This window comes from Marmota monax, unplaced genomic scaffold (assembly GCF_021218885.2).
Source record: "Marmota monax isolate L192 unplaced genomic scaffold, Marmota_monax_Labrador192_F-V1.1 WCK01_AAM20220418_F8-fsc00800, whole genome shotgun sequence".
NCBI classification, from domain to species: domain Eukaryota; kingdom Metazoa; phylum Chordata; class Mammalia; order Rodentia; family Sciuridae; genus Marmota; species Marmota monax.
The window spans coordinates 48,263-151,937 of NW_026692946.1; the positions used below are offsets into that span (position 1 = coordinate 48,263).

The window sequence follows — 103,675 nt, forward strand, 5'->3', positions numbered from 1 at the left end:
GGGGCCTGCTTGTGGCAGTTGGTCCCAGGCCTACCTTGGGGCAGGCTGTTGAGCCTGTCACCGAGACTGATCTTGGTTGGGGCTGAACTTTGGTGACTGTCTGACAGTGGGCGGAGTCAGTCGTGGGCGGAGCCTGAGCTTGGGTGCCAGTCTCCTGGTGCCTGGATGGATTTGGCTACCCTGGGTCTGGCTCTGTCTCCTGCCAAGTCGTCGAGTTGGATCTCTGGTCGGGGTCTGCAAGTGGCTGATGCAGCTTGGCCTCCCCTTGCCCGGGCTCTTGTGCAGGTCAGCAGGGCGATCTGGGCCATTTATGAGCTCCTGCAGGGGTCTGCCTGTGGGTGGAGGCAGTCCTGGCTGAGCCTGAGCTCCAGCAGGGGTCGGCCAGTGGAGGAATGGAATATGCCTGTCCTTGCCTGGGCTCTGGTGCAGGTGTTCGAGGTGGACCTGGGCTGGACTGAGCTCTGAGCTCTGAAGGGTGTTTTGCCTGTTGGTGAAGTCAGTCGTGGTTCAAGCCTGAGCTCGGGTGGAGGTCTGGTGGTGGCCATATGTTTCCAGGGCTACCCTGTGCTCAGGCTCCTGTGCACATCTGCAAGGCTTATCTGGTCAGAGCCTGAGATCTACTGGGTGGCTGGATGGAACAACGCCTACTTTTCCAGAGCTCCTGAGCTGGTCAACACAATGGTTCTGGGCCTCATATGAGCTTGAGCCGGGTTCTGCCTGTGGGTGGAGGTGGTGCTTGTGGCAGTTGGTCCCAGTCCTACCTTGGGCCAGGCTCCCATGCCTGTCAGCAAGGATTATCTGGGCTGGGACTGAACTTCAGGGACTGTCTACCGGTGGGCAGAGTCAGTCGTGGGTGGAGCCTTAGCTCTGGTGGCAGTCTCCTGGTGACTGAATGGACTTGGGCTATCCTGGACTTGAGCTTTGTCTCCTGCCAGGTCTTTGAGTTGGACGTGGGAAGAGCTGGAGCTCTGGTGGTGTTCTGCAGGTGGCAGGATGGATCTGGACCTCCCCTTGCCCGGGTTCCAGTGCAGGTCAGTGAGGCCAATTTGGACCATGTATGAGCTCTGGCAGGGGTCTGATTGTGGGCCGAGTTGGTCCTTGGCTCAGCCTGAACTCAGGTGGGGGTCTGGTGGTGGCCATATGTTCCCAGGGCTACCCTGTGCCCAGGCTCCTGTGCACATCTGCAAGGCTTCTCTGGTTGAATGCTGAGATAGAGCAGGGGTCAGCTGGTGGCGGGAAGCAGCAGGGCCTACTCTGGGATTCAGCTGCCACTCAGGTCATTGAGGCTGAAGTGGACCGGGATTGGCCACCAGGGAGTGTCTGTTGGTAGGCAGTCTGTCCTGGTCCAAACCTGAGCTCTGGAGGGTGCTGCTGGAGGGTGGAGTCAGTCCTGGGCAGAACCTGAGCTCTGGGGACAGTCTCAGGGTGAGTGGATGGACTCGGGCTACCCTGGGCCCCTTCTCCGGCTCAGGTCCTTAGGGTGGCTCTGGACTGGATCAGAGCTCCTGAAGTGGTCTGCCGGTGGGCAGAGGCAGGCCTGGTCCGAGTCTCAGCTCTGGTGAGGGTTGGCCAGCATTGGCATGGACCTGGACCTACCGTTTCCCGGGCTCCATGCAGGTTCACGAGGCTGATCTGGGCAGAGCCTGAGCTCCAGTGGGTGTCTGCTGGTGTGCACAGGTGGTCCTGGGCCGGACCAGAGCTCAGTGCAGGTCTCCCAGTTGAGGGGTGGACATGGGCCTACCCTGTGTCTGGCCTCCCGAGCAGGTCGGTGGGGGAAGATCTGGACTGTATATGAGCTCTGGCAGGTGTCTGCAAGTGAGTGGAAGCATTCTTGGGCTGGGCCTGAGAATCTTGCTGTTGGTGGGATGAAACTGGGCTGCAGTGAGCCCTGGCTCCAGTGCATCTGCGAAGGGCCTAAGCTTGGGCAGGTGTCTCTGGACCTTTATTTTGATTTATTTTAATTGTTTTATTTATTTTAATTGTTTTGAAGAGGTAAAGGATAAGGGGTCACTTGACAGATCCTGCAGAATGCAGAGCAGGTATGTTTATGAATAAGGATTTATGTATTTATAAAGTTTGTTTATTTCCTTTTTGCCAGCAATAGTTTACCAGTAATTTTGTTTTCTTTTTCTTTTCAGAACGGGGATCGAATGCACAGCTTGGGGAATGGGAGGCAAGGGCTTTGCCACTTTCCCATTAAGCTGCTTCCCAGCCCATTCATTCATTGCCAGTGTGGGAATTCGGGGCTGCTTTTATGAATGAATCTACTATGAAGATTTCGCAAAAGACTGACCAATGGCATTCGTCCGTGTCCTACCCAATTAGCATAACTTTGGGCCAATAGCATTGGTTCTTCTTTCAAGTCCTAATTAGCATAAGTTTGGACCAATAGCATTGGACCAAGTGCTATATAAACCCTTGGAGGCTGTTTTGGAGAAGAGAAGCTGCCCAGCCCTTGAAGATTGTTGCGCTGGATATTTGCTTGAGTTCCGCCCGAGTTCCACGGAAGTTGCAGCCTGGTTTGTTTCCTGGAGATGATTCTTCCACTTCCAAGAGACTGCGAAAGAAGAAGAGATGGTTGAGAATCTGCTGGGGTCTGCTGCAGCACTGGATGGAATGGCCCGCCATGAGGAGCTAGGACTCCTCTCTGCTGCAGAGGCTTCCCCACCCTGTGCGCACAGATCCTACCTACCAGCAGAAGCCATGGATTTTCATCTTCGAACCCCGGTTTCAAAGGTACTGTTATATGTAAGATATATAAATACATATTTAAATAAATTATATGTAATAGATATATAAATATATAATATTTACAAATATATCTATTATATATCATGTCCGTTATATATTATAACATATATTATATATTTATAAATATATATATAAATATATATGTTTATATATTATATGTAAATATATAAATATTGCAATTTTTAAATTTTAATTTCTATCAGTAAAATTATGAGATTCATAGAGAATAGAAAATTATTTCCCACAGTTCTGGAGGTTAGAAGTCAGAAAAGTCTGTCCCAATAGTTGTGTCATCATTTGGCAGAAAAGTGGGAGAGACTAAACCCACTCTTAAAAGCCCTTTTTCTTTCCATTCATTCGAAGTTGAGTTCAGTGCTATCAAAATGTTTAAAGGAACCTAGGAAATGTTTCATTTTATTAATTTTATTTATTGGTCATTTTTAATTATAAAATATGTTTTTTTAAATTTTTAAAGTAGTAAATGAACCCTTATATTATTTTATTTATATTTGGTACTGAGAATTAACCCCAGTGCCTCACACATGCTAGGCAAGTGCTCTGCCTCTGAGCCACAACCCTGGCCCATAAAATTCATTTTGATATAGTCCATATTTGTATAATTAGACCTTATCTATTTAGAGTTGCATTCTTAGGATGTACATGGTGGTGGGATTCACTGTTTTGTTTACACATATATACATGGGAAAGCTTCATCAGAGTCTTTCCACTGTCTTTCTTTTGTTTATGCCCCCTCCTTTCCCTTCATTCCCTATTGTCTAATCTACTGCACTTCTGTTTCCATCATCCTCCTGTTGTGGGTTAGCTTCCACATATCAGATAAAATATTTGTCCTTTGTTTTTTGTAAACTGGCTTAGCTTCAGTTATCATGATTGTCTCCAGGTGGATCCATTTATGGGCAGATATTGTAGTCATATTTTTTTCTGCAAATTGATATGTTTTTTAATCTACTTTTAAAAAATTTGTTCTAATTCTACATGACAATAGAAGGCATTTTGACATATCATACGTAAATGTAGGATGATCCCTCATGCTTCTGGTTGTGCAAGAAATAGCACATTACACCAGTCATGTATTTGTATATGTACTTTGGATGATAATGTCTGATTCATTCTACTATCCATTCTACCCACTATACCCCTTCCTCTCTCTTCACTCCTCAATGCAATCTAAGCAACTATATTCTTCCCTACCTGCCCCTGCCCCCTTCCTGTGACTAGCATAAGCATATCAGGGAAAACTTGTAACCTTTGGTTTTTTGGGATTGGATTATCACTTAGCATGTTAAACTCCATCCATTTACCAGCAATTGTCATGATTTCATTCTTCTTAAAGGCTGAGCTGTATTCCTTCATATATATATATATATATATATATATATATATATATATATATATATATTATATATATATATAAAATTGTTTTTTTGTGTGTATGTATGTATATATATATATATATATATATACATATATATATACACAAATACACACATATGTATATATATATATATATGCCTCCTGCGCTACTGGGATTACAGGTGTACACCATCCGGCCACTCGACCATTTTCTTGCTTAAATGAACTCTGCAAAATTTAACTTGTCTCAGGGTTTTCCTTTAACCATCAAGTATGGCACGGAAACTAAAAGTTTATTGTCATGTAGTAATAAGTCGGTGATATTTATGTATATGACCTATTCACATATAAATTTTAAGATAAAATGGTATTTCTTTCTAATACATGTGAAACATATTATGCTTTTTCAGATTTTGCCTATAAAGCTCTTAATAAAAATTTGAGCATAAATGAAAGTAAACGTATAATCTAGCCAGCAACTAGCACTGGCTTCATTAAAGAAGGTTCGAACTCTGAGCAAAATGCTAGGGAGTTTTAAATTAAAGAGGCAACACTCTAATTACCTTTAAAACCAGCTCCAGGATGGCTTCTCCTAGCTCCAACCTCCAGCCACCTAATGCAGTAGCGAGGTTTACTGAAGAGGCTAGCACATGCCAGAGAACACACCAGGGAGTGGACTTTTATTGAGGAACAAAAAATTCTGAGGAAAATCCCATCCAATGAAGGTTAAGGGGGGCAGCATCGCAAGATCAGGGCAACGATTGGGTCTTTGGGGCAGTGTTCAGATAAGCCTCTGCAAGGACAAGCCCTAGGACCTGGAGAAGGGTGGGGAAAGGTCTTACACAGCTGTGTCTGAGTGCCTCTCACCCAGCCAGGGAGGCAACTCAAATCACGTGCGACAACGGCCTCCCACAATATAATGTTTGGCATATATACATATATGCAAAATAAGCTTCAGGGAAATAAAAATTGGCATGCAATCTAATTCACATATCCAAGATAGAAATCACACTATGCGTTGTGACAAATTTTGAGGAGAAAAATGACCAGAACGTAATTAAATACATTAAAACAATGTTCTCAAGGTTTTTGAGTTTTCAAGTCCCTTTTCCTCATTTTGGCACAGAGAGAACCGCATTTCTGCCAAGGAACTGGTAGAAATGAAGCAGAGTTCAGTGCACAAAGTTGGAGGCATGGTCTCCTCCCAGAGACCAGCAGGTGCAGGGTACAGAGGGAGTCGGCCCTCTTGTAGCTCCAGAGTGTACTCTGAGCACCATCCTAGGAATGAGGATCCCCTCTGGATCTTCAGGAGGTTCATATGGGAGGTCAGACTCCAGGGGCTCAGTTCATTTGCTGTTCAATGTTTTTGCTATTCTGGGTCTTTTGTTTTTCCATATGAATTTCATGATTGCTTTCTCTATTTCTACAAGAAATGCCGTTGGGATTTTGATTGGCATTGCTTTAAACCTATAGAGAACTTTTGGTAATATCGCCATTTTGATGATGTTAGTTCTGCCTATCCATGAACAGGGTATATTTTTCCATCTTCTAAGATCTTCTTCTATTTCTCTCTTTAGAGTTCTGTAGTTTTCATTGTATAAGTCTTTCACCTCTTTTGTTAGGTTGATTCCCAAGTATTTTATTTTTTTTGAAGATATTGTGAATGGAGTGGTTGTCCTCATTTCCATTTCAGAGGATTTGTCGCTGATATACAGGAATGCCTTTGATTTATGCGTGTTGATTTTAAATCCTGCCACTTTGCTGAATTCATTTATTAGCTCTAATAGTTTCTTTGTAGAGCCTTTTGGGTCTGCTAGATATAGAATCATGTCATCTGCAAATAGTGATAATTTAATTTCTTCTTTTCCTATTTTTATGCCTTTAATTTCTTTCGTCTGTCTAATTGCTCTGGCCAGTGTTTCGAGAACTATGTTGAACAGAAGTGGAGAGAGAGGGCATCCCTGTCTTGTTCCAGATTTTAGAGGGAATGCCTTCAGTTTTTCTCCATTCAGAATGATGCTAGCCTGAGGCTTAGCATAGATTGCTTTTACAATATTGAGGTATGTTCCTGTTATCCCTAGTTTTTCTAGAGTTTTGAACACAAAGGGATGCTGTACTTTGTCGAATGCTTTTTCCGCATCTATCGAGATGATCATATGGTTCTTATTTTTAAGTCTATTGATGTGGTGAATAACATTTATTGATTTCCGTATATTGAACCAGCCTTGCATCCCAGGGATGAATCCTACTTGATCATGGTGTACAATTTTTTTGATATGTTTTTGTATCCGATTCGCCAGAATTTTATTGAGGATTTTTGCATCTAGGTTCATTAGAGATATTGGTCTGTAGTTTTCTTTCTTTGAAGTGTCTTTGTCTGGTTTAGGTATCAGGGTGATGTTGGCCTCATAGAATGAATTTGGAAGTTCTCCCTCCTTTTCTATTTCCTGAAGTAGCTTGAAAAGTATTGGTATTAGTTCTTCTTTAAAGGTTTTGTAAAATTCTGCTGTATACCCATCGGGACCTGGGCTTTTCTTAGTTGGTAGTCTTTTTATGGTTTCTTCTATTTCCTCAATTGATATTGGTCTGTTTAGGTTTTCTATATCCTCCTGACTCAATCTGGGCAGATCATATGACTTAAGAAATTTATCTATGCCTTCACTATCTTCTAATTTATTGGAGTATAAGGATTCAAAATAGTTTTTGATTATCTTCTGTATTTCTGAAGTGTCTGTTGTGATATTGCCTTTTTCATCCCGTATGCTAGTAATTTGAGTTCTCTCTCTTCTTCTCTTCGCTAGCATCGCTAAGGGTCTGTCAATTTTGTTTATTTTTTCAAAGAACCAACTTTTAGTTTTGTCAATTTTTTCAATTGTTTCTTTTGTTTCGATTTCATTAATTTCAGCTCTGATTTTAATTATTTCTTGCCTTCTACTTCTTTTGCTGTTGTTTTGCTCTTCTTTTTCTAGGATTTTGAGATGAAGTATGAGATCATTTATTTGTTGGTTTTTTCTTTTTTTAAGGAATGAACTCCAAGCAATGAATTTTCCTCTTAGAACTGCTTTCAATGTGTCCCATAGATTCCGATATGTTGTGTCTGTGTTTTCATTTATCTCTAAGAATTTTTTAATTTCCTCCTTGATGTCTTCTATAACCCATTGATCATTCAGTAACCTATTGTTCATTCTCCAATTGATGTATGCTTTTTCCTTCCTTCTTTTATCGTTGATTTTCAGTTTCATTCCGTTATGATCAGATAAGATGCATGGTATTATCTCTACTCCTTTATATTGTCTAAGAGTTGCCCTGTGACATAATATATGATCTATTTTTGAGAAGGATCCATGTGCTGCTGAGAAAAAAGTGTAACTGCTTGATGTTGGGTGGTATACTCTATATATGTCAATTAGGTCTAGGTTATTAATAGTGTTATTGAGTTCTATAGTTTCCTTATTCAACTTTTGTTTGGAAGATCTGTCCAGTGGCGAGAGAGGTGTGTTGAAGTCTCCCATGATTATTGTATGGTGGTCTATTAGACTCTTGAACTTGAGAAGAGTTTGTTTGACGAACATAGCTGCACCATTGTTTGGGGCATAAATATTTATGATTGTTATGTCTTGTTGGTGTATGGTTCCCTTAAGCAGTATGTAGTGTCCCTCTTTATCTCTTTTGATTAACTTTGGCTTGAAATCTATTTTATTTGATATGAGTATGGATACTCCTGCTTGTTTCCGAAGTCCATATGAGTGATATGATTTTTCCCAACCTTTCACCTTCAGCCTATGTATGTCTTTTCCTATCAAATGCGTCTCCTGTAGGCAGCATATTGTTGGGTCTTGTTTTGTGATCCATTCTACTAGCCTGTGTCTCTTAATTGGTGAGTTTAAGCCATTAACATTTAGGGTTATTATTGAGATATGGGTTGTTCTTCCAGCCATATTTGTTTATTTCTGTTAGTAAACATTGTTTGTTTTCCTCTTTGATTATTTCCCCCCCCTTTACTGTCCTACCTCCCACTGTTGGTTTTCATTGTTATTTTCCATTTCCTCTTCCTGTAATGCTTTGGCTAGGATGTTTTGAAGAGATGGTTTTCTAGCTGCGAATTCTTTAAACTTTTGTTTATCGTGGAAGGTTTTAATTTCATTCTCCATCCTGAAGCTTAATTTCGCTGGATACACAATTCTTGGTTGGAACCCATTTTCTTTCAGTGTTTGAAATATGTTATTCCAGGATCTTCTAGCTTTCAGAGTCTGTGTTGAAAGATCAGCTGTTATCCTGATTGGCTTACCCCTAAATGTAATCTGCTTCCTTTCTCTTGTAGCTTTTAAAATTCTCTCCTTATTCTGTATGTTGGGCATCTTCATTATAATGTGTCTAGGTGTGGATCTCTTATGATTTTGCACATTCGGCGTCCTGTAGGCTTCTAGGATTTGGGATTCTGTCTCATTCTTCAAGTCTGGGAAGTTTTCTTGTATTATTTCATGGAATAGACTGCTCATTCCTTTGGTTTGGAGCTCTGTACCTTCCTGTATCCCAATGACTCTTAAGTTTGGTCTCTTAATGTTATCCCATATTTCTTGGATGTTCTGCTCATGGTTTCTTAACAGTCTTGCTGAGCTGTCTATGTTCTTTTCCAGTTGAAATACTTTGTCTTCATTGTCTGATGTTCTATCTTCTAAGTGTTCTACTCTGCTGGTAGTATTCTCCATTGAGTTTTTAAGTTGGTTTATTGCTTCCTGCATTTCTAGGATTTCTGATTGCTTGTTTTTTATAACCTCTATCTCCCTGTATAGTTGATCCTTTGCTTCCTGGATTTGTTTGCGTAATTCGTTGTCGAAGTGATCTTTCATTGTCTGATTTTGCTGTTTAATGTCTTCCTTGATACTCCAGATCATCTGAAGCATGTATATCCTGAATTCTTTATCTGACATTCCATCTGCTGCAGCTGTTACCTCTTCTAAAGTTGCGTTGACCTGCATTGCTTGTGGTCCTTTCTTTCCTTGTCTTTTCACACTGCTTGCGTATCTTTCCTGCAGGTGCGGGCGGCGGCTCTGCTCTCTCCTTATTCCAATTGGGGTGTCGTGGCTACCACGCCAGCAGGTCACTGGGCCTGTTCTGGGAGCTGGTGGCGGCTCTGTTCTGCCCCTACTCCAATTGGGGTGACGAATGTACCACGCCGGCAGGCCACCGGGCCTGATCCGCCGGTCGGTTGCAGGTTTGCCTACCCTGCAGGCGCGGGCGGCAGCTCTACTCTGCCCCTACTCCAAATGGGGTGACGTGTCTGTCGTACCAGCAGGCCACTGGGCCTGTCCCGCTGGTCGGTCGCAGATCTGCCCACCTTTCGGGCACGGGTGGAGGCTCTGCTCTGCCCCTACTCCAATTGGGGTGTCGTGACTACCCCGCCTGCAGGACACTGGGCCTGTTCCTGGCAAGGGAGGTGACTCTGCTCTGTCACTACTCCAATTAGGGTGGTGTTTGTACCACGCCGGCAGGCTCCTGGGCCTGATCCGCCGGTCTGTTGTAGGTTTGCCTATCTTGGAGGCGCGGGCGGCGGATCCGCCCTGCCCCTCCTACCACGCCTGCGGACCCCTGGGCCTAATCTGCAGGTTGATCACTGGTCTGCTCACCTTGCGTCACAGGTGGCGGTTCCGCTCCAATTGGGGTCACGTGACCACCACACCGGCAGGGCCTGATCCGGACGTGGGAGAAGGATCTGCTCTGCCCCTACTCGAGTTGGGATGATGTGTGTACCACACTGGCAGGCCACTGGGCCTGACCTGCCAGGCTGTCACAGGTCTGTTTACCTTGCAAGCGCGAAGGGCGGCTCTGCCCTGCCCCTCCTACCACGCCCATGTACTACTGGGTCGTGGTCTGCCCACCTGGCGGGTGTGGGTGGCGGCTCCGCTCCGCCCCCTCTCCAATTGGGGTCACGCGGTCACCACGCTGGCGAGCCGCTGGGCCTGCTCCGGGGGCTGGCGGCGGCCCGGCTCCTTCCCTCTGGCTCGAGGACAAATTGAGGAGACTCGGGTGACTGAGCCTCACCCCCCTTACCAGGAGACCAACTGCTTATGTCACCGCTGGTATTGATGAAGATCTCTCCTCCACCGCTTTCTGCTGACATCAGATCTCTGCCATGTTGGTATCCTATGCGAATGGCAGCATTTCGTTCCCCTTGCCGGGCAACCCAAGCAACGGGTGAGTCCTGACCGGCCCTCAGCAGGACCCGGACCGAGACGCAGTTTCTGCGGGCTCCTAGCCCCGGTCCAGGGAAGTTCCGGGAGCCGGAACTCGGCCGCTCCGTGCTCGGTGTAAGCTCCTATAAGTGTAAGCTCCAAGAAGCAGTCCCCGCGGGCTCAGTTCCGGGAGCCGGAATTCGGCTTCTTAGTGCTTGGTGTTTGCTCTGATAGTAGCAGGGTCCAAGAAGCAGCCTCCGCAGGCTCCGCAGCCCTGAGCCAGGGCGGTTCCGGGACGGTTCCGGGAGCCGGAACTCGGCCGCCCCGCGCTCGGTGTTCACTCCGATAAGATCAGATTTTAAGAAGCACCCGGGCGCTGAACCCTAGCAATCTGTCTGCAAGCCGCAGGCGAATTGCAGCCTGAAATTACCTGTTCTATGGCTGAATGAGCTGCGGTCAGTCAAAAACAGGTATGGTGACGTCAGTTTACCAACATGGTGGCTGCTGGCCTCCTCTGTGGTCTGACCGGTGTGGAGAACCGAGATGGACCGCTTCCTTCCCCCGTCTCGAACCCAGAATTCAGCCCTGAGTGCGGTGCTTGCGCGGCTGGCAGAAACTGCAGCGCTGTAACCCTGCGTCTCTATCCCAGCGCGCGTTGCAGACTCTAGCCGCAGGGCGATTTGCTGAATAAGCAGTTTTACCCTCCGTGCGACAAACCTCTCGCGTTTGAGTCCCCGTAGCCGATCCTCGTGCGATGGAAATCCTTCCTCCAGGTTCCGGCGCACCCCACTATTGCTGGAAATTCCTAACAAGATATCCTTTAGCCGTCCTGACTTGTCATACTCCCACACAGTGAAGCAGCACATGGGGGTAATGCACTCCCCTCACCGCCATCTTCTTTCCCCCTGATTATTGTATCTTGTCACAGTATATGGCTAATGACTCATCATGGTATTGTTTTGTGTACTATAGGTGACCAAAATGTCTGGATTCTGTTTCTGTATATTGTACCTGGTCACTATACCTAGCTAATGACTCTGGTTACTATATCTAGTCATGGTATTTGGTTAATGTCTATGGTTATTGTCCCTGGTCACAATCTCTGGTTAATGCCTTTGATTCTTGTAACTCATTGAGGTATGAGGTATTGTCTCTGCTTACTGTTCCTAACCGCAAAATCTGGCTAAGGTCTCTGTTTACTATACCTAGTCATAGAGTTAGGATATTGTCTCTGTTTACCATAACTGGTCATGGTATCTGGCTAATGTCTCTGATTATTGTATCTGGTCCCAGTATTGGATTCATAGCTCTGCTTACTCTATCCAGTCAAATATTTGGGTATTATTGCTTGTACCTTGTACCTTGTCACAGTGTCTGGAAAATGTCTCTGCTTACTGTACTGGGTCACAGTATCTGAATATGGTCTCTGTTTACTGTAACTGGTCACAGTACCTGGCTGATGTCTATAGTTACTGAATGCCATCAGGGTATCTGGCTAATGCTTCCTGTTGCTATTCCTTATCACAGTATCCGGCTTCTGTGTCTAATTGCCATACTAATGCATGTGGTCATTGTATCTGCTATTGTCTGTCATTCCCAAACCTGATCACTAAATTTGCATATTACCTCTGGTTATAGTGACTGGTTTCCATATCAGACTAATGTCTCTCTTAACTGTATATAGGCACAGTATCTGAGCATTACCTACCTGGTCACTAAATCAGGCCTGGTTACTATATCTATTTATAGCATCTAGCTATTGTCTTGTTTACTTTACCTGGTCACAGTAGTAGGCTAATATCTCTGTTGATTGTATTCAGGCATAGTATCTGGACATTGTTTCTCCCTGGTCATTGTATCAGGCCTGGATATGGGATCTGTTCACTACATCTGGCTATGTCTCTGGTTACTTGAACTGGTTATAGTAGGAGGCTAATGTGTGCCGAGATTGTATCTGGTTACTATCTCTGGGTTTCATCTCTATATACTGTTCTTGGTAATGGTATGTGACAAATGTCTCTGGGTATAGCACCTGGTCATGTTATCTGGCTGTTTATGTTTAATATTCATGGTCAGGTTATCTGACTAATACCTTTGGTTACTGTACCTGGTCATACAGTCTGGATAATGTCCGATTTTGGTACCTCTCCATGGTTTATGGCTATTATCTGTGGTTCCTGCACCCAGTTACAGTAACAGGCTTTGGACTATAGTGGATGTATCTGGATAAATATCAGGCAATTGTCTCTGAATGGTGTACTTATTCGTGGTATGTGACTCATGTCTCTAATTTCTATATCTGGTCACAGTATCTGGATATTGTCACTGGTTACTGAACTTGGTATCTAGCTAAAGTCTTTGGATACTGTACCTACTCATGGTATCTTGTATTTTCTCTACATACTATACCTGATTATGGTACCTGGTTAATGTATCTCGTTACTGTAGTTGGTCACAGTATCTGCATAATGATTCTGTTAAGTGTACCTAGTCTCAGTATCTTGCTAATGTCTCTGGTTACCATACCTGGCCACAGTAATTGCCCAATTTCTCTGTTTACTGTACCTAGTCACAGTATCTGACTATGCTTCTCCTTTCTGTAATACGTCACAGTAGCATAGTCTCTGCTTACTGTTCCTGGTCAAGTATCTGGCTAAGGTCTCTGTTCACTGTACATTGTCACAGCATTGGGTTATTATATCTGTTTACTATATCTGGTCCCTGTATTAGAGTATCATTTCTGTTTACTTCATCTGGTCACAGAACCTGGCTAATGTCTCTTAAGTCTGTGACATTATTTGATTAATGTCTGATTATAGTTACTACTCACAATACTTGGATAATGTCCAGTTGCTGGATCAGGTCATACTGCCTAACATCTGTGATTACTATACCTGATATTGGACCCTGGATTTTGTCTCTGATCACTTTACATATCTGATTTTCTTCTCTGGTTATGATTTCTGGTCATGGTACATACTTGTTTGTGGTTGCTATGCCTAGTCACGGTATCTGGCTGACATCTCTGGTTACTCTACCTGCTGTATATCTGGTGTGATGGTTATTCTGAATTTCCAACTTGATGGAATTAAGAGATGCCTAGTATTAAAAGCTTCTGGGTGTCTCAGTGAGGTTGTTTCTAGGAATGATTGGCATATGGGACAGCAAGCTAAGGTGGATACCCATTGTAAGCGTGGGGATTCAATAGGTTGGGGTCTTGGATGGAATAAAAGTTGGAAGAACAAGGAAGCAGCAGCAAAAACAAGCTCAATTCTTCTTGAATGGGTTCTTGACTACTGCTGTGATCACCTGAGGACATCAGAATCTACTTCCTTCATTCTTCCAAAGCAGACCCTGACCAGCAACTCTCCAGGGGGTTTCCAGGCCTTTGGTCCAGGACAGGGGTGGTATCATGGTTCCTTTTATTCTGAGACTCCAGTTTCATGGGCTGAGAAGCTACTGATCTCTCCAGCTCTCCAGTCTGCAAATGGTCACTGTAGGACTATCCAGTTTCTGGTTGTATAAGACAATCTAACACATCCCCTTTTTAAAACCATACCTATTTATATCCTGTTGGTTCTGTTCCTCTAGAGAAACCTCACTAATACTCTTTCATTACTGGTCGCAGTATCTGTGTAATGTCTCTGTTTAGTGTACCTGGTCATGGTATCTGGATAATGTCTTTGGATAATGTATCAGGTCACAGTATCGGGGTATTGTCTGTGTTTTCTGTACCTGATCACAATTTCTCTGTATACAGTTTCTGATAATTATACAAAGTCACAGTAGAGGACAACATCTCTAGTTACTGTACCATGTCATAGTATCTGAGTATTATTTCTGTTTATTGTCTATAATTATTTGACCCTATTGGTTTGGGCCTCTGGCAAGATAGAACATGATGACAGAAAGCATGTAGTGGAGCAATGTTGATTACCTCATCGTGGCCAGGAAGCAAATATTAGGAGGGAGGGAGAAGAGGAGCCTGGGATAAATGACAAAATGTACCCTCAAGGGCATTCCCCCAATGATCTATATCCTCCAACCTTGAGCACATTCTCAAGTTCTTACCTCCAAATAACCCCTTGAGTGATGGATCCCCTAGCATTCTTATAATCTGTTTGTGAGGTCAGAGGCCTTTATGATCCTGTCTTCTGCTCAAGGCCTAATCTCTGAGCTCTCCTGCATTGGGGACCAAGTCTTTAACACATGGGCTTAATGAGGACATGTAAGATCCAAAACATAATATTCTGCCCACAGTTCCCAGAACTGTTGTCTGTGAGACAATGTGAATTGTATTTCGTTAATCTCCAAGAGTTCCTGTAGTCAATAGTTCCAATATGGCTCAAACATCTAAGTTCAGAGTCTTCTCTGAAGACTCAGGATAAATATTTGATGTGAGCCACTGTAAAAAATCAAACCAACAGTTGCACATTCCCAAGACACACACACACAGGATAAATGTCCCCATTACCAAAGGAAGGAGTAGGAAAATGACAAAGAGGAATAGTTCAAAGCAAGACCAGATCCTCCCAGGGTAAACATCAATTCCTGTAGGTCCATATTCAACATCTATGTCACAGGGTGGTATGATGTGAGCACCAAAAGGCTTGTGCAAAAGCTCAACTGAAAGTGGACCAAGGACCTAAGCAATGGATCAGAGACCCTGCCATAACTAGAAGAAAAAGTTGGTCCAACTCTGTATCATCTTGGCTTTAGGAGTCAAGAAGACTCCTGGAGTGTAAGAAGTAAAACCAAGAATCAATACATAAGATGATAGCAGACTAAAAAGCTTCTTCACAACATAGGAAACAAGAGTGTAAAGAGATAGCCTACAGAAGGGGACATCTTTACCACCAGCACCTCAGATAGAGCATTACTCTCCAGTATATATAAAGAACTCAAAAAAACTTTAACACTAACAGAACAAAACAAAAACAATCCAGAAAACAACCCACCCAAATAACTCAATCATTAAATGGGAAAAGGAACTGAAAAGGTACTTCACAGAAGAAGAAATACTATTGTTCAAAAACTGGTAAAAAAAAAAATGTCCAACATCCCTAGCAATTAGAGCAATGTAAATTAAAACTAACTCAGATTTTATCTCACTCTAGTTAGGCAATTATGAAAAATACAAATAACAACAAATATTGGCAAGGATATAGGGAAAAGTTTCACTAAATACACTGCTGGTGGGACTGCAAATTGATGCAACAACTCTGTATGGAGATTCCTTAGAAAACTTGGAATGAAACCACCATTTGACACAGCGATCCCACACCTTGGTTTATACCCAAAGGACTTAAAATCAGCCTACTACATTGATACAGCCACATCAATGTTTAGAGCAGCTCAGTTCACAAAAACTAAGCTATGGAACAAACCTAGGTGCCCTTCAACAGATGTATGGATAAAGAAACTGTGGCATATATACACAATGGACTATTATTCAGCCTTAAGGAAGAAATTATGGCATTTTCTGGTACACTCGGGGAGCAGGCACACTCTAGATAGCTGCCCAATATCACATGTGCCCAATATCACTTGTGCCCATGCATTCACACACACACACACACACACACAGGCACACACAGACACAATTATGAAGCCTGGTAAGATGGTGCTCACTTGAAATGCCTTCAAATGTTGAGACTGAGGACTAGGGAGCACCATTTTGAAGTTCATCTGGGGAACAGTGTAGAGCTAAGGGGTCAAGTTCTTGTGTGGTATATTAGTCTCCGGTGTCCACAACTAGAGGGATTAAAAAAAAAAATGTAAGGAAGAAAGAAGGAAGATAGAAAAAAAAGGAAGGTGGTAGTAGGACAGCTGGGGGAAGGAGGAGGTAGAGTTGAATTTACTCCTTCTTCCTCTCCACCTCTTGAGGACAAAGCTAGGAAGCTAAGTGAGGGAGAAGGAAGCTAGTTCTGTGCACACACCAAACCTCCTGGCCACCTGACCTTGGATTCATCAGACCCCGGGAAACCCAGAAGTTGAACCCATGGATTTATTGTGATGAGCTAGCCTAAGATGGCGAGGGGCAGGAGTGTGACAGGGCAAGGCCTCTGGGCACACCTGTGTTTCTCTGTCCCAAGGCAGGACCCATTGGTGGCCTACAAGTGTGTCCTGGATCGCTTTTAGTTGAAACCATTGCCTTGGGGGTTCCAGGGTTCCTAGAGGGGGAAGTGTCTCAGAAATTCTGGGGGAAATGTGGACCAAGGCTCGTTTGCTCTCAGCCCCGTTGGAGTGAAGAAGCTAAGACCCGGGTGTCTTAGGGGACAGGGCATTGTGTGAGGGTGTGGTGATGTGAGTGAAGGGCCACCACATTAGGACACCAACCTCCCTGAGGTGGCAGACAAAGGAGAGTGGAGGTGCTATGGGCCGAAGGCCAAAGGAGCTGTGGGTGTTGGGACCAGACACGCCAGGGCCTTGGAGCCCACTACAGGTTTTGGTAGGTGCGCAAGACACTGTGGGTGGGCAGGACGCACCTATCTGTGAGCTTGTGGACTTTGATCTTCACATCATGACCAGTGCCAAGGTCCTGGGGGCCAGAACCCCCAGGGAGAGGAGCACCATGGGCCAGGCAGGGCGCACAGGGCCATTTGTGGCCGTGACCTCACAAGGGGCGATTGTCAGGGCATTCCGCGGGCTCTATAAAAGGCAGCGGCGACAGCTGGGCTTCGTCCACTGTGCAGGAAGCTCTTGATGGTGACCTGTGTGACCTTGGTGGTGGACTCCAAGCTAGTTAGTGAATTTGTTGGTTGGTGGTTTGGCGGTTCTGGTTTGTGTCTTGTTTTTTTTTGACTTGGGGTGTTGTTGTGTTGTTTTGTTGTTTAAGTCTTGCTTTGTTTGTTGTTTTAAGGTAGTGTCCTCGGGTGGCGTGGCCGCTCCCCATGCCTAGAGAAAGTAGTGAGAGTCAGAGTAGGGCGCCCAGGAGCCCCCAGCGGGGCCTGGAGGCCAGCTCATCCTCGGAGGATGCCCTGATGGGCCAGTATGAGGTGCTGAGGTGCATCGGGCAGGGCAGCTTTGGCACCGTGAGGCTAGCCCGCCACATCCTGACGGGGGTGGAGGTGGCCATGAAAACCGTGCGCAAGGGCGAGCTGGACCCGGCCTTCCTTCAGGCCGAGGTGGCCATCATGAAGGCCGTGGAGCACCCCAGCGTGGTGCAGCTGTTCCAGGTGGTGGAGACGGCTGACCACGTGTACCTGGTGATGGAGTACGCTGGTTGGGGCCAGCTGCTGCAATACATCCCAGAGGGGGTGGGCCTGCCTGAGCAGGAGGCAAAGGGTCTGTTCGAGCAGATGGCCAGCGCCCTGCGCACGTGCCACGCCAAGGGCATCGTGCACAGGGACGTGAAGGCGGAGAACATCCTGCTGGACGCGCGAGGCCGCATCAAGCTGTGTGACTTTGGTGTCAGCGGCTGGTTCAGGCGGGGACAGCTGCTGGACACGGTGTGCGGCACGATCACCTACTGGGCCCCAGAGATGTTCCTCCTGGGGGCGTACAGCGGGCCCCCGGTGGACGTGTGGAGCCTGGGTGTCGTCCTCTACTTGATGCTGACGGGGCACCTGCCCTTTGAAGGGGACACCTTCGAGGAGCTGAGGGACCAGGTGCTGCACCGCTCCTGGGTCTTACCGGCCCACCTGTCCTTCAACGCTCAGGAGCTGGTGGCGGACATGCTGACCGTGGACACCGTGGACAGGCCCACCATGGCCCAAGTCACGATGCACGAGTGGCTGAAATGGGGTCAGTGGCCTTTTGAGATTGCTTCCTGGAAGCCCCATCGCCACCGCTTCTGCCCAGATCCCTCCACAGTGAAGATCATGCTTGACCTGGGTTTCAACCTCACTGACACCTGGATGTCCCTGAAGGGCCAAAAGTTTGATGAAGCCATGGCTACGTATCTCCTGCTCAGGCACCAGCACAGGCAGGGGGTGGGCTTCACGGTCCAGAGGAGGTCTGTGCACTCGGGGCTCCAGCCCAGGTCCTCTGCGGGTTCTCTCCCAGCCACCCTGCCCCACCAGAGGAGCGCCAGCAAGCCCACCTCTCACTCCAGGCGGGTCGTGCCAGCTGTACAGCAGCCGCGTGGGGAGCACCTGCGGCCTGGGCAGAGGGGCAGCAAGGGAGGCAGCCTGCCTGCCCTGGCCCTCCCCAGCCTGCAGGCCCAGAGCCCAGCTGCCCCCGGCAGGGCCCCGCAGCAGGACCTTGCCGCCCTGCCTCCTGGCCCTGGGTCTGGAGGCCATAGGTCACAGGTGGAGGGCAGCATTAGCCCCCAGGGAGTGTCAGGAGGAGAGCAGGCCCTCCCCAGGCAGCAAGCCCAAGGAGGGACAGCGGGCTCCTCTCAGGAAGGCACCAAGGCCTGGCGGAGGGTGGCCAGGAGGATCCTCGCCTGCCTCACACGAATGTGCTGTTGCTGCGTGGCGGCCCCCAGGACAGGGCCCAGGCAGGAAAATGGGGTGGCTCGGACCCCAGAAGGGCTGGCATGCAGACTGAAAAACAAAGTGGTTCCAGAGATGGTGGCCAGTTGAGATGGAGGCGCAGCCAAGCAGGTGGGTGGGTGCAGCCTGATGCGGCCCTTGCGCCATCCCTGATGGCCTTCCCCAGGACATAACCCACTGTCCCTGGGTGGGTACCAAGAAGGGGGCGTGATGCGCTCAGGCTCAGGCCAGTCCGTGTCTTTCCCCTCAGCCAGCGGCAAGACTCTAATCAGCATGGCGCAGGTGCTCCATAGAGGCGTGCCACCTGCAGGCACCTCCTTCCTATGAGTTCCAGTCCAGAGGGCCTGCTGGGGACAGGATGCCTGGAGACAAGTGCTCTACCACCAACTCCCTCCCTGGTCTGCAAGAAAGACTTGGGAATCCTTTTCCTGGGATGCCCCTCCCCCCGCTGTGCTCTCCTCTGTCCCCTGTTTCTGCCATGGCAGACATGGCTGGTTTTTAATAAATGTCTCTTCCTCATAGATCTCCTTGCTTGGATGCTTTCAGGGGGACCAGGGAGATTTGTCTGGGTTGCATCCTGCTCTGAGTTGGGGCTGGGCCACCATCCATTAGAGTGAAGGGGTGGTTCTGTAGTATTGGGGATAGAGCAAGGCAAGAGGGACTCCTGGGTCCTCTGGAGGTCCCCGTAGGTCCCCTGGGCAAACAAGGACTCTCAAGTGCTTGGGAAGGTGGGAGGCTCTTGAGCTGCCTGGGGGCCAGCAGTGCAGACCCTGTGGGGCACCTTCTGACCCTGCTGGTCCTTGATGAAGACAGTGGAGAAGGGGAGGTGCTCTGGACAAAACATGCACCCAGAGATCATGTCCTCAGTGACCTATCTCCTCCTGCTGGGCCCACATCCTAATATATCTACCATTTACCCCTAGCCCACCAAGATACACAATCACCAATGTCTCCATCCATTCGTGAACTCAAAGCGCCTTTTACAGCGCCTTTGATCATTCACCTACCCCAGGACCCCAACAGAGAGTACTGCTCCCCTGAGGTTCAAGCCTTCAAGTTAGAAGCTCTCTAGGGACTGGGAAGATTCAGAGCAGAACAAGAGGGGTGTAGACTGTGCTTTGAATGTGGATTCGAGGCTGACCATGGGGTCAGAAGACTCAATTCAGATCCATTCTCTTCCACTGACCCTTTGAGTTACTATGGACATGTCACAGAACTCTGCAAGCCTTAGAGTTCTTATTTATTCCAGAGGCCTTATTGAGCGCCTACTGTGTCTGTGTGTGTGTGTGTGTGTGTGTGTGTGTGTTTACACATGCTTGTCTTTGGGATTCGCCCCAGGATCCCACCACTCATGAAAGCATATTTGTGCCCTGTGACAAAACAGGACCCACACTTTAGCCTCATGAACAGTGAAGCACAGACACGAGGCAGATCATAGGAGAGAGAGTGACACATCCAAGGGTCTGTGTACATCTCCTGCTTTCCTTCTCCCTGAAAGGAGTCTCCAGAAACAGGGTCTGAGGTCCAAGGCCGAGTCTTGAATAGGATCCACTAGTCCTGGTATGTGGAGGGAGCCTAGTTGGTGCCGGAATCTCTAGATTTTGTCAAGCTGCGTTTTGAAATGCCTTTATGTGAGACAGAACTTCTAATATTAAGCAACTGAACTGATTCATGTTTTTATCTTCTGTAAAGCAACTAAGTTTTTTACAGTGTACACAGGCCAAAAGCTAGGAGTTTATAGGGTTGGGGAAGGTCACTTGGCCTTTAGTCTTCTATTCATTCTGTATCCTCTGAGATTCCTTTGTTCTAAATGTCTTATTGCTCATTTAAGTTATTTTGTTGTTTTGCGTTGTGTGGTGTTTTATTTTGTTTCAGTCTCAGAACATAGTTCCAATTCAGAATCTCTACAGCTGACATATTCACCCAAAGACTTCTTGGGAATCAAACCCATAAGTCATCTTTCTTGCTGGCTTATTGTGAAGTAAGAAGAACATGTTCAATTCTTTGATACTCATCACATCAAGAAGTGGTTGAAAAAGTAACTCTCTTTATCTGGACAGTCTCTTTAACTGTTTTGACCCATAGCATATGGTAGAAGCTGTATCATGTAGATTTCTGGGCCCGGGTATTAAGTTTGTAGCTACCTCCACTTGCTGTCTCTTGGAATACTTACTATGTAAGAAAGTCCAAACATTTCTGTTTAAAAGCCCTCCTGGAGTAGAACTAAAATCCCAGGTCTACAGTCTCAGTCTCCCAGTAACAGGCAGCACCAATGTGCTAACCATCATGTGCTACCCATGAGTCAGCCATCTTGGAAGCAGATATTCCATTTCTAGTCAAGTCCTCTCTAATGAAATTCAGGTGGCTAGAGAAGCACCATCCTGTCAAATCCTGACTAGACTGCAATTTTGTCAGCACAATTTTTTTAAGCCAAAAACGTTGCAGCGATTTCTTATATAGAGATAGCATACCGTGAAATATTTTATTAAAAATGTGTATTGAATACTGCCCTGTAATATTATGCTTATTTGGCAAAAAAGCATCTGTAGCTATTATCTTATTAAGACATGTTTACCCTTAGGACTATGAAATTCATACCAATAAAATTTAGCAGGGCCAATTACCACCTAATACAATTACCAACTCTATTATTATTATTTTTTTAATACTGAGGATTTTGGTGCTCAGACGTGTTCTATCATTGAGTTACATCACCCACCTTTTTTATACTTTTTGAGAAAGGTTCTCACTAAATTGCTGAGGCTGGCCTCAAACTGTGACCCCTCCTGCCTCAGCACTCTGTGTAAGTCTCTGATTACAGGTAAGCACCATCACACTGGATTTTGTAGGCTCATGTGGAAGCTCAACATTCCTGCAATTCCAGCCCACCTCTCTAAAGTTAAGCCCCAGGGACTGGGAAGGCTGAGGCAGGAAGATGGCAAGTTTCAGGCCAGCCTGGGAAATTTAGAATTTTAACAACCCTGTAAGACACTGTTTAAAAATAAAAGCTGAGCGAGGTGACCCACTCCTGTAATCCCAGCATCTCAGGAGGTTGAGGCAGGAGGATCAAGAGTTCCAAGCCATCCTCAGCAAAAGCAAGGCACTAAGCAACTCTGTCAGACCCTTTCCATATATACAAAATAGGGCTGGGATGTGGCTCAGTGGCTGAGTGCCCCTGAGTTCAATCCCTAGTAACAAATAAAAGAAAAAAATGCAGAGGATGTAGCTTAGTGTAAAACACCCATGGGTTTAATCCCAATTACTAAACAAAGAAACAAAAACAAAAAACTTAAAAACCAGCAGATGGGCTTCAAAGGAATGCTTAAAGGCAGGAAATCAAAAATAGCCTGGAGTCATGCTCATATTTAAGGCTGGAAGGAGAAGAGACTCAAATGGTGGCACTGTCCAATATCATAGCCATTGTCCAAATGTAGCCATTTATAGTTACGTTTTTTCCATTTCTTATCTTTTTTTCAAATTTTATTATTCTAATTTGTTTTATATGACAACAGAATGCATTATAAGTCATATTACATATATAGAGACCAACTTTTCATATCTCTGGTTGGAAACAAAGTATATACACACCATTCCTGTCTTCATACATGTGCTTTGGATAATCATGTCCATCATATTCCACCATTATTTCTAACCCCATGTCCCCTCTCTTCCCCTCCCACTCTATCTAGAGTTTGTCTATTTCTCCCCCTTCCTACCTGACTATGAAACAGCTTGATGCTGGTTGTTTTAATGAATCATAATAATAGTCATTATTTATCAGGTCATTAGTGTGTGCCCAAAACTGTTAAAACACTTCATAAACTAGATTTCTTTTTAAAGTCATGTTTGTTGAGATATAATTTATATATGATACAATTTACCCCATTTACTTTATAGTTATATGTATTTTGATAACAAAAATATAAAAAGTGACAACATGTATATATGGATACATGGTACTACCAGCAAGGTACAGAATGTTACCTTGTTCTCCTTTCCTTCTTTTTTTTAAACAAATAGAGAAATTAATTTTAATATATTTCATTTAACCCAATGGATAACCAATATCATTTGCAAAGAAAATAATTGTTAGCAAGATATTTCATGTTCATTTTCTTAGTCCTAGTAATTCTTTGGAATCTAATGTCTATTTAATACATAGCACACCTCAATTTAGACTATACACATTTCAAATACTCAGTGGCCTCATGTAACCAATGGCTGCCCTATTGGCTCCTTTATCCATCTTTCATCTTTGGATGAGACACATGCTCTAGGCTGCATGATAAGTCTCCTTGTTATGTGGTTTCTTGTTGCATTCTATCAGAAAGGGACACCAAAGAGATGAACTTAAAATATACAAGAGTAGAGCAAGGTGTTTTATTCCTTCCTATAAGACTCTATTATAGACTGTGAGTTGGTTTCTACATGCTTTTAGTGGGAATAACTTCAGTTAGGTCACCTTCCCCTACAAGTTTTTCATAATGGCTCTCTCTTACTTCACCTCCTACCTCTCCAAGTTTACAGAAGGAAAGGTGCTTCGCAAAATTTATTAGTTACCTTCAACCTTGCCCTTATCTTTATAAATACCTTAGTAAACAATTTTTCCTCTGATCTTTTCCATCTTTGAATCTTAAATAATGGCTTTTTAATTATAAGAGAGTAAAGTATAACTCATCTCATATCACAGGCAATGTATATACACATACTAGATTAATTACATATTAAAATATAACATATAAAATGCTAACACTTTTAAAAAACATATTTATATAACTTTGTGAGGAGAAATGGGAAATAAAAAATATGAAATAAACAAAAACCTGAAAAATGTGATGATATTGTAGTTTAAATTTTTATGTGTAAAAATTTATCAAAAAGTTGAAAGAGACATGAATTGTATTACAGGTCATTTTCGTTTATTTTTGATATTTAGCTTGACTTGGTCTCTTCTTTGGTTGGCTTTTCCTTTTGTAGTTCTTCCCTTTACAGATTTTTATTGTTGTTTTTTATTTCCTCCTCATGGAATATTTTGCCAAGAATATTCTATAGTGTGGGCTTTCTTGCTGTAAATTCTTTTACTTTTTGTTTGTCATGGAAGGTTTTTATTTTATTTTCATATTTGAAGCTTAATTTTGCTGGATATAAGATTCTTGGTTGGCATCCATTACCTTTTAGAGCTTGGTATATATTGTTGCAGGGTCTCCTGGCTTTGAGAGTCTGGGTTGAAAAATCTGCTGAGATCTGAATTGGACTTCCCTTATAGGTAATCTGATTGTTCTGTCTTGCAGCCTTTAAAATTCTATCCTTATTCTGTATGCTAGGCATTTTCATTATAACATGTCTTGATGTAGATCTGTTGTAATTTTGTATATTTGGTTTCCTATAGGCCTCTTGTATTTGATTTTCCAGTTCATTCTTCATGCGTGGGGATTTTTCTGCTATTATTGCATTGAAGAGATTGTACATTCCCTTGGTTTGAATCTCTGAACTTTACTGGATCCCGATAACTCATAAATTTGGTCTTTCGATGGTATCCTTTAATTCTTAGATATTCTGTTCATGGTTCCTTACTATCTTCTCTGTGAGGTCAACTTTATTTTTAAGATTGTATATTGTATCTTCATTGTCTGAGGTCCTGAATTGCAAGTGATCTAGTCTGTTAGTGATGCTATCTATGGAGTTTTTAAATTGGCTTATTGTTTCTTTCATTTCAATTATTTCTCTTTTTTCCTGCAACTTGTATTTGCTCTCATCTCTTTGTTGGAGTGATCCGTTTTTGCCTGTATCTGCTCACTTAGGTCATTCTTTAATTCCGGAATCATTTTAGTTATGTATATTCTGAACTCCTTCTCTGACATTTCACCTACTTCACTAGCTATGGATTCTATTGTTGTAGTATCTTGGTTTGTTTGAGGCACTTTCTTCCCTTGTTTTTTCATGATGTCTATGAGTCTTCCTCTCTTGCAGTGTAGACCCGAGGTATGACAGTTTCTGCCCTATTGTCTTATAGTGTCCCTATACGTTACCAATACCTCACTTTTAAGGGAGAGATCAATATTACAGCACTCAGTGTACCCAACATGCAGCCATATATCAGTAAGCTTCTATTTTTACATCTTGCTGTATTTTACTCATCAGAAATGATGAGTTCGGTTATCTTCTACCTTATAGTCAGTAGGTTTGCGTAATGGTTTACAGTTTCTCATGGTAGAATTGGGGCATGGGGGGTTGGCTGAGATGTTTATGAAGTAGTATATTAGAATATGGAGGCAGTAGATTATATGATATGTGAGAGTGTAATCATAAGAAGTTGGCTGTTAGTAGGAGAAACATGAGATAGGTAACCCCATGCAAGACTCCCTGTTACCTCAGCAACAGGATAACTGTTAGCTCCCCCAGTAGAGAAACCTCTGGTGCAGCCAGGGACCTTTATGATATCTTACCAGGTCCTTATTGTTGTCCCTTGATATAAGTGATGATATCCCAGTTTCGTGGTGGTGGCAGCCTCAAGCTTATATGTACCCTGATGTTAGGCTGTGGAGCCATGCTTTGGTGAATAAGGAACCCCAGTTTGGGGTGGCTCAATGCATATCTCTGGGCCCTGGACAGGCCTCTCCTCCTGACCTCCTGGTGGCCTGTGGCGGGCCTCTCCTCCAGATCTATGGGCCATGATGTGGCAGTCATGTCTCTCTGGATCTCTGGGCCACGTGACACAAGGGGGTTCTTGTTTGGCTTTAAATGTCTCACTCCATTCTACCTTACATTATTTTCTTAAAATATATCATAAAAAACTAACATTGCCCTCTCAGATCCCTATGTTTTTTCATGCTATTCTCTCTCTTTTGAAGCCTCTTCACAAATTCCCAGAAGCAGACTGAGAAAGCCTTTTGCATATGTTAGACTGAGAGTTGAAATAAATCTAAACCTGATTAAATATCTAGAATCAGTTTTCCTTCTTCTACCAGTTAGAAAAATTTCTGCCTAGTAATTTGCCTAGCAGAAATCACGATGACTGTTTATCTGGTAATGATGACCTGAGAAAATCAAATGATTATTTACTTTTACTAGTATACTTCTTTGCACAGCAAGTAATACCTGCTATCTCAGGTTACAGTCCATACCCATCAGTGTAGATTATTGTCTGTATTTTTCAAATCACAATGGCAGTTTATATCATTCTTCCCTAAGGAATATTTCTTATTTAAAGACATAAAAAATAAGATGAGATTAAGGTATAATATTGTGATGTTTGTATAAGTTAAATATAAGCTAGTATAAAACACAGGTAATATTTTACCAGGTATATCCCTTGATTTGTTATTTCTTAATTTACATAAATAATCAATGCAATAATAGAACAGAAGATATTTTTTTCCAGAAAGAACAAAATGGCACAATATGTTGTCAAGACTTTTAATATTCCAGTGCAGTATTCTGGCGTTTCATCAATTAGGGAAATATGCATGCTTTTCTCTGACTTGCTGTTGTCTTGTTAGTGAATTAATCTGTTTAACCTTTGAGCCTCTACTATGTACCATGGAGAAGGCAATATGTAAAATAAATCAAGATGTCAATGCTGAGTTTAGGGAAAGACAGTGAGGAGAAAAATGTGGCCTGAGGAAGAGAGAAGTTAGAGCCTGCTAATTACATCTCACAGCCATATCCAAGGGGATGCATGGTATACAATTGATGCCATTGATATTATGCTCTCAGATTTTCATAAAACTAAATATATATGTTAGGAATTATGAATTCAGGTCAAGGAATTTTCTCTAAATGCTATTCAGTTATAAAAAATTAAATCAATCCACATGTCAATGTGCTGATAGATCTATTGTATTTTAGATGAAAATAGAAGCTTTAGAACAACAATATAGCATAATATATAATATACATTATTTTTGTATATAAGTGAATATTGGAGGATATATATTTACATTTGAGAAGACACAGAGTGGATTTGTTACAATGTTAACCTCTGGACTGAGAAAATCAATCTAGGGTATTGAGGAGAATAAAGGGAATTTCATTCTTTATCTTATTTACATTTGTATTTTTTACACTGATTAACAGAGTTGCCAAAGAATTGTTTCTATATTTGAGAAAAATAATAAATATTTTAATATTGAAATTTAAAACATCTAGTCATAGAATTATCTCTTTGATACAAATTTATTAACTGAATTTTTACTTTCTCATATTTTTAAAGTACATAAAAAGCAAAATGTCTTATTGAAATCTTGCACACTGTCTAATAATTAGTCTTCTATTTACATTTGCGAAAAAATATTTTAGGCAAACTACTTCTCAGTTTGGGTTGGTCCTTTTAGATTTCCCATTTTTTCCTCAAAGGAATCATGCTGGGTTGCCCTGAATTCAGTTTTAATGTATAATGTTCTCCAGCATTTTGGTCTTTCTTTTTTTAAGAAGAAAAAGATAAGTATGAATTTTTAACTACCCTTTGAAAAATTAAAGTTCCTTTTTGCAGAACCAGGCAGCACCCTTCTCAGCTTCATAATACCTTAGGGTGATTATCAGGTTAGGGATTCTTTGATCTTTGATGTAGTGTGCCTGTACCACAATGATGGAAAATTACCTAGTCAAAGTCTGCTTTCATATACATCATGAGGAAAATTTTCTTACAACACAGTTCTTTAGAATGCAAAATGATAATTATTGTAAATTATGCTCAATACCTTATACATTTAATTAAGTGATAATTCTCTGAAACTATTATAGTTTGTTAAATCACCTTGCTAGATTGTTCTTCCTTCAGCTTCTGTCCCCATCCACCTATCCCTCTTTCTCACCACCAACTTCTTCTCCTTCACAGAAGAAGCAGAATCCAGAAATGACCTCTTTCTAGCCACAAACCCAGTCCCTCCTCCCACAAAAGGTCAGGCACTTCCTGTGCCTTTGATCTCAATGTCCTCACTTTTTTAAGAAAGCACTGAAATCTGCTATGAAAAATTTTTTCTCTGCCCTTCTTTCCTTTTTTTATTTAATTTGAACAAATGCTCAATTTTTTTATTAAAAAATTCATTTCATTTTATTAAAAAATATCTCTTTCACCAGTATCTCCCCACTCAGAGTCCTACTTATTGACAAGCTCATCATGTTCACGTCTAGGTTTTCTGTACCTTACATTTATTCCTCAACTACTTCCATTCTCAATTTCATACTGGATGCTGTCTCTTCTTTTGGGGGTAACCAATAAGTCTACAGTATCCAAAAAGTAATTTTAATCTCATCTCTTCTGGTTTCCATTGAACCAGTCCAGCCATCCCTTTACAGTTTATTTGTTGTGCCTTGTCTTATGCCAAACCACTAAACTTTGAATATGCCACCATTTTACCTTGTACTTGCTTTCACTTTTGCACTTTTCACACTTTTCTTTCTTTAGCACTGAACATTTGCAAACAGGCAGCTTTGAACTATATTGTCCACAGAAATTTTTATCTCCCTCCAAAATATTAAAATTAGTAGGCCTCACAATTAACAAATCAGAAGATTAAAGTATAGCCATTACTTCAAACAAGAGAGTGACAGTGATGCTCTTTCAGGTCTGCAACAGATCTGTGTGAGACAGACACTGTCATCATGCTTGCAGGACTGGCTAATTTCAGATCATATAATTTGCATGACCCCAGTAATTTTCTGACCAAAAAGAATTACTTGGGAAGCATAAAATATAAAAATAGCAATGGCCATTCATTTTTCAACTATGTTCCTTTAACAATATTTTAACAGGTAGACAGCTGACTATCATAAAAACAATTTGACTATTAACCTTACAGCAAATATCACAATTAATTTTTATTAGTACATTATAGTTATACACAATATGAGGGTTCATTTTGATGTAATTACACAAGCCTAGAATATAATTTGCTCCATTCAGTCCCTAGTACTTCCCATTTCCCTTTTCTCCTTCCTCCTCTGGTTCATTTTTTCCTACTCTACTGGTCTTCCTTCTATTTATCTATAGTATTAAAAAGTTATTTCTTTATACATATGCACAAAGGTGAAATGCACTTTGGTATATTCATACATGCACCTAAGATAGTTTGGTCAATTTCATTCCACCATTCCTCCCATTTCCTGTTCCTCCTTCTTCCATTTTAATACTCTTCCTCTACTTCACTAATTTCTCTTCTATTTTCAACCCTCCTCACCATTTTTCCTTATTTTTTTTCTAGCTTCTGCATTATGAGAGAAAACATTTGTTTTAGTTTATTTGCTACTGCAACTGAAAGACCAGATCACAACAATGGTAGAGTGCTGGGAGCCATTAGCCAAGTGGGTATGACAATTTCCTTGCCAGCGTACCCCATGTTGCAGTGACATTGAATGTAGGTGACCTTGCTCAAGGACCAAGGCAGATTAGGGTGTTCCCGGTTTAAGATAATCAGGTTTAGGGCATTCCTGGTTTAGGTTCCAGGTTTAAGGTTTAAGATTATTCCTGCTGGGAATAGGGCGTATCCTGCTGCCTGAGTTCCCCTTGAGTTCTCACGGGATTCAGACAGTATTTTTTGGGAGATAGAAGCCCAGTGGATGTGGATTTGGGCAGAGAACGTGGATTTGGGCAGAGAACGTGGATTTCCCCAGAACGTGATTGTAGACGGCTGGTGTGAGTTCGGGAATAAAGAGTTGCTGTGTGGCGGCTCATGATTGTGTGCCCAGCCAGACTGTGGCATTTGGCGGCTCTTACAGGGAACTTCTAAAGCTTGGAGGTAAGTGAAATTGCTCGTCCCTGAGGAAGAGCAAAAGAATGGGTGACCATTTCAAAAAAAAACAGTGCGTTCTTGTTTTGATTTATCTTGTTTTTGTTTCAAGCTGCCTATCCCTAGAAATTTCTCAGGCAAACTGGAAAAAATGGTTGACTAAAGGTTTGAAGTTTGTTGGCCCTGAGGAAGAGAAAATTGATACAACGATTTTTTATTCTGTTTTTGTTTCATTCAGTCTCGGTTTTGTTTTGTGTTATCTTATTGGGTTGCGTTATCTTTATAGTAGATTAGAAATTAGTAAAAAACAAACTGAAAAGATGTTAAGTAAATTGTTAGAGGTTCAGACCTTGGAGAAAGACATTTTAGATCAAGCAAAAGAGAAGGTCTCTCGAACTAGTCAGACAGAGGAAGAAAATTTAAAGGAAAAGGGGTTGTTAGGAAAAAGGCCACAACAGGAGGCTGTTACTAACTCCGTTTTATCACAAGAGGGCGTAATTCAACCAACAGCCCCACCGGAGGAGACAGCTGAGAGGCCCTCAAACCCCGTAGTTGATAAATGGGATCCTGAGACAGGACCTCAAAGATTAGCATGCCCTGTACTTGAACAGGCAGGAGGGCAGCGAATTCACCATGCTTTAGATTTTAAAACAGTGAAGCAGTTAAAGGAGGCTGTAACAACCTATGGTCCCCAAGCTCCCTTCACGGTAAGCATGGTCGAGTCCATTACTAACTTGGACATGACGCCAGCAGATTGGGCTAGCATGTGTAAATCAGTACTAAATGGAGGACAATATTTGTTATGGAAGGTTGCCAATGAGGAATTTTGCGCGGAGACAGCTAGGCGAAATGCAGCAGCCGGTTACCCTCAAAGAAATCTAGATATGTTGTTAGGAAAAGGACCTTATGAGGGTCAACGGCAACAAATTGAATATGATCCTCCTATATATGCACAAATTGCTGCAGACGCAGTTAGGGCATGGAAGACTTTACAAGGACATGGAGATTTACAAGGTCAGCTATCTAAGGTAATACAGAGAGCTAATGAACCTTATGCTGACTTTGTAGATAGGCTAATTCAAACGGCTGCCAAAATTTTTGGGGATACAGAACAAGCAATGCCATTAATAAAACAACTGGCTTATGACCAAGCAAATCGTTGCTGCAGAGAGGTTATTAGACCATGGAGACATGAAGATTTAAACACATATATTAAATTATGTAGAGATATTAATGAACAAGGGCAAGTCTTGGCAGCTGAAGTACAACAGGCTTTACATGCCAGGCCAAAAACATGCTATGATTGTGAACAAACAGGACATTTTAAAAGGAATTGCCCCATAGGAGGAGGGTTTAACAAAAGTAGGTATCAAAGGAATAGAATACCGGGTATTTGCCCACGATGCCGTAGAGGGAGACATTGGGCTAATGAATGCCGTTCTCAAACCACCATAGAGGGTACTCCCTTATCAAAAACCGGACAAAGACCAGGTATTTATCCACGATATCGTGGAGAAAGGCATCAGGCTCCATTGCCAAAAACGGACAGGGGGGCCCAATGCTCCGGGGCCCACAACCACAAATCTACGGGGCAGTGGAGGAACCCAGCAACACCATCAGGGTAGTGCCCAGGACACATTGTCCATTAAATCCCTCATCAGACAAACCCGAGGGAGCGCAGGGTTGGACATCTTTGCCTCTGCCAGAGCAGCATTAACTCCAGAGATGGGAGTTCAAATCATTCCCACAGGAGTAAAAGGACCTCTTCCCCAAGGAACAGTAGGCTTATTATTGGGACGTAGTTCATCTACATTAAAAGGACTTATGATAAGTCCTGGGGTAATTGATTCCGATTATGTAGGTGAAATAAAAATTATAGCTAGTTCTCCAAGAGGTATATCAGTAATTTCACCTGGAGATAGAATAGCACAGTTGTTAATAATACCCAGCCTACATAATAAATTTCCTAGTCATAGTGTAGAAAGAGGTTCCAGGGGATTAGGCTCCACAGGTGTAGATTGGGCTATGTTGTCTTTAAATTTAGATTCTCGCCCAATGCTAAAACTAAATATTCAAGGTCATGAGTTTAATGGGCTACTGGACACAGGAGCTGAACTTAGCATCATATCTCGTCAAGAATGGCCAAAACATTGGCCATTACAACAAGCCACTCAAACGCTTCGAGGCCTAGGAGTGGCGACTAATCCCCACAGAGGTTCTATGATATTAGATTGGAAGGATCCTGAAGGATGTGAAGGAACTATACAGCCATATGTATTGGATCATCTTCCTATAAATTTATGGGGACGAGATGTCCTAGATCAATTAGGTTTGACGTTAACAAATAACATCAATCCTAATGCGCCCACTACTAGGGCTAGACAAGGCTTTAGGAAAGAAAAAAGATTAGGAAAACAAGGGCAAGGTATAGCAGCACCAATACAAATAGATCAAGGAATGGACAGACATGGGTTGGATTTTCAGAAAGGGCCACTGAGACAATCAAAATTACTTGGAAATCAGAAAGACCAGTGTGGGTTCCTCAGTGGCCCCTGACTAAAGAAAAGATACAAGTAGCCCATGATCTGGTCAAACAACAATTAGCGGAAGGACATATACAACCTTCCATATCTCCCCATAATACTCCCATTTTTGTCATCAAAAAGAAATCTGGTAGATGGAGATTATTGCAAGATTTAAGAGCCATTAATAATGAGATGGTTATTATGGGACCTGCTCAATCAGGGATTCCTAAATTGTCTGCTTTGCCAAAAACCTGGCATGTTTTAGCTATAGATATTAAAGATTGTTTTTTTTCAATTCCAATTCATCCCGAGGATAGTCCACGTTTTGCATTTACTATCCCTGCATTAAATCATGAAAGTCCTGATCAGAGATATGAATGGAAAGTACTCCCTCAAGGGATGGCTATCAGTCCAACTATGTGTCAAATATATGTTAACAAAGCAATCCAGCCACTTAGAAATCAAAATCCTGAACTACAAATATTTCACTATATGGATGATGTATTATTGGCACATAAAGATAAAAATATATTGCTGGAATGTTATGCCACACTTACAAACTTATTAAAAAATTATAATCTAGAGATAGCAATAGATAAAGTACAATTAAATTTTCCAATTAATTATTTAGGAGTTCTATTATCCTCAACCATGGTCCATCCACCAAAAATTCAAATACGAGTAGATCAATTCAAATCACTTAATGACTTTCAAAAGTTATTGGGAGACATAAATTGGATAAGGCCTTATCTAGGTATACCAACAGGAGAGTTGGGACCTTTATTTGATATTCTTTTTTTTTTAATTTTTTATTGTTGGCTGTTCAAAACATTACATAGTTCTTGATATATCATATTTCACAATTTGATTCAAGTGGGTTATGAGCTCCCATTTTTACCCCATATACAGATTGCAGAATCACATCAGTTACACATCCATTGATTTACATATTGCCATACTAGTGTCTGTTGTATTCTGCTGCCTTTCCTATCCTCTACTATCCCCCCTCCCCTCCCCTCCCCTCCCCTCCCCTCTTCTCTCTCTGCTCCCTCTACTGACATTCGTTTGTCCCCCTTATATTATTTTTCCCCTTCCCCTCACTTCCTCTTGTATGTACTTTTGTATAACTCTGAGGGTCTCCTTCCATTTCCATGCATTTTCCCTTCTCTCTCCCTTTCCCTCCCACCTCTCATCCCTGTTTAATGTTAATCTTCTTCTCATGCTCTTCGACCCTACTCTGTTCTTAGTTACTCTCCTTATATCAAAGAAGACATTTGGCATTTGTTTTTTAGGGATTGGCTAGCTTCACTTAGCATAATCTGCTCTAATGCCATCCATTTCCCTGTAAATTCTATGATTTTGTCATTTTTTAATGCAGAGTAATACTCCATTGTGTATAAATGCCACATTTTTTGTATCCATTCATCCATTGAAGGGCATCTAGGTTGGTTCCACAGTCTAGCTATTGTGAATTGTGCTGCTATGAACATCGATGTAGCAGTGTCCCTGTAGCATGCTCTTTTTAGGTCTTTAGGGAATAGACCGAGAAGGGGAATAGCTGGGTCAAATGGTGGCTCCATTCCCAGCTTTCCAAGAAATCTCCATACTGCTTTCCAAATTGGCTGCACCAATTTGCAGTCCCACCAGCAATGTACAAGTGTACCCTTTTCCCCACATCCTCGCCAGCACTTGTTGTTGTTTGACTTCCTAATGGCTGCCAATCTTACTGGAGTGAGATGGTATCTTAGGGTGGTTTTGATTTGCATTTCTCTGACTGCTAGAGATGGTGAGCATTTTTTCATGTACTTGTTGATTGATTGTATGTCCTCCTCTGAGAAGTGTCTGTTCAGGTCCTTGGCCCATTTGTTGATTGGGTTGTTTGTTCTCTTATTGTCTAATTTTTTGAGTTCTTTGTATACTCTGGATATTAGGGCTCTATCAGAAGTGTGAGGAGTAAAGATTTGTTCCCAGGATGTAGGCTCTCTATTTACCTCTCTTATTGTATCTTTTGCTGAGAAAAAACTTTTTAGTTTGAGTAAGTCCCATTTGTTGATTCTAGTTATTAACTTTTGTGCTATGGGTGTCCTATTGAGGAATTTGGAGCCCGACCCCACAGTATGTAGATCGTAGCCAACTTTTTCTTCTATCAGACGGCGTGTCTCTGATTTGATATCAAGCTCCTTGATCCATTTTGAATTCACTTTTGTGCATGGCGAGAGAAAGGGATTCAGTTTCATTTTGTTGCATATGGATTTCCAGTTTTCCCAGCACCATTTGTTGAAGATGCTATCCTTCCTCCATTGCATGCTTTTAGCCCCTTTATCAAATATAAGGTAGTTGTAGTTTTGTGGATTGGTTTCTGTGTCCTCTATTCTGTACCATTGGTCCACCCGCCTGTTTTGGTACCAGTACCATGCTGTTTTTGTTACTATTGCTCTGTAGTATAGTTTGAAGTCTGGTATCGCTATACCGCCTGATTCACACTTCCTGCTTAGCATTGTTTTTGCTATTCTGGGTCTTTTGTTTTTCCATATGAATTTCATGATTGCTTTCTCTTTTCTGCTACCAGTTGAGGTTAAAAAAATTATTAAAAAGTTGCTTGTATATCTTCAGAGGTCATAGTAGACACAAGAGGAAGAGGCTACATGTATTTAACAATATTGTTATAAAAATGAGGGAATATACTGTTCCTTTTAAATTTTTCTTCACTCCCTGAATCATGTATTTCTAGGAACATTGCCAAAGCAGAAGGAAAATATGGACATGTGAAACTTAAAAGAATTTGCAGACATTTAGATCAACTGGCCCTGCAGAAATCCTGGCTTATGCAATCACAAATAGTAAAACCTTTGAAAATAACACTGACTTTATGTTTTTCATTTTATCGTAGTGCATTTGACTATAGACCCTATAGGGCTATTGAGTATTTTGTACATACTTCATTGACTTTGACAGTAATGATGCTTTTACAGAGATGTAGCAATTTATTTGGGTTTACATATGTGTAACATAAATATTAAGTTTTATCTGAATTCATATATTTTTAGTATTATAGTCTTGAGTACATGACCAATAGCCTTACAATTTTTAGGTTGCTAGTGTTGGCCTAGGAGCTTGGTAAAGATAAATTTTAGTTAATATTGAGATGATATGCTGTATGTCTGGAAACACCATTTGATGTTCAGTTCATTTGGGAGAACAATGTCATGGACTACTGGCAATCCATCATTATGTTAGAAGGCTATTTTATTTCACCAAATTAATTTTTCTGGAGGCAGGCTAATAGTGAACCATGTTGTTTTTGTGTCTAAAATTAAACTTGTTAGGATACCAAAGTTCTGCAGTCTCCATTGGAGTGTTATGCCTACTTCTTGTGAGATCATGGGACTATATAGGGCAATTTATAGGTGCTATGCAGCAGGAAGAAGTCTACGAATGCAGAATTCTGGAGGCTAAGTGGGTATAGTTGGTCTGTGCCAAAGGTTTTAATTAGCTATGAAGCTGGACAAAGGTATTTGTAATGTAATGGGATCTGAAGGCGATATGGGCTGCAGGAAACACTTGTGTAACTAATTCTTGCATTGATTTCAAGGCCATTACCTCTAGAGAGTATTCTGAATGTCTTTTGAATTAGTGCAGAGACTGAAAAAAATTTTCCAACTGTGATATATGCTATGGGTAATATCCAAAGGAATCAATTAGGTATTGAACATCTTTTGTAATAGTTGATGGTTGTAGAACCAGTGGTTCACCTTTACCATTTCTTTGAATTATAGTTCAAGAAGCTCCCAACTTAGTAAGTGGAGTAATGTCTTAAACTTCAGCTTCATTCAAAGTCAACCTGTTCTAGTCAGATGTTCTAGGATTGCCTTGATGTGCCATGAGCTGATTTTTTAGTAGAAGTCATTATTAAAAATCATTGCTAAAGGAACCACAACAAGAACCAAAGCGAAGTGAAGTACTTAAGGTGTTCAAAGAACAGCCTACCAAACTAGAATTCTATGTCCAGCAAAATTGTTCTTCCAAAGTCAAGGAAATATGTTTTCTTGCACAAAAAATAATAATATAAATATTTTTAAAACCCTATTTTTATTTTAATTTATCAAGTACAGTATCAAATGATACTGTAGTGGTCAATTCAGGATATTCTACATTTGCCAAAAAGTTATGACAATTTCTGTCACTAAGAATAAAAATCGATGCACCCAAATGTAAAAAAAATAAATAAATAAACTAAGAGGTTTGAGAATTTCAGGATGGAATGTGGATTTTAACAAAACAATTGACTATATCCAAACTTATCACATAACCTCATTGGCAGGGAAGTGGAAAATATTCTAATAACCTACGTAACTTTGAAAATTATTGGAAATTGTAAGACTAAATACCAAAGGAGCTGTGCATAAGCACTACTCTAGTTGATAAAGTTATTTTTCTTATGGGTGTAGATTAATAAATCTGAAAATGCTATGCCTATCTACTAGGATTAAAGAAAGGTAAACATATGTGAGATGATAGCAGCTGGCTTCTCACTGCTGGAGAAAGATGTTATAGATTGCAAAGAGGGAGAACAGAATAAATCACTGCAGTCTTGGGTTAGAATCAGAGCCATTAGTCTGAACTCTATTTAAGTTAATATAAATATTAATTGAAATTAATTTTTATTAATAGTTATTTAAGATAAATATTACATAACTATTTAAATTAATATGGATTACACATATCTATAAAAATCCTCATATCTAATAAATATGGGAGTTTTCATGGATATGTGTATATTCACAAATTAGTAAACATGCATGTTTTCTAGCTCTGCTGGCTGAAGAGGCCTAGAAGCTATAATAGCTCAGTGCTAACAAGCACACTCAAGACCCAAACTTGGCTTCTAATACTATCCTCCAATAGAGGAACCAGGGCTTCTTGCAGAAATGGCTTGCACTAAGGATAAGGGAGAAAATATACAAAAGAAACCCAGATCATCTTGTGTGAAAAAGTAAAGAAGTGCTAAAACTGAAATGATTGGCAAGCCAAAAGCACATGGAAACAAACTGAAAGAGCTCCCAAGGACCAAGGACCTAATGAAGAGCAATTTGAGAGACAAAACAAATAAATAGTACTGGATTATAACCCAAAGTATAAACTAAACATACCCAAGTCCATGTTGATATAGTGAATAATTGAATAAACAAATGGAAGAGAAGAAATACTTTTCTAGTACTTAAGAATTTGAAATAATTAATGTAGATATGCTCTACTCAAAGAGGTAGAGCACAATTCCTCAGCCCTTGAATATGGGCTGTGCTGAGTAAAATGCTTTTAAACAAGTAAAGAATATAAAGAGAGAAAAAAGTAACTTGATGGTGTGGAAATCCAACAAGCACCTTAACAGCATCAGAGGGGGCATGTACCATGAATATGATATAATGAGAACACTGCATTCCGTTGGGTCTTCCTCTACAGACACATTACCTAACTAATCATGAAGGAAATATAAGACCAAGTCCACCAGAGAGACATTATTCAAAACACCTTATCATCACTTCTCAAAACTGTCAAGGAAACAAGAGATCTAAAAATTGTCAGTCTGGGCAAGCCTAAAAGAGACATGATTACTAAATACAATGTGATATCCTAGATGGGATTCTGGGACAGGAAAAAAAAAAAAAAACATTAGGTAAAAACTAAGGAAATTCAAGCAAAGCATGGAGTTTGATTAATTTTAATATATCACTATTGATTCATGTCTACATAAGTGGTGACAATTATATTGCAGTAATACAAGATGTTGATAATAGAAGAAACTGGGTAAGAAGTATCCAGGGAGTCTCTATATTATCCTTGCAAGAGCTCTAAAAATGGAAAATTATTCTGAAATTAAAGGTTTATTTTTAAATGAATGCAAAGAAAAGTAGAAATGTTAATATTATATCTGTTATGTAAATTTACTCATTAATTGTGTTAGTCAACATTCTATCACTATAACTGTCGGGGGTTTTAGCCCCCATCCCCTCCTGACCTGCAGGAGAAATGGGAAAAGCATGCCCCAACCAGGACAAGCCAAGAAAGGCAAAGGTCGACTGGCTGCCTGGCATCCAGCCCTCCCTCACCAGAGGACAATCAGACATGCCAGGGAGACCAGTCAAAGCAGGATTTCGTTTAATGAGAAAACACACACAGCTAATATAATGTACAGGAGCCAATCAGGATAAAGGTCAGCAGGGTGGGGAGAGTTCACATGTACACTCATCCTATAGGGATGTGGTGTGGAAGGGTTCTGAGCCTATCCTAGAGGTCGTCTGATTTTTCATCGTCACCCACAGCGCTGCCTCTTGGCTGATTGCCAGGCACCATCTTAACTACACATGGCCCCAGGACCGGGAAGCAGGTAGCAAGTTAGGTATCCTCCTTTCTGATGCAACATGCCCCACATGTTACATCATGCCCTACATATAACAAATACAGAGATAAGAAACTTATAAAGAGAAAAAACTGCCTCACAGTTTGGGTGGTGTCAGTCCATGATCAATTGGCCAGGAAGACAGAGTATGGAAGGCAGAGCATGGCAGGAACATATGGCAAAGAAAAAGTGCTTACTGCATATCCAGGAAGGAAAAGAGAGGTAGAAAGTGAAAGGGTCTAGTGTCAAATTATTCCCTTTAAGGGCACAACCCCAATGACCTAAAGGCCTCCCATTAGAAACCCACCTTTTAAAGATCTCCTAATAGCACCACATAATAGTATCTTCTAATAGTACCACAGGCTGGAGACCAACTTTTAATACATGAACTTTTGAGGGGCATTTAAAATCCAAACCACAGCAACAAGACTTTTTCACCAAAGAAAATGTTTTGTAAAAAATTGCAAAACCTAACCTCTTAAACATTGTCATGGTTTAAATGTAATGTCCCCGAAAGCTCATTTGTGAGACAATGCAAGAAGGTCTGGAGGAGAAATGATTGGGTTATAGCTTTAACCTAATCTGCGAATTAGGTCTTGATGGGATTAACCGAGGGGTGACTGGATGCAGGTGGGGTTTGGCTGGAGGAAGTGTGTTGAGAGCCACAGCTGAGTCGGGGTGGCTCCTGGCATTTTGCCAGAAGGAGTGGTTGAGAGGTGACCCTAGTGAGACATTAAGATGATGATAATTAAGTTAAGCTGTGTATAATTGCTGTGACTGGATGATGCTGGATTGGGGCAAGCTGTGTATTCAGTTGTATATGGGCCCCTGCTGTCCGGCAATAGGGTGGGTCCTGCTGCCTCAGCTCCTGCTACTTTTGAGTTCTCCCGGAGTCCCTGTTGAGTTCTCCTGGAGCCCGGGGAGAGCCTGTGGAGTGCCTGTGAGAGTTTGGGCAATAAAGTAGTTCCTGTTTGAACCAACAAGTGCCTTGTGGCGACTTGGTTATTTGTGCCCAGCCAGGCTGCGGCATTTGGTGCTAATAACACCAAGGTCGCAGGTACATTCCCCATATGGGCCACCAAATGCCACACTTGTAGGTTCAAACATCATCCAGTCACAGCAATTATACACAGCTTAACTTAATTATCATCATCTTAATGGCTCGCTGGCGTCACCTCTCAACCAATCCTTCTGGCAAAATGCCAGGCACCACCCCGACTCGGCTGTGGCTCTCAACAGAAGTGGTTCATTGGAGGCATGGCTATGGGGTATGTATTTTGTATCTGGAGAGTGAAGTGTCTCTCTTTGCTTTTTGATCAAATGTGAGCTGTTTCCCTCTGTCATGCTCTTCCACCATGATGATTTGCCTCACCTCAAGCCCTGGGGAATGAAGCCAGCCTTCAATGGACTAGCACCTCTGAAACTGTGAGCCTCCAAATAAATTTTTCCTCTCCTAAAATTGTTCTAGTCAGGTACTTCAGTCATATCAGTGAAATAGCTGATATAACATTTACCCATTTTCCCCATGTGAGGTTCTTATCTATTTATATAAGTCTTTCTTTTTCCATTATTTGTTTTCTTTTTAGCTCAGTGATGCACTTATTGGTATATTTATATGTGTCACTCTGTTTTACTTTAAGTTCCTAGGTCAGGAAGCATGATAAATTTTCCTCTACACAGACAATGCCCATCAAACACAGCATATATAGTTGCTGATATGTGCTTATCAAATGCACAGAGACAGAGACTATGGAGGAAAAATAACTAAAGGCAATGTTATATGAATGCAATGGAAATGACTGCAAGAAGACAAAGAAATCAAGAAAATATAGTTACCAAAGATTAGAGAATAATATGAACAGGAAATGTCAGTATTGTGGAAGACAGAAGGAAAAGTTTAAAGAGAAAATGTCAGTAGTGTCAACTACATCAAAAAGACTATGAAAAGTTCAGGACTGAATGTTATGGGATGAATTCTGTGCCCCCCCAAAAATCATGTTCGAGTCCTAACCCACAGTAACAGTGAACGTGGACTTATTTAAAATCTATATTTTATAATTATACATGTAAATATATATATTTGCAAAAATGCACTCTCTCTCTCTCTATATATATATGTATATGTATATATATATATATATATATATATATATATATATAATTTCCTTCAAGTTATGATTATGTTATGTTATAATGAATTAGGTATCTCTATAAAAGAAAGAAGAGGGAGATTTAGAAAAAGAAACAGCTACCCACATTGAAGAAGGCCATGTGGTCACATAAGGAGAGATGGAAATGATGTTGCGCAATCCAGGGAACTTTAAGGAATTACAACAATAAATTGAGAAAAGGCACTAAAGGATTCTTCCTCATTAGTTATGGAGGTAGAAAAACTCTAGGGATACCTTGACTTGAGACTCCACCATTCTGAGAAAACGATCTAACTTGTGGTATTTTGTTACAGCAGCACTAAGAAACTAATACATTGAAAAGAACTGAATGAGAGCTGGGTAGAGTAGTCCACACCTGTAATCCCAGGTACTAGGGAAGCTGAAGCAGGAGGATTAAAAGTTTGAACCCAGCCTAAGCAATTCAGTGAGACCCTGTCTCAATATAATATAAAAAGGGCTTGCAGAGGTGGGGCTTGTAGCTTAGTGATAGAACACACCTGGTTTCATTACCCAATACTGCCAAAAAAGGAATAATAAGAAGAACTGAATAATTACAGGACATACTAGAGGCATTTTAAGATAATTGTTTTCTAGGAACAAAGGGAATCAAGCTAGATTACAAATAACTGGGAAAGTGTGTGGGTGATTAAATTAATGCTAAAATTATAGCCCATTATTTCAAAAAAATTTAAGTGATCAAAACAAAAAAATGTTTATCTCTCATATTAAATTATTTAAGTTTTATACTAAGTGATTTTACAAGGTTGTGATAAAATATATTCCTTTAGATACTACTGAGGTTTTGAGAAAATAATATACTGAAACAATAATTTAAAAATATCTTTTCAAAATAAAAATTAGTGACCCTGACCTCACAAATTTCCTCTTATTTTAGAAATTTCTTACTCAGTGTATTTTAACCAATATCACATACATCTATCTTCACAGTCAAGTTCGTATTGACAGGTATTTTTTTTTCTTTTCATCCTTTTCTTTTCCTGCTGTGTAATCGAACTCAGATTTTCTTGCAGTCAGCTCTGTGTGCAAAGAATCAGGATACAATTTCACTTCATGTTACTAAGGTCAATGGGTAGTTCAATCTTAAAATAACATGAACACTAGACAAATACTTCTGACAAGCTACATCCAACCTGTAAGCCTGTACTGTGCAGGCTATTACTGCTAGAAGAGGGATTGAAACAACCAGAGCAAGCATTATTTTCTCAAGGATACATTCCAACTGACTTTGAACTTGTTTATCTTTTTTAAAATCACTTTATCAAGGTATGATTGACATGTAAAAAGGTACATATTTAATGTATACAACAATTTTTATGAATCAAAAAAGGTATCTATTACAAATCTCATTGTAGCAATTGCCTTTACATAGCCAATATTTTTTCTATTCTTTTCTAAAATCAAATGTGGTAACCATTTCAAGATATCATATAAAAATAGTCATCCTTACCCTTCTGTTCCATAAAATAAATTATTGCAATTATCCTGACTTTGGACCGCTGCTGAAACAAGACTCAAGATAACAATGAAGAAAAGTATAATTGTCTATTTTGTTCAGCTGTTTGATCTTTGTGTGTGTGTGTGTGTGTGTGTGTGCATAAAAACATAGCATCATAGCCTTCAAGGAATGTGGACTTTATCTATAAAGAATTAAAAATAGTTATAATATGTAACCTAAAAGGATCTTTACCACCTTGGCTTCAAATTAAGCTGTAATCATTTGCATTACTGAGAAAAAGGAAATCTCTACATTATTAAGAAAGTTCCCAAGTAGTTAAAAGTTTGCTCCTTTAGTTTATTGAAACTATGGTGTGGGTTTATTCTCAAACAACAACATTTCTATAAAATTAAATTTTGAAGTATACTTTAAAATTGTTTTTAAGAAGGAATGTGTAAATAATTTTAATTCCCTTAGACTATCTAATATAGTTTCAGATGCCTTTTTGTTGAATTGTATATTAAAAAGGTACATTATTACTAGCGTGATGTGCCAGGTTTCTGTTCTCATGAGTAAAAGGCTCAAGGGTTACTCCACTTGAACTGGCCTAATTGGGCTGCATGAAATAACCACACAAGAGACACAAATACCTTTTTCATTGGGGTCCCTGTGATGGCTCCTCTGACCTTAAGGGTCCACAGGAAGGGAGAGAGCAAGAGCATGCACTGACCACTTTTATAGAGAATTGTTGCTTTATGGTCACCAAAAAAGCTAAAATTACAAAGATTGAATGAGGGGAATGCCAGTTCGTATAACCAGTTTGGAAAACTGTCTGATATTATCTACCACACCTAAACATAAGTTGTGGCCTAATGGTTCACTCCTAACTAGGTATTCCCTGGAAATGTGGACACAATGTTGCCAAAACCCATATAATTTAATGTTCATAGCAATACTATTTCTGTTAGCTCCAAACTAGAATCTAGCCACAGACTCATTATCAAACATACCAATAAATTAAAAATGGTAAATATTTCAAACAATAGATATTATATAGAATTAAGAATTAACAATCTGTAACTATATCCAACAATGCAGTTGACTATCCCAAACATTGTGAAAGACTAAACACAAGAGCAAATAGCTTATTTTCCATTTATATAAAGTACTAAAACCAGGTAAATATATCCCATGTTCTTAGAGATCCTGATAGTGTTCACCCCATATGGAGGGCCAGGAGGACAGAGGGCAAGGGGCACTGACTGAAAGGCAGTATTGATTCGGGAGATAGTGAAGTTCAGTGATTTGACCTTGATGGTGGTTGTGTGTTTTTACATTAATATTAAGCAAATCATTTGCTCTTATTCTCTTTATGCATATTATACTTCACTATCAAGTTTTTTAAAAAACAACATTTCAATTTTTCTTGAATGATTAAACTCATTTATGTCAGAGTGAACCAGTTGCTTCACGCATGCATATTAAAAAGTCTTTAAAGACTGATTTCACAAATTGCTGGTAAAGCAAGCTCCCCTTATCAGATAGGACTATGTTGTTTGCTTATGTTGTCTGGGAGTTGATTGAGAAACCACTGCCTCAACTGAAGTTCTGTAAATGGTTTTAAAAAGACATTATTACATTACTTCCTGTTCTGTGGTTTACATGCAATAGAACTGAACAGAGTTGGATTACTGGAGAGTTTATGAAATCCCAGGAGGCGATAACCCCCTGCTGCTTCTACATTCCAGGAGACCTGAGCTTGTTCCCAATAGAGAACATGCCTTCATTTACCAGAACAAATCAAAGAGAGGTCACAGCATTAGAATTCAGTGGGAGTGCAGTAAGAATCCTGATCAAGTTCTGGTGATGCTAGGATTAGTAGGTTTAGTAGGTTTGGGGGGTTTTTTTCTTGTTTTTTTTTTTTTTTTCTCCTTCTTTGCTTTGCGAAAGTTTCTGATGGGTGGAGCATCCAGTAACCCCTATTTCCCAAGCTCTTTCAACTTCCTTTAGAAGCAAGTACTTTCCTGCCCTGATTGTGATTTTTAGCACAGGTGAACTGGACCCTGTGAGCACTCTCAGCTAATAAATGTGCCCTTAAAAGATTCAAAACATGAGATTGCCTGCAAAGATTATTTGGTTGATATTGTGGACTGTTTGTACAGCAGAAGGTAAGATGAAAACAAAAAAGCTTTTTCCTCATAAGTGTATTAGGAAACATTTGCTGATGTTGTTTTCACATAATTAAAATTTAGTCTAGAAAATGTGATTTAATTAGTAGTCTGTAGCTCAGTTTTTGGCTTTTGACATTTTATACATTAAAAATGTAATTACCTGGGCTGGGGCTGTAGCTCAGTGGTAAAGTGCTTGCCTTGCATGTGTGAGGCACTGGGTTCAATCCTCAGCACCACATAAAAACAAATAAAGATACTGTGTGTTCATCTACAACTAAATAAATATTTTCTAAAAATGTAATTACCTTATTCGAATGGCATACCTGACTATTCATAATTTTATTTCATGTATAATTTAAGAAACTATTTCAATAAGTGTTTCTGAAAACTAATCTGGTATGATCATTTCCCATGTAATTAACATAAGATACAATCTACTCTTTTTGTTTACAAGTTTTATCAATATGCTTTATGTGAAAGTAGTAAGAGATAATGTGCATATATACATAATCAAAGAAAGCCTTCAAATCAATAATGATTAGATTTATTTCAGATATAATTTTAACTCTTCCTAAAAAATAATAATTTACAAATGATATTACCATGATCTTAAAAGTCTTGTAGAAAAGCATTACTTGTATTATTAAAATGAGAAAACCCTATCAGTTTTAAATGCAATTGAATATACAATATTTGTCACATTTAACTTTTTCATTTTAGTTTCTTTTTTCCTATGGTTATCTATAAGGTATGTTGTCTAAGAGCAGTCTTTTGGATTAGTAAATGTGAGCACTAGGATTTTTTTTTCTGATACTAGTAAAACAAATTCTAAATTTATAATTAAATTAAAAAAAATCTTTTTAGTCATAGATGGACACAATATCTTCATTTATTTATTTTTATATTTATTTTTATTTTTATATGGTGCTGAGAATCAAACCCAGTGCCTCATCCGTGCGAAGCAAGTGCTTTACCACTGAGCCTCAACCCCAGTCCCTATAATTAAATTTAATTCTACCTATAATTACCAATAGATTAAAATTTTTATCCTCAGTGAAGTTTGCTTTCGTAATTCATGATAGGTAACTAGATATGTGATAGGTATCTGAGCAACATTACAATGTCAATTGAAAAACATATCATTCATAATTTCCCCAAACTTTTTACTTACCCAAAACATTTTGATTGAGAGCCTACAATATAGTACCTAGCCCCTGAAGAGTATTAGCAAATGTTACAGAACTTTTCTCCTTTGAGGTTTTTCCAATCTAGAAAATAAATTCAGATTTTTTTTTCAGTTATGTTCTTTAGGAATTTTTTTTAAAAAATTATTTAAAATTTATTTAAAGTTATTTGAAAAGTTATTTCAGTTATGTTCTTTAGGAATTTTTCTTTAAAAAGTTAATATGTTTTAAAATATTGTACCTTATTTGGGAGAGAGAGAGAGAAAGAGAGAGAGAGAGAGAGAATTTTTTAATATTTATTTTTTAGTTTTTGGTGGACACACATCTTTACTTTTTATTTTTTATGTGGTGCTGAGGATCGAACCCAGTGCCCCACGCATGCCAGGCGAGCACGCTACCGCTTGAGCTACATCCCCAGCCCACCCTTTTTCTTAGTTATATATTCTAATATGTTATTGCTTGTTAGCTCATAAACCTTATATCCAACCACTTCCCCCCCCCTCAATACTGGGGATTAAACTCAAAGCCTTTCATGTGGTGCAAGGCAAGTACTCTCCCAGAATTACATCCCTACTCATATCTAGTGATTAAAAAAAAAAAACTTTATGTATGTATGTGCTTTTTTATTTATTTATTTATTTTATGTTTTTATTAGTGCATTCATTGTGGTATATTCATACAAGTACATAGCATAATTTGGCTACATTTAGAACCAGGCAGATATCAGTTTCTTGCACATATAAATTCAATAATTGGAAGTTGAAAATAAAGTATTATTACATTTGCAAAATGTTCTAAAAGAATGTGAATATTACCAATCGTAGCAAACTTTCTTTTCCCTTAAGTAAATGTTTTTGTCTGTCTTATTTTATGGGAATGCTTTTAATGTTTTACATTACATACTGTTTGCTGAAGTTTTATGTAGATATCATCTACTATGTAAGGAAGATTTATTTTATTTTTAAATAATTTTTCAAAATGAAGAATTAAGGCCAAGTTAAATTGAGTTGTTTAAATGATTACAAAGTAGAATTTGAAATATTATTAAAATGGAGTGCAGCACAGTATACATGATTATTCAATAAGAGTGATTTAAATTCTTCATTTGCATAATCAATTCTAGCTGGCTTGTTTCACTTGTATTTTATGTTTTTCTTCAATGTGTGTTTAAATGTGATATCAGTTCCTCCTGGTGAATTGAGCAATAGCACATCCATGTTTTAGAAGAAACAACTCTTTATCTGGCTGTATTCCTAACAGATAACAAGGTCAGCCTCATAATAGCCATCAGACCACATGTAAGATAGTAAGCCAATAAGAAAAATTTCATGAATTTCCAGTGGACATAGGATTCCTATTTTATTCCTTACTTTTCAGAAAGTCTCTGAAACAATTAGTTGAAAATGTCATCGATTTCATCAGTCGATTATGCCTCAGAGAAATTTTACTAAGCAGAATAGCCTTAATTGCTGAAAGTATTCATATATACTTCAACATTTGCTTCTGTTTTTGTTTTTTTCATTGAATACTGAATACTAAATTGAGAGATTGAAAGAGTTTTGAAAACTACCACAATCTGCTCTACTCCACTAGACACAAAATGTAAACATTTCATAAATTTCTTTTGCCTTGATAAGAGTAAACATTCCTCAGAAAACCAATACTCCTACAGAATAATAATAGCAGGGAAAATGTGTAACCTCAGCTTTCTGTTTGTTCTTCCCTTTTACTATGTTGGGGACCAAGTGGCACCTTGAATGTAGTGCTTGATCTGCATTCACATTCCTCCTTGTGTAGGAGCATAAGTTGCTTTTTTCTTGTGAAAGGTCTTGGCTCCAGGAGAGAACACAGGTTACTGAGAATTGGGTGGGACTTACAAGACAGAGTTCCTTAATCAAACCAGAGTTTCAGTTTTATTGAATGTATTATGACCAAGCTTTTCCAGTAGATCTTGAAAATTTAGGATCTAACAATTGAATACTATTTGTAATTAGGCCATAACCCCCAAATTACAAGATCATTAAAGTAAACAGATTAAAACTATACTGAACTATGTCCAACTGAAATATGCGCTGGCTTATGGTGTTTTTGGATATATGCGTTTTCTGATCCTGGAGGTTTAGAGGGCAAAAATGTTCTTTGAGGCCTAGAAAGATCTTATAAAGATTGAGAGGTTCCATTTCAGTCAAGAAAAGGAGAATTTGTTTTGTTACAAAATACATTGTTTCAGGTGTAAGATATTTTAAAATTTGAGTTAACCCTAATGTAAAAAACTGATATTATATATCATATAAAAACTAAATACACATCAATAAAAATTGTTCTTAATAAAGATATACATATAAGTGTTACATGTCATTTTCTTATCCAAAAAAGTGATAGTATATTATCTCAAATTGTTTTAATTTCAGTGTGACAAATAAAATCCCCCATTTCGTCCAAACTCCACATAATCAGAGATAGGTATATGGATTTTTACCTATATGATGAGAATACAAAGTGTAATCCCATGCAATATCTCAGTTGTCTTTAATATCTTTTCTTCTCCTGAAATACTTTGCAAGTTGATGTTGTCATAAATTCAACCATTCTGTAATTTACATGGAATGACAAACACTCTGAATCAATACTTTAATTATCCTCCATATGTCCTGTGAATTATTATAACCTGGAAATGTTATAACCATTTTAGTAGGGGAAGGTAGAAATGGATGGTACCAAGAATAAGAACAGGACAGAGTAATTCTTGAACACCAGGTGCTTCCAGGTAGAGGGATGAAGCACTACAGAGAGTGACCAGGGGTAGACATCATCCTCAGAGATGGTGGGAAAGTGAGAGGTGTAGTAAGGCGGGTCTTGTTCACTGTAAATTTAGGCATATTCTGGCAAAGCATATGCTGCCCTTCCTGCATACAATTTTAAACTGAAACTAAATATTTACACATTGGAAACTGACATAATTCTAAGGGAGAAGTAATTTTCTACATGTAAGTTCAAAAACAGGTCAGTAAACAGTTTTCATTTTTGGCCTTTGGTTACTAAAGTCTGATCTAAAGTTAAAATTGATTGGTTTTTATCCACTAAGTCTCTTTTTCTTCAGTCTACCACTTTTCCTTTTTTGCAATTATGCCTCCTCTCCCCACACCATTTCAAGCTGTTTTCTGATAATAATGTATTTCAACCTAATTATGGCATACCTATTATTCTACCCAGTTTCTTATGGCTGTTACCTGTTTTTCCATTCTCTTTTTATGATCCTGGGACAATCTTTTTTTTAATAATTTTTTTTAGTTGTAGATGCACACAATACCTTTATTTTATTTATTTACTTTTTATGTGGTGCTGAGGATCAAACCCAGAGCCTCACATACCTTAGGCAATCTCTTCACCACTGAGCTACAACTCCAGCTCCACCCTGGAATAATCGTCATATTCTTTTTCACTATTAAAAAATGTTACACAGAAATTGTGCAATCATGTCTTTAAATATAAAAAAATATAATTTTATTTTTGAAAGCTTATTATTAAGTGCAACATAAATTCTATTCCTTTTTTAGAGTTTATTTTTTAAAAAACTTCCTACTGCCACTGATATTTTCTTTACACCACTTTTCCCAATTATCTTTCTTCTCATGATACTTATAATTTGAATAACATTTTTAGAAGCTATTTGGATCAGATCATATATATATGCATATAAAGTATATTCATGTATATCCATGAGAAGATAGGAAAGAAATTTGATGCAGAATATCTGCTTTTTTCCATTTCCATTTTGTTCACTTGCCTTATTTTTTTCTAAATTGATTTGTAGTTTGGGTTTTTAGTGTATTCTACCATAATCTAAGTTATTTAAAAATATCTCCTACTGTACTCTCCCCCCCAAAAAAAAAGTGATTTTAGAAAAATAGAGCAAATGTACAAAAAAATGGTAAAAATTTAAGTAAAGTTTTCTGAATCTCACTATTATCTATAATAATAATTGAACAATAAAAATTTCAAAGATAGAAAATAATACCATTCTCTTAAATTTGAATGTAAAAATAAAAGGTAAATGATGATTAAATGCATAGGGTGAAATATTTGTTGTTTAAATCCAAATAGATACTTGGATATAAGAACACTGACTTTACTTATTAATCTGGAAATGAAAGCATAACATGGAAATTTTTTAAAGTTTAAGATAAACCAAGCATAAAAAAATATTTTCACACTTTGGAAAATATTTTTATGCTGCCTATTTAATAAGTCGCTGCTCAATTTTCTTTAAGAACTGCCAATTTAATTCAAGAAAATTTTGTACGTACATTGATTATTTGGAGCAAAATAACTTTTATTGCTTAATTAGAAATTTTTGAGAAGGTTTTAATTAAGCTTAAACATATAGTTTTTGTTGATTCAGGCAAATAAACATCCTAACATAAGAAATGCTTTACTATTGTTATAACTCAATATGATGAATTATTACTTGAACTATTTTTGCTAAGACATAAGTTGGTAATAAAAATTCCATGTATTGGGGATTAGAACAAAAATAGACAGGATGTATTTGACAAGACAAGACATTAAATATTATTGAAAATTATTCTATCATACAAACAGAGACAGTCCTCAATTTCAGTTAGTTTATACTTTGACAGTGATAGACTGAATTATAAATGAAGTTATGAAGGAAACAAGGGCCAAAGGAAAGGACTTGGGGTGGAACTGTGTGGCAACATTAGATGAGCTAGACTTGGGGACCGACTAGTAAAAACTGGATGGCTTTGAGCAAGCAGCATTTGAATAGAGGTTTGAAGAATGAAGCAAAGCCAGTCATCAAAAATCTGTAGTACAAATATTCTAGAGGAAGAAACAACTAGAGAAAAAAAATCTTTAAAAAAGAAAGAAAGAAAACTAAAGAGAGACCAATTTTGAAATGCTTGACAAATTATAAACAAACCAGGGTAGATCTGTCCCAGTTAATGAATGGAACACTTCTGAGAAGAGACCAGAGAGAATGGCAAGATCCAGATAATGTGTTTCCGTCCAGGTGGAGGTAAGGAATGAAGATTCCTTAGTAAAAATGAGATGTCTGAGAAGAATTTTAATCACAGGAGTGATGTGATCAGATTTGCAAAAATCACTTGTGGTTTGTACAGAATGGCCTGAATAATAGAAGAACTGAGGCCTAGAGACAAGTTATGGCTGGTCAGTTACATAATGTGGAGAAATGGAGAAGGGATGATAATTTTTTTTCTTACAAAATCCATTGATGTCACTTAAAATTGTGAAAGAAAGCACTGGAGTGTTAAAAATTATTTGTGGTTAAAAAAAGAAGAAGAAAACAAAAAGGTAATTGTGTAAGAATTCCTTAGGTCTGATAAACACCTATACACGGAGTAAGGTTTTGAGGAGTTGGTAGGAAGAGATATGGCCTTATACTTTATATCTTATTAAAAGTAACTAAATTTGAAAGATCAAGTATTAGAAGTATAAACATATTTTTTGAAATTGGAATGATAAGCAGAAAAAAATTATTGGCCTCTGGGCCAAAGTCTTTGCAGATGAACTACATTTTGGGTAGAGATATTCCTTTAATAAAAGTGATTTTAATCAAATAAATTGATAGGAAACTTTGCATCACTTTGTCCCATTAACTTAATAAAAGCAAAGGAACTGGATTCATCAAAATCTTAAGGTCATGGAAAATAGTCTCTACTTACAATGTTGGGAACTACATTTGAAATTTAAGTAATGTATTTTCCCAGTAACTGGAACAACACAAAATTGATCTGAATTTTGAAAGTTAAAGACACACAGTCCAACCTATAACTAAAGAGAAATTCTCTATGTAGCAACCTAGACGTGAAATTTCAATATCAACACAAAAACATCAGGCTTCTGTGGTAGTGGTGAAGGATGGAGAGTGGTGGTGTTTTGTAATGGGATATTGGCACCACCTAGTGGAGATTTTGTTCCTTTAAATTATGAATCTCAAAGCTCACGTTAACTTCACTAACACTAATGTTAAAATATTTTGCAAAATCTTCTGAGGAAAATCAATGAATATTACAGCCTACACAGATATTTTATTTTTTCACAAAATGTAATTTCACAGGAGTATTTTTTTAATGAAATGTAAAACATTTTTGCCTGAATATGTCTATGGTAGGACTTGGTGCAGTTGGTTGTCTTCCCCCCCCCCTCTTTTTTTTAAAAAAATATTTTTAGTTGTAGATGGACATAATACCTTTTTATTTATTTATTTTTATGTGGTGCTGATGATCAAAACCCAGTGCCTTACACGTGCCAGGCAGTGCTCTACCGCTGAACCACAACCCCAGACACTTTCCCCTTACTTTTTAAAAAGAAATTCTAGAACAGAAAGTTAAATAATTACTATTATTTATAAAACCAAGTAATAAAAGAAGTTTGACAATTGAAATAATAATCTAACAAATATGTATCATAATATCTTAAAATTTACCATTTTTAAAACTAATATACAATGTTTCTAATATCACTGTTATTGTATCTTAATAGCACACAGTCTTAAAAGCATTAACAATTAAAATCAATAACGAGCATATTTATTTTTTCATTTGACTTTATTTACTTTTGTTTTAATTAGTTATACATGACAGTAAAATGCACCCTAACACATCACACATAGATGGAGTATAATTTCTCATCCTTCTGGTTGTACATGATGTAGAATCCCACTGGTCATATAGTCATATGTGTACATAGGGCAATAATGTCTGATTCATTCTGCTATCCTTCCTACCCCCAAACCCCGTATTTATTAACTTTGTTTTTATTTTGTATATCATATAATTAATATTACAAATAAGAATAATATGTAGATTTTTCTTTCATATTTTATTGTAAAATATAATACATATAAGTAAATAAAATATGAACATAATAATCTATTACAAATAATTCTAATCATTCTGTTTTATTCCTAATGATGATTATTTGTGCCCCCTCCCTTTACTCTTGATTAGTCTTGTCAGGATTGCATTAATTTTGTTTTGTCCCCAAACTAGCTTTTAGTTTCTTTAATACTTTATATATTGTGTATTTTTTTCATTTTATTATTTCTGCTCTTTTTACTATTATTTACTAATTTCTTTCTACACAGCAATTTTTCTAGCTTTTTGAGAATTCTCACTTCCTTAAGTTTTACCTCCTTCCTGTATTTTCATTTATTTTACTAAATGTTTGTGTACAATTTTGGTTATTGTTCACTTCAAATATTTTCTAATTCTTATTGATTTCCTCATTGACCTATAGAAGATTTTATGTATTTGTAAACCAATTATTTTTTTATTGCAATTTTCTTGGGTTTTTTTCTTATAACATGGGGGAACAAGAATATATTTTGATTTTGATTGAAATTTATCAGAACTTGCATTATTATCATCTAATGTAATTTATTTTCATAAATATTTTATGGTGTTTTTTTTTTTAAATATTGTTGGGTACAGTGTTCTTTGTATATAAAGTAAGTCTTTTGTTTTGTAAGTTTTTCAAAATATCCTTAAGAATTTTTCTTGCTTTGTTCTCATCAATTATTAATAGGTACACACTGTCTCCAACAGAAATTTTGAAATATATACACTCTTAAGATTTTATATATGTTTGTGTGTGTGTGTGTGTGTACTTTTTACTAGGTGCTTCACATTTTTTTTTAGAGAGAGAGAGAGAGAATTTTTTAATATTTATTTTTTTCTTAGTTTTTGGCGGACACAACATCTTTGTTTGTATGTGGTGCTGAGGATCGAACCCGGGCCGCACGCATGCCAGGCGAGCGTGCTACCGCTTGAGCCACATCCCCAGCCCAGTGCTTCACATTTTATTTTAGACTTTTTTTGTGTGTGTACTGGGGACTGATACCAGGGGCATTTAACCACTGAACCATATCTCCAGCCCTTTTTTATATTTTATTTAGAGTCAGGGTCTCGCTGAGTTGCTTAGGGCCTTCCTAAATTGCTGAGGCTGGCTTTGAACTTGAGATTCTCCTGTCTCAGTCTCCTGAGTCTCTGGGATTAAAGGCATGTGCCACTGCTCCCAGAATTATTGGTATTCTTGATGACAGCCATTCTGACTGTTGTGAGATGAAATCTCAGTGTAGTTTTGATTTTCATTTCCTTGATTGCTAATGATATGGAACATGTTTTTCATATGTATTTGTATGTCTTCTTTTGAGAAATTTGTGTTTAATTTGTTTGCCCTTTTAGTAATTGGGTTATTTGATTTTTTTTTTGGTGTAAGGTTTTTCGAGTTCTTTATATATCCTAGATATTAACCTATGTCAGAATAGTCATTAATAAAGATTTTCTCCCATTCTGTAGGTTCTCTCTTCACATTCTTAATTGCTTCCTTTGCTGTGCAGAAGATTTTTAATTTGATACCATCCCATTTATTAACTGTTGGCATTATTTCCTGAGTGTTAGGTAGGCTGTTGAGTTGGAGTGATGATCCTACATTTTCTTCTAGGAGTTGCATAGTTTCTGGTCTAATTCCTAGGTCTTTGATCCATGTTGAGTTGATTTTTGTGCAGTATGAGAGATAAAAGTCTAGTTTCATTCTTCTACATATGGATAGCCATATGTACAAATGGATTGAAACATTCAATCCATTTCTGTGTCATAAAATTACTGATGTGTTGCAGTTAAAATCTAACCCTTTAGCTTAATCCCTTATACTGTATTTGATTCCTCTTTACAATCTTGTTGCCTTCTGAATTGGTTAATTTTCATGATTTAATATTTCCCTTAAAGTAGGTTAAAAATTTCATCTCAATTCTGCTTCTATAACTTTGCCAATTAACTAGTTGTCTTAATTCATTTGGACTGCTATAGCACACCATCATTAACTGGGCAGTTTATAAAAACAACACATGTTTATTTTTGACAGTTCTGAAGGCTGGGATGTGTGAGAAGGTGCAGCAGAGGATCAACTGAGGGCACCTGCTGGTACATAGGCAGCACCTTCTACTTGTGTCCTCACACAGTGGAATGGACAGGGCAGCCTCCTTTGTAAAACCACTCTAAAGCTTCTTTTAACATAGCTCTAATCCCCTTCATGAGAGCTCCAATTTCACAATCTAATTACCTCCCCAAACCCCACCTCCTAATACCAACACATTGGTGATTAGGTTTAAACACGAATGTTGGGGAAGCAACAAACATGGATATCATAGCACGAGCCTTGTTAACAGAGTCTGATGCTAATTTATCACTCAGACAGCAGAAGATTATGTAAATGTCAATCAGTTGATCAATATACCCATTTATCTATTTAGCTCTTAAAATAAGAGATTCTTCCTAGTTGCTTAGGAAATTTTGGGAACAATCTAAGCAAGTCTGAAATCTACATGGTGAGAAGTCAGAAAGAGAAGGTCACAAGCAGACTGGAACTCACAGGAAGGCAACTGCTGTCCAAGTAAAATTCCTTCCAGAATTTTTACCTTGAATAATCACCTGGAGTAAAGTCAATAGATTTATTGCATGCCCTCCTAGCAGCACATAGATTAGTGTTTGATCAAATACCAAAAGATGGAGGCCCAGCCATTTTCATCTATCAATTATTATGCCTATGTATGAGTATGAGTGCACGAATGGTGTAACCCTATATCATGTACAACCACAGAAATGAAAAGTTGTGCTCCATTTGTGTAAAACATAAAATAAAAAAAGAAAACTATCACATCTAGTTAATACCTTTCCACTCTTCTCAACACTGAGAGCTTATAAGACATCAATTCTCTTTTCTCAGTTTATACACCATTGTCATGTAGTTTATATATGTGTGTGTATGCACACTTGTGTATTTAAACAGTATAAGATTATATATGTATATATATATATATATATATATATATATATATATATATATATATTTGTTTTGTAGTCAATGTTAATTTCAATTTACTCCTGTGTATATCATTTTCTTGGCTCTTCATTTCTTCTTTTATCATAGACCCTATATCCAGGGGCATTTTCCTTTTCCTGAAGTATATCTTTTAGTTCATTTGTTTTTGTTTTATTAATGTGAATTTATGGAGGCAATTTTCTCAAATTTTATTGATCAAATTTTCATTTTTGAAAAATTATTTCTGTATGTAGAATTCTAGATTGGTAATTACAGCTTTCTCCGAATTAAAAATATCTTTTAATATCTTCTAGCTTGTTACTGCTATTGAGAAGTCTGCTGTAAGTCTAACCATTAACTGCCATTAAATGAATCTGACTTTTTCTTTGGCCAGTTTAAGATTTCATTCTTTTCTTTGGTTTTCTGTGTATTCTTTAAAATGAAGCTAGGCATTCATACCAGTGATACCACCAGTTACCCAAGAGGAATCCTGCTTCCTCACACATTGAAGTATAACATTAGAGAAGCACACTGAGGCAAGCATATAAAGCAGGGTTTATTTAGAAAGGGGTAACATAGACTTCTCCCAGGAGGGGAAAGGAGGCCGTGGCTGGTATCCTGGTATCTTAAGAAGTGAGGGTATTCTGCCTTTTTTTTTTTTTTTTTTTTTTTAATGTCTTAGGCTTCCTTTGTTCTCCTGCTCTCTTCCCTTTATCTCTCTCCTTTCTGTGTATGTGACTATGCCCAGGAGATGCTCAGGTGGAATGACCAAAAGGTGAGAAGCAGATGGACAGGGGGGTTGGCCAGATGAAGCAGCCCAGGATACATTAATTAACAGCTTTTACAACTCCCTGTAGGGAGGGACAATTCCTGGGACAGATTACCTTAGCAACAGGTTGAAACAGGTCAGGTTATCATGATAAGGGTGGAAGAAGGGCTCTGAAGTCCCTGGGGGGCAGACTCCAACTTCAAATTGGCCTCCTTGATCCAACCTGACTTGATTTACCTATCTATGTTGACTGCCTGTCTAATGCTAGCTTCATAAGGGTGAACCCATTCAGGGTTTAATTTGACTTTCATCACTTTTATTACTTTTACCTAATAAACCTAACAAGTAATGGTCATGTTAATGACTGTTCTTAAGATAATGAAATTTTTTTTTTCATTTTAACATTTGATTTTTGGTAGTATTGGTGCTTTTCTTACTGAAAAGGAGAATGTAATTATTCAGTTGTTTAATTTTGCATAGGTTTTTTTAATTTTAAAATACTCTAATATATATGTTGTTTTTGAAGTTTGTTTTATTTATTAAACTTTATATTTTTGATATTTAATCATAGTGTTTAAAACATTAAGTTTTCATTGTATATAGGATGAGTATTAATTATGATAATGTACTGTGTATTTCAAGAGCTAGAGAAAGGATTTTGAATGTTCTAACTGCAAAGAAATAATTGTTTGAGGAGAAAGATATTTGCCCTGATTTGGACACTGTGCAAAGTATACATGTATTAAAACATCACAAAGACCCTATAAATATGTGCAAATAAGTATCAATTAAATAGATGTTTTCACCATGAAGAAATGATAGATCATTGAGAAGATAGATGTTTAGCTTGACTTAAACATTGCACAGACTATACAAACAGGGATATACCACATAGTGAACTGTTATTAGGTGTAATTTTGGTTTTAATCTATCAATTTTTCAAAAAATAAAAGAAAAAATGAAAATATTGATAAAATAAGCAATTCTGATAGTAGGTTAATGGCACAAAAATAATAGTGAGTTAAACAACTGACAGAGTGTCACATATAGTGTTCAGTTAAAGAAGATTTAAGAGAATGTGTATTCTCTTACATAGATTGTGGTAAGATGTGAATCCCTTTGCTTTGGTGCCCCACACCTTTGGCCTTGTGGGCTGCAACCAACATGGCTTCTCTTTTAGATGGCTCTGCCCATTGCTTCCTACAGCTTTCCTTGGCAGATGTTCCATGTTACTAGAATCTCTTAATTCCTGAGGTCTCTACTGCAGCTGCAGCTTCATTCTCACATTTTAATGCATTTCTGTCTCAGGGGTTACCTGAAAGGATTCTGACTCTCCTGCACTTTTCCTGGCCTCCCAGGCCTTCCTTTGAAACCTCAGTGGAGGCCTCCATGATCCCCAACTCCAGAATCCTACATTCTTGAACAGTGGCACCACATAAATGATGCCAACTTTTGCTGCCAGTTCAAGGAATAGCTGGGCTCCTTGACTATGGTTGCAGGGGCCCTTGAATCTAGACAACTGAACATTATATAAGGAATCCTGGGGAAGCAACTTCATAGATCCCTCTTATGGAGGCAGGGTGCTCCTATGATCTCTTTTCAAATGAATTTTTATTTTATACTCTTAAGACTTCTATGGGTGTAGTTTTCTAAGATGCCCTCAAAGAATCTTTCCTTGTATCTCTGTACAAAATACTTAGCTTCTCTTTAGTGGTGGTAATCTCTTCAGCAACCACATCTTCTTGGCCCCAATTTTACTTTTACTTTTTTGGCAAAACTGAAAAGCTTTTTGAATCTTTCTTGTTTTTTTTTTTTTAATTTAATTTTTTTTTTGCTTCTCATTATCATAGTAAACTTGGATTAAGAACCACCAGCAATACTCATGCAACTTTCTGAATTTGTGCTGCCTTGAAATTTCCTCCCCCAGATCAATTAGTCCATCAACCATAGATTGAGACTCAAAGTTTCAGGTCATGGGCAAATTGCAGACAAGTTCTTTGCTGTCATGTGACTGTATCTAATGTGACTTGTCTCTAATCCACTTCCTAAGAGTCCTCATTACCATCTGCAACCTCATGAGCATAGACTTTTTACTGTTCATATTGTTATCAACATTCTGGTCTTCTCAGCTCCCATCAGAATTACCTAATAAGCTTTGCTTTTAACATTCTAAGTTTTCTCCAGCCTGCATCTCCAAACTTATCAAACTCCTGCCACAAACCAGTTCAAAATGCTTCTGAACTACATGGTCAGATTACTCACAGCAACAACCCTACTTTTCAGTATCAATTTGTATGTTAGTCAGCTTTTCATCTCTGTGACCAAAGTACCTGACAACAGTTACTTAACAAAGAAAGAATTTATTCTCAGTTTATAGTTTTAAGGACTAAACCTGAGTTGGTGAGCCTAAAATAAGTTTTTCTTTGCGAATTCTCAGTTAACATATAATTTTAAGTGCCTAACTAATTTTAGAAATGAAATTTTAAGCACCTAATTTTAGAAATGTAAGACAATGATTTCATGCTTCAACATTTACTATTATAGACTCAGTTGTTATTTTAGTGTTATCAAAATAATTTTCTTTCTGTATGTGTTTAAGGTATTTTGCTTTTGTTTTTTGGTGTGTGTGTTTTATCAGAGCCTGAATATAGGTTTCCTTTGTGTATATACTCAGGGAGTTTGCCAAGATTTACATTTGTGTTTTGATTTCTCTAATCAATTTTAGGTACCTTTGAGTTATTAATTTTTCAGTTATTACTTTTGTCAATTCTCCCTCCTTTGAAACTCCAGTTATTCATATGTTGTGTCACTTAACTCTACATGACACATTTTGTTTTTACTCTGTTTGATTTGTTCTTGTTTATGCACTTTAGCCTTTCTGTATTTCACTTGTGGCATTTCTACATTAGACTTTCTTCAAGTTTAATATATTTCCCTCTGTGTCCACATGACTCATAAGACATTATTTCACATATTTTTCTGTAGTTTCAGAATAACACATGATTTTTAGAGTCATTTTGTTTTGGGTATCTTTTTATTTTTACTCATTTACGTCTTCTTTATATACATACTTAAAAGAGTTATTTTAAAGATATTGATAGCATTGTAGCTTCAGGAGCTAATTGTCTGCTATATACTAACTTTATTTTCTCTTCCTGGACATACTTTTTCTCCTTTCATGTATGCTTTAATTTTCATTTGAAGAGATGGAATGTTATGACTTAAGTTTATATAATTATTCCCACCAACAAGAGTGTTTTCTTTCTTTTGATGCAAAGAGAGGACTGTGTGTGTGTGTGTGTGTGTGTGCACGCTCATATATTTTCAATTGAGAACATGGTTAGAATCTTGTTCCTCTATCCCAAAAGACTGATAAATTTATCTGCTTCTTTGATGCTTTGACTCCTGTTTGAAAATTTGATCCTGAGTGATTTTCAAATATAGCAAATATGTTAATAAAGATACTAACTGTTTACTTAAAGCAGGACACTTTTCCTGTTGGAACTTTTTGTCTGAGAATATGGGAAATTTCAGTCCAAAGCTTCACCAGGGAACTCTGATTCTAAACAAGTTTCAGAAAATTTTATGCTAGACGTAATCTCTCAAAGTTCATCTGGTTCTTCCTTTCTTCATTACCATTCCTCTATTTATTCAAATTCTGATCATCAATCTATATCCAGAGCTGGCAGTCAAAACAAGGTAAGAAATAGCCAAAGACCATATGTTTGCATGAAATAGGGCTTTTTCACTTGGATTTATTTCATTTAATTCTCTCAATCCCACAATTTACTTTTAAACACACACACACACACACACACACTGTTTTACATGCACACTGTTCTAGTCAGCTTTCTGTTGCTGTGATTAAAAGATCTGACCAGAACAATTGTAGAGGAGGAAAAATTTATCTGAGGGCTCACAGTTTCAGAAGTCTCAGTTCATAGATAGGCAGCTCCATTCCTCAGGGCTGGAGGTGAGATGAAACATCAGGGGGAAAGAGTGTGGCAGAGGGAAGCTGCTCATATGATGATCAGAAGGCAGAGAGAGAGACTCCACTGGCCATGTACAAAATATATACTCTAATGACACATCTCCTCCAGCCACACCCTACTCACCTTTATCTACCACTCAGTTAATCCCCATCCCCCCATCAACAGATAAATTCACTGATTGGGTTAAAGCTATCATAACCCATTCATTTCTCTTCTAAACTTTCTTGCATTATCTTATAAGTGAGCTTTTGGGGACACATCACAACAAACCCATGACACACATTCCCACAAGGGATGGATCAGTAACCATATAGGTATTTTTAAAAGCAAAGCTAACCCCAACACACCATATGTTTGCTTTTATTATTTGCAGATTGCCAGGGACCTCCTCCAATAGGAGATACAGAAATTCTGTTAGGTTCCTGGCCTGACCAGCCTTATACAGAGGGTACTCAGGCTACCTACAAATGCCACCCTGGCTACAGAACCCTTGGCACCATCAAAAGGGCATGCAGAAATGGAGAATGGGTGGCTCTTAATCCAGCCAGGATATGTCAGAGTAAGTACTTCGCTTTTTTAAACAATATTTATTCTTAAGTCTTAGGTGGACACAATATTTTTATTTAACATTTATGTGGTGCTGAGGATTGAACCAAGTGCCTCATGCATGCTAGGTGAACACTCTACCACTGAGCCACAACCCCAGCCCTGAGTACTTCACTTTTTTGGTGAAACTTATGAAATCTTTTAGTTGTAAAAATGCTTAATACTTGATATTGTAACAATACTGGTTGAATTATATCATTCTTATCATTTTAATACAAAACAATACATGATTATTTTTAAAAAGAGGACAGTAATCCAACAAAATTCAAAAATACATTCAATTATAAAATAATAGCTTTGTTATTTTCAATTTTCCTTATATTCAGAATTATCCTCTAATTAAATGCCAAATATCTTTGTCCATCAACTCCTACATAAAATGTGTTCCCTGTATAACATACTAATATATATATATATATATATATATTTTAATTTTAGAGAAGCCCTGTGGACATCCTGGGGATACTCCATTTGGTTCTTTTCATCTTGAAGTTGGAAATAAATTTGAATATGGTGCAAAAGTTGTTTATAAATGTGATGAGGGGTATGTAGTCGATATTAAAAAGGTTTGTAACTCAAATACTAAAGAGGAACTATACTAATTTATATACACAAATAACTTGAAAATTAAGGTACAATATAAATTATTATATGTGATGTCATACTGTCTCCTTAACATTAAGAAATTCAAGCTTAATTACTCTGATATAGTATTATTATAAGTATATGGAAAAACAGTTCGCATGTAAGTTAGTGTTCACCCAAGGCATCTTTTCTACATTGTACTATTTGCAGGGTATTTTGGGTTATTTATATTGGAGATAATTGGACACATAATAAAATTATAAATTTATAAAATTTAGGAAGAAGCAAGTCTTTGGTTGTAAGTTTTACTTATAAATGCTATTATTTAAATTTCCATGTTATACAAATTCTTCTTATCATTCATATCAAAAATGCTACTCTTTCAGAATCATTGATTTTATGCCTTCTAACCAACCAGTCAGGTTTCCTGACTGATCTCATCATGATACCTCCTTAGTATTTATTCTTCTCTATTATTCCTCTAGGTCAAAAACTTATTTTGCAGAAAATTTTGTACATTAGAAAGCCATGATCAGATCACTGTAATTTTATACTAAACAAGAAGAATCAAGAGATTATAAATCAAATCATTATTCTCCCCTCATACATTTCTTGATTTGGAAGCAAGAAAATGTAATAGTTTAAAGGTCAGGCTTCACACTAAACCCACTTTCCAAATCTTCAACTCTCAGTATCTGTGTGTATAAATAGGTCTTTACTTGTATTTTGCTCTCTTTTTAAAGTGAACACATATCATGTGCATCATGGGATTAGTGAGAGAAAGAAATAAGACCCATATTGAAGCCCTTAAAAGAGATCCTGGAATATTTCAAATGCCCAATAAGTATTAGTTCTTAATAGTTTGGCCTCTTCAGAGGAAGTTTTTCAAACACACTTTCAGTTCAACTCTCAGTCATTACTACTGTGGTCTTCATATGTAACCAAGTAGGTTAAGCCAATCTGGGCCTGAACTTTTCGATTTGCTCTACCTCTGAAATATCCCTTTATTTCTAGAAAAGTCTTCCCTTTAGATTCCAACAATGACTTGGAAAGAAATCAAAATCCATAAATTTCTTTTACTTGATTTCCTCAATTGTAACAATTCATATTTACAACTTGTTGAAGAAATTAGCTACAGACTTGCCTCTGACTCTGGCTCTCTTTACCTCACCCTGTACATTAGAAAGCCATGATCAGACCACTGTAATTTTATACTAAACCACTAGGGGTAACTCTGCTATAGCCTCACTGTGAGAGTTCCTGCTCTTCTCTTAGTCTCCAACAGAACTTTGTCAGTGAAATCACTGATATTTATCAGTGAAATTAAGTTTTCAGATCATCCAGCAAACTGAAGTAATTTATGTTATTTTAAAATTATTTTATTTAAAATAAATTTAACTCTTAAATTTATTTTCAAGGGGATATAATTGTTTTGACCTGGTTATAGATGGTGAAGTAGATTTAAAAAAAAATTTTTTTGTATTTGTAGATGGACAGCATGCCTTTATTTTATTTGTTTATTTTTATGTGGTGCTGAGGATCGAACCCAGTGCCTCACATGTGCAAGGCAAGCACTTTGCCACTGAGCTACAGCCCCAGCCCAGTGAAGTAGATTTTTTTACCCCTTGGTTTCTGTCTTTTTGATCTTTTGTCTGTAGTTATTTCCCTTGGTGAATACTAACCATTTAACTGGATATTCAATGCAGATATCCAGTTTTATAATCCTACAGGAATTATAAAATTTTTGAGAAATTTCGAAAAACCTTAAAAAAATTTTTTTTAAATTATTATTCTGCTTGTCTGGGTTTGAGTGTTGTGAGCTACTGTTTATTGCCAATCACTATCAAATAGGCAACTTCTCTCTTTTTCCTCCCCTCCTCCCTCCAAATATTTGGACCATGGGAGGCTTTTGCAGAATGTTGAAGAATATCTGAAACATGTTTGGGAAACAAATGGATCTCTGGTGCAGGTGGAAAAAAAAATAACCAGAAAATCTGCTTTCTCTGTTAAGAGGGTACATTCTAGCTAGTAGAGAAGTTACAGGATAATTTTAATAGTCAATTATTTTGTTTCCTTTACATGAATGATACATAGAATAAATGCTTGGCTCTGTGAATAAAACTTGGTTTATGAAAATATTTTCTTTCCTTACAGAATTAGTCACAAATAAAAGCATTTTCCTTTTTTTTTTTTTGAGGGAGAACATTTATTTTACTTGTATAATGAGCAGAACAATCCTTATTTGCAAATGAAGAAAACAAAGGCCCATGAAAATTATTTAGTGAGTCTGCAGGTCTTTCAAAGAAAAAAAAAAAAAAGAGAGGGGGAGAGAAAGACACTTAAACAGGAAGGAAGGAAGAAAGGAAGGAAAGAACAAATGATGGTAGGAAGGGAGAAAGGATAGTAGGGAAGGTAAAGGAAGAGAAAAAGAAGGAAGGAAACATATAAGTTGCTAATTTTCCATAAAAAGGACTTTATGAGAGACATTCAGAATAGCATTAAGCTAAAAACTGCATGCAAATACGTAATCTCTTGCCAGTCTGTTATTTTTGTGTTTTCAGGTATCGAATGTTAAGCGAGAATAATTTCCGTGAATGTAAAGCAGAAGGATGGACAAATGACATTCCTATATGTAAAGGTAATATAAAATTTATGTACAATCTCTCAAGATAGCTAAACTATTTAAGCTTTTTCAAAACGTTTGACATCAAAACATCCTTAAGTTTTTAATTAAATATTTTTTATTTTAATTTTTTTTTTGGTTTATAATACAGTGCAGTTCCTTCCCTTGCTGAATACCAACCACTTAACTGGATATTCAATGTGGATATCTAGTTTTATTATCCTACAGGTTGGTGGCTTTAAGAAACTTTTTAAAAATCTGAAAAAGTTGTTCTTTTTGCATTCTGCTTGTCCAGTGCAGCAATGTATCTAGTCATTTTCTCTTATTTTTTATTTTAAAATTTATTTTTGGTACCAGGGAATGAACTCAGGGGTGGCTCAATCACTGAGCCACAGTTCCGTCTTTTGGGGATTTTATTAAGAGGCAAGGTCTTGCAAAGTTGCTTAGGGCCTCACTAAGTTTCTGAGGCTGGCTTTGAATTTGTGATCCTACTGCCTCAGCCTACCAAGTCATTGGGATTACAGATATGTACCAAACACTCCTGACAAGTCATTTTATTATTACATATTTTGTGTTTTGATATATCAAATATAGGAGTTGAGGTTATAGCTCAGTGGTAGTGTGTTTATCAGCCATGCATGAGGACCTGGGTTTTATTTCCAGTACCACAAAAATAAATAAATAGATAAATAAGAGAGAGAGAGAGAGAGAGAGAGAGAGAGAGAGAGAGAGAGAATAAATAAACAGATAAATCCAAATCCCTTGGGATCCTTGTTAAAACTGAGATTTGGGTTACTAAAAAAAAAAAAAAAAGCCTATTGAATCAGTATCTTTGGGGTGAGAGAGAAGCACTCCTAGAATTTTCATTATAACAAGAATCCAGGGTCCTTCTATAGTAAAAAGGTTTGACTTCCATAACTTTGGATAATTGAAAATATAAAGTAAAATCAAAATAAGTACTCAAGTTATTTTGAACACTGAGGTGGAAGAGGAAGGAAATTTAAGAACAATTTTTTATTGAAATAAATATTATGAAGTTTACTTTTATATTTTGTAGAATGCTGGTTTATATTATTTGGGGCATAAATGGAAATTTTGTATTTAGTCATTCTAAACATATATTTCTTAATAATTTGAGCTACTTGTTACCATAAAAATGCAAACTACCATTCAAAGTAGTAGTTGTTTGTTTACTTCCACAGAAAAGAATCAGAGATAAACAGTAATTTTAATGTTACCTAGCTTTTATCTTTTGCAAACAGGTGTATCAAATGCTTCTAAAAATATTTAAGTAATTTCCTTTATTTTATATTGCTGATGATTTTACACACACACACACACACACACACACATATGCACACACAATTTTATTATAAAGTTTTCAAATTCTACTAGAAAAAAATTATTTTTGTTTTTTCAGTTGTTAAGTGTTTGCCAGTGACAGAACCAGAGAACGGGAGAATTATCAGTAGTTCGATAGAACCAGATGAGGAATATTATTTTGGACAAGTCGTGCAGTTTGAGTGTAATTCAGGCTTCAAACATGAAGGACACAAAGAAATATTTTGTTTAGTAAATGGTCATTGGAGCAATGAAAAACCAAGATGTGTGGGTAAGATGTACTTAAATGCTTGCTTGATTGTTCTTAGTTTTTCTTATGAAAATATATATTTGAAAACATTGTACACAATAATGAATATAAAAAATTTTAAAAAGCTAATGTTTATTAAGCATGTACAATATCCCTGTAGTTGATCTTAGTTTTCTATATAAGTCATCTAGTTTCTACCTACAAAACAGTTTTATGATTTATATGTACTAGTATCATCTCTATAATTGAAGAAATTTTGGTGCAAAATTGTTTTAGTCAGCTTCTTGGCTGCTTGATCAAAAAACTAACAAGACCAATTTGAGGAGGAAAAGTTTATTTGAGGTCTCCCTGGGGCTCAAGGGACATGATGGGGAAATAATGAAGTGATGGAAAGTGGCTCAGGACATGATGATCAGGAATGAGAGAGAGAGAGAGAGAGAGAGAGAGAGAGAGAGAGAGAGAGAGAGAGAGAGAGAGAGAGAGAGAGAGAGAGAGAGACTGACTCTCCTCACACATGAGCTTTTGGGTGTTACTTCACATGTAAACCATACAAAAATCAGATCATGCAGCCTAGATTACCATAGCATAGAGTCTAGATTTAAACCTAGGTTATTATCTGACATCAACATCCATACTCTAACCATAAACATATTGTTGTTGGCTCTTTTTTCAGGGTGGTGGGCACCAGGGATTGAACTCAGAGGCACTCAACCATGGAGCCATATCCCTAGCCCTTTTTTATATTTATTTAGACACAGGGTTTGAATTGCTTAGTGTCATGGAGTTGCTTAATGTCTTGCTATTCTTGAGGCTGGCTTTGATCTTGAAATTCTGCCTCAGCCTATGCTGCTGGGATTACAGCATGTTATACCACTCCTGGCTGTTACAGGTTAAAAGAGAATGCTCAGCCTTTCTGTGCTGATCTCCAGAAAAGTCTATTTTTAATCCTGGATGCCAAATATTTATTATTTGTTTCCACTGATGCATCATGATGGCATTATATTTTTGAATAACTCATCTTTGATAACTTATTTCTAGGAAATGATTCTCTTTTTTATTTGTGCTGAAAGTTAATTATGAACTGCTGAACATAATTGAATCCACCAAATAAATAATTTTATTTTAGAAAAATCTCTAAGTCAATTGTAAGCCATGATTTCTTCAATTTATTTTCTCATACTACAGCTGATTTGTATATCTTGATTCATCAATGATTTTGGCTTTTAAGTTAAACATTATGGCCAATTAGTTTAATAGTACCATACTTCATTTAACCTATTCTTGTTGGGAAAAGTTTCTGTCATATTTATTTATTATCTAAAACCTCTGATTTATTCACATTTTTTATCTATTCTACCTTACAGTAAATAGGATACTTAAGAAATTATTTATTTATTTAACAGAATACTGTGATAATAATATTAAGTTAAATACTTTAGAGGTTCATATATGGGATTTCTATGATCACAGCTAGATGTCATGACTAGCAGAACCTTCCTGGAATTGCAGATGCTTAAGGAAAGTCTTACAGGAAGAGAGGGCTGTTTTTAGGTGACCATGAAGAAGGCAAAAGCATGCCAGTCCCAGGAAGGTCAGAAGAGGAACATAGAAAGGCAGTGAGGCTTCAATAAGTGTGAAGTCCTATTGTTCCTTGTCCACTGTCCACAGGGGCCTCGCATAGGATGCAGTCAGGTGATAAATCAGTGATGAACTGAAGATAAGCCAGTACAAGGTACTGAGAAGCTAATGCACCATTCTTAAGAACTTAGCTTTAATGCAGACTGATTTGGGAACTGGTGAAGGATTTCAAGTGGAGGAATAAAGTGACCATTTGGAAGTTTTCATAGTTAAACCCAAGAAAAACAGATTAGGAAGATGGAAGAAGAGGATTTGGGAAAACAGTTATCATTGTCACTATCTCAGGGAAAAGTGTTTGAGAGAAGTGGTGTCAAAGATGATGGGGGCAGTTTTCTGTTGTTATTATTTGTGTGTTTGTTTTGAGAGAAAACCTGTATAGATGGTGAAGACACAAAAGCAGAATCTCAGTTACTTCCAAAGATGTAATGAAAAATGAGTTGAATAAATTTCCTTGAGAAAGTTTTCTGTTGAATAAGTACTCTAATCAATAACAAGAAAATGTTTTATTTTTACAGGTCACTTGGAAAAAATATTTATCACAGTAAATCTGTATTCAATATCACATATACATTTGATGAGAATTACTATAAATCACTGCCAAAGGACTAATTTACCCTTAAACTAAAGTTGAAATATGATTTTACTCAGAATTTTAGCTTCTGGCAAAAATGAAGAACAACAGATGATAACAACTGATGTTAAGAATAACAGATAAAACAGATAGTCAAGCCAAAAGAGAACTTTTGTTTGGTTGGCTGATTTACCTAATGGAAACAAAATTTCTATTTGTATATAAACACAACTTGGTTATAGTCCTTTAGTTCATAATAAACATTTTAGAATTTAATCCCTTGCATTTAGAAATTTCCTGCACATCGCCAGAAATTAGAAATGGCTATTCGGTATCTCCTAAGAAAATTTATAAGGAGAATGAAATATTTCAATATAAATGTAATCAAGGTTTTGAAAACAGTGAAAGAGTAATTGCTACATGCACTAGTTCAGGATGGAGTCCAATTCCTTCATGTGAAGGTAAGGTTATTTTTATTTTCTGTCTCTTTTGTTAAAAATTTTATCAGGCCTGGTGCGGTGGTGCACGTCTGTAATTCCAGGGCTTAGGAGGCTAAGGCAGGTGCATCACAAATTCAAAGCCAGCCTCAGGGACAGCGAAGTACTAAGGAACTCAGTGAGACCCTGTATCTCAATAAAATACAAAAGAGGGCTGGGAGTGTTGCTCAGTGGTCAAGTACCCTTGAGTTCATTCCTTGGTACCCTACACCAAAATAATTTTATTGGTTATTTGTTTATTTATTATTTATTTTGGGGGTACGTGGGATTGGGCCCAGGACCTTCTGTATACTAAGCAAGGATTCTACCATTCACTGAGCTACAGTCCCAACCCCAGTTATTTTAATTAATATAATCATTTTATGTAAGCAATCTATTTTTCTCAAAAAAGAGTATTAAATTTGTAATAATTAAGTGTGCAAAGTCCTTTTGACACTAATTTGTATGATATTCTCTCAAGATAAAAATAAATAGGACCAGAGGCTTAAATATACTATTAAGTAGCTAGTTCATGGTGATAAAACATTCCAGAAGCAGAGCCAGGACTGTCATAGGCTTTCCAATTTTAATAATCTGTAATTCTCAAATACATAGATTGCTCTTCTAAAGCCTAGAATTTGGCTCTAAAGAGTATATTACATTAATATCAGATGAGGTAAATCTCTATTGACAATGGAATTAAAGGGATCCAAAAAGTGGAGGTTTTCGTGAGCAATGGGTCTAATTTGGAACAACAGTGATGATGGTACCACAAAAGAAATCCTAACTCTCAGTTTCTTCATGGAAGGATGTCATGCAGAAAGGCAGAGTGCTTTTCCCCACAAGAAGTATATCTGAAGATTGTGTTCTTTTTTGTCTATCTTCTTTTAAAGGGATGTCTTCTAACTATCATGACTTAGAAGAGAGAATATAGATGATTGAGGAGTTTAAGAAATCATAACCATAAAAAGAATAGCAAGAAGACATAGCTATATTGTAGTAATTCCTGTCCTCAGATATTTGCAAAGCATCTAAAAAGAAACGTTGTATTGGAGCACAACAATGTCCATTTATTTATGTATTGGGTATGGTTACTTTTATATTACATTGCCAGACCTAAGTAGTTGCAAAAGAGACCCTTTACAAAAAAGGTTTTCCAAAAAATAGATTGCAGTATATCAATATCTTAACAAACTACACTTTGTTTCTGGTTTGTGCTCACTTCTAATACAGTTCAGAATGGTCCCTGCACAGTATTTCACTGAAAAATCATTGCAGATTTTATGCATTTTTTTTTTTTGCCAAAAAGTGAAGTGCTACTAAATGTTTCACATATGAAACTTTTTTTTTTAATTGTGCAGGTATTACTTGACATTCTTCATTACTAAACTGTCTTGGTGCAAGATTAGAATGCATGGAATACTCATTAACATATGTTAATGCAGTGGTATGGTAGAGACTTTCTCAGAACAAAAGAAAGATAACATGGCACCATCAAAATCACCATGCACATTCCACAACTCTATTGTAACACTGTTGCAAATCTATAGTATAGAAATATAATGCCCAATTAGAATGTATATTACCTTATATGGGAGACAAAGAGCTAGCAAATAAAGAGGAGCTAACAAGATGTATATAAAGCAACACCTCCTGCTTTTGGGCCTCAGCCTTTGGATACAAATCTGCTGGACCAGTGCCAACACTAATATGCTCTGCTTCCTGTTGAATGCCCTCATTTCTGGTCTCTCTGTGGAAGAATCCTGTAACAGTGGCAATGATAATGCAGTGAAATATAGTAAACTAGTTCTAAGAATCAGGTGAAAAAAGGCATCATCTTTCCAATGTTCTTCTTCAGTTATTGCAGATGTGGAAGTGAGAACATGAAAATTCACACAACGTCTTTTAAAAATCCTTTCTGTTTTTATTTTCATTACATTGAACTATCCAAGTCATATGGCCACTTTTAATTCAAAGAAGGGATGTGATATCCTACCAGTTGTGTGGAAAGAAGAGTCTATGTATATTTGTAAACAATCCTTATGAGAGCAACAGTGCCCAAAGAAATAGAAGAAAGTGGAAGATATATTTGAAGTTATAAATGATGAAGTCATTGCCAGACATGGAGTATCATGAAGTATATGATAGCTTTGGACAAAGGGATTTAGAGTTCAGGAGAAACAAATATATTGGTGAAAACCACAGTAAGTTAAACAGGAGTGATATATGAGGATATATACATAGTGATATGTGAGGATATATTTATTTTAATGTCATTTTGTGCTCCTCTAGGGACAAATAAATATCACCTATAGTCTTACTTTCATATACTTAATTTTAATGGATACTGATTTTCACACTATTCACACATCCTATTTTTTTCCCAGAAGTAACATGTAATCCTCCTTATATTCCAAATGGTGTTTACTCACCTGAAAGGATTAAGCACAGAACTGAAGATGAAATCAGATATGAATGTAAAAGTGGTTTTTATCCTGCAACCAGGGGAAATACTGCAAAATGTACACGTAGTGGCTGGATACCTCCTCCAAGATGTAGCTGTAAGTTTCATTTATATCTTGACCTATTTTGTAATTCTGAATTGATTTTTTCTCCTAAACACACACACACACACACACACACACACACAGAGAGAGAGAGAGAGAGAGAGAGAGAGAGAGAAAGAGAGAGTGACAAGACCAAATAGTTGTCTGTTTATGTACATGATATGTACATAAAGTAGAGCCTTTAAAAGCATTCTTTACTTTTCTTAGTATGAAAATCACATTTTAGTAAACTAAAAACAGTTTCTTGCAACTGAAAAAATATATGTATGTGTATAAGTGTATTTCTCTAATTAATAAAATTCTTCCAATATGTGAATAAAACATTGGGTGAAAATACTACCTTCTAACCGATAATATGTTAGTTATTTGTTTCATTAAAACAAATATCCCCCCAAACATATTTAATACCAAACATTTGTTGTCTGACAGTGTCTGTGGGTGAGGAATTTGGGAATGACTTCCCTGGGTAGTTCTGAGTCAGTTTCTTCTTGTGGTGCAGTCAGTACATCAGTGTAATAGACTGTTCTGCAGGATCAGTTTCCCACATGGTTCATTCACAGATTTTGGCAGGAGGCCTCAGCTCCTGACCACATGGGCCTCACCTTAGGTTACCTGAATGACAGCTAACTTTCTCCAGAGCTACTGATCTGAGTGAGTGGAGGCCTGAATACCACTTAGGATCTACTCACATACTCTTGCTACCACCACATCTGTTCTTCAGAAATGAGACACTAAGTCCAACATGCCCGGAAAAGGAGAAAAATAAAGCTCCCCTATTGTGAGAGAGGAGTGCTGAAGGACTTATGTAGTTTCCCAGAAATCTTACATGTGGCAAAATTCCATTCTGGTCAAGACTTTTTTATTTATGGAATGCTTTCTTGGCCCTCTTCAAGTTTTAATTTGTCTCCATAGTCATATTCCTTTTCTTTCTATCTAGCAGTACATTTTAAAGGTGTATCACACTTAAACAAAAATGTGATGACACAATGATTGGTCAATGAGTTCAATGTTAGTTCTAGGCAAAATTCCAGTCACTAACAGAGAAAGCTTTTATAACTGTGAAACAAATTTCAATGTGCATAAGAACTATAAGGTCAATGTTTAGTGATTTTATAGTTGACTTTGACAATACGGATTTGCTCAAATATATCTGAACCTGCCTTCCACAGGTTCTTATGGATAAGACAATGAAATTGATGAGTTAGGTGGTTTATCTCTTTGCAATTTCATTAAATAATCTTATCTGATAACCGACCAAAAGAACTTTCTTCTCAGAACAACTCCATTACTCATTGGTGACATCAAATTATTCAGTGGCTCAGGGAAAATGTAGTATAAATTCACAACTTGAATGACACAAAGGATGATGTTAGTGAATCTACACTAGGACATATCATTCAAAGAAAATCCTACATGTCAAATTGAATCAAATAGGATAAACTTCTGCAATGGTAACTATAAAATCCTGGGCTTGAGTCAAAGAAATAAACTTCCCTAGGACAGATGGATTAGCAACAGTTATGAAAATTAGTGAATATTCAATTTTAAGATCAGTTTGACTCAACACTAGGATGGAACAACTATAGCTGGTAATGAGACTATGACCTACATTTAGTGAAAGTATAAGCAGGTGGATTCTCTTAGTAGAATGAGGCTTTTATGAGAACCACCCATCTCTGCTGATCAGTCCCTAGTGGAATATTAAATTTGCTTCAAGGAATACCCTTTTAATGAGGTTTAGATGTGCACACATGAGTGTGAAGAATATAGCCAAGTGCCTCTGGCCTATCAAAATAATTATACCTGTCAATTCTCTGCTTTTTGTGCATTTTGAAAAGAGTGAACTAATTTATTTTATTGATGTTCCATGAAATAGCATGAGGAGGTGAATAAACACATTTGTTCTGCAACCACCAGGTTCAAATTTCTTATCTACAAGTGGGAAATTTAATTGATTAATCTTAAAATCTTACTTCTTGCAACTCAAAAGACTCAAGCATGTCCAAGGCACAGTTCTTGTTGACTAACACAAGTTTGAACAGTTCATGATGTAATTTCTAAAACCCATGGGTTAATATAGAATATTCAAAATCTTTAAAAAAGCATTACAGGGGAAAAAGTGAATGTTACATAAAAGGAACAAGACTAAATGCTAAAAAGCATTTTAATTTCAACACTGGAAGCTTCATAAAAGTGAGGAAGTATTTGTCAATGATAAGAGATACGGACTGTAGACCAAGAAAGTATACTTATAAGAAATCATTTTCTCATTTTGTTTAAAAAAAAGACATTTAGGTTGAGCAAGAATTCAAAATATATAATCCAAAATTCAAATAATATATCCATAATAACACTGAAAATAAATAGCCTTAACTCACTCATTTAAAGACATAGACTAGCAGAATGGATCCAAAAATAAGATCCAACCAAATTCTGTTTGCAAGAGATTCATTTCATAGGTAAAGGCACTTGCAGACTGAAGGCAGAAGGATTGAAAAGAATTTTCTTCATGCAAATGAACTCTGAAAACAAGCTGGAGTAGCCATTCTTCATATCTGACAAAGCAGATTTCAATCAAGAATTAATCCGAAGAGAAAAAGAGAGCCATTATATCCTAGTAAAGGAAACAACCTAACAAGAAGAAATAATAATAGTTAATATAAATGCCCCAAATGTCAACATATTACATTAAAAAATACTTCTTAAGGGGCTGTGTCTGTGGCTCAGCAGTAGTGCACTTGCCTGGCATGTGTGAGGTACTGGATTCGATTCTCAACACCTCATATAAATAAATAAAATAAAGGTCTATTAAGAACTAAAAAATAATAAAAAAAATACTTCCTGACATTAAATCCCAGATATATCTCAATACAGTAATACTGGAAGATTTCAATACATCCTTATCACTAATAGACAGGTCATCAAAACATAAAATAAATAATGATATACCCAAACTGTATGTATTCAAACTCAATTTATTCTTTTTCCCAGCAGTTCATGGAACCTTCTCCAAAACAGACCGTGTTCCATGTCAAAATGTACGTCTAAGCAAATACACAAAGAAAATTGATATAATCCCATGCATCCTATTAGAACATACTAAAATGAAACTAGAAATCAAAAGCAAGAAAAATAGCAGAAATCACATAAACATGTGGAGTTTAAACAATATCCTTTTAAGAAGGATGGATCAAAGAATAATTGAGGGAAGAAATAAAAAATATTTAGAAACAAATGAAACCAAAGATATATTAAATCTCTGAGATAGTATGAAAGCAGTACTAAGAGTAAAATTTATTTCATTGAGTATCTACATTAAAAATATAGAGAGAGACCAAATAAATAAGCTTATGTTACACTTCAAGATCTTAATTACAAAATCAGTAGAAGGTCAGAGCCAAAATTAGAAGAAAACATAGGATCAACATTCCATCATATCGGTGCAGGCACTGACTTTCTGAATGAGACACCTAAAGCTCACAAAATAAAGCTAAGAATCAGTAAGTGGGATGCCATTAAATTAAAAAAAAGATCCTGTCCAGCAAAGAAAATGATGAAGAGAGTTGAAGAGAGAGCCTCTGGAATGGGAGAAAATATTTGTCAGTTACTCCTCTGACAAGGGAATAATATCCAGAATATATAAAGAACTAAAAAAAACCTCAAATCCAAAAGCAAACAAACTCAAACAAGCAAACAAATAGAAATAGGCCAATCGATAAATGGCCAAAAGAACTAAACAGAAACTTCTTAAAAGAAGAAACCCATCATGCTAAGCGAAATAAGCCAATCCCCCAAAACAGGTGCTGAATGTGTTCTCTGATAAGTGCATGCTAATCCATAATGGGGTGGTGGATGGGGTGAGTGGAGGAACTTTGGAATGGGCAAAGGGAAGGGGGGAGGGGATATGGGGGTAGAAAAGATAGATACATATATGAATGGTGTGACTTTACGTCATGTACAATCAGAGAAGTGAAAAATTCTGCTCCGTTTATGTACAATGAATCAAAAAGCTTTCTGCTGTCATGTATAACAACTAATAAAAATGAATAACAAAAAAGAAACACAAATGGTCAACAAATATATGGAAAAATGTTCAGCATCTCTAGCAATTAGGGAAATGCAAATCAAAACTACACCAAGAGATATGGACTGTAGACCAAGAAAGTACACTTGAAAGGAATCAATAATTATTAATATCATGAATAATAATAAATGCTGGTAAGGATTTTGAGCAAAAGGTGCACTTCTGCATTATTGATTGGACTGCAAATTAGATCAATCACTCTGGAAACCATGGGGAGATTCCTCAAAAACAAAACAAAACAAAACAAAAACTAGGATTTAAACTGCCATATGACCCAGCTATCCCACTCTCAATGTTTCTCCAAAAAGCCTAAAAATCAGCATCCTATTGTGATTCAGCCACTTCAGTATTTACAGCAGCATAATTCCCAAATTATGGATTCTACCCAGAAGCCCATCAATAAGGATTAGAAATGTATTAGTAAAATGTGGTACATACATACAAAAGAGTTAACTCAGCCATAAGAGTGAAATAATGACATTTGCTGATGAATGTATGGAAATGAAGAAAAATCATGCTAAATGAAATAAACCAGACTTGGAAACTCAAAGGTTGAAAGTTTTCTCTCATATGAGGAAGTTTTAGTAAATTTAGGGAAAGAAGGCAGTGGGAGTGGGGATCAGATATCATAAAGATATAGGGAAGATCAGTGGTAGTAGCTATTGGAGAATGAGAGGGAAGAAGGAAGAGAAAGAGGAAGATAAATGGCATGAATTTAACCAAATCATGTCATATTCATATATAAACATCCCAAAGGAAATTTCCCTTTTGCATGTGTAATAGAATGAAATTTTAGTAGAGAAGAGGAGGGAACATGAGGGAGAAGAAGGGAGGAAAAGGTTGGATGGGGCTTGAAATAAAATTTCTTGCATATTTGATTGTGTCAAAATGAACCCAATATTTATGATGTTCTAATACAAAAGATGAGCAAAAATTCAAAGTGTATAATGCGAATTACCATTTTTAAGAGTAGAAACATTTTGAAAATGGTCTGCAATCAAACATAAAGGAAAGTGGAAAAATTAATTGACGTTGTAGTATATTTATTGTATGTGTGTATACATGAAGGCGATGAGGGGATTCTTTATAACATATCATGCAAGATTTCTTGAAATAGAATCATATTACATGGAAAAAATTAATAGTATTTGTATAGTAAAAGGACTAGGTTTTCTCTAAACAATCTCATGAAAGAGTACTTTTTCAAGAAAATAAAAATAAACCTGACAAAATAAATAACAGCACTTAAATTTGTGTTAAATTACTTAATATATAAGAATAAGTCAATAAGATATAATCATATTATACCTCATTGAAAAACATTTTAGCACATTAAAAATATCTCATTTCCCAACTGAAACTAGAATAAAACTATTGTTTATTATAACCTTATCTATTTTGATACTAACAAATTTTTCTAGTTGATTTCTCTGGTGACTGAAAAGATATCATTTGACTTCACTAACAAAGACCTCACAGAGCATAATCATCTGATTTCTGTGACTTATCTTTTCTTGAAAACCTTGTAATTATGTTAATAATAAGACATAATTCATTACTTAAATGGTTTATTTCTGATATGTTGCTCAATAAAATAAAATATTATTCATCTTATTTTTTTATCACAAGTGAAACCTTGTGATTTTCCAGAGATAAAACATGGACGTCTATACTATGAAGAAAGATATAGACCATACTTTCCAGTACCTATAGGACAACGATATACCTATGAATGTGATAACAATTTTGTGTCTCCTTCAAAATCATACTGGGGTTACATTTATTGCACAAAAGAAGGGTGGCTGCCAGAAGTACCATGCATCAGTAAGTAAATGTCTTTACAATGATACATGTATCTTTCAAAGAGGAAAGAAAGAAGCACATAAGTATTTACAGTTAAGTCTTGCATGACAAATTAGGGCCAAGGGAAGAATTGTGTGTGCAAAAAGACCCAATTAGTTTTTGTCTTTTATAAGAAGCTCTTCATAAAAATCACATGAAAACCAAAGTTACAAGAAAACCTGTATCATTTATACATGTTTTAGCTACAAAATTAAAGATGAATTCAATGTTATTGATTTTTATTTTTTAACAAACATTTGGTATAGTAGTTTTGGGTTTTTTCTTAATTGCTCATTTTTCGGATGCTTATGCATTTTCTAAATATTATAAAGGTAATTTTTAATCCAATATTTTGTTCAAATTAATGTTTTCACTTTTTATCACTTTATGCTCCTTAGGACAATGCATTTTCAATTATGTGGAATATGGATATTACTCACGTGAAACAAGACATTTACTGCATGAGTCTGTTAAAGTTGATTGTTATCCTGGCTATAGTCTTTCAAATGGTCAAAACACAGTTACATGTACAGAGAATGGCTGGTCCCCTCCTCTCAAATGCATTCGGATTAGTAAGTAAAATGCTCTGATATCCATACTCGTGATTTTTTAAAGGCCCATCTACATTAAACTGGGGCAAAATATTTATAACAATTTGTTTTCATGTTTCAAGTGTGTAAAAGTGGAAATCAAAATTTATTAATAAGTATGTAGCACAATAAGTGCACGTTAGTAAACAATATTCAAGAATATAGTAAAGAATTTGAATACAGGGGCTGGAGCTGGAGCTCAGTGGTGGAACACCTGCCTTGCATGTGTGAAGCCCTGGGTTTGATGCTAAGCACCATATAAAGAATAATAAATTTAAAGGTATTGTGTCCATCTAAAACTAAAAAAAATAAAATAAAAATAAAAAAGAATTTGAATACAACATTTTTTGGTTTAATTAAGTCATATGCATATACATTGAAATTAATCATTTGACTCAAAATTATTATAAAATTATGTTATAAATAAAAAATAAATACAATAAGAGTAAAAGATGTCAGTCAAGAAGTGATGGGACATTTTTGCAGTCCTGCCCTTTGTCTCTGAGTATTTCTGGGACATGTAACAGAAATGGGTCTTCTGGGACATTGTGCATATTTTGTTTTAGGTTTTCTGTAGTGCTTGTACTACTATACATTCTGGTCAGTGCTGCATTCTTGCTCTATGTTCTTGATAATGATTAAGTGATGTTGTATCTTAATATTTACTAGATAAATGGCAATAAGGTGGTAAAACACTGAAGTCTTGATATGTGCTTCTTCTATTAATAATTGGGTTTAGCATACATTGTTATGGGCTAATGGGTAGTTCATTTTTTAATCTGTAAAATGCAGATTGATTTTTTTTTTTAGATTATCTTTTTGGAAGCTTTGATTTTTGTTGGATTCTTAGTAATTCTAAATATCATTTTTCTTTCAATTATATGTATTACATATGTGTTCTTAATTTATATGGCTTTTATTTTTTCTTTAATGTTTACTATGAATAGTATTGTTCCTTTCACTATAAAAATATCAGTGAATTTTATTGCATATTCGATTGTGTCAAAATGAAACCAATATTTATAATGTTCTAATACAAAAGATGAGCAAAAATTAAAAATGTATAATGCAAATTAACATTTTTAAGAGTAGAAACTTCTTGAAAATGGTCTGTAATCAAACATAAAGGAAAGTGGAAAAATTAATTAGAAGTTGTAGAAGTCTTCAGAAAGTAGACATACTTTTTATTCTAAAAGTTATATTTTGTCTTCATATTATTAATTAATTTTCAGGTGCTTTTTATGCATGATAATGACATTATTTCCTTTTAAAAACAATATGGGAAAATTCAACATTTCCCCAGGAATCCTATATTGTACCTTTTTATATATCATAAAAATGGATACTATTTATAATGTGTATTCTATTTTGCAATATTAGCAAATAATGTTTTAGTAATCTTCTACCTTAATCACTGAAGATTCATAATAAGTATCGATATCTAATCATGACTTTTCATCCCAATCTTTTTTGTATCAGTTTCTTTGGGAGATGACACTTTGATCTTCTGAAAACTTTTAAATTTAGCTTACTATAGTACTTTAATTACCCTGTTTAGATTTTGTTTGCAGTTCTCTTGAGTCTGCAGAATAATTTACAAAGAATTCACAGCTTATGAGAATGAAGTATATTTCTATGTATGTATTTCTACATATATATTCTATTTATCATATCTAGGCCTTTTAATACACATTTTTGTTCATGAGAAGCTTTGAGCTTTTCTGGACTTTATTCTTTGTAGGTAACAGGTCTCTCCATTACTTGTTTGAGCTCTAAGAATGTTCTTTTATCTTTGGAAATTTTAAGTTTTACAAGATTTATATTATTAATTTGTTTAAAATTTGTATTGAGCTTTTGTTTGATGGTTTTTAACTTTCTCTTCAGAACAATTTTTTGCTTATATTCTTATTTTTCCTGTATTTTTTTCTATCCAAAGTGTTTGTTATTTGGGTTAATCTGCTTTGTACATATAACTTTTATTTCTATGTCTTTTCACTTTTTATGTTCTATGTAGACAGATTGCTTTGACTTTTTTCTTTCAGTAACTTAATTATATTTAAAAATGTTTAAAAACTGCATATTTAATTTGTAAGGGCTGATTTTAAAAATTATATTAGTATGTATTTATAATATAGACTAAAGGGCGTTGTTGTGACATATTCATACCTGCACATGATAGTTTAATCAGTTTCATTCCCCACTACCTCCTCTGGCCCTTCTTTCTCCCTTGCCTGGTCACTTTCTCACTTTTCAATTTCTAAGGGTTCACTTTTTAAAAAGATAAACTTTATTTAGGTATGAAGTATATACAAAGAAATTCACATGCTTTTAGTGTGAAGGTGAAAGACTTTGATAAATTATATAAGTATAAACATAATGAAGTTTGAGATAGTTTTAAAATTATGAGAAAGTTCTCTGGTTCTTTATCCACTGAGTCTACCCTCAATTCCATCAACATAGGTAATCAATGTTATTTCTGTCACTACAGATTAGTTTGCCTTTTGACAACTTTGTTATCAATAGATTTACACAGCATATTCATTTATATTTGGCTTTATTTTTCAGCAAAATATAATTTTTTTCTGTTGTTTCTTGCATTAACAACTATTTTTTTTCATTATGAAGTCACATAACATTATACAAATCGATGAGTATTTGGTTTTCTATTCCACTACTAATGAACATTTGGGTTATTTTCATGTTTTGGTAATTATGATTGCACTCTTTATGAACATTTGAACAAATGTTTGAACAAAGTCTTTGTATAGGCATATTTTTACTCTTTATCTAGGATAGATTTCTAAAAGTGAAATTGCTGAGTCATATGATATGTACATGACTAAATCTATAAGAATCTGCCATATTGATTTTCAGGATTATTGGAATATTTTATACATTTGATTGGCCACATATAAGAGTTCTAATTGACTTGCATCTTCGCTGACAAATAGGATGGCTAGTTTTAAAATTTTAGCCACATTAGCATATATGTAGTGGTATGTCATTGTGCTCTCATTTTATTTTCCTGGTTGACTATGGTGAGCTCTATTATATCTGCTTAGACATTATATCTGCTGGGACATTGTTACACTTTTTTGTTTTTGTAAATTTCAATGTTTTTCCCATTTAAATTGTGTAGATTATCTTATCATTCCATTGTGATAGTCCTTCATATAGTTAAGATGCAATTCCATTATCAGATATATGTTTATACATATTTTCTCACAGTTTGTGATTTTCTTCTGAGGTTCTAAGAGATTGTTTCCAGTAATATATATTCTACCTTTTGATGAAATCCAAATTAATAATTTCTGTGAGTGATTTTTTTGATCTATATAGATCATTTTTGCCAATGCTAAATTTGCTCAAAAATTGCCATATTTTTCCAGTAATATTTCTATGTCTCATATTCATATGTTTATTGACATATTGTTATGATTTTTATGAAATGGAATTTATTTTATATGGATTTCATTCTTAAAAAAAATAAAAATTTTAGAACTTGTGTTTTAATTGAATATGCATTTATTTACTGGTACCAAAGATACCCATATATCCCAAATATCCATTTTCCCCTTCTTATAACAGAATCTGCATACATTGTCTGGGCACATGAACATCTAGAATAAAGACTCCTTCCAATTTAGGTATATCTACATAAATAAGTTTTGAACAATACAATATAAGGGAGAGTGGTATTTGTGTTTTTTGATCAATGAGAGACTTGCACATTTGTCAAGAAATTGTTAAATGTAGGTTTTTGTGGTTTTTTAAAATACATATTTTTGATTTGTATTTGGACATAATACCTTTATTTTATGTATTTATACGTGATGCTGAGTATTGAACCCAGGGCCTTGATCATGCTAGGCAAGCGCTCTACTGCTGAACCACAACCCCAGCCCAGTTTTTGTGTTTTTTAGAGGCTTTTTATTCCTTTATTTTTTAATTGATGTATGTATTTATTTCTTATATTAATATACTCTGTCTTGTTTACTGATGTATGAGTCCTCCACCTTTGTTCTTAAGTGTAGTAGAAATAATAATGGCCTCCTAAAAGATGTCTATGTTATCATTTTTGGAATCTGAAATGCGTTACTTTAAATGATAAAATGGACTTTAGAGATGTTACTTTGACCTTGAAATACGGAGAGTATTCTGGATCATCTGGGTGAAATCAAGATAATGTGTGGAAAGAAAGAGAGAAGGAGGGAGAGAAAGAGAAGGAGTTATATTACTGTGGTAAAGGGTCAGATAGAAGTTCAATTGTTTCTGAGTTTGAAAATGAAGGAAGGGGACATAAGCCAAACAAAGGGGAAAGCCTCTGGAAATGGAAATGACAAGAAAATTGATTCTTCCCTCAATCTTCCAGAAAGGGATGTACCTCTTACAACATCTCAATTTTACCTCAGTTATACATGACATATTTTTGATATTTGGAATTTTAAGATAAAAACTTAGTGTTGTTTGAATTTATAAGATAATGAAGTCTTTTTACAGAAGCAATAAAATACAAATACATTATTTTTAAAAATAATTTGCCTTGTCTAGCTGTTTTCCATTTTATTTTACTTTTGATATCACCTTGTTGATTTCTATAAAAATTCTGCTGGGGTTTGATTGAGAGTGAGTGTAATATGTATATAATTGGGAGATTCATATTATAAAAATATTAATTCTTCCCTTTCATGAACATGGTAGGTCTATTTATTTAGGTCTTCTTTAATCTGTTTAGTAATCTTTTTAACTTTTAAAATGTGGGTTATGTACATATATTGTTAAATCTTTTCTTAGGTAGCAGGAGATTTTTAAAATAATATTACATATTATATTTATTTTTCCATTTTTATTAAATCACATAGGATTCTAATGTTTTTCTTGTATATTAGGATCTTATTAAATTTACCATTGATTTTGCAGTATATATCCCTCTGATTACATTCTTAAAGCTTGTTTGTGTAACTAATTATACTATAAATCTATATATTCTTAGATAATTTAGATATGCTTATAAAGGGTGTCTCCAGGGTAGTTTTGAACATTAAATAGAAAATTATTAATCACTACATGCTGTATCTCATGCTTATCTTGGTCAAGGTTTAACACTGGAATTCCTAACATCTTTGGAGATAACCACAGAAGGTATTATTCCTCTATCAAAAGAATCCTGTCCTGACAGTTTATCTTCCCATTTATTGGTCAACTTTTTTTAGTTAAAAGTATCTCATTGTCATTCTTTTTCATGAATTTTTAATAATATGTATCGAATTGAAAAAGCAAAAAAGAAGAACTACTGGTATGTAGGCATTGCTTTCCAGAAACATTAGAGTGTTAATAAATATTTCAGCATAAATTTATCTATAAAGTGTGTTACTACCCCTGATTGTCTACTCCATGAATACAATATGAATATGTACTTTTACGTTGTGTTTTTTCATTTGGAATGCCTCCCAAAGGCATGTGTGATAAATGCTTGATCCTCAGCTGATAGCACTATTAGGAGATGGTAGAAATTTCAGGAGGTGGGGCTTGGTTGGAAGAAGTTTACTGGCAGACGTGTCTTTGAAGAGTTTATTTTGTCTCTAGCCTCTGTCTCTGTCTCTGTCTCCATCTCCCCTCCCACTTTCTCTGTTTCATTCCAGGCCCATAGCAATGGAGGCAGCCACCATGGACTAAAACCTTGTAACTTTGGGCTAAAATAAATCTTTCCCATTTATGTCTTTTTTTTGGTGGGGGGAGCGGAGTGAGTATTTTGTCATGAGCGAAAGCTGACATATTTTGTAACTAAATTATAGGCTTTCCATATATTTTTATAAAGGTGGTATTTACCTGACTTATACATTAATTTGAATATTCCAAAGGCAGTTACCCTTAGCAAGCACTAAGCTTGTTAATAGTTGGTATGGAAGGCATAGTGAACTCTTATTCTGAATTGGATCCAGTTTATGAAGCATTCTTTACTTTGAATATTGACAGTCATCCACAAAACAAAGAATTCTCCATCCACAAAGATATCATCTACATGGAAAAATATACCCTGTTCATGGATATGCAGAACTAACATCATCAAAATGGCGATATTACCAAAAGTTCTCTATAGGTTTAATGCAATGCCAATCAAAATCCCAACGGCATTTCTTGTAGAAATAGATAAAGCAATCATGAAATTCATATGGAAAAATAAAACACCCAGAATAGCAAAAATAACTCTAAGCAGGAAGTGTGAATCAGGTGGTATAGTGATACCAGACCTCAAACTATACTACAGAGCAATAGTAACAAAAACAGCATGGTACTGGTACCAAAACAGGCGGGTGGACCAATGGTACAGAATAGAGGACACAGAAACCAATCCACAAAACTACAACTATCTTATATTTGATAAAGGGGCTAAAAGCATGCAATGGAGGAAGGATAGCATCTTCAACAAATGGTGCTGGGAAAACTGGAAATCCATATGCAACAAAATGAAACTGAATCCCTTTCTCTCGCCATGCACAAAAGTTAACTCAAAATGGATCAAGGAGCTTGATATCAAATCAGAGACACGGCATCTGATAGAAGAAAAAGTTGGCTACGATCTACATACTGTGGGGTAGGGCTCCAAATTCCTCAATAGGACACCCATAGCACAAGAGTTAATAACTAGAATCAACAAATGGGACTTACTCAAACTAAAAAGTTTTTTCTCAGCAAAAGAAACAATAAGAGAGGTAAATAGGGAGCCTACATCCTGGGAACAAATCTTTACTCCTCACACTTCAGATAGAGCCCTAATATCCAGAGTATACAAAGAACTCAAAAAATTAGACAATAAGATAACAAATAACCCAATCAACAAATGGGCCAAGGACCTGAACAGACACTTCTCAGAGGAGGGCATACAATCAATCAACAAGTACATGAAAAAATGCTCACCATCTCTAGCTGTCAGAGAAATGCAAATCAAAACCACCCTAAGATACCATCTCACTCCAGTAAGATTGGCAGCCATTATGAAGTCAAACAACAACAAGTGCTGGCAAGGATGTGGGGAAAAGGGTACACTTGTACATTGCTGGTGGGACTGCAAATTGGTGCAGCCAATTTGGAAAGCAGTATGGAGATTTCTTGGAAAGCTGGGAATGGAACCACCATTTGACCCAGCTATTCCCCTTCTCGGTCTATTTAAAAGCTATGTTTCTATAAATATAGTTGTACTTTTCTGTTACTTTCCCACATCTTTAGTTTTTTAATTGATAATCTTCCTCTTTTTTAAAGATTTACTTAACTATTTTTTTTTTGCTTTTATTGGTGCATTATAGTTGTACATAACATCTTTAAACTGTGTTTTAAGAATAACAAATTATTCTTCAAACTATGTTTTTAATTCTTGACTTATTCTCTAAAGAGATGCATCTTTCAGTTTTTATTTTAAGAGGCTAAAATGTTAATTAAAGAGCAAGATAATTGTATACCAAAGAGTGATGCTATATAATCTTGTTACTCTTATTTTTTGTTGAATTTAAAAATTCATGTTGCACTTATGGACTTTGTAATATTTGTTGTACTCAAGGGGAAATATTTCATTCTCAGTGGCTTTTAAGGGGATAAAATATCTATCAGTGTTCTAGTGAAGGATAGCGAAGAGATTTAAAGGCATGAAAGGTTAGCTCTGACAAAAAAATATTGCTATATCTTCTTTTACTTGTATTACATGTGAATTTATTAAAATCAGAAAAGTTCTTCATGACAAAGTATCTATTAATCTTCAATCCAATTTAAAATGTATTCAGAATCTTATTCATTGTTTAGCTACTCAAAATGAACACTAGGTGGAGATACTTTCTTTTCTTTCTATTCAGATATTTCCTGTGTGAATCCACCCAAAGTGGAAAATGCTAATATAATATCAAACCAGATGCTTAAGTATCCGTCTGGTGAGAGAGTACGTTATGAATGTATCAAACCTTTTGAAATATTTGGCGAAGTAGAAGTGATGTGTCTAAATGGAACTTGGACAGAGCCACCTCAGTGCAAAGGTAGAAGATCATATTTCCTAACTTTTCTTTGCTTGAGGACATAATGTGAGTAAAATATGTTGATAAAAATAAAGTCAAGTCATTCTTATGGATTATATTTTTCAAATGCAAATAATATGATATTGCTAAAGATTTATTTTCTGGCAAAATGAACTAAGAAATATGGTGTATTTTTTTCAAGACACATTTAACCAGATTAATAGAACAGTTACAATCTGAGAAAATTCCTCATCTTAAAAGTTAAGACACTCAGTACATTTTGACAACTCCAAGAGATATCTACTTTGAGAAACAGAAAATAGGTCAGGAAGACTGATCATAGAATATAAATATACATTTGGGCATCTTCTGTATATAGAGTATATTTGAAAATATGTTACTGAGGCCAGCCAGGGAATCACTATATTTATAAAAATAAGTTTGGATATTAGGTCACCAGCATTCTAATATTTAGAATTCAGGAAATGAATAATAGAGATATTATATCATCCATTTCTATTTTTAAAAATTAATTTTTCCTAATTTATTTTCTCTCACTTTACTTTGATTCTACCTTTGGCTAATGATGAAGTCAGTTTTATGTAAACCACAGAATTAGGTCTCCTTTACGTATCTATCTTGCCCTACTTGCTCTTTCCTCTAGTATATTTAGATCATTTATATTTAAAATAAATATTGGGCTTTTTGTTTCTTGTTTTATTTGTTTATTTTCTCTATTTCTCATTCTTGTTTCTGATCTCTTCCATTCTTTTCAGGGAACAGTTTAAAAGAATTTCATTTTGATTTATCTTCCTGGTTTTGAGTGTATCTCTATGATAGCTTCCCTCACTACCTTTCTTTTTAAAATTGTTGCTTTAGGAATTACAATATATACATAGTATATTTGCAACTTACCACTCTACTAGTAATGGCATTTTATTTTCGATCAAAACATGAGAACCTTGCTTCCATTTAAATCCACTTACCCTTTAGTGTTTCCTGTTCATACAGTGAACATTGTTACCAAATGATATAATTTTCTTTCAAACATCAAACATAAATAAACATAAATGAACAAACTGAGGAGGAAAAGTCTATTATATTATATTTTCTTCCTTTTAGTAATTACAGGAGCGAGAAAATGACACTGTAATTGATAAAAGGACTAATATATAATATAATAGACTTTTTCCTACTTGGTTTATTTGTTTGATAACTCAATTATTCTTTCTTCCTTCTTTCTCCAGCATTTTCTTTTCCTCTAAAGGTCTCTGAAGTTTGATTGATTCATTGATTTATTTTTTCAGTCTATTTTCACACTGGGTAATTTATGTTGTTATATCTTGAAGTGCATGGATTTATCCTTCTGTCATCCTCAAACTGTTCAGTCTGTACAGTGAGACATTTTGTTTTGTTTTTAATTTGTTATATTTATCTGTTCTAAACCCTACTGAGCTTTTAAGAAACATTGACTATCAATATCTTTATCACATCAGTATTCTCTTTTATTATCTTTTTGTTTTTAAATGTTTCTGATCCTTAATATGATGAGTAATTTTTAATTTTATACTTGATATTTTAGGTATTACATTTGAGACCCCCCCCCCATTTTATTTAAATTTCCTGTTCAGTGGTTCTCCATTACAGCCATGCTGGATTTAAGTCCAGGTTTCACATTCGGCCTCTACAGGCATACAGGATCTCTTCTGCCACCCCTATATGTGGGTGGTCTCTGGTCATCAGTGACTTATGATGTTTTTATTATTTTCTCTAGATTAGGTCATGTATTGTTTTAAAGATCTCGTAGACTAGCAAGGCTGCTCCCTTCCTTGTCCTTAGGTTAAAGGGATGAGACTCTGCATGAGCTTTTCCTTATTTATCTCTACCTTATATCATTTCTGAGATTACCAGCCTTCTCCAGTGCTCCATCTAGAACACACAGGAGCCCCAAAGTGAACTCATATAGCAACCTGTTTGCCATTCCTTAAGTCCTGAAGTTCCTAGCCAGAGTGAATTCTCTGCACCTTCTAGAGTCTTCTTATATTGGCATTTAAAAATTATTATGTCCAAGATTATAAATTATGCTTAGCAAAAGGGGATAGAAAAGACAGTGGAATGAGATGGACATTATTACCCTAAGTACATGTATGAAGACAAGAGTGGTATGACTATACTTTGTGTACAGAGATATGAAAAATTATTCTCTATATGTGTCATATGAATTGTAATACACTCTGTGTCATATATAACAAATTAAAATTTTTAAAAACTCAACATAAAAAGCCTGAAAAAAAAGGAATAGGTGACAATGATTTTTACTCATCTTGTCCAGATTAGGATGACAATATTTCCCTATTATTTTTTACAAATTTACTTCCTTTGAACTTTTTTCAAGGAGTTTTGTTTCTTTTGTAATAAAAAGGAAAATTAAAAAGAAGTCAGTAGGGACACAATAAACACTGTGTAGTGTCATATATAATAACAGGAAACTTTCTTAGTTTGTCCTCGATATCTACCTCTTCAGCATTTATATATTAACACACATTTTTTAGTATTGAATCACTAAAAAGCAGACATATTTGTTGATGGTTTATATGCACCTTCAGTGAGATGAAAAGAAGAGCTTAAAATGTAACTCTCATTTTCTATAATTAAGATTTCTGTGAGCAATCATTTGTTACCAGAAATCATAAAATCTTCATGCTATCTAGAGTGATGTGTTTGTGCTGGCTTTAATTTTATCCTGTATTTTGATTTGTTCTCTCATAAATGAAATGGTATTTTTCAGATTCCACAGGAAAATGTGGGCCTCCTCCACCTATTGACAATGGAGACCTCACTTCATTCCCATTACCAGTATATCCTACGGGCTCATCAGTTGAATATCAGTGCCAATCCTTATATCAACTTGAGGGTAGCAAGACAGTAATATGTAGAAATGGAAAGTGGTCAAACCCGCCAAAATGTTTACGTAAGTACTTCAGTAATCTCATGGGACCTAGGAAAATCAGCACCTTGAGTATGATACTTTTCTGTGTAAAATAGCAATAATTCCCATATTAAAAAAGAAATATTCTGTGGAATGCTTCTCTACCAAATATTCATATGTGAGGAAATAAAGATTAATAAGTTATTTTTTTATTTTAAAATAATTAATAAATACAATTATATATATAAGTTTTTTATTAGCATGTAATAGTTGCTCTTATTAATGGGGGTCAGTGTGATTTTCCATATATGCATACACTCAGCATGATCATATCCAATCTCTATTTACCCACCCTACCATAACTTCTCAACCTCTATTGGTCACTATTCTACATTCAGGTCACCCTTTTTAATATTCCACATATAAGAGAGAATGTATGGGACTTATCTTTCTGTGTCTGGCCTATTTTGCTTAACATAATGGCCTCCAGTTCTATCCATTTTGCTGTAAATGACAAGAGCCAATACTTCTTTGTGGCTGAATAATATTCCCTTGTGTAAATATACTACATTGTCTTTATCTCCTCATCTATTGATAAACACATGTTCTCATTCAATATCTTAGCTACTGTGAATAACACTGCATGGGCATGCAGATATCCCTTTGGTATGCTGATTTCTTTTCCTGTGAATATGTACCCAGAAGCAGGATAACTGGGTCATAGGGCAGATCTAATTTAAGTTTTTTGAGAAAACTTCTGCTCTCCATAATGATCGTACCAATTTAAATTCCCACCAAGAGAGTGTAAGTGTTCTTTTTCTCTCACATCCTCACTAACATTTATTAATTTTAGGATTTATTGTTAATAATAGACCTTCTAACTGGGGCAATATGGTATCTCATTGTAGTTTTCATCTTCATTTCCCTGATGGCTAATGATATTGACTAGGGTTTTTTTAATGTATTTTTGACTGTTTGTACTTCTTTGAAATATGTCTATTCACAAATCATTTGCCCAATGTTTAATTGGATTACTTGTTTTTAGTTTTTTTGAGGTCATTATACATTCTAGGTATTAACCCTTTGTGAGACACATAGCTGGCAAGTCTTTTTCCCATTCTCATCTCATTCTATTGACTGTTTCTTTAGCTGTGCAGAATGTTTTCAATTTAATATATCAACTTTGTCAATTTTTGCTTTTGTGGTTCTATCCAGAAAATTGTTGCTTGAACCAGTTTCTTATTTCTCCATATTTTCTTCTAGTAGTTTTAGAGTTTTCAGGTTTTACATTTAACCCTGTGTATATTTTGAATTTAATTTTGTACATGGAAAGAGGAATCAAGATTCAATCATCTGTGTGTGGATATCCATTTTTAGCATCATTCATTGAAGAGGCGGTCCTTTATCCAATGTTTTCTTTTTTGGAAAATTTTTTGGAAACTTTGTTAAGAATCAGCATATATAGATACATGGATATATCTATATCTATATCTATCTATCTATCTATAAATACACATATATATTTATACACAGGGGGGGAGTGTGTCTCTATTCTGTACCATTGGTCATCGTATCTGTTCTTATGCAAATACTATGCTCTTTTGGTTGCTATGGTACTGTAGTATGTCTTGAAATAAGTTACTGTGATGTTTACAGCCTTTGTGTATTTATTTTTTTCTCAAGATTTCATTAGCTCTTCAGGGTCTTTTGTGCTTCCATACAAATTTTAGAATTTTCTTCACTAGTTCTGTGAGAAATATTATTCATATTTTAATGGGAATGGCTTTTAATTTGTAAATTGCTTAAGGTATTATTACTGAAGGAATATGCTTAAGGTATTATTATCAACACTAATTCTTCCAATCGATTAGCATGGGAAGTTTCTTATTTATTTTGTATCTTCTTCAATTTCTTTAATCAGTGTGTGGTAGATGTCTTTTGTTCTTTGCTGTTTTGTTTATTGTTGTAAAGATTAGTGAATGAGATTGTTTTTATTCTTTGGTTCTCAGCACATCATTTTTGATGTATAAAAATCTCAATGATTTTTGTATATTGATTTTGTATCTTGCTACCTTAATGACTTTATCCATTCTAATAGTCTTTTGGTGGAGTCTTTGGGGGTTGTTATATATTTAAACATATCATCTGCAGACACAAATAATTTGACTTCTCTCCTTTCAATTTGTATGCCCTTTATTTCTCTTATTTCACTGTTCTGACTAAAATTTCTGGTACTATACTGATTAAGATCAGGGAGAATAAATACCCTTGTTTCTGATCTTAGGGGAAATGTTTTCGACTTTTCTCATTTCAGTATATTGCCTATGGCTATGTCTTGTATGGCCTTTATTATGCTGAGGTATGATCTTCCCAAACCTTATTTGCTCAGGACTTTTATCAGGAAGTGTTACTGAAATTTTTCAAATGCATTTTCTATATCTATTAATCACATGATTTTTATCCTTCATTCTGTTAATGGTATGTATTATGTTTATTGATCTGAATATGTTGAACCATCCTTGTATCTCTGGGATGGGACCAATTTGATTATGGTGAATAATCTTTATGATTCTATGTTGAATCACATTCAGATTTGCTCATATTTTATTGAGAAATTTTACATCTATGTCCATCAGAGTTATTAGTCTACAGTTTCTTTTTTCTTGTGTTCTTGTTGCTATGGTACCAGGGTAATGCTAGCCTCAGAGAATGGGCTGGGAATGATTCTCTCTCTTTCAAATCTTTGCAACAAATTTAAAAGAAATGGAATTAGTTTTTCTTTAAAGATTTCAAAAAATTAATCAGTAAAAGCATCTAGTCATGGGCTTTCCTCAACTTTTTATTACTGATTCAATCTCATTACTCATTATTGATCTCTTCTGGTTTATATGTTTTCTTGGTTTAATTTTGGCAGAACCTATGTGTCTAAAAATTTATAAATTCCTTCTAGGTTCTCTAATTTGTTGGCATACATTTTCTCACAATAATCTCTAATGACTCTTTGTATTTCTGAGTTATTTGTTGTAATGTCTTTTTTGTTTCATTTTTTTGTTTTGTTTGAGTCGTCTCTTTTTCTTGGTTAGTCATATTAAAGGTATGTTCATTGTTCTTATCTTTTCTGATAACCAATTGTTGTTTCATTAGTCTTTTCTACTGCTTATGTATGTGACACCCTCTCCATCTTATCCTTTTTATAACTGAAAATTTATAGCATTTGACCAATATTTCTTTTCTTTTCTTTTCTTTCTTTCTTTTTTTTTTTTGTGAGTCTGGAGGTGGAAATCAGGGCTTGTGCATGCAAGGCAAGAACTCTACCAACTGAGCTACATCCCTAGCCTTTTGACCAATATTTTAATTAAAGAAAAACCAGCCAGTCATGGTAGTGCACTCTTGTAATGCCAGAAACATGGGATCCTGAGGCAGGATTATCACAGGTTTAAGGCAAGTCTCAATAATTTAGTGAGACATTGTCTCAAAATAATAATAATAAAAGAAAGAAATGTGGATATAATTCAGGAATAAAGTGCCCCTGATTTCAATATCCAGTCCAAAAAAGAAAAACAAAATCAGCCATGATACCATAATGGTTTTACACTCTAAAATACCAAGCTCTTAATATGATAAATGATCTTAAGAATTGGTAATAAAATATAATTATCACACATTAACCACCTAATTCTTACATCATTTACTATTTTTTTTCTCTTAAATTTAATTTTTTAAAAAGCAGAAAAATACATACAAATGAAAAGAACAAAAAAGGAAAATACAGAGGCCAATGAATTCTTTTCGCATTTGGGGGCCAAAACCATATTTCAGGCTGATTCGTATGGACTAACCCTAACCCCAGGATGGTTTCTGTTGTGACCACAGTGTTGTTCCACTAGGAAAGGAGACCACATCTTGGTCTGGCTGCTGACACACTGCCCTGCTCTGGGCAAGCCACTTTATCTCCAGGACCTCAGTTTTCCCTTCTAAAGGGTTAGATCTGAACAGTGGTAAAGTCCCAAGATTCAGTTTCACATATTTTATTGCTAGTTTTCATTTTCTAATTTTTTATTGGTGCATTATGATCATGCATAATGGTGGGACTTATTGTTACATATTCATGCATGCCACAATATATCCATACAATTTGGCCAATATTGTTTCCCAGTATTTCCCCTGTCTCTACTTTATTTTAATCTATCTGTTATTCATACAGAATTTATTCAGGAAGAGTTTTCAGGAAGAATTTCTGAAATATTAAAACCATTCTACTTGAAAACCCCAAAGTCTTGGTAAAAGACTCATTTCTAACTTAATATTATACTCACTTATCTCTTTCAGTTGCATGTGTAATATCAGACGAAATCATGGAAAGATACCACATAACCTTAAGGTGGAAAGAATGGCAAAAGCTTTATGCTTCATCAGGGGACACAGTTGAATTTGTGTGTAAACATGGATATTCTCCATCAACTCGAAGTCAATCATTTCGTATAAGGTGTATTGATGGTCATCTGGAATATCCCGCTTGTATTAAGAGATACTCTTAATTTCATTAAAATGTGCACTTAAATTCAGAATTTTTATTATTAATCTAGCTTTCAATTTTATTTTAAAGTATTGTTTAACTCATTTTTATTCATAAATTAGAATTTGTGTTGATACCTGCTAATGTGTTTAGAATCTGAGAGGCTAGAGCCCCACATCTTAAAAGCACTGCATTCAAATTTGGCAAACCAAAGTGCCACGCATCCTATTTATAAAACATCTATGCAAGAAATTAGATGCAATTACTTCGTGCTTGTCTGTATCCATCATTCTCCAAACTGAAAGTTTTCTACATAACTTTTGGGGCTCTCTGAGACTCTGTTTCACAGTGCATAAAAAGATAGACTCTCCATCTTCAAAATTATATAATTCAGAAAGATCTAAATACCAAACAAAGTCATGACTTATATTAGTCAAAAATATAATCAATTACTAATTATTATTTATCCATAAGCAAATGTAAAAAGATGACATGTGAGCTTCTAAAATATATGAATCTAGTACATTCAACAATGTAAACAAATCATAAAGAGGAATAGAAGCTTAATTAGATATATAACTATAAAACTATCATAATTGTTACTATGTAACTATGGAAAAATGGCAGAAAATGCAATAAAATCTGTAAAAACTATATTTGTGCTTAGAGGTAAGAGGATTGACTTGTTTAATTCCTTTAAAGAGACAGTCTCTAAATTATGGTGGTTTAATTTGTGATTTTTTTTTTTTTACTTTACAGTAGTATGAAAGTGATATGTATTCAGTAGAAATTGTACTTTAATCTGTTTCTATGACTAGAAATACATGGTAGACTACTTTTATGGTATTGGGTAACAGCAGTTTACAGCATCCAATTGGCCTTGTGATTAACTAAGTATACTACAGGGTACTGTTCTGCTAAGCTATGATATATGATAGGTTGGTATATTAAATGTATGTTCAACTTAAAATAATTTTAATTTATCATAAGTTAATCAGGATGTAACATTCTAAATTGAGGAGTATCAGCATTTATATTATATTGTACAATTTTTAAACCTTTAATATACTCAGTTTTGAACTTTGAGAATAAGTCTTTTTAAGACAATAATGCCTAAAAACCAAGGTGATCTTGTGGAGAAATATAAACGCCTTATTGGTAATGATCTCAAGGTCAAATTATGCTTTAATGAGTTTTTTTGTTGCAGAAATTTTTTTCTTCTGTTTTTAAAATTTCAGTAACAAGATCTTGAAGTGTAATTTTATATCTTTGCATTTCAGACAGCAGTATTTAGTTAAAATCACTTTGTCTAGAAACATTTTTTGATTTTTAAAAAGCTATAATCTTAGGATGAAAATAAAGATAAAGATAAAAATGTACAAAACTTTAAGGTGATAAATTGTTACCTCTTATTGTATAAAATCATAAAGCTTATATTAAACGCTTTCCTCTTGTTTGAGATCCTGATTTAGATAAATTGAATTGAGACAGATTTTTTTCAATTTTAATGAAATTGGTTACAACAAACAAGTAATCCTTGTGTTTAATTTTAACACCTGAATATACTTAACTCAGTCCCATTGGGCCACTATAACAAATATAACTTGTCCATTGTGGCTTATTTTAAAAAGACATATCTTTCATACAGTTCTTGGAGCTGAGATGCCCAAGATCAAGGCACCAGCTAACTTGGTGTCCCAGGAGAGCTTATTCTGTTTTGCAAATGGCATCTTCTCACTAGGTAGAAGCAGCAAGGAAGTGCTCCACCCTTTCCTTGTAAGGGCACTGTTTCTACTCTTGAGGATGGAACCCCATCTCCTATTCACCTAAAAAGACTTCATCTTCTAATATGCTCACTGTGGTCACTAGGAATGAAACAGTGACATTTAGGGGGACACAAGCATTCAGGACATAGAAGAGAATAGGGAAGGAAAAAGACAGTCCATGCCACAGAACCAAAAGGCAGTAATGATGTTTACACTTCTATTTCACAGAGGAATTTTAGCCAAACATTGTAATACAGAGATAAAAGAAGGTCATTTTATACACACACACTCTCTCTCTCTCTCTCTCTCTCTCTCTCTCTCTCTCTCTCTCTCTCTCTCTCTTTCTCTCTCCAACATGGGAGAAGCTAAATATAAAAAAGCAAATGTTAATAGATCTTAAGGGAGAAATAGATTGCAAAATAATAATAGTAGGGTGCTTCCATACTCCATCTTTAATACAATAGATAGGTCATCCTGACAGAAAATCAATAAGAAAACCTTGGACTTGAGCTGTATGTTACACCAAATAGACCTAACAGATATCCATAGAATATTCTACACAATAGCAGCATACACATTATTCTGTAGTGCATACACAACATTCTCCAGGATAGGTCATATGTTATGCCACAAAACAAATTTCACATATTTAAGAATGCTGAAATTATATCAAGTATCTTTGCCAAATAAAAGCCCAAAACTATATATCAATAACAGGGAATATTGGTATATTCACAAATATATAGAATTTGAATGACATCCTCTTGATCTTCTAATAGGTCAATGACAAAATTTAAAGAAAAATGACACTTACAGACAAACAAACATCAAAACATAGAATACTAAAACTAAGGTGCAGAAAAAGAATTTTGTAAGGGAAATAAGTATATAACTATAAATGCCTATGTGATTTAGATCTCAAATAAATAACAAAGCTTCAAACTTTATGCCTCAAAGAACTAGAATATGAAGAAGTAACTAAAGATATTAAGAGGGAGGAAATAAAGGTATCCAAAAAGAAAAAAACAATATTAAGAAAAAAAAGAAAAGAAAATACTGAGAAAACACTATTAAGCATCTACAAAGCTAAAAGCTGATTTTTAACCAATAAACAAAATTGTTAAAAGTTTAGCTGGACAAATATGGAAGTAAATAAATTTCAAAATGAAGAAGAAACATTACAGTTAATAGCACAGAAATACAAAATGTACTACAATTCTGGTATGAACAATTATACCAGCAATTTGGATGACCTAGAAGAAATGAATCTTTGTAAAAAGTTGCAGCCTACCAGGACTGAATCACAAATACAAAATCCCAACAGACTGGTAATGAACAAGGAGTTTGAATTAGTTATTAAAATTTCTTTTATGAAAGAAAAGCCCAGGACCTGATAACTTTACAGGTCGGTTTTATAAAATGTTCAAAAGTTAACATGACATGGATGAACCCAACTCCCTTGTATAACTATGAAGATTTAAAAAAATTATCACAAATCCTTTTCATATCCTTCAAAAAAACTGAGGAGTAGTAAGCACTTCCAAATTCATTTATGAGGCCAGCTGTTAGGGTCCATAAACAAGTCAAGATGGCGCCTGGCATTTTGCCAGAGGGAGTGGTTGGAGAAGTAACGCCAGCAAGCCATTAAGATGATATTCCTTAATGACTGCTGTGTCTAGATTATGTCAATTAAGTTAAGCTGTGTGTAATTATTAAGATGAAGAGAATTCCTTAATGACCAATTGATGTATCTGGATATTAATTGAAACAAGCTGTGTATAATCAGTTAAGTGTATATATACCTCTACTGTCTGACAATAAAGTGGCTCCCGATGTATCAACCTTCACAAGTTCCTTGTGACTCGTCCCCTGGTTATTTCACCTAGCCAGACTGCGGGAGCCAGCATGTCTTGACAACAAAGCTACACAAGTATACCAATATACCTGATGAATATCCCTGGTGAATAGAGATGTAAAACCTCTCAATATAAGATGAATTCAACAGCACTTTTAAGGGATCATAAGACTGACTCGTCTGTGATTTATTTCTGGGACTCAAAGATGGTTCAATAAATACCAGTCATTAAATATTATATATTACATTAACAGAATAAACTTTTAAAATCATTATTATTCAATAGATGGAAAAACCAACATCATTTTATAATAAAAACTCTCAAAACATTTGGCAATGAAGGAGTTATTCCAGGACAAGAAAGGCCATATACAAGTTGAATAATCCTAATCCAAAAATCCAAAATCTGAAATGCAAAAACTTCTGAAACTTTCTAGATAATAATGCCTAAATTGGAAAATTCCACAACATGATTCTTTGCTTCATGCACAAAATTATTTGGAGTGTGCATATAACTTTTTGGAAAATATTTATGTAGTGAATATGAAAACCAAATAAGTTTTGTGTTTAGGCTCAGGTCCCACCCCAGTGTATCATTGTGTATACATAAATACTTCAAAACAACAACAAAAATGTGGTCACGAGAATTTGTAATTAGGGATATTCAACTTGCATTAGCAGTCTACAATTGGTATCATACTAAATGGTAAGAAATTAAATACTTTACCTCTAAGATCAAGACTAAGGCAAGAATATCCACTGTCTTAGTCCACTTTCTTTTGCTATCATAGAATACCTGAGATTGGGTAACCATAGCATCCAAATTCATGCCCCCAAATTCACATCTTTCTCACACACAAAATAACATTCTTTTCATCCCAGTAGTTTCAAAGTTTTTACTTCCTTCAGCGTCAACTCAAAAGTTCCAAGTCCAAAGTCATTTAAATTGAGTATGGGTGAGACTCAAAGTCTAAATCATTCTAAGGCAAATTTTCTATAGCTGTGAACCTATGAAACTAAAACAAGTCACCTCCTTCCAGAATACAATGGGAAGACTGATATAGGATAGACATTTACTTTCCAAAAAAAAAAAAATGGAAAAATAGGCAAGAAGAAAGGAGTAATAGGCATCAAGTCCAGTGGGAAAACAATTCAGTCCTTGAGCTACAAAGTAATCTACTTTGATTCCGTGTCTTGCTGATTGGAATCAGCAAGGAGATGGGAATCCCCAAGGATTTCAAATTGACAGTCCTGTGGTTTTGTTGGGCTTAGCCCATGCTTCAGCCCTGTTGCACTGATGTGGTTCTAGAGTTCTGGGGTTTGGGGCAACAGTCCCTATTCCAAACTTGCCTCTGTACTACCATAATGAGAACCGTCTGTGATAGCTCTGCTCCCATGATTTCATTAGTCAGTGCCCTAGCATGTATTCTGTGTTGTTTCTAGCTCTGACCCCACACTTCTGCTTAGCATTGCCCTAGTGGGAGCTCAGTATTCTGGTTCCATCCCATTGAAAGTCTCTGCCTGAGCCACTGGGTATGACCTTGAAATCTAGGAGGAGACTACTAAACTTGCATAGCTCTTTGCAGACCTTCAGAATAAATTACTTTCATGTGAATGCTGCCAAAGTTTATGGCATGTACCCTCTGAAGCAGTGTGTCTAGCCATAACTTGAACTTTAACAGGGTATCCCCTTCTAGAAGTTGTCCTTGGCAAGATCACTCACTTTCTTTTCAAATCCTTTAATGCCTTCTCCCTGAAAATCAAAGGAAAATCAGTAGAATACAGAAAAGGGATCAGGGGGAGGAAAGAGGAAAAGGAAAGGGGAAATACTGGGAAAATATTGTCTAAATTATATTGATATGTATAAGTAAGTAACAATGAATCCCACTACTGTGTACAACTATAATGCACCAATAAAAAATATGGGGGGAAATCCCCTCCCTTTTACTCTGTATTTTAAGTTATAAGGAAAGGCCTCCCCTGCAGAGTCTAAATTCTGAAAGGCCTCACTTGAATAGTTTGGATGTCAAGCATTTTTTGATTCCCAAACTCAGGGGGCCTTTGTAACATTCTTCTTGTCAGCTAGCTTTGGGGGGTCAAAATCTATTGTGATAAGACAAATACACTCTCTGAGGAAGACCTGCCCAGCCTCCAAGCTGAGTTCATCCTTTCCTCTCCTTAAAAACCCTTTACTCCCTGAGCCTGAGAAAAATCAGAGCTTGAAAGAATTGTATGTGATTCAGCAAAAGCAGTATCAACAGGCAAGTCCATAGCAATAGGAGCCTACATCAAAAGGAGAAAGCTTTCAAATAAACAACCTAATGATGCACCTCAGGAAACTAGAAAAGCAAGAAGAAAAAAAAAAAAAAAACCTTTAAGCCTCATATTATTAGGAGAAAAATAACAAAGATCAGAGTGGAAAAACTACAGAGACAAAAATAAATACAAAAAATCAGTGAAACAAAGATTTGGAGGTTTTTTCTTTTTTGAAAAGATAAACAAAATTGAAATAATTTTAGTCTTATCAAGAATAAAAAAGACACAAACAAATGAAGACAGAGGAGAAATGAGGCATGACAAGTGATATTACAGAAATTAAAATACTCAATCATTAAGGAATTTTATGATCTTATGCATACAGATAACAATAAATGTTGGCGAGGATGTTACCTCTAAAAGTGTTTCTATGATTCCACGGTGAATAAGTGTAAGCTAATTTTGAATAGTTATCTATCAAAAGGAAGAACAATTCTTTGTTGCAGCTTTTAGGAATCCTATTTTTTGGAAGACAAACATTCCTATGACTAAGTTGTGATTTTATACAAAATGATCAACAATATAAACTAACAGTACAGCTAATTCATCAATAGAAAAAAATAAACTTTCAATTTTCAATGCTCTTCAATATGCAATAGAAGTAGAAGAAAATAACTTCAGAAGATAGTATTGAATATAGATTTAAAAGTTAGTTGTTATATTGTTGAAAAATAAACATGCCAGTTTTTTGTCCATCTAAAATCTATTTTTCTGAAGTGTACTGACCTGAATTTAGGAAGCATTCATAAGCTTCATAAAAATTAATTAAACATAAATATTAAATTATGTGCTCAGTAAATATTAGGATCCTCATAGCTTTGATCTTTTAGTAATAAATGTACACTGATGATTTCCTTTAAGAACAAATAGGTGGGCTGGGGATGTGGCTAAAGCGGTAGTGCACTCGCCTGGCATGCGTGCGGCCCAGGTTCGATCCTCAGCACCACATACAAAACAAAGATGTTGTGTCCACCGAAAACTAAAAATAGGTGCAAGATCATGTAGGAGATCAGGAGCTGGTAAGAATTATTTCCATGATGGGGCATTTCTTTTTTCTCCTTTGCTTACATATTGAGCTATTTCAATTTTATATGGCATAGAACAATGTCTCATGTGAGGTATGTATATAAGTATATATGTGTTTACGTATTTATTCTGGTGCTTGGGATTGAACCCAGGGGCACTCTACAACTAATAATGGGTCTCACTAAGTTGCCTAGGCTGCCCTGAACTTTTGATCCTCCAGACTCAGCCTCTCCATAGCAGCTGGGATTGCAGGATTATATATGTGTGCCACCACACCCAGCTGAAATGAGCCTTTATTATTATTATTATTATTATTATTATTATTATTATTATTACTGAAGATTGAACCCAGGGGCACTTTACACTGAGCTCCATCCCTGGCCCTTTTGCTTTTTAATTTTGAGACAGAGTTTCATTAATTTGCTTAGGGCCTCATTAAATTGCTGAGGCTGGCCTCAAACTTGTGGTCCTCCTATCTCAGCCCCAAGTCACTGAGATTACAGGCTTGGCCCCACTGTACCCAGTGAAATGATACTTTTTAATGATCATTACACTAAAATATCTTTCATTCTGAAATATATTACATATGAATATTGAGCTTTGAAAATATTCAACCTAATTTTCTTTCCCTCCAGGGCTGGAGAGTGAGCCCAGGTCCTCCAGCACACTAGGCATGTGCCTTACCACTGAGCTGTGTCTCCAGCTCTCAACTTCACTTTTCTATGTATCATTATTTACACTGATGGTCTTTCCTAAAATACAGGTCCCAGAACTATTTATCATTGAGAAATTCCTTGTTCACACCTTTCACAATGTTTTGACTTCACACTTCACGAGGTAGTCATTTTGCTTACTATATTCAAGCCAGTTTTGATAATAGTTCAGTTATTGCCCAATTCATTTTGCTCTGAATCAAAAATAGGGGAAATCATATAAAGTATTTACAGTCCTCAAGTATATTTTTTTCTAAAATAACTTGTGAAAAATCAGAGATGCTACTCATTCTTTAATCTTGTATTTGTTGTGTTATTATCAAATTAGGTTTGGTGGGAGGATGTCTCCACACTTGAGTCCTCGGGTTACAAACTCCAACTAGGTTAGTGCTCACACTACTTGAAAGTCTAGAGTGGAGGACACTAAAGTAACACAGCCAAGTCTCAGCCCAGGGCAGCGACTGAGCCATCAACTTCAGAGTCCTGGGACTCAAGCTCTTTGCAACCCATGAGGATCCTGTTCACAGGGGCTGTCCTGCCACACAGGGAAACCAAGTTCTTTGAAGCTGTTCCAGTCCTGGGCTGCCAAGTCAGTGGGTCCTTGTTTCTTCTCCCCCTTCCTTTTTTTTTTTTTTTTTTTTTGGTGGTGGGGGCTTCCAGGGATTAAACTCAGAGACACTCAGCCACTGAGCCACATCCCTGACCCTATTTTATATTTTATTTATAGACAGGGTCTCACTGAGTTGCTTAGTGCCTCACTGTTGAGGCTGGCATGAACTTGTGATCCTCAGCCTCCTGCGCTACTGGGATTACAGGTGTACGCCACCCGGCCACTCATCTATTTTCTTGCTTAAATGAACTCTGCAAAATTTAACTTGTTTTAGGGTTTTCCTTTAACCATCAAGTATGGCACGGAAACTAAAAGTTTATTGTCATGTAGTTATAAGTCGGTGATATTTATGTATATGACCTATTCACATATAAATTTTAAAATGGTATTTCATTCTAATACATGTGAAACATATTCTGCTTTTTCAGATTTTGCCTATAAAACTCTTAATAAAAATTTGAGCACAAATGAAAGTAAAGGTATAATCTAGCCAGCAACTAGCACTGGCTTCATTAAAGAAGGTTCGAACTCTGAGCAAAATGCTAGGGAGTTTTAAATTAAAGAGGCAACACTCTAATTACCTTTAAAACCAGCTCCAGGATGGCTTCTCCTAGCTCCAACCTCCAGCCACCTAATGCAGTAGCGAGGTTTACTGAAGAGGCTAGCACATGCCAGAGAACACACCAGGGAGTGGACTTTTATTGAGGAACAAAAAATTCTGAGGAAAATCCCATCCAATGAAGGTTAAGGGGGGCAGCATCCCAAGATCAGGGCAATGATTGGGTCTTTGAGCCTCTGCAAGGACAAGCCCTAGGACCTGGAGAAGGGTGGGGAAAGGTCTGACACAGCTGTGTCTGAGTGCCTCTCACCCAGCCAGGGAGGTAACTCAAATCACGTGCGACAACGGCCTCCCACAATATAATGTTTGGCATGTATACATATATGCAAAATAAGCTTCAGGGAAATAAAAATTGGCATGCAGTCTAATTCACATATCTAAGATAGAAATCACACTATGTGTTGTGACAAATTTTGAGGAGAAAAATGACCAGAACGTAAAAACCATGTTCTCAATGTTTTTGAGTTTTCAAGTCCCTTTTCCTCATTTTGGCACAGAGAGAACTGCATTTCTGCCAAGGAACTGGTAGAAATGAAGCAGAGTTCAGTGCACAAAGTTGGAGGCATGGTCTCCTCCCAGAGACCAGCAGGTGTAGGGTACAGAGGGAGTCGGCCCTCTTGTAGCTCCAGGGTGTACTCTGAGCACCATCCTAGGAATGAGGATCCCTTCTGGATCTTCAGGAGGTTCATATGGGAGGTCAGACTACAGGGACTCAGTTCATTGGCTGTCCCCTCCTCCCTGACCCAGCCCAGACCCGTCCCCCTGCCATAAAGGAATCACATCAGAAAACCCAATACAGTCCTCTCACCAGAGGAAATGAGGTCCAGGGGTCAGGGATCAGACCCATACATCCAATAACTGTTTGCTCCCTGAGTGGATTAGGATAAAATATGCTGCTATGTCACCCCACCCATGGCATCCTGGGAAGGGTCCCATGTGACAGCCCCCTGGAGTTATGCACTTGAGGAGTGCCTTTTGATTTCAGTGGGCCTGGGGCCCAGACAGTATAGATGGACATGTGCTTGGTCAGAGTAGGCAACTAGGGTGCCAGAGGGCAGAGGGGCTGATATGTCATGTGGACACAGGGGGTGGGTGTGAGGACTAATTGAGTTGTGTCCCACCCAGGGCCTGAGGTCCAGAGACATCCCCACTTCTGGAAGCACAGGCTGCACCTGGAGCTGCAGGGTGAGCACTATACAGTGAGCTGGGAAAGGTGGAGAGAGAGTGATGAGACAGAAGTGGGCCAGAAGCACTGGACCAAGGTCTCACCTTTTCCTTGTCTCCTGGAGCTCCCTTGGCTTGCCTGACTGGGGACAAAATGGCTCTGCCTTAGGAGAGTGGACATAGAATCACTTGTCATGGCTTGAGGGATGTCAAACACCCTCACAAGTCTACCTACTGCTTGTTGACCCCATCATGTGGCCAGGCTCTGTCCTCCTGATTGTCCAGTTCCCACCTTCAGCACGGATATGTCCTCACCTGCAGTGCCCCAGATGGTGGGCCAGCTCAGACTCAGCCATCAGAACCTTGCCCCACAGGCCTAGGGTGGGATCCCTTCACCTGGAGGTCCCAGCCCTGGCTCTCAATTTTGTGCCTGGCAAGCAGCCATCTCTAAAACCTTCCTCCTGGGACAGTGGGTTCATGACCCTCTATAGCAGGGTACTGAGGCAGCTGAGCTACATGCATGCCACAGGCTTAGTGAGTGCCTGCTCCTGCATCTCAAGCAGTAGGTGAAAGGCCACATTGCATACAGCTGCATGCGCGCCCACACATATGTGCCTGGAACTCGGACCTGTCCTTCCCCTGGGGAATTGGGTCTCAGGACTGGAGGATTCAGCATGCAACTCCATGAAGTTGCCCTGACATCCCTGCCCTCACATTGACCATCCCTGCATGCCCTGGAGGCCCTTAGCTCCACAAAGAAGACCACACTGGCCCCCCTGTCCGGGCCCTCAAGCCCTGGCCTCACTTCACCTGTAAAGGCACCCTGGGGGTGGGGCCTAGGGCAACAGGGTCCACCCCCACACAAAGTGGCAAACCCTCTGCAGCCCCACCCCCTCGCACTCTGGCTCTCCTGGGCTCAGATGGCCACAAGCTCCACTTGTGGATGATCCACATGCTCCAGTGGGATGCCGGTTGATGTGTATTGTGGCCAAGGAC

General features: G+C 36.7%; 1 protein-coding gene across 2 annotated transcripts; it reads left to right on the forward strand.

Moving 5' to 3' along the window:
• The first annotated feature begins 43,944 nt into the window (after nt 1–43,944).
• Nucleotides 43,945–96,226, forward strand: LOC124097599 (complement factor H-related protein 1). 2 transcript variants are annotated; one of them, XM_046452082.2, is made up of 12 exons: nt 43,945–44,180; nt 60,366–60,551; nt 61,037–61,142; nt 63,745–63,821; nt 65,227–65,418; nt 67,897–68,067; nt 70,470–70,643; nt 76,363–76,557; nt 76,974–77,147; nt 85,010–85,186; nt 87,954–88,136; nt 92,424–96,226. In XM_046452082.2, the coding sequence occupies exons 1-12, from the start codon at nt 44,123–44,125 to the stop codon at nt 92,630–92,632; spliced, it is 1,902 nt and encodes a 633-aa protein (XP_046308038.1). In that variant the 5' UTR covers nt 43,945–44,122; the 3' UTR covers nt 92,633–96,226. The 2 variants fall into 2 exon arrangements, with proteins under 2 accessions (XP_046308038.1, XP_046308039.1); XM_046452083.2 differs by lacking the exons at nt 43,945–44,180; nt 61,037–61,142 and having other exon boundaries at nt 60,413–60,551.
• The last annotated feature ends 7,449 nt before the right edge of the window (nt 96,227–103,675 follow it).

Coding starts and splice junctions, on each gene's coding strand:
- LOC124097599 (XM_046452082.2), top strand. CDS start 44,123: ATGAGATTGCCTGCAAAGATTATTTGGTTGATATTGTGGACTGTTTGT. Junction 63,822..65,226: donor TGACATTCCTATATGTAAAG/GTAATATAAAAT, acceptor TTGTTTTTTCAG/TTGTTAAGTGTTTGCCAGTG. Junction 76,558..76,973: donor GCCAGAAGTACCATGCATCA/GTAAGTAAATGT, acceptor TATGCTCCTTAG/GACAATGCATTTTCAATTAT.